The 121896-nt window shown below is 38.5% G+C and overlaps 2 protein-coding genes across 2 annotated transcripts; both read right to left on the reverse strand.

Annotated features, from left to right (window-relative positions):
• Positions 1-60530: 60530 nt before the first annotated feature.
• On the reverse strand, positions 60531-75205 carry LOC140244234 (thioredoxin reductase-like selenoprotein T). The gene is made up of 5 exons (XM_072323869.1): positions 74948-75205; positions 70453-70690; positions 69875-69962; positions 64664-64769; positions 60531-63493 (listed from the first exon to the last, which is right to left on the reverse strand). Exons 1-4 carry the CDS (start codon positions 75100-75102, stop codon positions 64666-64668), a joined length of 585 nt encoding a protein of 194 aa, XP_072179970.1. The 5' UTR covers positions 75103-75205; the 3' UTR covers positions 60531-63493; positions 64664-64665.
• A 21122-nt stretch (positions 75206-96327) lies between these two features.
• Positions 96328-111925, reverse strand: LOC140244283 (ras-related GTP-binding protein A). Its single transcript, XM_072323928.1, has 8 exons — positions 111879-111925; positions 108947-109046; positions 106618-106684; positions 101944-102166; positions 100589-100807; positions 99036-99127; positions 97917-98032; positions 96328-96768 (listed from the first exon to the last, which is right to left on the reverse strand). Exons 1-8 carry the CDS (start codon positions 111900-111902, stop codon positions 96674-96676), a joined length of 936 nt encoding a protein of 311 aa, XP_072180029.1. The 5' UTR covers positions 111903-111925; the 3' UTR covers positions 96328-96673.
• Between the last annotated feature and the right edge of the window lie 9971 nt (positions 111926-121896).

The raw sequence follows: 121896 nt of genomic DNA on the forward strand, positions 1-121896 counted from the left end.
CGGGGTATGAAAGTTTTAAGGTTAGGGGTTATTAGGGTTTTGAATATAGAGTTACTAGGGTTTTATAGTGCGGGGTTATTAGGGTTTTGAGGGTATAGGTTTTTATTGTTTTAAATTTGTTCGGGGTATTAGGGTTTTGAGAGTTAGGGTTATTAGTGTTTTGAATATGGGGTGACTTGTGTTTTTCTGTGGGGTTATTAGGGTTTTGATGGTATAGGTTTTTAGGGTTTTGAATTTGTTCGGGGCATTAGGGTTTTCAGGGTTTTGGTTATAAGGGTTTTGAATTTCTTGTGGTTATTAGGGTTTTCAGGGTCGGGGTTGTTAGGGTATTAGGGTTTTGATGGTTGGGGTTGTTAGGGTTTTGAATATAGGGTTACTAGGGTTTTAGAGATCGGGGTTATTAGGGTTTTGAGGGCATATGTTGTTAGTTTTTAATTTGTTAAGGGTATTAGGGTTTGGAGGATTGGGGGTTATTAGGAATTTGAATATGGGGTCACCAGGGTTTTAGAGTGCGGGGTTATTAGGGTTTTGAGGGCATATGTTGTTAGGGGTTTTAATTTCTTACGGGTATTAGGGTTTTGAGGGTTGGGGTTATTAGGGTTTTGAATATAGGGTTACTAGGGTTTTAGAGATCGGGGTTATTAGGGTTTTGAGGGCATATGTTGTTAGTTTTTAATTTGTTAAGGGTATTAGGGTTTGGAGGATTGGGGGTTATTAGGAATTTGAATATGGGGTCACCAGGGTTTTAGAGTGCGGGGTTATTAGGGATTTGAAGGATTATGTTTTTAGGGTTTTGAATTTGTTCGGGGTATTAGGGATTTTAGAGTTAGGGTTATTAGGGTTTTGAATGTGGGGTTACTAGGGTTTTAATATGTGTGGCTATTAGGGTTTTGATGGTAAAGGTTTTTAGGGTTTTGAATTTGTTCGAGGTATTAGGGTTTTCAGGATTGGGGTTATAAGGGTTTTGAATATGGGGTTACTAAGGTTTTGAATTTGTTGAGGTTATGAGGGTTTTGAGGGTCGGGGTTATTAGGGTTTTGAGGGTTGGGGTTATTAGGGTTTTGAACATAGGGTTACTAGGGTCTTAGAGTGGGAGGTTATTAGGGTTTTGAGGGCATATGTTGTTAGGGTTTTTAATTTGTTAAGGGTATTAGGGTTTTGAGGGTTGGGGTTATTAGGGTCTTGAATATAGGGTTACTAGGGTTTTAGAGAGCGGGGTTATTAGGGTTTTGAGGGCATATGTTGTTAGTTTTTAATTTGTTAAGGGTATTAAGGATTTGACGGGTGGGGTTATTAGGGTCTTGAATATAGGGTTACTAGGGTTTTAGAGAGCGGGGTTATTAGGGTTTTGAGGGCATATGTTGTTAGGGTTTTTTAATTTGTTAAGGGTATTAGGGTTTTGAGGGTTGGGGTTATTAGGGTTTTGACTATGGGGTTACTAGGATTTCGGATTGCGGGGTTATTAGGGTTTTGAAGGTAAGGTATTAAGGGTTATGAATTTGTTGGGGTTATTAGCGTTTCCAGGGTGGGGCTATTAGGGTTATGAGGGTGCATGTTTTGAGGGTTTTGAATTTGTTCGGGGTATTACTTTATGAGGGTTTAGGTTATTGGGGTTTTGAATATAGGGTTACTAGGGTTTTATTGTCAGGGGTTATTAGGGTTTTGAGGGCATGTGCTGTTAGGGTTTTTTTAATTTGTTAAGGGTATTAGGGTTTTGAGGGTTGGGGTTATTAGGGTTTTAAATATAGGGTTACTAGAGTTTTAGAGAGCGGGGTTATTAGGGTTTTGAGGGCATAAAGTTCTTAGGGTTTTTTAATTTGCTGAGGGTATTAGGGTTTTGAGGGCATAATGTTCTTAGGGTTTTTTAATTTGCTGAGGGTATTAGGGTTTTGAGGGTTGAGGTTATTAGGGTTTTGAATATGGGGTTACTAGGGTTTCGGATTGCGGGGTTATTAATGTTTTGAGGGTAATGTATTAAGGGTTTTGAATTTTGGGGTTTTATTAGGATTTTCAGGGTCGGGGTTATTAGGGTATTAAATATGGGGTTACTAGGGTTTTGGAGTGCGGGGTTATTAGGGTTTTGAGTGTATTGGTTTTTAGAGTTTTTAATTTGTTCGGGGTATTAGGGTTTTGAGGGTTGGGTTATTAGGATTTTGAATATGGAGTTGCTAGGGTCTTAGATGTGGGGGAGGGGGGCGTGTTATTAGGGTTTTGAGAGTTTTGAATTTTTTGGGTTATTAGGGTTTCCAGGGTGGGGCTATTAGGGGTTTGAGGGTGCATGTTTTGAGGGTTTTGAATTTGTTCGGGGTATTAGGGTTTTGAGGGTTTAGGTTATTGGGGTTTTGAATATAGGGTTACTAGGGTTTTATAGTGCGGGGTTATTAGGGTTTTGAGGGTATAGGTGTTTAGGGTTTTGAATTTGTTCGGGGTATGAAAGTTTTAAGGTTAGGGGTTATTAGGGTTTTGAATATAGAGTTACTAGGGTTTTATAGTGCGGGGTTATTAGGGTTTTGAGGGTATAGGTTTTTATTGTTTTAAATTTGTTCGGGGTATTAGGGTTTTGAGAGTTAGGGTTATTAGTGTTTTGAATATGGGGTGACTTGTGTTTTTCTGTGGGGTTATTAGGGTTTTGATGGTATAGGTTTTTAGGGTTTTGAATTTGTTCGGGGCATTAGGGTTTTCAGGGTTTTGGTTATAAGGGTTTTGAATTTCTTGTGGTTATTAGGGTTTTCAGGGTCGGGGTTGTTAGGGTATTAGGGTTTTGATGGTTGGGGTTGTTAGGGTTTTGAATATGGGGTTACTAGGGTTTTAAATTGGGGACTGGATATTAGGGTTTTGAGGGTTTTGAATTTGTTTGGGTTAGTACAGTTTTCAGAGTGGGGATATTAGGGTTTTGAGAGTGAATGTTATGAGGGTTTTGAATTTGTTCGGGGTATTATTGTTTTGAGGGTAGGGGTTATTGGGGGATTTGAATATGGGGTTACTAGGGTTTTATATAGTGCGGGGTTATTAGGGTTTTGAGGGTATAGGTGTTTAGGGTTTTTAATTTGTTCGGGGTATGAAGGTTTTAACGTTGGGGTTATTAGGGTTTTGAATATAGGGTTACTAGGGTTTTATAGTGCGGGGTTATTAGGGTTTTGAGGGTATAGGTTTTTAGGGTTTTGAATTTGTTCGGGGTATTAGGGATTTTAGAGTTAGGGTTATTAGGGTTTTGAATATGGGGTTACTAGGGTTTTAATATGTGGGACTATTTTGGTTTTGATGGTAAAGGTTTTTAGGGTTTTGAATTTGTTCGAGGTATTAGGGTTTTCAGGGTTGGGGTTATAAGGGTTTTTGAATATGGGGTTACTAGGGTTTTGAATTTCTTGGGGTTATGAGGGTTTTCAGGGTCGGGGTTATTAGGGCTTTGAGGGTTGGGGTTACTAGGGTTTTGAATATAGGGTTACTAGGGTTTTAGAGTGCGAGGTTATTAGGGTTTTGAGTTCATATGTTGTTAGGGTTTTTAATTTTGTTAAGGGTATTAGAGTTTTGAGGGTTGGGGTTATTAGGGTTTTGAATATAGGGTTACTAGGGTTTTAGAGAGCGGGGTTATTAGGGTTTTGAGGGCATATGTTGTTAGGGTATTTAATTTGTTAAGGGTATTATGATTTTGACGGGTGGGGTTATTAGGGTTTTGAATATGGGGTTACTAGGTTTTTAGAGAGCGGGGTTATTACGATTTTGAGGGCATATGTTGTTAGGGTTTTTTAATTTGTTAAGGGTATTAGGGTTTTGAGGGTTGGGGTTATTAGGGTTTTGACTATGGGGTTACTAGGATTTCGGATTGCGGGGTTATTAGGGTTTTGAGGGTAAGGTATTAAGGGTTTTGAATTTGTTGGGGTTATTATTGTTTCCAGGGTGGGGCTATTAAGGTTATGAGGGTGCATGTTTTGAGGGTTTTGAATTTGTTCGGGGTATTAGGTTATGAGTGTTTAGATTATTGGGGTTTTGAATATAGGGTTACTAGGGTTTGATAGTGCGGGGTTATTAGGGTTTTGAGGGCAAATGCTGTTAGGGTTTTTGTAATTTGTTAAGGGTATTAGGGTTTTGAGGGTTAGGGTTATTAGGGTTTTGAATATAGGGTTACTAGGGTTTTAGAGCGGGGTTATTAGGGTTTTGAGGGCGTAATGTTCTTAGGTTTTTTTTTAATTTGCTGAGGGTATTAGGGTTTTTAGGGTTGGGGTTATTAGGGTTTTGAATATGGGGTTACTAGGGATTTAGATTGTGGGGTTATTACCGTATTAAATGAAAAGGTTTTTAGGGTTTTGAATTTGTTTGAGATATTAGTGTTTTGAGGGTTGGGGTTATTTGGGTTTTGACTATGGGGTTACTAGGGTTTCGGATTGCGGGGTTATTAGGGTTTTGAGGGTAATGTATTAAGGGTTTTGAATTTTTTGGGGTTATTAGGATTTTCAGGGTCGGGGTTATTAGGGTTTTAAATATGGGGTTACTAGGGTTTTGGAGTGCGGGGTTATTACGATTTTGAGTGTATTGGTTTTCAGAGTTTTTAATTTGTTCGGGGTATTAGGGTTTTGATGGTTGGGTTATTAGGATTTTGAATATGGAGTTGCTAGGGTCTTAGATGTGGGGGGGGGGGGCTGTTATTAGGGTTTTGAGAGTTTTGAATTTTTTGGGTTATTATGGTTTCCAGGGTGGGGCTATTAGGGGTTTGAGGGCGCATGTTTTGAGGGTTTTGAATTTGTTCGGGGTATTAGGGTTTTGAGGGTTTAGGTTATTGGGGTTTTGAATATACGGTTACTAGGGTTTTATATTGCGGGGTTATTAGGGTTTTGAGGGTATAGGTGTTTAGGGTTTTGAATTTGTTCGGGGTATGAAAGTTTTAAGGTTAGGGGTTATTAGGGTTTTGAATATAGGGTTACTAGGGTTTTATAGTGCGGGGTTATTAGGGTTTTGAGGGTATAGGTTTTTAGGGTTTTGAATTTGTTCGGGGTATTAGGGTTTTGAGAGTTAGGGTTATTAGGGTTTTGCTTATGGGGTTACTAGGGTTTTAATGTGTGGGGTTATTAGGGTTTTGATGGTATAGGTTTTTAGGGTTTTGAATTTGTTCGGGGTATTAGGGTTTTCAGGGTTTTGGTTATAAGGGTTTTGAATTTCTTGTGGTTATTAGGGTTTTCAGGGTCGGGGTTATTAGGGTACTAGGGTTTTGAGGGTTGGGGTTGTTAGGGTTTTGAATATGGGGTTACTAGGGTTTTAAATTGGGGAGGGGTTATTAGGGTTTTGAGGGTTTTGAATTTGTTTGGGTTAGTACAGTTTTCAGAGTGGGGATATTAGGGTTTTGAGAGTGAATGTTTTGAGGGTTTTGAATTTGTTCGGGGTATTAGGGTTTTGAGGGTTGGGGTTATTGGGGGATTTGAATATAGGGTTACTAGGGTTTTATAGTGCGGTGTTATTAGGGTTTTGAGGGTATAGGTGTTTAGGGTTTTTAATTTGTTCGGGGTATGAAGGTTTTAAGGTTAGGGGTTATTAGGGTTTTGAATATAGGGTTACTAGGGTTTTAGAGTGCGGGGTTATTAGGGTTTTGATGGTATAGGTTTTTAGGATTTTGAATTTGTTCGGGGTATTAGGGTTTTGAGAGTTAGGGTTATTAGGGTTTTGAATATGGGGTTACTAGGGTTTTAATGTGTGGGGTTATTAGGGTTTTGATGGTATAGGTTTTCAGGATTTTGAATTTGTTCGGGGTATTTGGGTTTTCAGGGTTTTGGTTATAAGGGTTTTGAATTTCTTGGGGTTATTAGGGTTTTCAGGGTCGGGGTTATTAGGGTATTAGGGTTTTGAGGATTGGGCTTGTTAGGGTTTTGAATATGGGGTTACTAGGGTTTTAAATTGGGGAGGGGTTATTAGGGTTTTGAGGGTTTTGAATTTGTTTGGGTTAGTACAGTTTTCAGAGTGGGGATATTAGGGTTTTGAGAGTGAATGTTTTGAGGGTTTTGAATTTGTTTGGGGTATTAGGGTTTTGAGGGTTGGGGTTATTGGGGGATTTGAATATAGGGTTACTAGGGTTTTATAGTGTGGGGTTATTAGGGTTTTGAGGGTAGATCCCCCATAGGTTTTTAGTATTTTTAATTTGTTCGGGGTATTAGGGTTTGGAGGATTGGGGGTTATTAGGAATTTGAATATGGGGTCACCAGGGTTTTAGAGTGCGGATTTATTAGGGATTTGAAGGATTAGGTTTTTAGGGTTTTGAATTTGTTCGGGGTATTAGGGATTTTAGAGTTAGGGTTATTAGGGTTTTGAATATGGGGTTACTAGGGTTTTAATATGTGGGGCTATTTTGGTTTTGATGGTAAAGGTTTTTAGGGTTTTGAATTTGTTCGAGGTATTAGGGTTTTCAGGGTTGGGGTTATAACCGTTTTTGAATATGGGGTTACTAGGTTTTTGAATTTCTTGGGGTTATGAGGGTTTTCAGGGTCGGGGTTATTAGGGTTTTGAGGGTTGGGGTTATTAGGGTTTTGAATATAGGGTTACTAGGGTTTTAGAGTGCGAGGTTATTAGGGTTTTGAGGGCATATGTTGTTAGGGTTTTTAATTTGTTAAGGGTATTAGGGTTTTGAGGGTTGGGGTTATTAGGGCTTTGAATATAGGGTTACTAGGGTTTTAGAGAGCGGGTTTATTAGGGTTTTGAGGGCATATGTTGTTAGGGTATTTAATTTGTTAAGGGTATTAGGATTTTGACGGGTGGGGTTATTAGGGTTTTGAATATGGGGTTACTAGGGTTTTAGAGAGCGGGGTTATTAGGGTTTTGAGAGCATATGTTTTTAGGGTTTTTTAATTTGTTAAGTGTATTAGGGTTTTGAGGGTTGGGGTTATTAGGGTTTTGACTATGGGGTTACTAGGATTTCGGATTGCGGGGTTATTAGGGTTTTGAGGGTAAGGTATTAAGGGTTTTGAATTTGTTGGGGTTATTAGGGTTTGCAGGGTGGGGCTATTTGGGTTATGAGGGTGCATGTTTTGAGGGTTTTGAATCCCAAAAAACCCTAACAGCATATGCCCTCAAAACCCTAATAACCTCGCACTCTAAAACCCTAGTAACCCTATATTCAAAACCCTAATAACCCCAACCCTCAAAACAAATTCAAAACCCTAACTACCCCGACCCTGAAAACCCTAATAACCCCAACAAATTCAAAGTCCCATAATAACCCTTACCCTGAAAACCCTAACAACCCTACGCTTTAGAAACAATCAGCTAATCATTAAACTCTGATGCTCCATGGCAGATAATACATACAGTTTGTCATAAACATCGGGTTACGCCATTTCCTGACCCACTTTATCTGACACACTCTTTCTGACACACTTTTTTTGCCATTCACTTTGTACACGGGGCAGTTTTCATGCGACGGCGTCTGTTATTGGCTACTGTGCTAATGAATATTCAAGACTATGGTATGGCTTGTCGAACGTCGCGCTCAAGGCCGGCCAATAAGAGGCGGCCAGGAGCTGGTGAGCTGGAGGCGCGCGGCAATTTCTAACCTCATCCACGTGTAGGCCTTGCTACTACGTGGGCTTCCAGTACCTTTTGTTTTTTCAGCTGCTTAACCCATCCACGTACGGGCCTCTGTGTACTAGTAATCTTCGTGCCTGCCTAGTAAGTCGGCAGTGAACTTGGGCGCGATCTTCCCTACGGCGCGATCTACACGCGAAGGGTATTCATGCTCCCAACCCCCCCCCCCCCCCCCCAGATAGCTCTGGAACATTCCATTCAATGACGGGGGTTTTATTTTGCAATGTTATCAAATAACTCTCATGTAAGCAAATTCTTGCCATAGCTAATCTATTTTAGAATAAAATCGTAATCCATCTATGATTAGATAACCTAATTCAAATTGGCAGAGACATAGAAAAATATTTGTTTTACAATCGTGATACGTTCAACTACTCATCTGTGCTGAAATCCGCATGTCTGCTCCACACAGGGTCATGTTATCGCTATCGCTCAAACTTCGATCGCGGTGCCGGTGGCTTGTGTGTGTTTACAACATGTGTGCATATGGAGGAAGCATGGGGCTGAAAAAACAGTACCACGTGGTGAGGTAAAAAACAAATCGGACGTAAGAAGTCGTACATTCGAGAGCTAAACAGACAAATAGCGAAAACAAAGTCCACTGAAAAGGTCTTGACACTGTAATGTATGTTCCAAATTCATGTCTGGCTTAGTTTCGAGAGAATTTTCTACACTTGTAAAGGTTTTCTTTGCAAGAGATCAGGAGTGAGATCGGTGAAGTAGCTAAACATGTACTCTATGTGACTGTTGGTGACTGTTGCATGCATGCTTGCACGTGGCTGGGAGAGTGCGGCAAGAACGCTAGGAATGCACCACCAGCACGTACGGTGGGCTGCAAATTCTTGGGGCAAAATTAGACTTCATTGTTCAGCCCGTCTAGTATTTATATATTCATAATAATTCTAATTCTTCATGAAATCACGATAAAAGTTCTTCATATTTATATTCATAATACATTTAAGAAGCGTAATATGAAATATTTTGACCTTTTTTTTTGAAATCCAAAGAAAAAATTGATAATAAATAATAGTTCTTGACTCAAGTCTAAACTTCGTGCGTCTTCTTCCAGTTACCCCGCAGTTGCCCATGGATACGACGCATAAATAATCAGCTGTTTGCTGAGTCATTCCTACCCTACTGCCTCTATTCAAATTGAGAGCGATTGTGATTTTATCGGTGGCATTTATAGTTTCATGACCTAATCCAATAAAACTAGACAAATTTAAACATCAAATGTTGTGACAGTTTTTGTCAGAATTTCCTATCAATATCACTTGTTGCCACGATAGTTTTGAGATTTCACTAGCTTCATTATCGAAGCTGTTCTGAGGCTGTTGGACATTTGAAAGAACTGCTTTGTAAGAAATCACCTTTTATTTATTATCTGTTTTCACACACAAGAATTTTGATGACTTACATAATCTTTCAAAACTATTCTAATGTCATAATATTTCATGATGGTATGTGTTCTGTCTTTACATGGCAAGATGGGATTTTTTTTTCTTCCGTCCAGGGTCAAAGAAGGAAGTGACAGGAAGGAAACCAACACGATAGGAAGGAAAAGAAAAGGATAGAATGAAACACCTGCTCAGCGGGCTCTTTTTTTTTATTGATTTTTACAATGGTGAATGCAGTACATCAGAATTTAAGTAAATTTACAGTTCTAAATAATTTATTATTTGAAAAATGAGCAAAGAAAATGGAATATAATCGAGTTCTTAAAATGAAAACTAAATTAGCATCGCCATTTAGATCTAATATTTACTAAAGAATAGCCCTGAGGCAACCTTATTGTCAAGCTTTTGGTTGAGTTTCTTTAGAGAAACGAATTTTTGGAGCACTAACCCAAGTGAACAACCAAAAGGTAAAAAAAAAAAAAAAAAACTGATTAAATGCAGGTCTCTAGGTCTAGACCACTCCTGTGCATGAGCGAGCAACGGCCCCCGTGGACAGTGTCACTCTCGTCCTTGGCCTAGGCTAGGCTACTCGTGTCGTTCTCGCCATCATCAATGATCAACGTCATGGTCACACGAAATAAATTGCATCATCAAAAGGGTTCGTATATCATCACCAGAATCATTATGATCATCATCACTATCATCTCAACCACAGCAAAACCCTGAATATCATTCCCACCATAGTCACTCCCAGCTCACAAAAACACATCAGCATACAGACATCGCAGACTTTGTAGCTAACTACGTTAGACTTTAGATCAATGTTAGTTGTACACAAAATGAAACGGAGGTGGAAAACTAGTAATGAATACACGGAGATCATCAACGATGGCATTTTACCGTAGAAAAAATACACTGAACATCTTGCACCGAAAAAAAAAAATTGAGGTAAAAAACTACGTTGAGGAAAACTAGGGTGAAAACTCGCCGCTTGGAAGACGAACGATGAAGACACTGTACGGTAAAAATGCACACGGAAACAAACGAGTGGGTACCATGAATGTTCTCGCACACACGCAGATAATCTACATCGTGTTCAATCAAAAAACTCAACAAACACTCGAACAAAAACTCACCTCTAAATTGTTGCAAACGAGATAATCACTTCAAAAAATGGGGGAAAACACTTGTGGTAGTACGATTGTACTCTAAGAATAACAGAGATAAGATGATACGAAAGCAAAAGAGAGAAAAAGAGAGAGAAATGGACAGGAAACCTGCAGAAGTTATGCCACACTCACTGGCACTAAAACGCAATTCAACACACACACGCACACACTGGTAATCAGATATCGTCATGGACCCCCTTGAGGAGATCGATATCACGCGTAAGTCAATAGCTAAAAGCCAATCACAGACACAGAATCAGACCGAGTGACTCATTATGAAAAAATTATCGCAAGGCTGATGAATATTCATTAGCGCAGTTGCCAATAACAGAGGCCGTCTCATGAAAACTGCCCCGTGTACAAAATGAATGGCAAAAAAAGTGTGTCAGAAAGAGTGTGTCAGATGAAGTGGGTCAGGAAATGGCGTAACCCATAAACATCAGCTTTTTCCTACGGTGGAAAAAAAAATATTTACCCACTCTATTCAAATCTTATTTTGGCTTGATTCATCTTGTCTTATTTATCATGTGTAAACACAGATCAATAGAGCATTATCATTTTCTCATTCTTCTAGTTTACACTATTATGATACAATAATTAGGTGTTAATCTAACAGGCATAATTTAATATTACCCTGCATTATACTACTATATGGGAGTGTATTTTCTTAATAGCTATATGCAGGAACATTGTCAGATGATGATGCATTTTAATGAGACACTACACCAGTAAAACCCTTCGGTTATCAATAGAGCCCGGTAGGAATTAAACCTGCCACGGTCATCCAGGTTGAAGTCTTGTATCTGTCTGTCTCTGTATTTATTTGCAGTTATGTCAAGAACCTAATGACCGTGACACAATGCACACATTCTTTTCCTTCTTTCCACATGATATAAAGTACCGAAAATATGGAATCTGGTGTTATGGTGAGCAGTGTGGTGGTACAATATCCAGTTGATACTGCTCTGTAGAAGGGTAAATGATTTTGCAATTAGAATGGAGAAATAAGTTTGATTTGAAGGTTAGTATTTGCAACTGAATGAATTAACCCCACTACTCGGTAAAGATAATGTGCAAAACAAAATGCAGGAATATCAGCTAACCTCTTTATTCTAAATATCATCATATCCTGCACAAAACTCTTATCCGAGATTCTTTTTTTTTTCGCTATGGAGAAACATTATCACTGAAGATTATAATTCAAATGTACCTTAATGAGACACTGAGACCGACACCAGTAGTAAGACCCTTAGGTTATCAATAGGGTCCCGCCGGAATTGAACCTCCCACGGTCATCTAGTTGAGGTGTCTATGTTTTTATCATGTACTTTTTTTGTCTGGATCTGTCTATCTCTGTATATGGAGTTATGTCAAAAACCTAATGACAGTGATACATCATTTTTGTATACTAGTACATGGTTTTATTTGCAGAAAAAAAAACCTCATAAATATTGTGTTGTATATGTCTTTAAAAAAAAAAAATTATTCAGCATCACAGATGAGAAGAACATGTTGCTTATTCTCGTTCGAATTGATTTCATTGTGAAGAAGAGCCTATAACATCGAATGAATTTCAAATGAAGAATATCCCACAAACAGTGGGTGTGTCTTTCTTGCTGTAGCTGAGAAATATGAGTTGCTAGACAGGTTATTATACCTTGGGTTGAGTGCATCCCTTATTGCGCAGGCTGTAATGGTTTCACTGGTTTTCTCTCTCCCCTCTCCCTCTCTGTCACTCCTTCTACACCTGTTTCACGTCATCCAAAACAGTCACTGTTTTGTTATGTCAGTAAGCTTTGGATTTGAGATTTGCGTGTCTTAGTTCGAAAGAAATGTTGTGTGCAATATTTTGGTTTTTTCTTTCTGCTAGGGAGATTCTTGGTATCTAAAATAAGACGAGAGTTACGGCGCTTCTCTCAGAGTGGATTTGTCAAGTGCGAATGCCAGAACGCAAGACGTCTGATCTTGCCGCTATCAATTCATCAATTGCAGTGAAAGGCTGTGGCCAATGTCAACAGTGCCTTGTGTTTTTTCTCTCGTCTCGACTCGACTGACACAAGCACTCCATAGTGTAAATTGACTGCATACTGAAGAAGTATTCAGTGCCTTTCCCTGATTACTTGACTTGATCCAGCACCTGTGGGCATAAAGTTCCTCTAACTTTATTTGCGACACGGTACTTGTGTCTGACTGAAATGTCTATTTCTTATAATGTTATCAGTTAGAGGGGATAAACTAATTTGTAGAGTGCATCAACTAGGCCTATAGATATAAATGAAATGACGATGAAACATGCTACAATGTAACACAATTACATATTTGCTTTATGAGTTGTACATGGACTAAAAGATACACTTCTCTTCTTTCATTTTATATTTGATGCACAACTCATTGTTGAAAATTCGTGCATGACTGAGTTAGAACAATAGACACTAGTGATACTAAATTTTTATTTGAGCGATTAAATGTCGACTTTGAATGAGTTTTTCATACTTTCTCAGCAATCTTTTGCAAAAAAAAAAAATAAAATCATAGCCGTAATAGCCATTCTTTTTCCTTTCATACGATATCCCATGCGTCAAAAATGATCAATGCCCTCTCGAGAAAACTGAATTTGAAAATATGCTTCCATTTTAACCAGATAGATAGATAATAAATAAGGAGCCAGTTAGCTCTCCCGACGTGCCCAACTTGGCAGATAACAATGGCCTTCATGCTTCAAGGAATTTACACAAACATGAAGGGAGGGGGTAAAAGAGATTGCTACTGACGGTTCGGTTGTGACTAAGGTCTTAAATTAGCACATGATCATGAGCTTGCCTGACCATGCAGCTAACTAGAGCAATGGTGTTCATCAGCGGAATGTTGGGAGAAACGGACCAAAAAAACCTTCCTAGCCCCCCCCCCCCCCCCGAAAAAGACGACTTTGTGCCCTGCACTTGGACCTTTAAAATGCTAGAAGCGCAAGTACATTCATAAAAGTGATGGACTCTCTCTTTCTAAATTACTTCACCTCCCCCTTCAAAAACTTCAAAAACCCTGTCAGTGGTGAAGGACTTATACGCGTAAACAAAATGTATGTAATGTAGAGAGGAATGAAAACAGTGAAATCAGTTTGAGGTACTTATTATCAAAATGTGTATCATTTTGTAATGTTGACTTCCCATAGCCATTGGACTGCGTGCAGCCTGAGCATACTCACGATATTAGTCTTCAATGTTTTGGTTATGTCTCATGGCTTATTCTAAATAAATGACAACAAAGGGCTTTCCATCTCATACAGCATTATCTGTAAATACCTCCCCCCCCCCCCCCCGAACAACACTCACTGCAGCACTTCGGTTATTTTGTGTGAATTCAATGGTGCAGATGAATCCATTGTCTAATGCTAAGTCGGGAGAGCTGAATGCTTGTTTTTCGACTATCGGTAGAATTGGTAGAAATGAATCATGTTTTCATGTAAATTTTTCTCAAGCATGCATTATTCATATTTGACGCGTTAGGTCTCATGAAAGAAGAAAATACATGTATGACTATTTGGCTAATGAAAGCCTCAAAATAATTTCAGCCCCCCCCCCCTCCCCATCTTTTTTTTCTCTCTCTCTCTCTCGCTCTCTCTCTCTATCAAAGTAACTTTATTTGTATGTTCATTACTCTTGTGTTTTGATGTCCATTCGCTAAATCTTCGTTTACTGCTATTTTTTTTTTCGATCGAGGCGTTGTGGAGTCTTCACGTAGACTATAATGAAGATGTAAGTACACCAGCCTGTATTGTATATACCGCTTTCACTCTCGCAATACATTCTTTTGACGCGAAATTCCATCATTCATGGAAGCCATATTATTCTGAGGAACGGCAGTAAAGAGGGAAGTGAGGAAGTGCTAGATTTGTAAACATCTTTCTTTTAATTGCTGAATGTATTTCCATTCTTTTATGGCTGCAATTTCTATGCATTTTATTCTCTATTGCTCTTTTTTACTGCATTTTGATGGAAGCGTTATATGGTGCCTTCCCGTGGAGCATAAGCATTACTAGAATTTTTTAACACCTTACACAATGACACTTACAAAATACCTAAAATGTCATTTCTTCTCAAACATGATAAATTGAATTGCTTCAAGGATACCACTTCTAAGAGAACAGGGAGTGGGAGAAGGAATAGACAGGGACAGAAGGAGATTAGGAACCGAGTGCGAGAGGGAGTTAGAAGCGAGACTCCTACCAGAAGCTGGAATTATAAATCAATATGCGTTGGCGTGGCAACTAAAAAGTCTTGACATAGGAATTAGCCTTGCTCATGCTTGAGACAGGAGGATGAAGTGGTACAAAGTGCAAAAGAGAGAAAATGGGAGACCAGCAAAGAGGGAGATTGGGAGAGACGTAAAGTGAGAAAGAGAGAGGGGGGGGGAGGGGGAGGGAGGGAAGAAAACAGAGAGAGAAACTGGCAGTGGCCCAGACTCCTGCTCAAAGCTGTGCTGCAGGTATATGCCACTAATTCGAATTCATCTGTCACACTCGCTGCACACGTATCCGAAAAAAGAAATTCATCTTTCAGCAATCATGATCGACAAAAAGGGAATTTGAAACCAGGATTTGGATATTCCAGCTTTCTCGGGAGTGAATTAAAATACAAATCTGTATAAGATTGAGCGGAAGAAGTTTAGAAATATACGGGAAAAACTGTGGTATATATCATGAGGTTGATACCTAATTTCTGACAAAATTAAATCCACTATGCAGGTGGACATTATAAAAAATAAAGATTAAATTTTTTGTTCATGAAGAGCAAATGAACGTCACTAACAATGTACAGGCGTTTATTTTACACTTGCAATATACTAGGGAATATGAAAAGAGATATGTTTGGGTCACACTACTGATTGCAATCATTGTACCAACTGTTTCTAAGAACGTCAAAGAATGTTAATGAGTGTGAACGAAAGAAAAAGTCTTGCATAATGACTACCTTTGGGTATTCTGCTTTAATTTCCCGTGTATTGAGGCACATATCTATTTGAAATGTATGCATTTGAATGACTCGATTAAGAGTAAAGCTTAATTAATTAGCACACACAGAATAGTCAATGCAATGATCAAGCACAACAGTACAATACAGACGCGGAAGGTCGTTCATACGCAACGTCGAGAGAGACATGATAGACGTAATTTTACACACCAGTATTTTACTTGTCTTTGTTGTTTATTTGATCGGGCGAAATAACGACGAGGCCAAATACAAGAATGTCTGAAAAGAAAACGTTGTAATCCCCGGATACATTTCAAAACACATGCAAACCAGGGTGTGCTCTAAAAACTTGAGGGTACCAATCTGCTGACAAAATTTATAGGTTGAAATAAAAGGCGTATAATAAATGTTATATAAAAACTCAGAAAATATGGCTTTGTTCTTTGGACATCATAAACGTCTTCCCTTAAGCTGAACGATACACGAAATGATGATATTTACAAGAAGATATCAAGAAGTGAGGTCTGCTAGTCAGGTCTATTTTCCATGAGTGGTTCTAAAAAAATTGATGGTTTCTGGGAATGTGAATTTCTCATATAAAAGTCACTCACTGAACAAACTAAAATATATATTGAATGTGAGTAACCTAAATGTACATTTCAAAATTGGTCCTAAACTCATACTTGGAATTCGACGTTCACGTGACTGATTCCTCTCCCAAGGAAAGAAGACAAGAGTAACAGCAAAACGTGTAATACATTATATTTAAGACAGCCCGAAGAGAGAAGAATTCGTAGTGAGTTATTCATCAAGCTTATTGACAATTCATTATGCATGGTTAACGGACGATATCTTTTTGATTTCTGAATACGTCTAGATTTGCCACTGAATTACTTGAGAGCAAATTCTACAAACTTAATCAGCCATTTTCTCTTTCTCCAATTTTCGAGCCATTACATTTCTTCATTTCAGCACCCATCTGCCACCATCAGTTCGATCGGTGCGCACTAACCCTAACCCTCTGATTCGTAAATCTTTACAGACGTTTTAGATATCTAGATAAACATATGACTGACCAACATTTTACACTACTAATGATTATCTTGACAGATATTACAAATAGCGTACAGGCATTACAAAAATGAGACACGCATTAACAAGAGTGGGATAATATTATTATAATCCCCATGAAGACTTATGCTGTAGATAGGGGCATTATTTTGACGCACAGATGGTCAACTTAACCAGTTAACTTGGGTCGTTCATTTCAAATTGGTCCTTACTTCATACGTGGAATTTGATGTTCATGTGACTGATTCTAAAATACATTATTTTAGAGACATCCCCGAAAAGAGTAGAATTAAATTAGTGAAACATTCAGCAAGCTTCCTTCCCCGGATTGACTGGTTAATCAATTGAGAACACATCCTACAAGTCTAAGTGAGCCATTTTTTCTTTGCCGTATTTTGAGTCCTTTATGCCTTAATTTCTGCACCCATCTTCAACGATCCGATCCATTGGTGCGTACTAACCCTAACCCTCAGACTTTCTTCGTGAAGCAGGGCAAAGGTTTCCAATAAATATATAGATGAGCACAATAATGACTGACCAAAGTTTTAGACTACTAATGATTATCTTGACAAATGTTACATAATACATAACGTAGGATTTTATAAGAAAATGAGACAATCATTGAAGATGTAGGCTAACTGTAATCACCATGAGGTTCATAATGAGGATTCATGCGGTGGATAGGGTCATATTTTGACGCACATACGATCAACGTAAATGTATTGTTTACCATTCGGAGCAGTGATTTAAGAAATCTTCGAGCTATCACATTTGATGCATATGTGTAGGTTCGTATAGAACTGTAAACGGTTTATTCTAAGACCATTGCTGCTATCACTTATGTTCACAATTTGTGTACTTGGTATCCCTAACTCACATTTCAGAACTATATTGAGGAACTAATTAGGTGATCCGAGTATCCTCTCGGATCACCTTCTGTATTTGTACGGATTCTTTGTTGGTTCTTCTTATTTCTGGACAAAAGTTGTGTATCTACTTACTCAAAAAGTTCTCAGAGTATCAATTTCAAACTCATACCATATATGTATCATGTCCCAAAGACGACAAATTTTATGTATCACTGTGATCAGTCGACCGTGACGTCACTATGACGTCATTATATGAAAACACATTTTCATTCATATCTCATTAATGGAATGGAATTTTCCAATGAAATTTACGTCAGATACATTTCAAGTTATGCGCATTTTACTCATATTCTCAAAATTCATATTTTCTCTTAAAACGTGCGCGTACGCGCGCGTTAAATTATTTGTATGCTCAAATCGAGCTCAAATTTTTTTTGCACACGTTTCAGACCATTTGGAGCATTTTTTGAAAAATTGAAAAAATTGGACGGACGCGTACGCGCGCGCACATATACGCACGTACAGCTCATACGCAATAGAAATTCCCCGTTTTTTCACACTTATCGGATGCGTAATATGTCAAGGAATATTTCTACCAAGTTTCAAGTCGATCCGACTCAATATGACGTCATACGGGCCCGTCAAAGTTGAAATTCCGCGCGCGCGTCAATGGCGATATACAGTGCAACAATGCAAAAAAACCGCCAATTTTGAATCCGATTTTACTCGTCAGGATGGACGGTGACCCCCCATTTTCTTTACATATTCTGAAAGCTGATGAGTTGTACATGTCATTTCGTGGGTTGGCGATGCTGAAAAAATGATTAAAAGATATCAAATTTCTTAATAAATTTTAAAAAGTAAATTTTCAAAATGACGTCATCAAATTTCAAGTTCACTCAAGCGTATCTCACTTATTCTTTGTTGATTTTCGTCCAAATTTCAATATAATGTAGCTTATTAAATGGTCTTTCAGTCATATAATAACAACATTTTGATTGGATGACGGCATCACCTCGTAAAAAGGGATTAAAAGTAACATTGTCAAATTTGACCAGTTTACGTGTTATCTCTATGGGAGTGCAGTTTTTCTGGAAATGAGAACTGACATGACTATTTTTATCGAGCACTAGCTCACTTATGCTTCGGTGAATTTCTCCCATATTTTAGTATGTTGTAGCTGAGACTTTGGGCTATCGTAAGTGTACCCTTCGTTTTTTCATACGTTGTCGGCATCACGTCCAAAAACTTGGTTGAAATTAAAGCTTATCTTCGATGTATTGAAATATTTCTTCCTTTCTGCAACTTTCTTTGCAATAACTCAAGAAAAACATACCCTATCACCACCATGTTTTGCACATGTTTAGTTCTTGTCACGTCCATTATTTCATAAAATAACAAGTACTTGATCACACACCATCTTGGGTATGTAAATTAGGGTCAAAGGTCATAAATGTTTCATCCTGTATCTTGGTGAATACATGTCCTATCTCTCCCATATTTTGCACACGTAAAGACCATATTACAAGGATCATTTCACAAAATAACCATTTTTGGCTCAGATGCCATCTTGTCTGTGCAAAGTGGGGTCAAAGGTCATATGTACTTCTTCCTGTATCTTCGCTATGACGTGTTATCTCTATGGCAGGGAATTTTTCTAGATGTGAAAATTGACATGATTGTCTTTATTGACGACTAGCTCACTTACCCTTTGGTGAATTTCTTCCAGATTTTAGTATGTTGTAGCCAATTTAATACTCTTTAAGTTTTGTTCATCAAAGTTTTAATCGGATGATGTCTTCACCTCGTGAAAATGGATATAATGTAACCTTGTCAAATTTAACCAGATTACGTGTTATATCTATGGGAGGGAATTTTTCTGGAAATGAAAATTGACATGACGGTCTTTATCTAGCACTAGCTCACTTACTCTTCTGTAAATTTCTCCCAGATTTTAATATGTTGTAGCTGAGACTTTGGGCTATCGTCAAAAATTCTCCGTTTTTTCATACGACGCCGAGATCACGTCAACAAACTTGGTTGAAATCAAACTTATCTGCGATGCATTGAGATATTTCTTTCTCTCTGCAACTTTCTTTGCAATAACTCAAGAAAAACAGCCCCTATCATCCCCATATTTTGCACATGTTTAGTTCATGTCACGTACATTATTTCATAAAATAACAACTACTTGATCACGTTAAAAAACTTGGTTGAAATTAAAGCTTATCTTCGATGTATTGAGATTTTCCTTCTTTCTGCAACTTTCTTTGCAATAACTCAAGAAAAACAGCCCCTATCACCCCCATATTTTGCACATGTTTAGTTCATGTCACGTACATTATTTCATAAAATAACAACTACTTGATCGGACACCGTCTTGGGTATGTAAATTAGGGTCAAAGGTCATAAATGTTTCATCCTGTATCTTGGTGAATACATGTCCTATCTTTCCCATATTTTGCACACGCAAAGACCATGTTACAAGGATCATTTCACAAAATCACCACTTTTTCCTCAGATACCATCTTGGCTGTGGAAAGTGGGGTCAAAGGTCAAATATACTTCATTCTGTATCTTCGTTAGTGTATACGGAATTCGGTACCAAAGATGGCAGGTCTGACTCCCTTTTCTAAATGAGAATCCAAACATCACACGGTAAATATCCCCTAAACGCAGATGAAACATTTATGGCCATGCGTATTGGGATCAGGATTTGAATCGTTGATTTCCAAATAGATCGGATCACCTAATTTGTCAGTGTTGACAAATTCCAAGTCTAGTTTTGGGATTTGGGTTTGTCTGCAAGTGGAAGAAAGGTATTTAATTTTGGTTGAGCATGGAAACCAACGATTTCTTTCTTTTTTCAATTTTGTATCTTTTAATAGTAGACTTCAACTTCTCCTGCAGATAGGAATGGAGGTCCGTTTTGATGCCCGCTGGCCTCCAATCCTTGGTCCACACTCCGTCTATGGTACCATCGTGGATCAATTGGGTCGTTACGTCACTACGACCTGCATGGGCATGAGAAGGAGAAGAGAAAAAGAACACGACTAAACGTGTGTATTCATGGATTGATGCGACTGGCCCAGTTCTCATACGTTCAAAAATCCCAGTAACGAATTTGTTTACAGCTTCATTACTCAATCACAGCCGAAGAATCTTGAATGACTTGACCGCTACTAGCCTATAATCTATGCGGAGGATGCATGTTTGCTGTTACCAAGGACCTTCACTTGCTATTACGCTAAACGTCTGAGGTGAAGAGGCTACTGTCTTTGCCAAACGATACGCCTAATGCGGCGAGACTGCGAACAGTGGAAGCAGGGAGCCGAGACCGAGCGGCGCAGTCGGACTCGCGTTCACCCGTTTGTGCTCGGTGGGGCGAGTTAGTCTCAATCTTCAGCCACGAGGCTTTGTCAAAAGGTTAGCTGTCTATCAATATCCACCCATCTTGCTGTAGCCGTTGTTGTGTTATTATTAACTATGAATCAAAGGCAGTTTTCCATATGGAACTGCCACCGATTCATAGTTAATTATAAGAAAACAACGACAAAAAAGTAAGACGAGAGGATACAGGTTGTCGATGCTAATGTGATTGCTATGGAAAGGTTAAACCAACTGACCACAGGAAAATGCAATGTCTTGCAATTTTCTCCAATCTGGTCTGATCTCAAGAATTGGTGGTGAGGGGGAGAATGTGAAATCCTGAAAAGACTGCAGTGTGATCACTGCATCATCCTATACAAAGATATCATAGAGGTGATACATTTTGAGGATGCCTAGCAAACTATACGTATATCATTTCTTCAGGGGCCAGAGGGGCAGCAGTGCTTAGTTGTCAATAACGACAACAAATAAGATTTAATAATCCCATTCTTTCAATGTCACTCTCTCTGAATTTAATTTTAAGAACACTATATCAATAAAGTATTCGCAGAGAGCATCACATCCAGCTAAACGTTATGATGCGGAGGTGACAATTTTGGGGTATTGTAATGTTACATAAAATGTTACTAACACTTCTAAATTGCTAATGTCTGATTTTGATAGATATTCTACTTTCCATGTGTAAGGCGACAGACAAATACCCCTCTTGTGTCTGAATTTGCAGACTAGTTCACCAATTCTATTACCCTCGATAGTCATTGCCCTTTTTACATGTAACCCGTCAAAACAAACCCGAACCGCAGCTCGGATGAACTGGCTGATGTGATCATAACATTAACCAGAAACAGCCATTGTGAGTCATCCACCGTCAGATGCAAGCGGCAATGTTAAAAGCCTAAGGTGTTAATATTTAGACAAATTTTCCCAAACTATGGCAGGGTTTGCCACTGAGATTGAAAATGTTTCTGAACTTCAGAATGACAAATCCATAATAGAGGAGGTGGATGAGGAGAGCGGGGTCATCCAACGAGACCGACACCCAAGAATAATACGGTCCACGAGACCGACATCAATAATAGGTTCATGAGTCATACAGCCCACGAGTTATACGGCTCAGGAGTCATACAGCCCATGAGTTCGACACTAAGCAATAAATGCTCACGAGACCGACACTAAGCAAAGAAAGCCCTCGAGACCGACAGTAGGCAAAGAAAGCCCACGAGACCGACAGGATATACAGCGCCATCTACATGTCAATTACCTGTACAGGCTGTTCCATTAACGGAAAAATAACATACTGGTGGGTGCAATTTCGTCACGCTATCAAGTGAAAGATGGTAACCATCTAGGCCTACATATGAACGACATCATGTATTTCTACATACTTCTTGGGGAATAGAAAAATAGAATTGTATTCTTCATCCCCCCACAAAAAAGACGAAAACACAAATGAATTAATAAAAGAGGACAAAAAAGATGAATGGATTAATTTTAGAGCTTTGATAATGCAATCGTGCTATTTTTGACAGGCTTTCCCAGTTTTTAGCTAGAAGATGGATGTACTTTTTACCTCTTCTCTTTCTCGTTTCACTAGTTACTTAGGCTATATTAGATATCCTACCCTCCTGCTTAGACGTTTTGGAGTAAGATCTATATGTAATTTTCTCTGTAACTATAATGTATGTAATAACCAACAACTGATTAAAACGTTTTATATCGCAGGGATTCACCTCGATTTGTGGCTTGTGTTATTCTCCTCTAAACAGTACATTTTTCGTGAAATAATTTACAATAGCTGTTCTCATTGATGCATCTTGTTTTTTTCCGAATCCCTATAGTGCTACCTTAATAGACGATTACGTTATATATTATATATATATATATATATATATATATATATATATATATATATTTCATTTTACACTAAATCATCACCCTTGCAGGTGACTACGCCCTGTCCAGATCATGCAAATCACGAGTGCGCAACATAGACCATTTTGTGAAATACAATTTCTTGTAAACTTTATTTCTCTGCTTGAAAGTTTTTTTTTTTTTAGTTGATTTACATGAATGTCGAAAGCATTTCATTTTTCCCCTAGTAAGTGTATTTATTTTAGGTGCCAAGGCGGGTGCTGTTCGTTATTCCGAAGGTTCGCTATTCCGAAGATTCGTTATTCCGAAGGTTCGTTAATCCGAAACACACAAATTCCCTATACCTAGAGGTTCGTTAATCCGAAAATGAAAAAGGGTTCGTTAATCCGAACATTTGTGGCGTTATTCCGAAGGTTCGTTAATCCGGAGATTTGTTAATCCGAAGATGAAATTCGGAATAACGAACCTTCGGAATAACGAGCTGTAACCGGAAAGGCACAGGCAGTGTTTGTTTGGGTTTTTTTTAGTACACATAAATTATAATTTGTGTTTTGCGGAAAGGGACAGGGATGGCGTTGGGGGATTAATTCCTCTACCTCCTAAAAAAATTATAAAAAAAAGGAAGGTGAAGGTATGTCTATTTCATAAAGAATTCCTGGTTATAAACAAGCACATAAAAATATATGTATCATTGTACCTAAGGCGAACCTTTGATTTGTTGCACGCTTTCACTGAATTTTGTTCATTTTTTTTTCACAAACACACAACCACGCAAACACAATTATTAAAGATCCTGATCATTTCTAGCGGTGGGGGCAACTAATGGGGTAACACCCTGGCAACTCTTCTTTTTCCATCTCTCAAAACTTCCTTATGCCATTATCAGGACACCCTGTACAATTTATTGGTCTATAGGTAGCGCTGTTCATCCTGTCGGTCTCTTGGGCCATCTTTGCTAAGTGTCGGTCTCGTGAACCTCTTTGCGTAATGTCGGTCTCGTGAGCCTTGTATGCGTAGCGTCGGTCTCGTGGGCCTTTTAAGTGTGGTGTCGGTCTCGTGGGCTTTACTCTCCCGATTTTACACTTCAACGGGCGTAGCACGCGTAGTACGCGTAGTACGCAATAGAGCCCAACGGCGGCCATTTTAGGTTGCAAGCCGCTGGATCGTCCGGAGCGTATATCAAGTGGCCTTTTGGTGAAAATTCTGCCTCCCTTTCATTTTCTTCTTTTTACAGGGCATAAAAGGTTTCAAATGTATGTAGGACCTTGTGATATCATACAGAAGCATCATTTCTACTAAAGTATGATATAAAATTGAAGAAATGCCTATTTTTGTTCCAAAATGTTGTCCCTTAAAGTTCGAGCTAACTAATGAAAGTATATGCAGGCCTAACTAAAACGTACCCTCAAAACGCTTTTTGTATTAGTCTCCCTCCCCCCCCCCCCCTCTCTCTCTCTCTCTCTCTCTCTCTCAATCTCTCTCTCTCTATTACCGGGCCATGTTGGCTGTAGACCCGCCTTTGTAATATCTTTGGAATGATATGAATATCGATTCCATTATTCATATTTTTCGGTTGTTCTCTTCTTTTAATAATAAATACATAGGGAATTGTGGTAGGCCTATAAACCATCGGTATACAGTACCATAATCCTCCCCAGACAATCTATTTAAGGAACGCAATTTCTTAATATAACAAATTGAATTTTCCTTATCGTATTTTAGTCATAAGAAAGAGTTGATTCATAAGTCAGCTTGGCAAGGAAAAGTGAAAAAAGTCTGCTCTTACCATCAGTATTGAATCATTCATAAAAATTTTTATTACGGATATGTTTTATCTTTTCCACGGAATAATATCATGGGAATATTAGTCTATGCGACAAAAAGAACCACTGATGACTTGAAAACATGAATGATGGAACTGAAATTCTTTTCACGGCCCAAACTGAAGGTGAAAGAAATAGAAGAAGGAAGAGGAGGAGGGAGAGGAGGAGGAGGGAGAGGGGGAGAAGAAGAAAAAGAGAGAGGAAAAGAAGATGAAGAAAAAGAAGAAGAGAAAGAAGAAGATGATGATGATGATGATGATGAAAGAGATATAAGGGAGACCAGAGGGAGAGAGAGAGAGGAGGAGGGTGAGAAAATGCCCTCGATACTTGAGCTGCACCCAACGTCATTCTGTACATAAGCACTAATTGGCTTTGGACACAAGTAGGCTTGCATACGGCCATAAATCAGCCGGCGAACATTGATGGACTATAGATTGGAAAGATTAAAGCATTATTCTTCAATTCTATTTCATGATTAGGCAGGAATTCTACTTCTATATGCCCTAATGAGGTCCTGAATCATCTCTTATCCTGTACGCCCCATGAAATGAAACGGACTCAGAAATACGCCCTCTATCGATCACCCGGCGGTTTGCATCCTAACATGACGACCTGCCCATAAGCGTACTACGCAAAATCGGGAGAATGTTCCCTCTTAGTGCATGCGCTTCATACTCTTTAGTCATGTTTCCCTGAAGTAAAGTAACGCTTTACTGATAATGACTCAAATGTATGAGGCATCAGTATCATTTTGGAAAATGAAACCAAAAGATAGGATGACCCAATATCAGGAGCAGATGTGTAGTAAACAATAATAAGTAAAGCCTATATCCCTTTGATTTGATACTCCTCTGAATCCAGTTTGATTTTGATGTATTTGTTTAAGTGCATACTACAGATGTACCGCTTTATAAGCAATTTACGTAGGTCAGGTATGACCTATGTCTAATGAAGATGCTGTCGTTTTAATGACGCAAATTGCAGCTTATTTCGTGTATATGAATGATGTAGAATAACATTAGTACAAGTGAATGAGACACTGCACACAGTTAAATGCTTTTGACATAAATCATAATTACTTGGAATGCAAGATGTTTTAAGACAAAGATAGTCATGCTTGCATCATTTTGTTTCATGCTAAATGAAAGAAGATATTTGTGTTTAAACAATGTTCAGATGCTTACAGGAAGTTATTGCGTTGTAGTGTGGGATAATTTGATAGGATATTATTTCACATTTGTTTTGATTCTTAATTACCTCAACATGTTCATAGGTTGATCTGATTCTCATTAGTGTTGCTTGTGACTTTTTGGTGGACACCACGTACCTTCATGCTACAAAAGAGTTTAGACGGCTGTAAATAGTGATACTGTTGTCATTCAGATAAAACCTTCTGTCGAATAAATTTTTTGTTTGTTGATTGATTATCAATACCACATGTAATTATATTTCGACTTTATATACTTTAGATTCTGGTTGTAGGAGTTATTATTATTATTTTTTACATCGCATTCTAATCCTTCAGTGGAATAATCCAGTGTGATACTTGCAAGTGTTTATTCATTAATTAATGAGTTTAGGCCTAAGTATTTTCTTCAGTTCATGATTATGAAACGTTAGGTTGTGCTTTAGGTGAAGACATTCGATACATGCCAAGTACAAGAGTTAACCGAATTTGAATAAGAGTTCTGCGATTGAGTTAGGGTTAGACAGAATATCCCTCTTGGGTCTAAATTTGCAGACTAGTTCCCCAATTCTGTTACGTGCAAGGTTAAAGCTTCTGCCAGCAGGTTCTTGATCCTCGACAGTCATTGCCCTTTTTACATTTACCTCCTCAAAACAATCGAATGAACTGGCTGAAGAAATCACAACATTAACCAGAAGGCAGAAGTGTGAGTCATTCATCGTCGGACGCAAGCGGCAATGTTAAAAGCCCAAAGTGTTGACATTCAGATAAATTATCCCAAACTCCAGGAGGGAACTTCTGCCAAATTTTTGTTTTATATTGAGTGGTGATGGCGTCGAATGTCTCCTAATCTGCCACACATCTGTCTTGACCACTATCCCAATGGACCCCTCTAATGACTTGTGGTTTAGATGTCCAAAACAACTTGGTTAATTCCTGGAACATTTCTTGTATTAATCTGTCATCCCTTGTATAGGCGGATCACGATACTTTTATAGGACCAATAAAATGAGATGAGTTTATCCGAGATGACAATCATTTTAAGGTAATCTCAGGACCTCCCCAAAAAGTAATCATTATGGAATAGAAATATAATGAGGAACTTAAATGGATGAGTGAGGGGCGCGAGACTTGTAAATTTGATTTCCCACATCTATAAATTGCGCACGATGCGGCCAGTTACTTTGATTAAAAGCTTTGCAAAGCCACTACACAATGATCTCATCCTACACGCTATTCTTGCTCTTGACAAAATACTCAGAACAAATCATGACATAATTCGCTGTTTCAAGGCAGTTCTACACCTTGAAACGAATATGCCCAGTCTTGGCTTAAATGATACCGGCAATTTCGCTATCAGTATGCTAGTCTGTAAAATACGAACAAAAACAAGGAAAAGTCCTAACCTGTAGAAGGATAACGACTTTCTGGGAATAAAATAATAGCAAATTTATTGAATCATAAACGGGATTTAGTGTGTTACGCAAGTAAATATAAAAGAAACTTGGACAGAAACCAATGTAAATACACGCAACATTTCAAATAGTATGGCATGGGTGTTTCTATCTATGGGATTTAAAAACAATATGCTAATAGGTTTTCCTAGCCAATTTCGTAAAATCGTCATTCTTTTTCATTGTATGTGCATTCAAGGTGAAATGAATTTGGTCAAAAATGCTTTCAAATTCGTTTTCAAATTCGGATGTAAGCATTCATTTGTATTTGGGCGTGGAAATCTAAGTTTGCGCATTCGAATTAGTGCGATGGGCTCAACAAGCACCTTCAATTACTTTAAAAAAAACCAAGATATTTTCACAATGGAGCATTCAATTTCGTAATGCATGTTATTGTTAAACAATACATAAAATTACTCTTGCTTATTTATAAACTTTATAAATAAGCAAGAGTAATTTTATGTATAGCTAATCATTGAATGTGATGTAGCAGCGCTGTACTGCGTTACCATGGTGACCACAGGGCACTGCTCTGTCCTGAAAGTGAAAAAAGTGCAAAACCCTCTTGAAGCTTCTATTTACATTGATTTAGGAAATGAGGAGGAAAGTCTGTTTAAAACTAGGATGGGTGCCTGATATTGTATTCGTACAGTTTCTTATTGTGATATATGGGCAGTGGAAGTGGGCACTGCAAAATGTCACAATGCAGCGCAGCACCACAGAGGACAGTTGACCGCTCTGGCTGACCTTTTGATAAAGTGCCTTTTGGCCCAGGGCCTCATTATCACTGACAATAGAGAGAACACCGCCACTGACCCCTCACTCTTTAGTGTTTCTGGGGTCGTTTTTACTTCCAAGTTCAGGGCAAATAGATCTCATTGTGTGTATGAATGAAAACAGATAAGATGACAGGGAAATATACCAGTTGCTGTCTGATTGACACATCCTAAAGACAGGCAGCTAAAAATAAAATCTGACCCCAGACTGGACGGAGACTTTATGTGCATCAATTCTTTGACCCCTGAAGAGGAAGTGAGCTTGACCACGACCTCCACTCCGCTGTCACGACCGAGCCATAGAAAAACCCTGAAAACTCGAAAATAGCAGGACATTGAAATTGCCGTTGACTGCTGATTATGCTGCCCGAGATCAGCTCGTCTAGCTGATTTTTTTTCCCCACTTTATGATTTTTGGCTGAAAGCTGTGAGAGGACTTTGTTTCGTCAGGCAGTCCTTATTTCTCCTACATCAAAGTAAACACAAGCTGCAGGAGGGCTTTGCACATTTTTTCACTATCAGGACAGAGCAGTGCACTGTGGTCACCATGGTAATGCAGTACAGCCATTGACAGCGCTGCTAAAATAGCTACTATTTATCTCAAATCTCATCAGCAATTCGCTTTTTGAACATCCAGGGTTTGTTTGGTTTTCTGCACATGGGATGACAATCCTCATTTTTCCTTGTCATCACATATGGCTTTCTTCATATTCACCTTTCTTCATTATAAGTTTATTTGATCGCCATACTGTAGTTATGACATTTATTCGATATTCTGTATTTTCGTTTTAATCGTTCTGATTTGTGATCTTATTATTATTAAAGTTCACACATCATCTCGTATGATATATGCACATGTACACGTTATTAACATTCAATTTAAAGCGCAATACGAGTTATGTCACTTTTGATGAACATTGTACAGGTTTAATTTGAATGCCCATATGCAAATTCCAATACTTGGATCGAGCTATAGCGACAGGTAGAGATGAACATAAAAGTAAAATGTATGCGCATTCAATGAAGAATGCGCATATTACGATGTCGATCGCAAAATCAGTTTACTTAATCGAAGAAAAACGATTTTGAATGGCGGTTATCTGACGCCTGAGAAAATTTGTCAAAATGAATGGTTCCAATATTAAATTGAATGACATGAGAGCGAAATTGGCAGCAAAAACCTTTAATATGCTGAGTGGAGCGAGTGATTAAACGTAAATTATTATGTCCTACCTGTGAGACTGGATTTGTTTTTCGATGTCCACCACCGAAAATAGGCCAGTTGAACAATAGGCATCTTTTCACCAGGTCCTGGTTGGAATGACGACGATGCCGTGAAGCTCGAAATTTTCGTTTTCACAGCCGGACTTAGCTGCGCCAATGAGGTTGGTATTTTAGCAGATCCTCCCCCTACATCATCATCGTCGTCGTCGTCGTCGTCGTCGTCGTCCCCTTCGTCACTGCCCGTGTCTATCGGTCGTTTACGAACTTTCCGTTCAAGCTGATCTTTCAAATCTTTTAGTTCAGCCAGAAGACGTTTCCTTTCCTCACTGAATTTTTTCAGTTCCTCTATCACCATTTCCTCTAGAGCATCCATTCCTACTTCGAGATCGAGCTCATCCAGAGGTGTTGCCATGATATGATTATCATGTGCGTATTTGTGAAATTTGCGAGCGAAATAACTTCGGAGATGCATATAGTGTGCCTTTCACAAGACGAGTGGCAATACCGAAAAAAAAAAAAAATCTTGAGCCCAGAAGCTTATCAATACTTATCAGATGCAGACCCGATTTCTAAATGGAGGAGGGGGGGGGGGGGTGGAGTGGAGAGAGAGGTGTCTCCTTTTATTCCGGAAAGCGTTTTGGAGGTACGCGTTTGTGATGAATTCCACGTATTTTTTTTTTTTCTTCAGTTTCCTTGTCCAGCCTCTGTGTACTGTTCAACACTTCTACTTCTTTTTTTTTTCTTTTGCCACGTGCGAGGAAGACGGTAACATTTGAGTACTACCACATTACACAATCCAGCATATTTTATGCAGAGCTGGTTTGTCTTGATCTGACGGATGAGCATACCGTTGTAATGTACATTTCAACTGTAAATCTATTTAGCTTCCGCCTCCCTGGTTATGTATACTAGTATTGCCACTTCCCAGTTTGGATGAAAGATGATCTGATATCAATTTTCAGTTGCAAGTTACACCATGCAACACCGTATATAGCAGGATAAAATCATTCTCTTGTTGGTGTTCATCTCTTCATACAGATTTGTACAGAGAAATTACCCGAATATGGTCGATGATTTGCGATCTATTTGACCATAAGCAGATCATGCAGTTTCCCATCATATTTCTTATATTGTTACCCTGCCTGTCCCTGTCGAAGTTAGAACCCTTTATTAGTTTATAGATAAGTTAGTAAAGCTGAATTACGTCCACTGACGTTGAAAGAATGGCGAATGTTGAGATTTTAGTTGAGAAATAAATTTCTGTTTGTTAATATCCTTTGTTTGCCAAGAATATCTATCACTACAAATCATGGATAGGCAAGAAAATCTCAGACAGACACAAGTACTGTGCAGCAAGTAAATTCAGGAGCTTTATTCAGAGCTGTCGATAATACAGGATATTTATTGTTCAACGAGACGTGATGGCTGTGATATGCACACATGTCAGCTCAAATATTTGTGGGAAATTTGTAATGTGTATAGTAGTGTCTATTTTACATAAATGTGTAGCACTGTATATTACTTCCCCATCTCCAGACCACAACAGGTGGCAGTCCACAGGGGAGCAATAACTTAAAGAACAAGTTCACCTTCATAGACATGTGGGTTGAGTGAATGCAGCAGTTTTAGTAGAACACATCAGTGAGAGTTTGAGCAAAATCGGACAATCCGTTTAAAAGTTATGAATTTTTGAAGTTTCTGCTCAGTCAAGGCTGGATGAAAAGGCTACTCAGCTTGTGATGTCATATGAGTACAACGATATAAAGAAAGAATAAAGAAAATTCAACATATTTCAATTTTTCTCGTATAACAAAAGAACACTCGACTTCTCTCTTTCAGAAGGCAGGGGGAATAATATATTTTCCTTAACATACGCCAGTAGCAAGTCGAAAAAATGGGCCCTTTATTCAAAAAGTAAAGTTTTGTCAAATTCTCTTTTCATTTTCTTATATAGTTGTATGCATGTCACATCATACACTGTAATAGTCTCCTCTTCCAGCAGTGACTGCACAGATACTTAAAATATTCATAACTTTTGAATGGATTGTCCAATTTTCCTCAAAATTTCACTGATGTGTTCTACTGATATTGCTGCATTCTCTCAATCCTTATGCATATGAAGGTGGACTTGTCCTTTAACATACATGCTCTGTTTAGAGACAAACATCTCAAAGGCCAGGTGGTCTTAAAGGGGTTGTATAGTTTCGAGATGGGGAAAGAATGAGAAGGAGGGAGTGAAAAAAAAAAACATTCCAAGGTTAAGGAGCAACAATCTCCAACTCTGGAACCAAGTGATCGTTAGGACCTTGAATAGACTTGACCATCAATATAAGATAGAAACATTTACAATAACAACAAAAATCACATCGAAGATAGCACAATTTAAGACAACCGGGTGGTCAACTATTTCCTGATGTCACTAGTGGATGCTGTATGAACAATTCTGATTACTTTGTGCTTTGGTTACCGTTATTCAAGATGAATTATGCTGAACGTCGGAGTCAGCAAATCTCAAACAGGTGACATGAAGAATATGAAGGATAAACGCTCAAGAAGCATGGGCAGGGGAAATTAATTGCATGGATGCCGCCGAAAAGTGTAACATTACAAGATAGGTAAACTTGATCGGAATAGAACAGGTCTCTAGTCAGGCTCACGTGCATTGAATTCTGCCTTTGATAATTCGATAATTCTCGAACGCAGCACTGCTCCGTATGAGACGTAATGTAATATCTTCTCCAGTGTGAAAAAACCAGACAACTGTCGATTGTTCTTGTTTCTTTGTTTGTAATGACTGCAGGCACTATATGTATTTCGAGGTCAATCCTGGAAGTACCTACTGCTAACAGATCCTTTCATCTATGACGTATACCATGTTTTATCTTCGAATAGGAGAAAACGTACGCGTTAGCAATGTGGAGTAGGCCCATGGTTAGATTAGAAAAATGAATGTTCCAGAGTTGTGGCTGTATAGAGGCGGCTTTGAAAATCCAAGGAGCTTCTTAGAAAATCGGAAGGTCTTGTAGCAGCTTAACTTCGCACTGTTTTTTTTTTCTTCTCTCTCCAACCTCCCTCTCCCTCCCCTCCCATCTCTCCCTCCCCCCCCCCCCCCCGCCCCCTTCTCTCTCTCTCTCCCCCTCCCTCTCCCTGTCTCTCTCTGGGTCACTGACCCACAACACTTCAGTGACTTGTTTCGTTTTCTCCTCGCTGAGTCAGTAGATGTGCTATTATTATGTCGGCAAACCCTCTGTGATAATTACTTGGAAACCTTCGCTCGCCAGGAATTTCGCAATGTTATGGCGGATACAGCGATTCCTGATATTAGTGTTCCCTGTCAATTCCATAATTTTGTAATTCCAGTTCCTATTCCGACCATTCAATCGTCATATTGTCAAATTCAAAGTCCGGTCATTTAAATTCACAATCGGAGCAATCGATATTGATTTGCGTCAGTCAAATCTACTATAGAAGAACGCATTTCAGCAATCAAATTGAAATCAATTCTAGCTGGCGACGGAATCGTGTCTGTCATTCCAATTCGTGAAACGGCATCCATGTTTCAAATAAGCGCATTCAATCTAAAAGAAGCAATGATTTTAGTTAGGTTGGGGTCGTGTAATGTGTGTCTTTTTCTATTAGCTTTCAATAGATTGGACTTTATTGTGATCAGTAATTATTTTGCTGTATATATAGATCCACCTGTTCATTCTAAAACTTAGACTTCACGAACATGAAAAGGGAAAACGGTAGCCACACAGGCACATATACAAACGAGCATGAGTTTGAAGGTTGATTGACACCTTCAAATTTTTTTTACATTGAAACTGATAACATGAACATTGTATACATCTATAGGTGTTTGATATCTTTTTTTGTTTACTTTTGCAGGGCGATGTGAGGTTATTGTGCATCAGTTTGTCTTAAATTAATGCATATTCAGTATTGGGGTTTTGTCTCTTTCGAGTGCATGCGGTGCTTTCAAAGAGTAAATTCAAGTCGACGTTGTGTTTGTTTTGATGCACTGCTAATTTTACCTTACAAGATGAGATTTCGTTAAATAAAAAGCAAGATAACAGGAAGGCAGAACAATGTGGAACCTTTAAAGGGTATGTACAGTACTATCTTTAAAGAGGAATTCAAAGTTTATGAGATGAAAATGAGTTTTGAAATAGCTGAGACACCCCCCCCCCCAAAAAAAAAAAATAAAACTAAGAAATCCTAATAAAGGATAGGTCCCACCTTTTGTTAGGGAGGGTCTGGTTTTGGGCATCTCAGCCATTTTATAATTGCTTTTTTATCAGATAAACATTGAACCTTATGTTGGAATTACATGCAATTACATAACTGCTTTTCATCATGTAAACATTTGAACCCAATTGGATACACGCTCTTTCATATTCCATGAAAGGTTTCTCATTATCTCATCAAAAAAAATTGTAGAAACCTGAAAATAAAGTTAGCTCTCAACTAAAACTATACTCTCCCTTTAATTTTCTCTGACTTTGACTAGTGAGTAGGTGTTGCTGGTGAATTTCTATACAACAGTTCCAACGCTACGCCAACACACACACACACGCACACACACACACACACACACACACATGTTTTTTCTTTTCGCTAAAGTCTTAACTCTATCTCCCCAATCTCACATAGTAGCTACGTAAAAAATTACATTTCTAATAGAAGTCATTTCATACTTGATTTGTTATATTCTTGATTTGATTTATTGATTCCTGTATTATTATCGTACATGATCATGCATGTACATGTATGTATGCATACATTGTTGGAGCCATACAAATACATAAACATGTTGACAAAATATTCCTTTCTTCATTGCCTTTACACAATGTACAGCAGAAACGTACCAGCAATACAATCTTCCAATGAATAATACAGTAGGGCAACAGCTTAAGCGTGGCTTGATTTGCGTGCAGCCCTCGTACATAGAAAAATAGGAGGGAGGGATAACGGGCGTATAGAGATAGGATAATAGAAAGGAGAAAGGGAAAGGAGAGGTATGTCTGCTTTCACTAAAGGCTTATACAAAGTTAGTTCACCTGGATCACTATCAGTAAGGCATGACAAAATATTTCTCACCGAGGTACAGGTGAACAGTTACAGTTCATGGTTGGTTACATGATTGCATAATGCATGAAATGCGGGGATATTTCTACAAAGGAATTTCGTGTATCATACACGAACAATGACAACGAAGTTAGTGATATAAAAAAGTAACACTGTTTTTACAGCTTTCCTAAAAGAATACAAGGACTTTAAACTTCCAATTTGAGAAGGAAGAGAGTTCCAGAGATCGGGTCCGGTGTGTCTGATATATAGAGCCATCACTGTTTTAGGATTATGTAAATGAAATGTATCAGATTGTCTGATGGGATAAGAATGAGTGTCCTTGTTTAATTGAAATGATGAGGAGAAAGAAGACCAAAATTGACTATTATGTGAGCGAAACATAAAGAGTGAGTTTTGCAAATATATATATATATATATAAGGATCTGAATGATCTCGATAACCTGAGTTGGTGCATATACGTATAGCTTTCCTTTGTAAAGTAATTGTCAATGTTGTCAATGATTCAACGAGTTGTATAACATAAATAAAATATTCTTAGGGACATAATACTTAAGCTTTTGGACTATACCAACATTACGAGACACATAATCAGAGATGTATTGCACAAGGGTGTTCCATTTCATATTTTCATTTGGGTAAATTCCGGGAAATTTGATGCTTTCTTTTTGTTCCAGTGGGATGCCATCCACCATAATATGCAAATGTTGCATTTCATTTTTATGCTTCTTATTATCAAAATAAATGAAATTTGTGTTTTTTAAGTTGAGTAAAAATATATTACTCTTTAAAATGTGTAGATAATTTCCGTAATTCAGTATTAAGAGTTATTAGGAGGGAATGCAGAATTGGAACAAAATACGTTGATGGTGTTGGCATACATAATATATTGCACTAACATAGATGACTTAGAAATATCATTTACTTATACACTGGAAAGAGTAGCGTCTCAGTATGAATTCAGTATGGACGTCACATATTGTATAGGAAATACTTCAGAGTTAACAGATTCATAGTAGACATAATTATTGTTTTCTATTCGATAAGTAATCTTTGAACCATTCTAGTTGAATGCCACGAACTCCATAGCAATGCAATTTTCGTATAAGGATAGTGTGGTCAAGAGTGTCGAATGCCTTGCTTAAGTCCATGAAAACACCAATGACATGTTTTTTGTTTTGTTTTTTCAGTTAAGGCAGTTGACACTCTATCGTACAATTGGGCTTGTGCCATATCTGTAGAATGAAATTTCCTGAAACCATAAACCACTTCCCCGAGTCCGAAGAAGTCCGATCCACTGTAGTCAGTGGTCCAATCACAGTTCCGTTCACGATTCGGCTGAGAGGGATGAAAGCTTTAGCAAACTTCTTTTGTGAAGTCATAATAAGAAGAACATTATGCACGCACCCTGGCATTACTACAGACTGCGCGATGCGCAGAGAAGACAACGAAAGCAACGTTACGATGACAGCTCATACCGTTAGGTAATCTTCGTATCGATGCAAAACGGTGATTGGCAGTATCACCAACAGCGCCCTCTACACTACCTGGACTATGAAAGCTAAAGGGGCCGGGGAAAGTGATCGCGTTACTAGTACCTTGGAACAGAGGAAAATGTCAACTTGACATTTTGGAAAAAGTTACATGCACGAGCACGATTTTCTACCTTTGCACCACTGACCTCTGTAGTTTTCTACTGAGATAACTGAACATGCTGACTTATCCAAATGTCTAGATTATGTCAAACGATCAAGTGGCTGAGTTTAATACGTTGTTTCACAATACATTGTCTCTGAATGAGATATCAACCAGGCAACTACTATGAACAGCTTGAACAGCTATAGTGGCGCTAGAACTTATCTAAGCTCTCGATCTAATAGAATAAGCTAGTATAGCCTAGAATAGATCATGGTGTCTCTCGCCTAGTGCAATTTTCTACTCAAAAGTGGATGTGTTTATGATACAAGTAGAAGCAGAACGTGCCCCATTTCTCAGACTTGCAGTTGATACAGACGGCTATACACTGTTGTTAGGATCAGCTCAACTTGCATTAGCCCTAAGGTAGCTTGTGTACAGCTACTCGCATAAAATCTTAAAGCAATAACTAGGCTAAAGCTATGTAGGTCTAGACTTAGACCTACATACTATACTGATTATACTGTACTACCAGCCCGGAATGCACAGAAAGATTTCACTTTGTGTCATGTTTAACTACAAAGCTTGCCTCTCCGTCTATCTGTGAGGTGTACAGCCCTACCACTCTTGCAGGGCTAAAAGCACATCTTTAAATGTGTGTAGATGACTAAATATATCATCATTAATATTCATAGAGGTCTAACGATAGACTATGTTATTATGTCTGTCCTAAAAGTCCTCTCCCTCAAGTGACTATCATCATGGAGAAGGCTATTAGTAGGCTATTGTTGTATACATGGTTGTGTTATCAAAGTTATCATTGCATAGCAATCATAAGTTGTCCCTGTAGCATGTTTGTGACAAATTTTGACGATCATAATGAGCAGCGTCAGAACTTTTATCACTCCAGCGGCATTCTAATGGTTTAATTTGGTGTCTAGATAATTATATTCATATATATAGATGCAGAATATCCCTGTGTATATAAGAAATTCATATGAGAGAACGTAAAATTTGAAAACTAGTGAAAACAGACACTTGCAATTTTTAACTTTTTGTACGTGATTAACCTTCTAAACTCTGTATGTCTACGAAACCAAGCACAGTCTTGTGGACACACATTGGAAGCAAGACTACATGTAACTCAATACCATGTAAATTAAAAGGAGTTATTTGCACTCAGTAAAGACTGCTGCAACAATGGAGCTACCCCCCCCCCCCCCCAGACTTGCTGCCTCAGTCAAGTACACAGTCAGTCCGCAGCACGTATGCTAATGAGCCGATCCGGCAAGATTTATTCAGCACTCTCGTTGACGATCTTTGCGTTCGAAAGGTGCCTCGTCGTGCGAGATTTTGCGAGACTTTGATAGGGCTATGGTTTTCACAGTGTAGCGACTTGTACATACATTCGTCATGGCTACAAGTCACGGCAAATTGTTCACCAGACTTTGATCTTTATTTTGATACTAAATTTGCGTATAATATCGGATCTTATCATGACTATATAATCAGTTGAATTTGCGTAAATTTTACCTGCTTTTCACGGAAGATTTTGTCGTCTAAAGTTCTTTTTTGGTTCCTGACCGGATTAAGAAACTGTTGTTTCTGATTTTGGCTTTTTCGTAGAGAGGAAACTTAGATGCTAATCATATATTCGAGTCAAGGAGACGCAAGCATGATTTATACTAGTTTTTCCGTTTTGAAATGTCTGTAAAATTCACTCCTAAGCCGGAAGTATGCTCCACACAAAGTGTCAAGTGGCGCGAAAGAGCTCTCTCATTGGACAGTGCTTGCATTCAGCGCTTGAACTACACGCGTGCCAAGAAACCGCAAGTGGCATGAAACCGTTATGTAGCAGCGTAATGACGTAATGCAAGCGCTGAATGCAAGCGCTGTCCAATGAGAGAGCTTACTCTTGAGATTGCACGGTTTCAAGCTGATCAGCACTGACATCGATGTATATTTTACTGGTTTCTGACCGGATTAAGCAACAAATTGTCAAGGTTTTTACATGGATACAAAGATTAGGAGATGGACTACCAAATGAAGCATTGTCATTGAGACGCAAGGTGAATTTGGTATTTTTTTGACGTTTTGAACGTGTACTGCACGAATTACTTTTTTCATCAGTTTTCAAGCTCAAATTACGCTATGATATATTTCATTCACAATAATTTGAGACACATGTGACGATAGTTTACATATTTTCCTTGAATTTGATTCCAAATTTGTGAACACAAGGTGTATTTTTGTTGTCAAAAGCCCAAGGACAAAATCCCCTTACGCAGCTCATTACGTATGCAAGCCTAGAGCGGGCTTGCATACGAGTTGAATAAATACGAGCGAATTATCGGGTGTTGCGGACTGACTGTACACCACCAGATTGAAGCTGATTTTTTTTCTCTCTCTAAAGAAAAAAGAGACCCGGGGGTCACGCGCTCACCTGAGTATCGCAAGTTAACCTTCCATGCATTCTTGCAGACTCTTACCTGAGAACATTGGAAACTTATGGTGGGGGTAGCTTTGAGAGTGGGGGCCTAATATCCATTTACATATTCCATCACACTGGTAAAAAAAATACCTACCAAGTACACTGTACTTTATAGGATGTTGGATTATACAGCTTAGGGGAGAAAAAAGACTTGAAGCCCTATCACTTTTGATTAAAACTACGTTGTAGAGAAAAAAAAAATATTATTGAATATTCATTAATCTTGGAGGTTTAGACCCCCTGGGGCACCCAGGGAAGCATGGTGCCCATCCAAACACTTTGAAATCTTATCCCCAGGGGAATGCTATGTGCCAAGCTTGGTGAAAATCCATTATGTTGTTTTCAGCTGGATAAAAATTTAGGCCCGCATTTGGACCCCCCCCCCCCACCCATCCCATCAAGCATCATTGGGTCCCAAGGGGGTGTGGCACCCCTGATTTTCCCATGAACAAACTTGAAACAACAGTCATCAATATACTGACTCATTGTATCAACTTAGCTCAATCACTTTTGGTTCCAAAGAAAATCTGTAAACATTCCTTACAGGATGGGAGGTGGGACCCCTGGGGCCCCCAGGTGGGGCATGGTGCCCATTTGATGGAATTGAGATTCTGTCCCCCTAGGGATGCTACCTGCCAAGTTTGGTGAAAATTTGTGATAGGGTTTTCCAGAAAAAGATAAAAAGTTACAATTTTGGTCCAAATCTAGGCCCCCTGGGACCCCCAGGTGGGGCATGGTGCCAGGATGCTAACTGCCAACATTGGTGAAAATTCATAATGGTATTTTCAAGAAAAAGATGAAAATGTTCAATTTGAGCCCCATTAGGACCCCTCCCCACCCCCTCCCCTGGGTCCCAAGGGAGGCACCCCTGATTCCGCCATGAACAAACTTGAAACTACATTCATCAATGTACTAATTCATAGTATTGATTTAGCTCTATCACTTCACGTTCTAGAGAAGAAGATTTGAGATTCCTTAATCTTTTTTCTGGGGGGGGGGTTGGGCCCCTCTGGGGGCCCCCCAGGTGGGGTATGGTGCCCACTTGAACAAATTGAGATCCTATCCCCCTAGGGATGCTACCTGCCAAGTTTGGTTAAAATCAGTCAAGGGGTTCTCAAGAAGAAGATGAAAATGTAAAAAGTTTACGCACGACGGACGACGCACGACGGACGCCGGACGAAGAGCGATCGCAATAGCTCACCTGAGCCTTCGGCTCAGGTGAGCTAAAAAAAAAAATGTAAGACAATACCTCTACAAGCTTATCAAATCTTGAAAGGATTGCTTAATCTATGCCAATGGTAAGGAGATGACTATCACATTCATAACCCTAAACTGAAACATGTCCATTCATTCAATTCAGCTTGTAAAACTGGTCGAACATTGCATTAAATGATCATCTATAGGCATCCATCATCAGCTAAAATGGTTTTAAAAATTTACACACTCATCGCAGAGTTGGGAGAATTTTTCCAGAAACAAATTCTGCTCCTAGAAAATGTGTTGATCAGAATATTTGTTTCAAATCGTCCAAACGTCTAGATAGAAGAACACCAAGAAACCAACGAGTTCACTGAAGAAATCAAATTGAAAGAACTACATGTAATAACATCAAGCCTCTGAAAGACACAAAAAAATAAAATAAAAAGAATCACTTTTAGGATTGAGAGCAAAGGGGCACGCAACCTGTGCAATCAAAGTCAGGCCTACAGTAGAGTTACTGCCCAGTCCTCATTCGTCGAAGCTTATGCTTAACTGATTGAATACTACGAACAGGAAATGAGTGTTCAAGACACAATCTAGCATAACGCTTGTAGATTTTTGTAACTGACCCATCAGTAACATCGACGACCGCAGTTTGTAGCAATTCAAGCTCAACGGTCGACCAGGGTCTTCTAAAATTTGCAGGTAAGTTCCGAGTTTCTACCTGTTCGACTTCTTGTAATGTCTCTGCAACGGATGAATTACCAAACTGCGCAAAGTCATCTTCTGCTGGCTCCTCAACAATAGGAACATTTCTATGCTGTTTAGCGTTTCCGCGTGCAGAAACAATGGGCATCGAAATCTTAAATGGAATGTGCTCGTGCAGCCTCATTACCCTTAGTTTATGAACACCACTCAGAAAGTAATGTGACAGGATTCCAAGTCTGCGCAAATGGTTCTGAGTGAAAGGCATATTATTTTCTAGATTAGCCATTCGAGCGTAATCAATGTAGATGCCGAGCTGCAGAAAAGCAATACAGGTGACAAAGAGACAAACAGTCACCGTTTGATCACGGTCTAAGTTACTCCCATCTAGCCTAGAGACCACAGGTAATATCCAAGGCATGGTAGTGTCCCTTACAGTTCTGAGGTTCCTGGAAAATGTGAAATTACCTGATTCTAATCTTACAAGGACATCAGCAGATAGACTTGCAGATCTTGCTGTAAGTGATTCTGTGCCACCGGGCAGGATGACTTGCCAGACGGATTTGTGGTCCCAAGTAGCCTTCTGATGCTTCGAGGAGTCTAAAAACTTCAGCGCCGGAAAATGTGTCATCTTTAAATCAAGAAAACCTGCTTTAATGACAGCATCAAGCGAGCGTGAAGCTTTGACAAGCATTGTTAGTGCCTTACCAAATGTCATTGGAAATCCAAATCGACCAACTTTTGCCAGCTCTTTTACGAGCTGGTCAAGAGAGATGCTGCCAGTACATCTCTTGCCAGAAGGAGGCCGCTCCTGTGTATACATGCTGAGAGGAATTTGATTGCTGCCGTGCAGGTCTTGCAGCAAGATTTGTACTAAAATCCTTCCAGTTACTGCATTGTTTGCACACATATAGTCTGAAAAGGTGAACAAACGTTTAATTCGAGTCTGCTGAATGTCGGAGCGTGTCCAGTTGCCAAGAGGAGGTGGAGTATCTGGCAGTGCCGCTCCATTGGCAGGACCAATACCGAGGATACCTCTCAGTGTGGTAAGGCTTCGACGGTCGCTGACAGTACCAGGTCCGAGGTTGACAGAAAGGACGTTATCTGACGGCAACGAGAGTTTCCCCCAAAACAATCTCTCCAAAGCCAGCTCGAGCTGATATGCCCTCCACGAGTTTAAAAAACCACCTGCATGCTGGCAAGTGGAGCGGAGATTTGACAAGTCATCAATTAGATCTTTTGCAATTGCTTGTAAAATCTCAGTGAACTTCATTGATGGGTTGCTATGGACATCGTAAAAGGGGATGAAAACTGGATGGCGCTCTAGTACTGTGGCCAAAGCACGCTCTTGAAAGAAATCCTTCGCATCAATGGCATCGGGAATTTGATCTTGTTGCAAAACAGTTACTATCTCCAATCGGCATGATATGTCCTTGTTCAGTTTGGTTGTGTTCTCCGCCATTGTCTCAATGAAATGTGTTGCCTTTGAAGACATTGAGGCAGTTGTGCGGTGATGGAGCAGCTGGCAGGTTGCAATAATCCCTGAAACAGGATGATTATGTAGTGTACCCACGTGGCAGTGTGGGGTATCAGCGTACATCTGGAGAAATGTAATTTGTCGTGGGAATGCTGCTATCCTTCGAAGTTCTCCAGATATATCGAGTTGCCGGCTATCCAGGTTGGTCTGGTAATTAACGGCGTCATACATGGAGAGAGCATTGTACATGACACCTCTGGAATTGATGAGTTCCTGAACACCTTGCCTGGACCACAGCAGATGGGTGTTATACGCAGAAGCATCAATAGTAACAGCATGATGGATACTGATTGACCGAATCATATTAACGGTGTACATGGCAGATATAACAAAGAGTTCCCGTTGCTTCTGTCCAAACCTAGATGCCATAATCATAACGCGTGTCTGTGGGGGACTTGGTGAAACGGAAAGTGACTCTTGAAGTAACTCAAAAACAAATCGTTGGTCTTGAGGTAAAATATTGAAATTTGAAAGATCGTGAAAAGATGCGCGGTTATTGTCTTTACGAGGCAAGTTGCTCAATCGATGAATGAATGCATTCCTCACGCGATGAAAATAATCCAGTGTCTCTTCCGGAGTAATACTTTGATACCTATCTGCAGTCGGAACAGGGCACACGGTTAATCGCCATCCTTGTGAATATCCAATGTGCATTCCCAATGTACTGCGAAGGGACTTCAGACTGTTAGCATTGTACGTTCGCACATCTATATGCTTCTTCAGAATGTGGTATACCGGTTGAATACTGGTCCGGTTGACATTGAACAACAAATATGGTACTGGTGATATGATGCCGATGAGAGAGTCCATTTCTACTACAACCCCGTCAATGTCATATTTGTAATCAAGATACACCAATTGTTCCAATGTTGTTGCGTTGGTAGATTGCGTATTCAAGTAGACATTCTCACTCGTCAAGAAATCCCTGATATTTTCATACTGTTCGACTTCATGGACAAATTGCGTGATGTTTTCCTTCGCAACGTCGATGAGGTTCTTTCGTTCCGCCATCACTGTAATTTTAGTACAAGAAAGGATACGACAACATGTCAACATTACCACGCACACCAAAAATACATGTCATAAAATAACAAACAATAATGGGTTTATCAAGCCAATTCTTCGGAATTAATAAAACAAGTGAACTTTGTCATAAAATATACAAAGAAGAAAAGAAGAACGTAGGTGGAAATGATTACATGCTGTGGATTTGGTGGCTATATTAAGGACTTTTCGATTTGCACGTTCACTGGTCGAATGCGACTAAAGCAGGGTTGACGAGGCACGCAGATCCATATTTCTACCTTTTCAATTTATTTCCCACGAAAGCGTACTGAGCTCAGTGATATCATCTTCATAGTTTTAATTGCAAGATCATAATCATTCTGAATCTCCATATACTTTAGGAGGAAATAACCTTCTCATATATCAGCGGTGTTTAAGACAATGATAAATTCATGTTATTGTATGACGCAATTCGGCCTACATCAAGTGCAAGGTGTAAAAGAACTTCTCTTGCTGCAACAAATTGCCAATGCAGAAATAAACTGTGTTCATTTTATGGAGTATTCTGCACAAGATTTGTATTAAGGGAAATCACAGACAAGATAATATAGTTTTAGAGAACTTACGAATCCACTGCTCTCCTATTGCATGTCTTGCAAAAATCAAGTCAATTGTATCCATTGTAAGACTTATAATTTGGTGTTTTGTACAGAGCTCACTTGATGAATACAAAGGTGTGATCTTGATTAGTGACCAAGGTGGTATTCTGAACACCGTTTTATCTCTGTTGTAACTTGTGTTGTAACTTGTGTTGTAAGTCTGTGAGTTACAACACCGCTAAAACAGTTGTAAATCGGTATTCTGAAAACTGTTTTAACGGTGTTGTAAGTCATGATAACCACGCCCATCGCAATAATCATATCCAATAGGAAATATTGTTAGAAGTAGCATCTAAGACATTTCAACCAATAAGATTGCTCCCTTGGGCAAATGCGCCTTGCTTAACTCTGCGCGTTTTCACAAGCGCTCATTCTCTGGCGTGCGCACAAATAGGACAATGGCATATGCAGGTAAAGAGAGCCAGAGATAAAATAAAGTTACAACAGACGCTTGATCGTTTTGCCTTCTTACCGGTTTTGACGTATAGTTGGTGCGGTAGGGGATTCGCAAAGCTATCTCAGATTGAATCTTTTTATTTGAAATTTTGTTTAGAAAATAAGATATCTGGCGTTCATGAGAGGAACCCAAATTTCATGGTTTATGGGGAACTAGACGCTTCTAAATTAAGTTAAGCCCTTGCAATGCCATGTTATTATCATTATTATTATCATTATTATTGTTGTTGTTGTCACTATCTTCACAAGATATCTCTTGGAGATCAATATCATGTCAAGTTCCATCATGGAACCTTAGACTTCTAATACTTTTCTCAGGATTCGCGCCATCCCCAGCAATAAATATTTTTGAAACACCCAAAGGTACTGATAATGAATTCTTATTGGTGAAGATAGTGAAATCATATATATATATATAAAAAAAAGTTTAATATCTTGAAAGATATTTTTGAAGTGAATAGTGCTTAAAACAAACTGCCGACGGTGCCGGTAACCTTTCTGTTCATGTGTTTGTGTTTTTATCTCTGTGCATAATTATGCAACGCGTATGTACTTGCAATGTTACTGTTACCAAATTTTGTATTGTGGAATAAGTTTACATTTTGTCAAACTGCTATATCTTTTGCCTTTCTGTGCACACATTGTTTTTATTTTGTGTATATCATTTTTATTTTGAACTCGCATATCACAATATTGAGTTGATTAATTATCTCACTATCTAACATAAGTTAAAACGAAAGTTACAACAGAGTTAAAACACCTTCCACCCTGTTTTATCTCAGAAGCATAAATTTGCACGGGGCACCACTTACAACAGAAGATAAAACAGTTTTCAGAATACCATGTAATCTAATGGGTGTTCAGGGTTGCGCCCACTGTTACGCGCTTGCGCATACCCTAAGACAATGGTATGCGCAGGCAAAGAGTGCGCAAGATAAAACACAAGTTACAACAGAAGTTACAACAGAAGTTACAACAGAGATAAAACGGTGTTCAGAATACCGATTTGTAACAACAGACTTACAACAGAGATAAAACAGTCTCAGAATAGTTTAGAGCATTACGTCTTTTTGTATGTATATCAGGTTCGAAAAGAAACATCTTAACACGTATTTTTGACTCAAATAAACAAAGAGAATGGACGTCATTTTGACGTCTTTTTAAGTCGCAACAGTTAAAGTAGTATTTGATTACAAGATCCAATGAAGCTGTAGGTAGACTACAGGTACAAACATGACTTTGTATATCGAAGCTTCCCTACTCCTAAAGTACTAACGCTATACCTATATCTACAACCTATTTATCGTTATAGACTGGTTGTATGACTTTTTTGCATACGGACAAAAAAGTGGTAATCAGTCAGACCGCAACGTCCTGAAAAGCCTTCGCATTTATCGTACGCGTATGCATGGACCTCGCGGACATGAATACGTAATGAGCTGGGAGACCACATTTTTAGAGTGTCTGTAAATCTAAACGACATTATCAATCTTCATGATTTATACATCGATAAAAAGCTGAAGAGTTGTACTTTGATGATATTAGACCACTTAAAAGGTTATGACATATAAAATATACTGAACAAGGAAATTATTTTTCTTAAGGGGTACATTAGACCAACGAAATCAAGGTGGACCAAAATGGGAGAGGTATAAAATGAAAGAGGAAATATCATTCTATAAAAACATAATGACTTTAGGTGGACTGATCCTATGAACGGGTCAGGTTGGCGAATAAATCATTGCGTTGTACAGTTAATTTTTGACGAGATTTCAGTTTGCCGCGAATACGCGTTTCTGATTGGTTAATTCCCTCTGAGTTAGTGGAGAGTTGAAAGAACCTCGCGGAATGTCAGTAAACGTGTACTCTACATAACAGTAATACACTGTGTGTAGATGACAGTGTAGGACCCCTTGGTGTGTGTGTGTGTGCGCGCGCACAATGTATGTATACGCGCTCAGGTTCCAGCTGAGACAAGATCTCCACGTAAACAACAAGAACAACACTCCACTCTGATCGACAGCAGAAAGCAACTTTGGCTTGAACTTTGTTTGCACAACTAGATAGAGAAGCGTGCATTAATAAATAGCATACAAATCAATAATAAAAGATCTAGCACTAAGTTTGCGCATATGAGTTCTTTGGGGCTCTCTATTTGGTATTAGAATAATTATTCCTTATTAATCCACTGTATACATCGCTGAGTAATTTATCTAATGATACCCTAGGAGCGCATGATCATTCATGTATCTCAAATTGCCACACTATGATTTTTACTCGACGAGACTTTCAATTTTCGTTTGTTTCTAAGGGAGGGACCAATTCAGTTCTTACTGTGCTATTATAACAAGTATATCTAAATCGTTGACCATCATTCATTTGTTGATTCAACCTATGAACGGGTCGGGTTGGCAATAAATAGAAAGCCTTGTTCTAATTTGTCTCTGGGTCGTTTGAAAAATATCGATGTAATGCAGAGATATGAATAATGGTATCATAAGCTCATTTTGTAGAATGTAAGCATTAAAAGGTGTGATTTATTTCAAATATTCACAAACCATGTCAATTAGTCACGGATAGTAGATCTTCATGTCGTCAATAAGTGAATCTCGTGGACCATGCACTTTGTCTCTGAATTATCTCGCAAAATCTCGGGTGCTGAGAAGGACATGCGCAAAAACCTGCGCGTACGATAAATTTTTGATTTGAGCTCATTAACAGCAGCGTTGCGGTCTGACTGTAATGCTCTAAGGAATGGTCACTAATCTAGGTCATAAAAAACATAAAATGTGTTTACGACGTGATTGTGACGCGACATCTTGTCTTCAAAATAGTAACTTACACGTCATTGAGAAATCTTAATATGACCACGTAGACATCAAAAAGACGTCACAAATATTACATATCTTAACCATTTTCTATTGACCATAAAACAAACCAAAAGTCGACCCCTTGAGTATGTGTGTGGACTCAACAAAGGTGGATCAGGTCAATCGAGTCAGTTTTGAGTTTTCCGTATTTTCTGAGAGAGCTATTCGTCTACATTATCTCTATAGAGATTGAATTGAAAAGTGGGTTTTCAGCACACTGTAAAAACATCGGTGTTAGATTTAATACCATGGGTGTTAAATTTAACACCCATCAAGTGTTAATAGAGGACCACATCCACAGGTGTAGAAAATATATTGTGATGGTGTTGAAAAGTGTTCACATGGCACTTCTTGGTGTTAATTTGACACTGTATCTTGTGATATTTTGACAATGTACTGGTGTTAATTCAATAATGACACCGCATGGTGTTGATTTTATATTGTTGATGTTAATATCAATGGTATAACACCCGTCCAGCTTCAATAGGAGACCACACCAACTGGTGTTACTGTGGTGTAAATGTGTTTACACATTTTTTCAAAAATCAAGTATTTTATTGGAAAATTCTTTAAAGTTTAAGTTCAAAATCAACAAGATGTGCAGTTACTAAGAAACCCTTCAAAAAACACTTTTTTTATTTAACGCCATAAATGAGCACCGAAAATTTAACACCAGCTTGGTGTTTCATATTTAACACCGGATTTTTTTGCAATGCAGTTTTCTACAACCCCTTTCATTGGTAAAGTAGTGTGATCAGGTTTTTCTTAGGGCCCCTTTTAATTTGTTGATAATCCTTTGCACACTCTTCACTTTCCAACTCTAATAACTTTTGAAGCAAATATGCTACTGCTTTGAAAGTTCACATCTATTATCAAAAGAATGTGTTTATCAAGCATGCTCAATTACAGCTTAATATAATAATCCCTTCAGTTTTGTTGCTACAATAATTTGAATCAAGGTTTTTGTCCCATTCATGGCACGGGTAGCACGGCTTAGTAAAGATTAGGCGCCTGAATAGACACTGTACTTCACAGCCTCTTTTCTCAGTTCAAACTTTTCCAGAGTGTGCGCTTTCATTAGTATATTTATATAGGTTAGGATCATCAATTTGAATTGAGTTAAACATCATTTTGAAACTTAATAGAGTCTGCTCTTTCAGAAGCTGACCTTAGATTAAAATCCGTGTCTGGTGTGTTTTGTGGTGCACGGTCACATTTAAGCGAAAATACGTTTTGACGTCATTTTGAAACGTTGAAATGACGTTCATTTCTTTGTTTATTTACGTCACAAAGACGAAAATTATTATGACGTGTTCTTGCAGTCACAAATGTGACGACGTTTTTACGTCTTCCATTTAACAATTGAGCAAAAACATGGCAAGCTGTCGAAAGTTTACTACGTCTTAAGTAGATTTAATGTCATTATTAAGTGGCAAAAAAGACTAAGATATCTAGTCATCAATTTGTGCAAATTTTACTTCATCTTCTATCGGCCGTGATCTGCCAAAACAATATTTTCATTTGAGGTGATTTCGAGATACGTTTAAAGTTTAAGCCTGCCGTTTACCTAGGGTGAGAATTAAAATTGTGTTCTATATCAAAATGGGGTTATTCATGTTTGTTCTAAATCAATATACATACTCATTTTCACATTGTGCTTAGAGAACTTCTAGAGTTTTTAAAAACTACTGCCACATTAATGATCTAGTAAAATTGCATAACTACCAAGATATACCTAGTTCTGCCAGATAAATGCGTCATGAATTCGTCGCTTATATCACGTTATTGATATGTCGCAAAACCAATGGAAACGTGGCATGATTAATAAAGCGGTCCAATGACATGAATAAATTGTAAAATTAATGTAAATCTAATGTCATAAATATATCAGTAATTATATGATAATAGAATTGTGATATATACGTTGCAAAAAAAAAAACAAATTTTGTGTCATTAATGCATCAACAAAACTATCACTTCATTAGACATCACAAAGCTAATGTACAATATACGTCAAAAGTACGCAGGGATAACATGGAGTGATTACATCATCTTAGCTAATTCCATTGCACAAATAAAATCATATCATTTTATTGTCTTAATATGACGTACGACATTTGACCAATAGTAACCGAAAAAAGACGTCTTTTCAACGTCAAACCACTATCAGAGTTGTCTCGAGAACTGACTTCTCAGACCACTCGAAATGTTCTTTTTAAATCATCAATATATCCGCAACCGAATAATTCATCATTTTACAAGAAATAACCCCCTCCTCTGACTTTTGAATCATTTTGTAAAAGCAGTTCACAAATGATGAGTTTCTTTTCAAGGTATTTGATCAAGTGCTGTAACATCAGTTAAATTACTGTCTGTAACAATGTTTTCCAGCAAATATCTTTCTCAAAAACAAGAATATCAATCTATTAACAACAAAAAACAAAGAAAAATCTGTTGACACAAATTTATCAAAAAAAAAGATGGCGACTACCTTAGCCCCCACTTCCAAGAGGACTTCAAAACTAAGCAAAGTTTAGAACTCATACAAACACAAAAAATAAATAACCAAGGATACGTAAAAGAACAAACACTTACCTATCACATAATCAAAAACACATTTCCAAGTGCTATCAAATCAGGTAATAGCGGTTGAAAACCCAAAAAGTGTCAAGTCTATGAAGATATTGTAACAGATACTTCCAAACAAGTGAGGAACAGAAGTTCAATGAAAGCACACAGAGCATCAAGATCGAGCCAACCACTACGAAACACAATCGCACTTAGAGTGATAAGGAACCACCACTGAGCACAACACAACTGCAGATATCTACTACAAAAAAGAGAAGCCCTCTACGACATGAACTGGCCAATGGACCTATGGTCCACTGTAGCAATGTTCCCCTATACCTAACCCTAACCCTAACCCTAACCCTAACCCTAACCCTAACCCTAACCCTAACCCTAACCCTAACCCTAACCCTAACCCTAACCCTAACCCTAACCAAACCCTAAACCCTAACCCTAAACCCTAACCCCCCTAACCCCCCTAACCCCCCTAACCCTAACCCTAACCCTAACCCTAACCCTAACCCAACCCTAACCCTCTAACTCTAACCCTAACCCAAACCCTAACCCTAAACCCTAACCCTAACCCAACCCTAACCCTAACTCTAACCCCCTAACCCTAACCTTAACCCCTAACCCTAATCCTAACCCTTACCCTAACACCCTAACCCCTAACCCCTAACACCGTAACCCTAACCCTAACCCTAGCATTTTTTTATTCCTATTTCTTTTCCCACGTTATGAGAGAAAAATATAATATTTTTGATCGTCTTCAATTGCTCCCTTCTTGTTTTTAATCACCAGAACTTGCTTTGGTAGATCACAGAATCATCCGTTTATCTGCTTCAGAATATACATCATCATTATTATCATATCATTATTCTCTTTAGGCCCCTATTGTTATATTGCTATTGTAATTATTACTGTTATTTGGGGAGGGGATCATATAGTCATTAGGTTTTGTAAGCATTAGGCACCCGTGGGAATCCACGGATCTCAGGCTTCCTATTTTTCTTTACTGTTCTTCAACCACGTTATGAGAGAAGAAATTATTACAAAGAATATTTTCGTCTTCATTTGCTCCCTAATTTCTGTTTTCACAATCAAAACTTGGTTTGATGGATCTACAACCACCCGTTTATCTCATTGATACTGTTCATTGTTTTTATTATCATAATAATTAGCATGATCATTACTATTATTATTGTTATTGTTATTTTGTGGGAGGGGAGATCATAGTGATTCCGTTTTATTATTATTTTATATTATTCATTGACTTGGTTATGAATCAAGGGAATTAAGGAAAAAAGTTTATCGGTCAAGGATAGTGAATCTCTTTTTTTTTCCGTCATGTCAAGGTTACTCTACGACTGATAGACGTTTCAAATAGTTTCATTGTCATTGCTATTTCATTTTAAACATCAAAACAATCCAGTACCTGTCTGTGTCTCTTCCGCCCACTTTTAAGTTATGGATCATAACACCTCCTCCCCATTCATTTGCATTGGCCTATTGTATTATTATCATTATTTCAGTGTATATTATTGTTATTGTTATTATCATAATTATTATTATTACTAACATTATTATTATCATTTAGGGGAGAGGAGAGAGTTGACCAAGGGAGGCGAAAATGTTAATTTGTTAAGAATTGTCAAAATCTGTTTCCCCAATTTTTCTGCTCGTGATAAAAAGCTTTTCTGAAGACAGTCCTGCGCAAACTGTCCAAAACTGGTTCACTGCACTAACATACGTAATCGTGTGCTGAGTAGGACTACTTCATATAGGCCTATAGACCCCTAGTGTTTTTTGTTACTATTGTACTGAGACAAATAAAATATTTTCGTCTTCGTTTGCTCTCTTCTTTCTGTTTCTATCACCAAACCTTGGTTTGATGATCACAGAACCACCCGTTTATCTGCTTCAGACTGTACATTTTTGTTATCATTATTATCATAATCATTAATGTCCTTCTTCTGCTTCAGACTGTACATTATCATCATTATTGTTATTATTAGTATTATAACTATCACTATTATTATTTCTATTATTATTATTATCATGATTATTATTATATTATCCTTATAATCATTGTTATATTTGGGGAGGGGGAGATCATAGTCATTAGATTTAATAAGTAGGCACCCGTGGGAATCCATGGATCTCAGGGCCTCGTATTTTTTCTTTAATATTTCTTTTCCCACGTTATGGGAGAAAGAAGAATATTTTTGTCGTCATTTGCTCCCTCTTTTTTATTTTTATCACCAAAACTTGGTTTGATGCACCATAGAACCACACATTTGATGTCCACTTGTAACTTCAAAAATTGGCGGTCAGCAAAGCGAGGGTTTCCCCCGCGTCCGCTCGTCTCATGAATATTCATGTTTACAGCAGCCATGCAGTAAACGAATGAACAGCGACGGGTGTATGGAAGGGTACGATCGGCACGGACAAAATTTAAGTGGATATTTAGCCGTCCTGAACAGTCTGAGTACAATGAAACCCGAATTGAGAGTAAACTAAATGACGGAACTGAGCTGCATAATATCCTACAGTTGTGCAATACAATGAAATAACAGCATTCGTTGTTTTCAGTTGGGCACGCCAATGGCGAACGTCACTGTACGTAAATGCCCTTGTACGTTACGAGCGCGCCGTGTATTATACCATGAGTCCTTATCACGGGCACGCAGATAGTGTTTCGTGTAACCATCGTCAATACATACACAGACTGGCGCAGGCCACACAATGGCATACCGTACTCACCCGAAAGTACATCACAGAACTCTGAGTTTTGTGGAGTACATTGTGTGCGTGCGTGCGCCGGAAGATGTCAGAGACTTCGCTGCACCCATCATATTTAGTATCCCACTGTCTCTGCAAGCTAAAAGATGGACGATCGAGAAAGCAGGAGTTAAGTGCATGATCGGTGAATATCAAAACGCTCGGCTCTTTCGTCACGCACAAAAATGCATTATGCATCTATCTAATTAATTTTTCTTTTTCGTCCTCGACGTTGACACAGAGGCGGAGCGGGGACAAAACCCGCGCCATTCGATGCAGGATACTCTCCCGCGGCCGACGGCACCGGTCGCAGCTGCCCGGAGCCGACGGCTCGGGAGGAGATAGACAATCCAGCAACGCCGAAATAAAACAGGAAATACATAAGGCCGCGACAACAACAATTTCGCGTATTATTTACTGGGTGTCCCCAAAAAAAGCGGAACGTTGGATTCTCAGTACCTTGCGTTGTAAAAGTGATACATTTTTTGACATCATTAGAAAGAACATCTTCCGCAGAAGACAATGATACCAAAATCATTAAATTTGGTTCAGTACTTTTTATTCTACGCAAATTTCTGAAAATGCAGTCATTGTCAAATTTCGCCGGATTTTTGCGACTTATGAGATAATAATTTGAGTGCGACACGCGATCCATACGGTGAATATTGTGTAAGCTCGGTGATCCATGTCAACAAAAGATACAGCTTTCACATTGGGCACGGGCCAGGAAAAAACAGTGTGTGTGTCTGTGTGTGTGTCTGTGTGTGTGTGCGCGCGCGCCAAATATGAAAGCGTTATCTTTTGTTGACATGGATCAGCGAGCTTACACAATTCACCGTATATGGAACACGTGTCGCACCCAAATTATTATCTCATAAGTCGCAAAAAAAATGAAAATGACTGCATTTACAGAAATTGGCGTAGAATAAAAAGTACTGAACCAAATTTAATGATTTTGGTATCATGGTCTTCTACGAAATATGCTCTCTCTAATGATATCAAGAAATATATCACTTTTAGAACGTAAGGTACTGAAAATCCACCGTTCCGCTTTTTTTGGGACACCCGGTATATAGATGTCGAACTCATTGGCTGTGCCTGTATGACTTAGAGGCTGTTTAACTCACGGGCTCTATTACTCATGGGCTGTATGATTCGTCGGTGTCGCTGTGGTGAAGAGCGCCCGGTGATTTAGCATCAAATTCTGGACATTTTGTAAGGCATCATGGCTGATTTAACAAAAAATGAAAATGAAAATGTGTTGAACCTTAAGTTTGAATATCTACAGAAGATGCCAGGATTAAAGAATAATGCCTTTTTTGTTTTGTTTTGTTTTTATTAAAGATGGCTTTTTATCTAATATACAGACTAGATTTATATTCATTTGATGAATATACTATTGAAATGAACGTTTAGATGTTTTAGCATGAGAACTAAAAAAAAAAATTGACTTTCAAATTTTTTCGACCTCATTCATACCCATTTCGTCGTCTACAAGACGTGCAAGTCCATATTGCCAAATTTTGAAGAAAAAAAAATTAAATCAAAATAGTTTAGTTCATACTAGCCAATATCAACTAGGAGAAATTAAAGAAATGCAAAATCAAATATCAATGATGTTGACATAATCATCACAAACAATAAATGTACATCGTGACTGAAATCGTGACTCACCACATAACAAACCTGTTTTGAGGAGTTCTAGAGAGGAAATCCACCCCCAAAATACATGCATTTCACAAAAGAGAAGCATTCAATACAAAATGATAGAAAAATTGCAAAAATCGGATAAGAAATAAGGAAGATGTGATATTTTGAAATTTCACATTTTTATTTGGAAAAGATTTCTTGGCAGTCCATATCAAGATTCAAATTAACAAATTGACGATATGCTCTCACAATTTCTTATTCATTTCATACATAGAAATGACCAGAATCTCATATTCCAGCTGTAAACATATAAAATTTGCCTTAAAACCACACAAAATAAAAATAACAAATGTTAAATCTGATATATATCTTGGTATGGGAACATGCTTTTACTTGTATGCTAAAAATTACAGTCTTTCCGAATTTCATACATAATACATGATACGAATAATTGTGAGAGTATATCATCAATCTAGGAAAAATGTGGAATTTTAAAATGTCATATCTTCCTTCTTTTACATTCATTCATTCATTCATTTATGTCCATATCAAAACATAACATCTACAAATATCAAAACATAATTGCCTTGGTACATTTATACATTTTGAATGGAGAGATCATAGAAAGCACACACGAGGCTTGTTGGAAATGATCCCCTACAAACAATTATCATTACATTTCAACTAAACAATTATACAAATTCAATTGATAAAACAAAGGTCAAAGATACAATGAAAAGAGAAGAAAAGAGGCAGAGGTGGAAAAATGCATACTTATACTAACAGTGTCAGACACATTTCATCAAAAATATATTTTTTTATAAAGCCTTTTAAATTGTGATCTCAGATATGACGATGATAAGCTGGGTAGGAGCACTGGACTGATTATATATTAAAGTTTACCAGGAAAATCAATAGCAGGAGGCATATCAGAAAAAAAAAAAGAAAAGAAAAAATCACTGTTACATTTCTGTGAAAATACCCTAACGCAATTTCTTCAGGTCCTCTTTGCAGGTGAGTAGCTTTTTTATGTTTTTCCCCCGATGCAGCGACAAGAGCTATTATGCGTCCGTATGAAGACCAGGCCGATTTGACGTTTTCTGCACTGCGAGCCATCGAGAGAAGTTTTTGATTTTTCAGGGTCAGGTCTTTCACAATCACAACTCCTGTTCCTTTCAGCTTTCTGCGGTTGGCGATGATTTCCCTCCTTTTTCTGTAGCTGGACAGCTTGACGATGATTGGGCGGGGATGAGCTTTTCGGTTGGATGCTCCTTCCGAAGGATGGACCATCGTTGAGGGTGATGATGCGTCTCGCACTGATCCTGTGCGATGAGAACGATCGATGTCCTTCATCGGATCTGATGACACGCCCAGCTTTGACCTGTTGATGTCAGCAGCTAACGTGTCAGTATTCTCCCCTTTTCTCTCTTGCAGGCCGAAGATGCGGATACATGACCTCCTGGAATACTGCTCCTGATTGTTCAGAGAGTTTTCCAAGCGTGTGTTGTTTAATGTTCCAGCTTGGCTATCTTATCCTCCAGGACTTTCACTTCTTTGTCTTTTTTCTCCAGATTTTGTTTCAGGTCAAAGACTTCGCCTTGAATGGTTTCCACTTCTGTGTAGATTTCACCAAGTTTCTTTTCGATGGCATTGCAGACAATGGACTCCAGCAGGCCAGCAAATTCCTGATTCTTGACAAGGTCTGTCGTCACTTGGCTTGCAATGGCAGCTGTTTGCCTGGTGTTCAGCTGAGTTGCCATTGTGCTGGATGTGAATGGCAGGATAACTAGAGCAGGAACAAAAGCTTCAGTGGAAAGGCAATAAGCTGGCTTCCAGAGAGAATGTGGCTTGAAATCCTTACATGAAGATCAGTATACAGTATGTCCCCAAAAAAATTACAACGGGGCCCTCCGCAATGATATCTTTGAAAATACTGCATCAATCTAAATACAAATTCAGGGTATGAAACTGTAACTCATTGCCCACATCTTACAAAAAACCCCATTCGATTTGCTTCAGTGGTTAAAGAGAAATACGGAATTTTGTAGAGGATGTCGGGAATCTCTTCCGTCCAAATTCTGTCTATTATTCACACACAGGAGCATTGAATTGCTAAAATTGGAAGAATCAGAAACATGATATGCTTTACAACAATCCCCCTTCTCTGTGACCGCTTAACCAAACTGAATGGGGTTTTCTGCAAAATAGTCCTAAAATGTTATATTTTGACCATAAAGTAGCATTTAAAAGAATTACTCATATTGGGTGTTATCAATGCGAAAATCTGATTGTAATTTGGGGGACATACTGCAGTAAGTCGCCCCAAAAATTACAATTAGATTTTCGAATTGATAACACCCAATATGATCGACCTGTCTCAAGTGCTACTTCAGGGTCGTGAAATATGACGTCTTAGGTCTATTTTGCAGAAAACCCCATTCAATTTGGTGAAGCGGTCACAGAGAAATGTGGTTTGTTGTAAAGCATGTCATAAGTCTGATTCTTCCAATTTTAGCAATTCAGTGCTCTTGTGTGTGAATAATAGACAGAATTTGGACAGAGGAGATTCCGGACATCCTCTACAAAATTCCTCATTTCTCTTTGACCACTGAAACTAAATCGAATGGGGTTTTCTGTAAGATGTGGGCAATGAGTTATAGTTTCATACCCTGAATTTGTATTTAGATTGATGCAATATTTTTAAAGATATCATTGCGGAGGGCCCCGTTGTAATTTTTTTTTTTTTTTTTTTTTTTGGGGGGGGGGGGGACATACTGTATGGGACCAGCACAGAAATTTCCTTTAATCATTGCTGTACACTTGCCTCAAGTTCCAATCCAGAATAACTCCAAATGGGAAAGAATTAGAGATCCAACAAAGTCCCTGCCTGTCTTGGTGTTATTCCTGATGAAGGTACAGTTTTAAATTTGTTGATTAGGGCAGATAAACCAGGTAAAGTAGAGCTCAATTACAGACACAAAAATTACAGGACTTCAATGAAGACCGCCATCCGTTTTGTCACTTTTGTACATTCTGTAGGGATTTTTCTCTTTCTTTTGAAGTTAATTTATTTTTGAGGTGGATTTCTTCTTTAAAAAAAAAAAATATATAAAAGTTGTTGATGCCTAATACAAGTCTATTGTCTCCTTATGCAACATGAAATGTGTCATTTTAGTGACAGCTAGATGCAATTCTTGAAGGAAATAGATGAAAAAGTCATGTCAAAATATTGACCATGTTGGAGACTGTAGGGCCTACATGATCGTTATAAGAGTTGTGCCATAGTGAGTACAGCGTAGATGAGGTAAGTGTTTGAATATTACACTATGTTGGTACGGAAACTGGTTACATAGCCTTCATTTTAAGCAGGAGTCGAGTTTATTGCAAAGAAATAAAATGCCAACAGTATCAAAAATTCATTATCTTAATTTCTTTGACTGTGAATTCATCCCTAAAATCAATCAATTGAAATGGAGATCGAAAAGACTCCCTGCTATGTCGTAATTCTAGTCTTTGACGTCATCCTTATCTTCGATGTAACCGTCGTCATCAAAAAGAATCATGGTCATCCTTGATTTCTCATTTTAAGGCAACTTTTATTCAATCAGGTAATTGCTGATTGCAAAACATTAAATTTGTGAATTTACCTAAGGAGATGAGTTGTAACTCATTTTGATACAATGTACTGGACATAAAAAAAGGGCATTTGGGAGGCTATTTCCAGTTTATGTGTACTGAGCACGCGCACTTAAATGTGTACAATACGATACGATGACAATTACGCCAAAAACATTTATTTTTCAAAAAGGGATGTTCATTTAATATCCAGATCAAATTTGAAGTCATTTTAACTCATTTTCCACGATAAGATACAAATTTACAGGCTTAAACTTGAAAAATTAACAAATTTTATCGACATCGTTGCCTGTTTCATTGTCGATGTAGCATTCTGAGGGCTTTAATATACAGTCTGTATTGCCAAACTTTGCTTTGCATCACACTTGTATTTCCCATATTCTGAGGAATCTAGAAATACATGTACCAATGTTTGGCTATGAATGAAAAATAAAGGCATGGGGTCCACTTTACTAGGATAACACCCAAATCCTATATTCCCCACATATTCACCAAAAGGTCGTTCCGGACGTGACATCACACAAAACGTCACGGTGCGGGTCTTGGGACCCAACCTTTTTTTTTTTTTTTCTTTTTTTTTTTTTTTTTTTTCTAACATCACTTTTCTGACCCTTCAGACCAAGGGCTATATGTAAACAACAATTACTGTTAGGTGCAGAGGGGGTGCGGGTTGACCCCCCACAAGCCCATGGCCTATTAGTGCTAACACACCTCCCACTAACAGCGTTTCTGTGTGGCCGATACAGAAGTACAGCCTGTATAAAATACATAAAATGTGATGCGTACCTAATGTACACTTAGGGCATTTTGGAGGAAAGTGCTCTTTACTGTTCCGAGAAAAAAAAAATGACTAAATCAATGTTCTTGATGGTCCTCTGCAACAGTTACTATGCCCTCCAGAACAATTACACTGTACTATGTCCAGCACATTCCCACTGCCAAAGAAATGGTATTATTACTTTACTCCCTAAAAAGGATAAAGATCCAATGTACAACTGTATATAAAAAATTACAGACCCATTACCCTCTTAACTGTAGATTTTAAAATTATAGCTAAATGCCTTGCTAATCGTTTAAAGCGTTTTATAGGTCAACTTATTCATTCTGACCAGTCCGGCTTTCTCAAAGGCAGATCTATTGGTACCAACATTCGCCTTATTTTAGATGTTATTGAATATGCCAATGAAAATGATCTTCCAGGTGCTATTGTAATGCTTGATATTGAGAAAGCTTTTGATAGTGTCAGACATGATTTTTTTATTCCGGGCATTGAAACATTCTAATTTTGGAAAAACATTTATAGATTGGATTAGAGTTATCTATTCAAATAGAATTAGTTATGTCATGAATAACGGTTTTATGACTGATCGTATACACATGGAAAGGGGTATCTTTCAAGGATGCCCTATTTCTCCTTACTTATTTTTATTTGTAATCGAAATGATGGCGTCTTCAATCCGTCAGAATAAAGATATTAAAGGATTTGACGTTGATAATCAGGAAATTAAAACGTCTTTGTTAGCTGATGACACAGTTTGTTTGTTTTGGGGGGTTTTTTTTGGATGGTTCTTCAGAATCTTTTGACAATTTGTTTGAGACATTAAATTGTTTTAGTGAACTTTCTAGATGCAAAATTAATCAGAGTAAAACAGAAGCTGTTTGGATTGGTTCAAAAAGAGGTTGTAGGGATATCCCTGCTTCTGGGTTTGGAATATCTTGGAAAACTACTCAGTATAAATCTTTGGGTATATATTTTTCATTTGATAAAAGATTATTATTTGATCTAAATTATAAGAAAAAGTTAAAACAAGTTGAACTTACTGTTAAATGTTGGCGTATGAGAAACCTTTCACTAATTGGGAAAATATGTGTGATTAAAACTCTGGTATTGCCACAATTTCTGTATCTTTTCTCGGTGTTAGGTATCAAAATCCCTTCTGTTTTTTTCAAAGAATTGAATAAGATATTTTTTAGTTTTATATGGAATGGTGGTAGGGATAGGGTGAAAAGGAAATTAATGTGTAATGATTATGCGCAATGTGGTCTTCGTATGATTGATCCCTATACATATGCCCTTGCTCAAAAAATGACATGGGTTAAATGTTTATTAGATAAAAATTATGATAGCTTATGGAAGAGAATTGAACTCGCATTTTTAAAAAAATTTCACGCATAGATATTTTGTGGATTTCTCATGCTCCAGAATCCATTCTGAGAAGTCTCAATAACACCCAGTTGGCAGATTCCCTCCGGACTTGGTATATTTTTAGGGAAGGGGCTTCTAGGGAAATCTTAGGGAAAACTTTCTCAGATATTTGGAATTGTCAGTCATTGTGGTTCAATGAAAAGATAAAATCCAAATCAAAACAATATCTGTATTATGATGAATGGTATGATAAAAATGTTCGTAAGGTTTCCGATTTGTTGAACCCACCTCTCCCTGGACACAAATTATTTGAAGAATTAATTTAAGATTTTGATGTTTCTCGTGAAGACAGAAGAAAATATACATTTTTGTTGAAAAGTATACCAAATTTTTGGCTGGAATCCACTGATGTAGAAAATACGGACAATGATGTTGTTGGTATGATTGTTGATAAGCTTGTTCAATCTAAAAAGTCCCTAAGTATGCATATTATGTAATACAAGAAAAATGTACCTCAGATGACCGTTATGAACTATTCCACCAGACTTAAATTGGGAAGTGGTTCATAATGTGAATTTCAAGTGTTCGATACTCATTTACGCTCTTTTTATTTCAAAATTGACAAACTCTTCAAGTGATTTTTTGTTTAAGATAAAGAGAAAAGATTCGCCTAACTGTACCTTTTGTGAAATATTACCTGAAACAACTGTTCACTTGTTTTGCGAGTGCAATGTAGTAATGCCTGTATGGAATGATTTGTTGCAAATAATTTTATAACATGATAGTGATTTTAGTCTGGATAATTTCAAGAAAATGTTTGGAGTTTCTTCAGATAAATTCTTATCTTTTTTGTTTTTGTCGTTAAAATATTTCATTTATATATGTAAATTTAAAAACATTAGACCCAATTTTGAATTTTTTAAGTTACACTTGAAAATTAAGAAAGAAACAGAGTATTACGTGGCTAAGAAAAGAGGTAAACTTCATCTTCACTTTAAGAAATGGAAATTTGAGTTGTAAAACCCAGTAGATGTTTAACATAGACTGTATTTGTTAGGGTAGAACCTTCAAGATGTTATACTGGTGACTACCACAATAATTTGTGTATTGATCAAAATGATACTGCGTTTTTATGTCTTATTGATGATCTTATTTTCATTTTTATTTTTATTCTTATTTTCATTTTTATTTTTTGTTCCATATGTTCATAATATTGTGTAATTTGTATTGTTTGTAATCAAGAAATCAATAAAACATACAAATACAAAAAAAAAAAAAACATTCCCACTGCCACCTGATAGTCACAGACAACACTGTAATAAGCACACTTTCACGGGGAAATTACATTTATTGGTTCTCAGTTTATTTGACATACAGGAGTACACATCAGTTTACATGTACTGTACTACAAAACAGCAGGTGAAAGTATTCAGGTAGTCCAAACAGTCAAACATGCATAACCGGTAAATCATAAATGTAAAATAAAATAAACAAGCTTACCCGGAAAAAAATTGTGCAGCCTATTCTCACAAATCATTTTCCACTACCATACAGACAAAACACCTTCAACAGATTTAACGAAAAGCACAAACTGAAACATAAACAAATCAAGTAGTACACCATCCCTTATAGAACTGGATAAAGAAAAAGCATGTCTAAATTTATACAGAAGCACATCAGTCACATGTCACTATTGGGGTACCAAATCCGTGTACAGCATCTCAAAAATGTACAATGTTCAGGAGACTGAAAAAAAAACATAATGACAGCCAAAGCACTTTTACAAATGGAACTGCCTTTCCTTTGACATGTTGTGGCGTCGTAATACTTTTGGGTAAGACAACTACGTGTACCCGAACAGGATTTGGACAGGGCATCACTTAACTGAGTATGTGACAATTAATCAAAAACAAAAAACAAAAAACAAAAAAAAAACAGTGATTTGTACACCTGTATTCATCAAAATTTGAGATACTAGTTCTTGTCAACCCACCAACAATACATGTATATCTTTACTTGTGCAAGTTTTATTCTTTCTTGGGCAATTATGTGTACTAGATGTAGTTGGATATCCTGACAAATAATTCAATTATAGAGTTTCAAACATATACAATATCCAACTCACTCCAATTTAAAATAGAATTTACACATCAGCTATAAATCACTAGATTGCACCATCAGTCTTGTGGGTTTTTTTTTTTTTTTTGTTATGGACAATCACTTTTACATAAGGCTAATATCTCAACATGAAGGACACTACATATCTATTATGTTGCTACATTACATATGCACAACTTACTTTTGTCAAACTTTCATGAGTTATAAGGAGCGACTGCCTATTACTTGTAAGTCTGAAATTATACACGTTAGTCGGGTAACATGAGTAACTTGGCAAACTCCTACAAATACATGTTGGTGTTGTTAATTATCCTATTACACACAAAGAAATGTCTCCCATGTGGAAGGCAACAGCAAATCAAAGCATTCAAATGTACCCTCTCTTTTAAGTGTAAATGTCAGTAAATCTAATAATGTTGCAGATAACAAATGGGAGATTAAAATGTTTGATGTCTAGCTATTACATCACCTTTGATAAGATAGATTTGTAGTATCAAGGGCATACCAATAACACTGAAGCTGTAAGCTCGTGTCTGACATATACACCATGCCTCTGCATTCTGTAAACTCAAATCCATGATGAGATGAATTACAGTTTGACATTAATCTCTTCATCTACTCTCAAAATTTCAGTGTATGTACACGTACATCCCATTACTTCAAATCACAAAGATTGAAAATTTTTATGTTAGCCTCTCACCTTGAATTTTGAAACTTAATTTACTGTGCATTCTAATTAGGAATTCCTTGTTTCTGTTGCCTTTCACACACCCTTATCAATACATCTAACCATTATTACTCGAGTAGTAAATCAAAGCATTGTACTTAGGCATAACAAAGAAACTGTAATTGTGACAAGTAGCTTTTTTTTCAGATAATTCTGTGATTTTGCAAAAATCTATCTACGCATTATCTGACTAGAATGCATCCACACATTTTTCGTATGGGGATACGTTTACATGTGCACACAGCAAAATGTCAGAATTGACCTTAACCTTGACTACACTTCATCAAAACTACAGTCAATATTGGTCAGTCATGCCCTGCATAAACACTTTGTATGTTCCTGCAAGAGAATGGTTATGTCAGTTTCGAATAGCATGTTTTTATCATTATGATATAAGAGCACCTTTAATAAATGTATAGAATAAACCACTGGACATTACTTGCAGATGTTCTTATATGTAAAAATTAAAAATTGTTTTCATGTCAATCATCTTCTGTGATTTCTCATGTTATATTTCCCGTCCTTAGAGTTACAACACACACGCAAGAATATTCACTGAGTAGTAAGTGTCTACAAATGCACTTTGGTCATGTTGTGTGCACTTGCATATCTCTCTCTCTCTCTCTCTTTCTCCTTCTTTCTCTCAACATAAAAAAAAGAAAAAAAAGTTTCATTGAAGTCAAGTTGTTCCGTTGAAGGTGTCAGGTTTATCCTCTGTCAGTGGACTAATCTATTCCCGTCAATAGATGTCTTTCCAGCCAAAGCATGCGTCTCATTCAAGATCGCTTTCTGCCTTAGCCTTCATAGTGTCAGCACTGTATTAGAGGTAGCCAAATCACCAGAGTTCCCCACATTCTGTGTTTCTATATAGTCATCAAACTACATAAAAGTCAAATACAGTTGTATGTCTAAATAGAGCACTCAGTAAAAACTCAAACCATCCATGAATGAGTACAGTGGTCAGAGAAAAACACGACTCACAAATGCCTTTTTTTGTGTGTGTGTGTGTGTATTTCCTCAGTCTTCAGTAGCAGTTAAATGTTTTGCGTGTATGAAATCTCCATGACAGGGTCATTCATTATATCAAGTAGTCTATTTCTCATGGCAGATAAAAGGAAGGTGGCTTTTAAAAGATTTCAGTTCAGTCTCTAGAAGATGGAGTTAATCCATCCCCACCCATCTAGACAGCACTCTCTCCAAGCTCTCTGAAATACATACATGCATAAACAAATAAATCATACCAAAGTTACAGTATGAATCTGTAAAATATCATGAGATGAGATTAACTAATACTATCATCTACAAATGTAGATATACTGACAAGCTGGAAGTTTTACTCTATTCATCTTAAAGAGAAGATGAGGAACTCTAGTTTTCAAATGGCATAAAACTGACAGCAACGGAACATACTGGCTGTGAATGAGCTTTCCCCAATGGCTTGCTAGAGACTGCTCCACTCCTGTATCATAAAGATAAAGCAGATGAAATCTCATGTTTGCAATATGTGGCCTTTGGCCTGTTCTTTTAAACATGTACCAGTATTAACCACCTACAATACAAACTGAAGACATGTATGCTGCTCCATAAATACAGTGTTCAACTTCATAATACATGCCTACAGTGTCATCTGCCACTTTCTAGAAAATATAAAGGAAAGGAAAACCTTCTGATTTTGTCCATAGGTTTAAACAGTGTCATATGTAAAAATAGTGAAGTTTCAGCAACATGTGTTCGTTTAACGTAATCTGACACCCTTACCTTAAACTAATTTGTAGGTTCGATTTCTATAAATTTTGTATCAAAATGTGTGGGATGTAGGATCACATAAAAATGTCGTGAAATATCAAGGCGTTAGGAAGCACCGACAAAAATTTGATGGGGGGCATAATGCCCCATCACCCCCCCCCCCCCCCCCCTCCCTCCAAGTATTAGGGTTAAATGTTTGTTAGATGAATGCTCAATGAAAACTGCAAATTTAATACAGTAACGTTCCCTGTAGACTGCAGAAGCCATAAGAATACCTGCAATCATTAAAGGTCCAGTTTACCTTTGGGAGCAGTGATTTCAAAAATGTTCAAGATATCACATTTGATTCATATGTGTAGGTCTGTTGTATCATAAAACATCCTACCATATAAAGTTTTTGCAATAAAGCCTAAAATATAAGGAGATATCAGTGTTTTTCTCAATAAACCGTAACTGTATACGCTTTAGTCTGGAAATATTTTTATTATAACTGTTGTTTATATTTTGTGTATTTAACAACACTTGACATCGATTACACGGATTCAAATTTTTACAGTGGTTGTTTCTATCATTAAATCACATTTTAGAACTATTTTAAACACTAATGCTGGGTTTTTGTTTCATATGCAAAAGGTAAATTGTGCCTTTAAATTGTTGCCTGTACACCTGCAATGACAAAAATACATACATTGTACACTGGAAACTCGGAGATCCTTGGGACCAGAAAACTTGTTTGCTATGTTACAAATAAACAATACAAAATAAAGCAGATTTTTCTTTGGGACCAGAGAAATTAGTTTGTCATATGAGTATTTTGATATACTGTATCAGATCTCTTCATATCAAGTTGTCACTGCATCTGTACACAAAATCATCAACTCACCATTATATCTGTCTGTAGTTCAATTTCATGGTGTTCTCAAGAATTTGGACAAGTTCTGGAAACTTTGGCACCTTGCCAGATTCCAGTTTGGACCAAATTGGCATGCCTAGGAAAAACATAAAATGCATAAATTTTTGAGAAACAGAAATAAAAGAGCACTCCATCCACATGCACAACACATAAATTTTACACTGTACATCAACCAGGATATACTCAGAAACGACCTTTATTTTTTTCTCCTGTCAAGATATAACAATCTAGAAAATATAAAGGGAATTCCACAAAAATTCACTTTTCTAGCATAATGAAAGAGCACTTGACTTTAGAACCACTTTCAGAAAGCAAAGAAAATTGCTACCCTTAACATATTTGATTGGTTTCTGTATCATTGTACATGCAAATTCATGTACATTAAGTTGTTCACAGAATATTTTTTTCTTCATTGACTTTACACAATGTACAGCAATACAATGTACATTCATTGTTGTATTACTTATAGTCTACTGTAAAAGTGGATATTTTCGCGCGACTAATTTTTCGCGCTAGGCCAGGTCAGAAGAGTTTCGCGTGTTTTTAATTCCGCGGAATCAAGACATCATGCACAGGAACGTATGGCAAGCAAAAATATTCGCGTGTTTTTATTTTCGCGCTAGTTTCTGGTTGCGCGAAATGCGCGAAAATTTCAACACCGCGAAAATTTCCACTTTTACAGTATACAAATGTAATACAACAATGAATAATACAGTGGGGCTACAACATAAGCGTGGCTTGATTTGCCTGCAGCCCCCGTACATAATACACAACGGAAAGAGAATAGGATGGAGGGGATGTTGCATAGAGATAGGATAGATGAAAGGAGAAAGGGAAAGGAGAGGTCTGTCTGCTTTCATTAAAGGTTTATACAAAGTACACTGTACTGTAAGTTCACCTGTATCACTGATTAGCAGCAAGGCATGACAAAATATTTTCTTACCGAGGTACAGGTAAACAGTTAATACAGTTCATGGTCGGTTATCTGTATGTCATTGTAAAGTTGATAGAATGTGTAATTTTCATGAAAAAATTAATTCTTGTGGAATTCCCTTTATATTTTCTTTACATTGTTGTCAACACATGATGCCATAACCTCTAGTAGTCTCCTCATCCAGCAGTTCCAACACCAAAACCTTAAAAATTCATACATAGCTTTTATATCAATTGTCGCAATTTTCCTCAAACTTTCACTGATGTGTTCTATTAGTGTTGCTGCTTTCAGTCAATCCACATTTCTCTTTCATTCCTACACAATGGAAAATATAACAAACATTGATCCTTAATCCACCTTACCTTTGGTCAACAATTCAATATAAAGCTGCATACAAGCCATTAGAGGCTTGGTGTACTGTCCCTGGTAGAGTTTTACACAATAAATCCACCTTCCATTTTCCAATTTACTGCCTTTCATCATTGCTTCAAGTTACCATAAAAACACTCCGAGTAGCATAAAAATGCAGTGACAAATAACAACACTTTTCACAAGAAAGAACAGCATTAGGGCAGAGGGCAACTCATCATGAGGACATCAGATTCCAGCACTCTGCACTACCTGATACCACGCCATAAACAATCAACTTGTAGAAACATGTATCCTATTCAATATCATTGTGACAAAGTTTCCTTCAATGTAATATTGTTTAAAGTAGTCCTGGAAATTACACAAGTTTACACCCAAAGGTCATATGTTCCGTTTATAGATCAATAAAAGTATACATGTACACTGTACAGTACTTTGTTGTACATGCTACAATAATTGTAACTCGATTATGCATTTTTGTTATAAACATCAGTCAGTCTATCTATTATACATGAAGCCTGGAAATTCAATTCCACCTTCCCCTCCCCCCAAAAATAATAATGATAAATTTAAATAAATGAAACAGGATAAAGAAAATGATTATTCAACAGAATATATTTTCATAAAATAAGTATAAATCTATACTGCCACCAAAAATCTTGAACATCTCAAAACTTTCATGGATGCAAGAGTTGCATCACAGATTCGCATTCAGCGCCAGCAAAATAGGGTAAACCCATCAATTCACTTTCACTATGTTCACCACTTATAAGGAATTACTTATATAGTGCACTGCCATTATAATGAACACGACACGGTTATAACGAAATTCCAGTTACAAACAAGTAAAAATTCAGGCCGCAACATTATCAGCTCTATGTCTTTCTACTTTGTTTGGTTATAACGAAATTTCTACTAAGAAAACTGCCGGTGAACAGCCGCAGGGGTCGCACTTAACTTTTTTTTTTTAACTAGCCAGGCGGACTACTTAGAATCAATTTTGACACTGAAGCAATATTTTGGCTAGCCAGACGGACTAGTAACTTCAGAATTTTACGATTTTTAGCTAGTCCAACGTGATTTTGGGTGGCCAATGGCCAGCGGACCATCGCCAATTTCGAACCCTGCGGTCCCGAGAACTTTGTTAAAACAAGAGTCCACTGTATTAGAATTCATTTTTTGGTGGCTTTCTTAGGTATCCTAAAACTCTGGGATGCAAGAGTTGCTTCAACCAGATTCAGATTTAGCCTACTCGAAATAGGATATAACCGTCAAATCTTTTCAATTTTTACTGTTTATATGGAAATAACAACTATGGGAATTCCAATTTTTGGTGGCCATACAGTGGAAACTCGATGTAACGAGATGGTCGGGACCGCGTCGTTTTCCTCGTTATAGCCAATATCTCGTTATATCAGAAGGCATGAAAAAAGCATAACAAAATGACATTAATGAGCACATGTGGGACTACCCATCACCTTTCAATCAATAATGATAACCTGGTAAATGTTTACTGTGAGTGAGGGAATTACTTACCTCTTTGGGTGAGAAGATGTTTTTCGCCAATTAAATCCAATACATTGTATCAAGAATGTGTTTCTTAATGGATGTTAGAATTTGTAAATGTATACTGTAGCTTGCAATCGTGTCACGATCATCTGTGAATTGGTATGTGGTTATGACAAGTGTGTGTTGTGTGTGGAAAACTCGAACATGTTCTGCACAATGCTGTGTGTGTATGTGACACATTCTGTTATGTACATTATGCCTACGCGTGTGTGAAGATGGGGAATTCCCGAGTAGAAAAACGAATCACAGCATCAGATTGCCTCACACCTGCTATACGTCATGATGATGTCATGAATGTATTGCATAGGGCAATATATTACTGCTAGTGCTACCACACTCTCTGCATGTATCAGTGCACACACACACACACACACATACAGCAGGCGGTGCTAGGTGGAGTGCACTGAAGAAAATACTTGGTGTACAAGACGGTTTTCATCGCATCGAGCTTTACAATCTTGGAACATGATTGCATAGGCGAAGTAAAGCTTTACCCGAAGAGATTTTGCTTTACCTCGCTATAACAGGTTTGATGAACTATGTTTTTCTTTGTTTGGAAATCACAAAATTTATCTCGTTATAGCAGTTATTTCGTAATAGCCGATCTCGTTATAAGAGTAGCGTTTTGCATACACTTGTGTGGAGGGAAATTTGGGACCGGGAAAATTTCCTCGTAATAACCGATATCTCGTTACAGCAGTGTTCTTTATATCAAGTTTCCCCTGTACCTCAAAATCCTAAAGAATACATGAGTTGGGTAATCCATATTTGGATTAAGCATATAATTAAAATCTGGTCATATATTTTTTTCTTTTCCAATTTTTCACCATTTGTTAAAAAAAAAAAATATGGGAATTTCACATTTTAGCTGCCACACTGGCAGCCATCTTCAATATCCCCAAACAAACCCTCAAGGATGCAAGAGTTGCATCATCCAGATTCAGATTCATGACTTTTGAAATAGAATAAAACCATCAAAAATCAGTGGGAGGACTGTATACTACAGCTTTACCAGGGCTCAACATACACATGTAAGCAGTGGCCCACGGACGCTAAAAATTGGTGTCAGGCCACCAAATTAATCTTTTGGTGGCCAGATCAGGGAACTTAGATTGAAATGGATTGTTACATTTATATAGAGTAGCGGACCCAGTTTGCAGCAGGTTAAGGCCTTTTCAAGGGTATTTAGTAGTATTCTGGTAAAACGGGCAACAGAAATTACACATGTAAATAATTTTTTTTTTCTTATTGGAAGAGGTACCATACCGTACCAAAGGCCTCTTGACACTGCATCACAATTTTGTATGGTGGACAATTACCCTAGTCATAATAATCAATCTTATGCAGAAAATTTGCTACCACCAAGAGGACCCGGTTTGCGGCAGGGGGGTCCAGTTTGCAGCACCCCACACAAAAATGTCCCCTGATTTCTTCAAACATTAAAATTTTGCAAAAACCAAATATTTTTTGATGGTCCAACTAGTTTTCAGCTTGTTAGAACACTTTATTTGGATTCATTATCTCGATCCTTCACGATTTCATAGTTTTTCAAGATCGCATGTATTTCATCAATTTCCACATATTTTGACATGTAAAATAGCGCTATGTGTGTAAATCCCATAGGGGTGCCGCAACCCTAACCCTAACCCTAACCCATCCCCGACATTTTGGTCACTGTTGCAATCCTCAAACTGACAAAGGAAATGAACTTTAGAATATTTAACACAGTTACACAAGGAATCCTTACCATGCCAGGCCTCTTTTCATAGTAAGATTTTGTATAAAGATACAAACAAGGGATGATGGTGGTTGCCTAGCAACAGAATAAAATCTTAGCGTTTGGTTAAGAAAGTCATACTTTTTTAAAAACAGCATGACACAGACAGTTTAGATTAGAATTATGCAGGCCATCATCCGAGTTATTTCATGATTCTGGTATCAAAAGAAAGCTCTTCAGTTGCTTTTCAAATAAAACAATTTAGGAAAAAGAATACCCTTCTACTTTTGAAGATATGGTTAGATATTCCTAGGGGTGCCGCAAACTGGACCCCTGCAGCAAACTGGTGCCCCGACTCTAATGCTTTTATTTTGGGCTCCTGTGTATCATTTTCGGGCCTCCAAATTTATACTGTATTGGCCAGAACAGGCCATCAAACACAATTTTAGGTTAGTGTCAAGCCTTGGCTATTTTCGAGCTACATGTATGTACAGTACTTTGGTAAACAGTCTAATGGAACACAATTTGGCAACATGGTAAATGCTGAAGTGAATCTTTTTCTAGCATAGACTGCTTTACGGTAGAAACTCACCATTAAATGAAATTTCAAAGGCCCCAGTGGAAAGCAGTTGTCCCTCAATAGCATTACTGATGAAGAATAGCATCATACAGGCATAAATCTGTGTGGAAACCAAAGAATACATCAGCCTCCTTTCACAACAATTGTATCATGGATGAAATACAAATATATGTACATGTATGTTCTCAGATGAATGCATACACGCGTATAATTCTTGCACAATTTCAATCACTGCTGTGACAAGAGATTTGGAGAGGAAAAGAGACGAAATGTTACAAGTGTAGCTTGCCAATGAAACTGCAGGCATACATACAGTTGTACATTTTGTATGCATCCCTCATGACTTTAAGCAGCCTACATTGTATTTTGAACTTACATAAGGAAAGGGATTTCAGTTAGCCATGCATGATAAATGGCCCTGACAATGATACAATGTGTCCCTTATTTTAGCAGCATTTCTTCTTAGAATCATCACTCAGTACAGGAACGGTATGCTATACTATGGTATTGGCAATCGTTTCCTATGAAATGTAGCTTGTTCCATTTTGACTAAACATTTACCACCAAATGACAGTCAGACTAAAACTCACTTTATTTTGTAGTGCCCAAGTCCAAATATGGTGTGTTTCCATGTTAAATAGAGGGAAAGGGTCATAGCCAAATGCAATCATGCCTATGAGCATCAATTTGGCCACTCCTAGGAAAGAGGCCAGGTACTGACGAATTGGGTGGGCAGGAAAATTCTCTCCTTCGATCTTGAGGTCGGGGTAACGCTGATGAAGACGGGAAGCGTACTCCTCAAAGACCTGTCGGTACCCTCAGGAAATGCTATGGTAGCAACAGGAAAGATAAATGCATTGTATCATCATAAGAGAAGACATATGATTCAACATGGCTTTAAAAGAAAAAAAAATACCATCACACTACATAAAAGCAGAGTATCACATATCCAATAATAAAAGTCGACAGGCCACACCTAGCTTTTACTAGGATCTCTGTTTCACCTTGTTTTTGGATATGGACAAGTCCAAGATAACACGCACGTTACGTATGGGACATTCAGAGACTTTTATGACCTGAAAAATACCTTAAAGGGAACGCAAACCCAAAGAGCAATGTGGATCGAGTAAAAGCATTAACATTAATAGAACACATCAGTGAAAGTTTGAGGAAAATTGGACAATCGATGCAAAAGTTATGAATTTTTAAAGTTTTGGTGTTGGAACCGCTGGATGAGGAGACTACTAGAGGTTATGACGTATGAGTGGACAACAATATAAAGAAAATATAAAAGGAATTCCACAAAAAGTCACTTTTATAGCAAAATGAAAGAGTACTTGACTAACCGCTTTCAGAAAGCAGGGGTAATAAGTGTTACCCCTAACATATGTCAGTATCAAGTTGATGGAATGTGTAATTTTCATGAAAAATGAATTTCTATTGAATTCTCTTTATATTTTCTTCATGTTGTAGTCCTCTCATACGTCATACCCTCTAGTAGTCTCCTTACCCAGCAGTTCCAACACCAAAACTTTAAAAATTCATAACTTTTGCATCGATTGCCCGATTTTCCTCAAACTTTCACTGATGTGTTCTACTAATGTTACTGCTTTCGCTCAATCCACATTGCTCTTTGGGTTTACGTTCCCTTTAATGGTCTTTGATCATATTGAACTTTATCATGGTGATTGATATCTAGGAGAAGTATAATCATGTAAAAGATGGAGAAAAATGACCTTCACAATTATATTCTAAAGAAGAAAATATGTGGCGTTACGTATGGGACCAGAAAAATTTTGTTTTTTTGATCATTTGATCCCATAGAGTGGTTTCTGAATATCTCACAAAACATCAACAGCTAAATCCTCACCTCAACCAGAACTGTACATGTACACCCCCTTTAACATGTTGGAAAAGAAAGCAATCTTCTAAATACTCCAAAAATTGCATTTATCCACAGTAGGATTATTCAAGTCTTAGAAACTGGTGCAATCAATCCCACTGATGTCACTCCAGTTAAAATCATCTGCAATTACAACTTGACTATACATATACATGTACGCCTACAGGGCCGGCACAGTGTTTTCAAAAGTGTGGGGGGCCCACTTCCGTGAAAAAAAAAAAAGGTCCTTTCAGCTCCCCTCTCCCCGTCCACTTCGGGTTTCTTCAGCTGACAAGCAAACAAACAAACAAAAAAGGTCCTCAGCTCATTCTCTCCCCTCCCATTTCCGGGTGTATAAAAAAAAGGTCTTCAGAGAAAACACATACTTCAAGATCTCTATTTCCATTTGAGTGCCACTTACGTACTTCCGGGTTGAAAAAAGTGTGGGGGCCCAAAGTGATGACACCTTATGTATTCCTATGTATGGTGCACAAAAAGTGTGGGGGCCCAAGCCCCCACGGCCCCACGGCTGCGCCGGCCCTGGGCCTACATGTATCTGTACGTATGAACTGCATGCATCACAAATGAGCTGAAAGCAAGCAGTTACTCTCAGCTCAGATGAAGAATTAGGACTTCTCTGTAAAGCTGTAGACACAGCCATCAGGTTAGAACTAACGGTTTACCGAACTAACACCATTTGGGGAAGAATGTTCATTTAGCCACAGAGATTCACAAAAAGAAGTAGGCCTACAGGCTTGTATTACGATCTCTAGGTCTAGACTAGATCGTCTATTCAAAACCGGGTGAAGTTCTGGATCAACTGATCAATACTATTTTCGCCATAAACTATCACTGTTGGAAGATCTTTGTTCCAAGAAAAAGTGTAACCCTGAATATTAAGCTCTTGGAAGAAAATGTCAACAAGCTGATTTTTTGGAAGAACATACACCTGTAGCCGGTAGGGCTTGTGCCGAAAGGGTGGGTTGGGTGGTGGCGCGTCGCGTTAATGAGAACACCACCCTTCTTCCAAGCCCCCCCCCCCCCCGGTTTTGCCGAAAGGGTGCGTTGGGAGCGTTGGGTCGCGTCGCGTTGACTGGAACCCCACCCTTCGTCCAAAGCCCCCCCCCCCCCCCCCCGGTACATGTAGAAATGCACACCTACAATTTCCTTCCTAATTTGTCAATGAAAACTTCTTGTGGCTATCAGAAATGTCAAGATGGACCATATCTGATGGTTTCATGAAATTTCATAGTCAATTACAGAAGAAAAGTAGCTGATTTTGACTCAAAAGTACGCCGATCGACGGCTGTGTCAGCGTAGCATGATGGATGATCGATTATGTGGAAGAGCGATATAACGACGATAATCGATCGTTGTAGTCTGTGATACAGCCGCTTGATTGGTGTTTCACCACAATAATTACGTGGGCTCGACAGTACAGTAAAATGTGGAAGAAAGTGATTTTGATGCGTCTGTTTTTTATCGTAATTTTCTCCTGTGTGTGACTGTATATCTGTCAATGTTTTTGCTGACTAAATGATGGACGGATAATAGCCTAACCTTTTTCTTCCACTTCTCCTTAATCCCTTCAACACTATTCAAATGAGATTATTATTATCAACTTTTGTCATGACCCCTAAAATCGATACTTGCCACAATTTTTAAAGAAAGGATCAATGTCTTTAATCCTGGTATGAATAATCATGATCAATAAATTGAATAGTGATAATCATGATAGTGGCAATGAAAACAAAGAACTACCACAATAGCTCACTTGAGCCTCCGACTCAAGTGAGCTAACAATAAGGAAAAAATACGAAAAAGAGAAGAGAAGAAAAGAAGAGAAGAGAAGAGCTGCGCGATTCACTTTAAATCGCTACCATAACACCTCAAGTGTCACCAAAATGCTACAAGAACTTGATTGGACCACTCTGGAACAGCGCAGAGAAAATGACAGGTTAATTATGATGTACAAAATACACAATAATCTTACTCCTCTTTCAGCACAGGACTATATTATCAAACAGGCTACTCAGTTAACGAGAGCCTCGCAACCACACTCCTATCAGGTACCATATTCGAGAACTGAATCGCATCGCCATTCGTTCTTCCCAAGAACTGTAAGGAACTGGAATTCCCTGTCGTCAGACATTGTTTCTGCGCCATCTGTGGGATCATTTCGAAACCGTCTAACAGTTGATCACGGTGGCTAGTTGTTTTCGTCAAATGTTCTATGTGCTTGTAAATATCTGTAAATAAATTGTATTATAATGTAAATAGCACCAGTCTGCAAGAATCTTCAGGCTATTGAAGGAGGCAGACTTAACCAGAAGAAGAAGAAGAAAAGAAAGTAGGGGCTACATGCATTGCACGAGTTCGATATGGTTAGTAAGCGGCTAATTAGAGACTACCAGAATCGATTGTAATCGTTGACATCGTTCTCTGCGAAATCGGTGCACTACTTTACGTCGGGGACATATGTTCGCGACCGACGTACTTTTCAACTCCGATTTCTCTTTTTTCTTACCTTTTCAGCTTCCTAATTCCATGAAAACTCTCTGATATGGTTCAATTTAGCATCTCCAATAGCTGCACAAAATGTGATTTACAAACGGCGAAGCGAACGGTAGGTGTGCATTTCTACATGATTACCCCCCCCCCCGGTTTTGCCGAAAGGGTGCATCGGTACTTTTTCTCATGTAATATTAAAAGACGAGTTTTGAACGTTCATATCTAACCTTCAAACAACCATTTCAAAGAGGCTATCGTCCGGATCGGTTTCTAAGCGCACAGGGAAGAGACGAAAGTTGGTCTAATTCCATTTGTATTAAGCGCATTACAATGTAATGTATTATTATTATTGGACGTAAGAAAACACTTCTACAGCCAACGAGTGGTAGACAGCTGGAATAAACTCCCAGAAGATGTCATCCAGTCACAGACACTCCTCACCTTCAAAATGATATTGTCTAAATTGGGTTATTAATGGGCTAAAAAGCTCCCTAAACCCTGCCACACTTGCAATCTCTACGTGAAGATGGAGGTGTGGCACTTCAAGGTAAATTCAAGGTAAATACGCTATGCGTATAGCGCTGGTCGCAGTAAATGTGCACCATCTCTACTGCGTTCAGAATCATTTATAGTTCATACTATTGTAATTGATAGACCACTGCGCTGTACACTGTAGTTACCGCACTACTTACCAATACATTACACTTATCGTTGGCGCTGCAAATTGTGACAATTTTGACTTCATCTTGGGTTCGACTGACGCTTCTGAATATGAAATTTCTCGGAAGGACATGTACGCAAGGAAAAGCACAATAGCCGTGTACGAAATATATGTGAGGTTCGCCATGATGGCGACTTTTTTGTGCGTGAACGTACACCAACACTCGGGGCTTTTCCTCCAAGCGCTCCCTCTCGATCTCCAACCAACAGTCTTCTGTGTTGTTTCGTTTCCCAATTGCCGGTATGTGTGTTTGTGCTATGTGTATGTAGTGTACATATAGAACCTCTTTGGCTTTTCGTGAGTTCAGTCTGTTTCGTGAACGTATGACGCAATGATGCACTGGGCACAGATCACATGACACACGCAGCTGCAGCACTGCATGAATGTAGTACAGTGTACGAATACACGCTATGTATTGTACACGTGTCTATTACGGTAGCCTCTTGAGGGCAGCACATATAGTGGGAGGAGGAACATCTGCGATGTAGACGAAAATTGAATCAAATTTTAGGGTTTGGCAAACACACAATGTGTCTTCATGAGAGTTATATCTAAAATATTAAAAAAAAACGTGATGTCACTTTGGTTACTAGTACACACACGCTAGGCCTATACACTTACTATATTATATATTATATAAAAAATATATTTATATATGTATGTATATATATATATATATATATATATATATATATATATGTATATATATTTTTTTAAAGAAATAAATCTGTGAAAATATAATTGGTATCTTTTTCATCTTGGCCATGCTTGATGTTTCAAACCTACGTGAATGAATGTCCTACTAAGAACAGTCGTGTTCATGATTACTCCTCACTCGTTAGCAAAACTTATTCCATATACCTCGTACACGCACCACCGTTGCACAAAATACATTAAATTTATTCTGGTCCTAAGCTTTTGAGGGGGTCGTTTCAATGTAGTTTTAACCCACACTTTGGTGAAAAATGAGTTACATGTACATGCATTTACACCATCCTGAATCACTGCTCTATAATCCATAAAAACGTCATCTTGAAATTCAATCAATAAGTGGGCTTTTAATGCAGGCACCTTTTTGCCCACAAAAATAATCAGATCTTATATAGCCTATAGGCCCTAAACAGGAATATAGCGCTAAGCCACACTTTTCAAGATGGCGACCACGATGGTAGCAGACAGAAGGGTGTCTGAAAATGTGGACAGTGACCAAACTTTTTCATTTAAAAAATGAGTAATTGTGATTCATCATATTATATAAACCTGTACTCTTCTGGCAGTTATGAAAGTGGAGATGAGATAAACATAGATGAAATTTGAAGCATTTAATGAGTAATTTTTGTTAATTTTTGTACTGTTTGGGTTAGCACTATTTCGCTATTGCGCTAATTCTACTAATCATGACATTTTTCGCCAGTTTTTTATTTTTGTTGATCTTAACGGGACTCTAAAATACCACAATCACTGCTTGGTTTTAGGAGTATAGCATTGTGCCTTGATAATGACCGATAAGAAAATTAATCAACGTTCATAGTTTGTCGTAGCACCTTAAAATTTCATGAGTGGGTTAGCACTTTACTTTACTCATGCTGCCATTTCGCTTCAAAAGGAAAGCTTCCTTAAAATTAATTTGTAGTTAAATAACTGATGAAACATATTGAAAATATAGATCTTCATTTGTTGTGTGTAATTCTATCATCGAAAGGGCTTATTCTAATAAGTGTATTGTCTCTAAATGATTTTCCCAGATCCTAGTGTGATCTGAAAACGTTCATATGGATTTTTTTTTTAAGTACGGATAGCTGGATATTGGATATGTGCCTTATCTGTCAGTAATTCTTACAGGGTTAGATCACTAGTGTAACAAAATTTCGAAATTGCCATAGATTAACAGAAATTAGTGATTTTTTTGTCTGATAACCTTGACAAAGGCAATGCTAGGGTTAGGGTTAGGGTTAGGGTTAGTTCTACGGACTAAAGTATCTCTTTATGCAGACGACACTGCAATATTTCACCCAGGACGTGATGTTTACAAAGTACAGGAACAATTACAAGCAACAAGACTCTACTCCTCAGTAAATGTTTTTCAGATAATGGTATGATTGTTAATTTAGAAAAAAAAGAAAGTCATGTTATTCAGACCTCGCCGAGGAAAACAGAGACATTCTTTTCAAATTTGTATGAATGGCAGGCCTTTGGAAACTGTCACGAGTCTCAAACACCTTGGGGTAATCTTTGAACAAATTGGTGCTCTTGACTGGTCTCCCCACATAGATGAAGTAGTCATGAAAATTTCTCGTTCTATTGTGTGTATATGAAGAATCAAATCGTGTTTGACACGTAAAATCATGAATCAGCTATATTTTTCTTTCATACTTCCGCATATTGATTACTGTTGCGCTGTATATGGGGGTCACTAACAAAGACAAATTTAAACAGATTGCAACGCTGTCAAAATAAGTATGCTCGTGTAGTATTGAATGGAGGTTATTACATGTCAGCGCAAGCTCTTACTCATGCTCTCAAATGGCAGTCAATTGAACAAAGAATTCAATATCATTACTGTGTTCTGGTGTACAATATGCTACACAATTTAGCCCCACCGTACATAGTTAAACTTGTGACCAAACGCCCTACTACTTGTACCACTCGATATGCCCTTTCTTGCCAATTACATATACCCAAACCTGGAACTGAATATAAGAAATGCTCCTTCACTTATGCTGCAAGCAAATCATTTAATGAGTTACCCATTTTTATTCAAACAGCCTCCTCATTGCAAACATTTAAGAATCGTGTACGCCAACATCAATCTCTCATTTGATACGAAGCCTTTGCAATAGCTATGAATTTATTCAGATATCTATTTTCTCCGCTCGTTTTATGTTCTTTCTTATGTGTTTTATGTTCTCACGAACCGATTGTTCTTTAGCTGTATCATATCTATGTTCGTTTTGTTCTTGTTTTTTTATTGTGTGCACATGTAATCAACGGCGTAAATCCGTACTGAGGAGTGGGGGGGGGGGATGATCGGCGATAGTCACCATCACCACGATTTACACAAGCCCATAACTGGACCGGCGCAGCCTTGGGAGGGGTGGGGTGGAGAAGCTTGGTGCCCCCACCCCCCCCCCTCAACACGCACACTTTTTTTTTTCAATGATATTTTATTGATTTCATTCAAATTAATCATAAATCAACCCATTCTGGGTGTAACATGAACATAAAAACGGTACAAATGCCATTCAAAAGACAAATCCATTACCAACTTATACCGCCCATCATCTCCCTTCAAACATAACAACTCGATTATAAATCAATCCTACTGACCATTTCTTCACGAGAAAGTATTGACATGTACAAAAAGAAAATGTATATATATATATGTATCTTTGACTATGGTATACTTATACTGCCAATCATCTCTCTTCAACATAACAACTCGATTATAAATTGAGTATGTAAGGGTATATATATACAAGGGTATATACATAAAAAAGCAACAAAAATACGTTATACAAAACTAGAATGAAATCATTTCATTGAAATCAAATCCCTATCCCCCACCAACCCCGATGCACTCAAACCTATCCCACACTCCCACCACAACCCCAAACACATACATCCACAACCACCACCAAACACCAACACACATACCCACCAACACCAAAAACGCACATACACACATACACCCCACACACAAAACACACCCGAAGCGATACCACCTTCCTTCCTAATGAAAACGACTTCCAAATGTTGATTGATACATACAACATACAAGCGTGTAATGGCCGTATGCAGAAAAGCATCGTCCGCCCGCACCCAAATACCGCTCCAAATACCCATTCAAATTCACCAAACAAAACTCATCAAACTCCTAGCTGCGGACTAAATCTTATAACTTTTACACCACCAAAAACTTATCCCTCCCCGCGCGCAGCCAATGACACATTATATTGCCTTCACCACTGATAACTATACACTGTACTAATAAAAATAAAAGAAAACAAAACAATATTTAAGCTCTCGTTTCAGAAACATTTTCCCATTTCAGCAAATGTAATCCCAACTTATTTCTTTTTATAGCAATTTCTTTTTCTTCATCCCGAAAACTTATTATTCTTTAACAAATTTCCTCCAAAGTAGGAATTTTTCCCTCCGACCTAGATCTGAAAATGATATATTTCAAAATAAAAATTATTGTATTATAAAATTTTACTTTTGGATCCCTTCCCGTAACACCAAAATGAACGTCTCTCCACTCTACATTTCGAAGATCTGCCATCTCAAACCTATCTATCACTTCCTGCCACAAATTCTTAACATACACACAATCCCAAAATAAATGTTTATATGTTTCTACCGATTGCTCACAAAAAGAACACCGGTTATTTGCAACGAAACCAAACTCAAAAAGATTTTCCTTTGTATAAACAACTCCATGTAATAATTTATACTGAAATTCCCTAAGTTTTGTTAGAAGTGTTGTCATTCTTGGTCTTAAAAATATATGTGTAATTTCCTTTTTCGAAAACAAATAATCATTTTGGCCATCTTTCATTCGTAAAACATACAATTGCTGTAAATTTGTAACAAAGAGTTCATACACCTTTCTAAATGAAACATCTTTCAATAAAATTACATTCTCAAAAATTTTCAAAGAAATATTATATTCCTCTTTATCAACAGAATAAAAATCATATATATTTCCCTCAAATTTCTGGCTTCTTACAACAACCTCCCCTATTTCCCAAACTTTAACTATATTTTCACTATCTAATCCTAACCTGTGAAAATATACTGCTGATCTCATACGATCTTTTTCCATAATTTGCTTCACTAAATAAATATTCTTCCTATATAAATTTTCACAAAAAATCATTTTCCCTTTACACAAATAATCCTTATTATTAAAAAAAAATGGATTAATCTTGCCTTCTTGATAATTCCGGTTATTCTCCATTTCTTGCCATGCCCTCAAAATTTCTAAATAAAACAATGGTACATTAAACTTTAGAAATCGTATATCATAATTGCACAAAAATATGAATCTTCCTCCCGCAGTCCTAAAAATATAATCAAAGAAAAGTTTCCATCCCATGAGCTTCTCACCATATAACAATCGCTTCAACCACATAATTCGTTGACTCTTAACAAACAATTCAAAATTTGTCATTCTAAGACCGCCCTCACTATAATCCTGATAACAAATAACCCTTTTAATTCGATCTTTACCATTCCACCTAAATTCAAAACAAATTTTATTGATATCTGCCACTACCCACTTTGGAACCTCTATTGATGAAGATACATAATATAATTTAGACAGAGCATATGTTTTGAGCAAAAATATTTTTCCCATTACAGTCAAATCTCTTTGACACACACACACACGCACATACATACACACACACACACACACACACACACACACACAGTGGCGTACCATGGGTCAAGACATTAGGGGGGCACCTCGTGGAAAAGTAATTTTGAGGATGTGTATGCTTATGCGTGCTTGCGTGTGTATGTGTGTGTACGCGTGTGTGCCGCGTGCGCTGTCAGTCTGCAAACGGGGACTACAGTACATAACGATATGTCATACATTCCACAGCGCAGTCATTGAGCAACACTGACGGCGTGAAACAACAAATTATTTGGAACAACATCAGGAGAATTGCATAAAAATTGAATGCGAGCGAGTGTTGAAAATTTTGACATTTCACAGTACAAAAACTGCCGTTTGTAGCTATATTTTTCGCTTTCGAAAGGGGTTGCGCACCGGGCTCAACTGCTGGCAATTACCGGCAGCAACATCAGGAGATTGGCATAACGATTAAGTGCGAGCGAGCGAAGCGAGCGAGCTTGAAAATTTTGACATTTTACAGTCCAAAAACTGCCGTTTGTAACTATATTTTTTCGCTTTGGATATTAAGGAGGGGAGGGAAGCATCGGGCGCAACTGCTGGCAATTACTGGCAGCAACATCCGGAAGAATGGCATAACGATTAACTGCGAGCGAGGGGAGCGAGCGAGCTTGAAATTTTGACATTTTACAGTCCCAAAGCTGCCGTTTGTAGCTCTATTTTTTGCTTTGGAAATTAAGGGGGGCGCACCGGACCCAACTACTGGCGATTACTGGCAGCAACATTAGGAGAATAGCATAACGATTAAATGCGAGCGAAGCTGCCGTTTGTAGCTATATTTTTTGTCGCTTTGGATATTATGAGGGGGGGGGGGCGCACCGGGCGCAACTGCTGGCAATTACTGGCATCAACATCAGGAGAATAGCATAACGATTAAATGCGAGCGAGCGAAGCGAGCGATCTTGAAAATTTTGACATTTTACAGTCGCAGAACGACCGTTTGTAGCTTTATTTTTTCGCCTTGGAAATTAAAGGGGGGCGCACCGGGCGCAACGCTGGCAGTTACTCAGCTGGCAGCAACATCAGGAGAATGGCATAACCAGGGAGGTGAGACTCACCTCCCTGGCATAACCAGGGAGGTGAGACTCACCTCCCTGGCATAACGATTAAATGCGAGCGAGCAAAGCGGGCGAGCTTGAAAATTTAGACAATTTAAAGTCCAAAAACTACCGTTTGTAGCTATACATTTTCGCTTTGGAAATTAAGGGGGCGCACCGGGTGCAACTGTGGGCAAAAACTTTCAGCAACATCGGGAGAATAGCATTGCGATTAAATGCGAGAGAGCGAGCTTGGAAATTTTGACATTTTACGGTCCAAAAACACCTTTTGTAGCTATTTTTTCGCTTTGGAAATTAAGAGGGGCGCAACGGGCGCAACTGCTGGCATTTACTGGCAGCAACATCAGGGTTTTTTTTTTTTTTTTTTTTTTTTTTGGGGGGGGGGGAACCCTCCGTTTGGTATCTATAGATATCTCCACCCACGGAACTTTTGTATTTTTTTCTAAACTGAAGTAACAGACCTGGTGCACACTTAGATGAAACATTTTAAAATATGTTAATCTAAAGTGTATTAAGTAGAAAGGTCTGAACAGGGAGGGTATAGGAGGCATGGGATAGGCCTAACCTCTCTTACACGAGGGAGATTTTGTATCATTTTGTAGAATTGAAATTCAGCCATCTTTGGATGAAATATTTAGACAGTTTTCTATCAAAAAAGTAAGAACATTTCCACATCTCGGGAGTTACGAGGAGCAAAATGATATGTTTGTCCCCAATACTTTTATGGGGTACCATCCCCCCCCCCCCCCCATCGACGCCTCTGCATATGAGGGAGCTTTTGTAAGTGAAAGATCTGCTGCACGCTCTTTGATAAAATACTAGGAAATACGTCAATCTCAAAAGTGTTCAAAATCTATCGAAAGGGATCCAGTAGCGGAGCTTTTGCATGCTTATGATTGCAATTCAACGAAATCTGGTGCATAGTTCTGGCGGTATTTGGACAATTTTCCACAAAGAAAGTTCGAGATTTGTCCTTATCTCGGGAATTGCTTGGGGGACAAATGACTTTTCTGCCCCAACACTTCCGCAGGGGTGGGGCAAATGCCTCCTTGCCCCCCCCCCCCCCTCCCCGAGATAGATTCGACGCCCCTGATCATCCCTGGGTATGCCCAATCAGAGTCGTCATCGTTTCAGGAATAATTCAGGAAATGGAGGGGGGTTCAATTATGGCGGTATGGTTTCAGTTATTGTTTGTTTGTTTGTTTTCGTACATAATTTGCAGATGGTCCCGAGTTGCTCGCGTCATAGCATGTTTACATGTAAGCCTGTGCTATTTGACGTTGTCAACGTCTGGACCATAAAATGTCGATAATACTTTCTTCGCGAGCGACATTGCTCGCTTGAGAAAATTATGTATACATTATCCTACAAGATGGACTGTTCAGCTCTGTTACCTCTCTGAAGGCGGGCCTTTCAATAAAAATATGTCAATATTGATAAAAGCACATTTCTGCTTCCTCCATTTTTTCCTCAAATTTCAGGGGGGATGATTGTACAGGCCATCCCCCCTCCTCCATTTCAGGGCACTGGCGTAGCCAGGGGGGGGGGGGCGATGGGGGCGGTCGCCCCCCCCCCCCCTCCTAAGATTTGGACCGGGGATTTGGGAGGCGGAAAAAAAATGCGTGTATACTGTATGCATGCACATGAAGCGGGTCTCCTTTGCAACCTTTCATCAAATAAGATATTTTTTTGAATATTTCACTCAAAATGTTCACCAGATCGTTGAATTTCAATTCAAAATATGCAAAATATCTCGTGCTTGGGAGGGGGTATCCCCCTCCCAAACCCTCCCCCTCTGTGCCTCTTTCCCTATATAGATTAGTACACTTTTTAGATTTACCCCCAAAAAATATGAATAATTCTGAGTGCACAAGACTTATCACTTATATTCCGAAAACTCAAGGTTCCCTCATGTAGAAGGGGAATTTCCCCTTTTAATCGACCCTTTCCTCCCTCAGCCCCCCCCCCATCAGTTTTTTTTTTTTTGTGATTTCCCAAATGTTGATTCCATCAAATATGCGTATACGAGATATCTCAATTTCAACCTTAAAAAGGCAAAAGCTCCATCGGAAGGAAAGGGTGGAGATAACGCTCGCCCACGCCTTCTCCCCGCTCGCCCGCCCCTCCAATTCTAAAAACGCAAAAGCTCCGCGAGCGGGAGGGGGAATCCCCCTTCCCCTAAGCTCTACCTCACTAGTCTTTATACATACACACAGATGGTGCACATTCGGAATAAGAGCTAAATTCCGTGATTTTAACACTTCGATGAAAAAGTATTGCACCAAAAATTTGCACCAGATCGCTGAATTTCAGGTCTGAAAACGCAAAATCACCTTCGTGTGGGAGGGGATATGCCCCTATCTACACCCTCGTGTGCATGCTTTTTCTGTTTGATTGCTGAACTGCAGACAGCGTTCATGATATTCAGTGTAAGAATTAATACAAGAAGATTATTTAAATGATATACTATTTTATAGGCAAATTGTTCAATAATAATCTACACTAACTGTTTCAACTCGTTAAAACAAGCAAAAACATGCATCAAATTGCACCATTTGCAACATCAAAATGCAAAAAGTTATCACCGTGGGAGGGGGGACACCCCCCTCCCACACCCTCCCCATTCGCTCGCTCCGCTCGCTCGGGTTCAGTCGCGTTCATGATATTCAGTGAAAAGAATTAACACAAGAAGTGTATTCAAATTGTACCATTTTATAGGCAAATTGTTCAATGATAATCTACATCAAAATATACTGCTACCTTAAACAAGTGGGACTGTTTGTCGTCGATAAAACGCGCAAAAACATGCATCAAATTGCACCATTTACAACATCAAAATGCAAAAAGTTCTTACCGTGGGAGGGGGACACCCCCTCCCACACCCTCTCCTCCCCCCTCGCTCGCTCCGCTCGCTCGGGTTCAGTCGCGTTCATGATATTCAGTGAAAAGAATTAACCCAAGAAGTGTATTTAAATTGTGCCATTTTGTAGGCAAATATTGTTCAATGATAATCTACATCAAAATATACTGCTACCTTAAACAAGTGGGACTGTTTCTCGTCGATAAAACTCGCAAAAACATGCATCAAATTGCACCATTTACAACATCAAAATGCAAAAAGTTCTTACCGTGGGAGGGGGGACACCCCCCTCCCACACCCTCCCCTCCCCCCTCGCTCGCTCCGCTCGCTCGGGTTCAGTCGCGTTCATGATATTCAGTGAAAAGAATTAACACAAGAAGTGTATTTAAATTGTAACATTTCATAGGAAAATTGTTCAATAATAATCTACATCAAAATATACTGCTACCTTAAACAAGTGGGACTGTTTCTCGTCGATAAAACGCGCAAAAACATGCATCAAATTGCACCATTTACAACATCAAAATGCAAAAAGTTCTTACCGTGGGAGGGGGACACCCCCCTCCCACATCCTCCCCCCTCGCTCGCTCCGCTCGCTCGAGTTCAGTCGCGTTCATGATATTCAGTGAAAAGAATTAATATAAGAAGTGTGTTTAAATTATACCATTTTATAGGCAAATTGTTCAATAATAATCTACACTAAAATATACTGCTACCTTAAACAAGTGGGACTGTTTCACGTCGATAAAACGAGCAAAAACATGCATCAAATTGCACCATTTGCAACATCAAAATGCAAAAAGTTCTTACCGTGGGAGGGGGGACACCCCCTCCCACACCCTCCCCTCCCCCCTCGCTCGCTCCGCTCGCTCGGGTTCAGTCGCGTTCATGATATTCAGTGAAAAGAATTAATACAAGAAGTGTATTTTAATTATACCATTTTATAGGCAAATATTGTTCAATAACAATCTACACTAAAATATACTGCTACCTTAAACAAGTGGGACTGTTTCACGTCGATAAAACGAGCAAAAACATGCATCAAATTGCACCATTTGCAACATCAAAATGCAAAAAGTTCTTACCGTGGGAGGGGGGACACCCCCTCCCACACCCTCCCCTCCCCCCTCGCTCGCTCCGCTCGCTCGGGTTCAGTCGCGTTCATGATATTCAGTGAAAAGAATTAATACAAGAAGTGTATTTTAATTATACCATTTTATAGGCAAATATTGTTCAATAACAATCTACACTAAAATATACTGCTACCTTAAACAAGTGGGACTGTTTCACGTCGATAAAACGCGCAAAAACATGCATCAAATTGCACCATTTACAACATCAAAATGCAAAAAGTTCTTACCGTGGGAGGGGGGAAACCCCCCTCCCACACCCTCCCTCCCCCCCCCCCCCTCGCTCGCTCCGCTCGCTCGGGCTCGGTCGCTTCGCTCCCTCGCAGACTAACCGCCCCCCCCCCCAAGATCAAATCCTGGCTACGCCGTTGTCGGGGGGGGGGGGGGAAATATATCCCCCCCCCCATCCCCCTCGGGATTTACGCCCATGCATGTAATGTAATGTATATCAACGCAGGGCTCCCTTTTAAAGCAGGCCTTTGTGACACTGAATGGGACTACCCTGCTTTTAAAGAAGACTTGATAAAATAAATAAATAAACTATTTTTAGCCTTTATTGATCTTTTTGGGCTTCAAAGATATCATATAGATCATAGGTATATTTTTGCAACTGAACTCATGTTTTTTATTGTGTTAAATTTGTCTTTTGTTCTTACTATTACATTAAATAGCATTTACGCATGAATAAGAACTTGTTCATCTTTGCAATTTTTACTTTTGTGCCTTGGAAGAGGAAAACAAAGGTGTTCACTCATGCGTAAGGTTTCCCTTTTGATTGACTTACCAAGTTGATAGCCAATTAAATGACCTTTCAAATGGTATGTAATGCATTAACATAAAGCCAAAAATTCTATGAGAAATATGAACTTGAAAAAGTGTTTACTTTCTTTTTTTGCTGAGTGTATATACACAACAGTATAAAACAATATTATACTCACTGTGTGTATTAAATAAATAACAAAGCATTACCCGTTGTCCGGTGGCCCAGGGCCACCATTCTCTAAGAAAATGATGTTTTGGTGGCCCAATATTAGGCAACAAAATTGTGCGTATCTTTGTTTGTTTGCTTGTTTGTTTGTTTTTTCATTATGTTTTCTTATAGAGAAAAGGAGAATAACTCACCGCTCGGCATTTGCACGCATTTCGGTTAGCTACCGCGACCAGGGTTGCAAGATAAGATTGAAGCTACAGGCTTCAAGGTCAAACTAAGACTATTTTACGGCCAAATTTGATCAAATTACTTTTTTCTCTCTGACAAAGTTCACTGCTAAATTTCATCCTTTCGGTTAGATAGGTAGGTATACCCTTCTGTTAAATATAATGGTTTCGTGAATTGATATACATATACGTTTCATGTGTTTATGCCGCAATTCAATATAAAGCCTTTATGAATCTAGTTACACAGCATTTGAAGCTCTTTATCATATTTGCCAATCTTAACATAATCATAATGGCTTATAATCATTGCTATGTTTGCGTAATTAATCATTAATTATTTCAGTTATCCTATATATATATATATATATATATATATATATATATATATATACATACATACATACATAATACTAGCTATTTATTACATCTGTAAATTGTTTTGTTAGATAATTTTCAATTCAATTCATTTATTCACATTTTTTCTAACAAATATAACACAGAATAATGGAGGAATTATAGGCATACATTCAACTGTCAAAGGATAAATGATAGTTGACAAAGATATACATGCATTCTATATCATTCTTCACTTTTTGGGTAACTAAATTTTACTGTCGGGCCATCAAAAACTAAATTGCCATGATTGTCATGTGCCTAACAAACCACCATCACCACAAAAACACACACACACACACACACACACACACACACACATTAAGATAGTGTCGAGCCTTGACATACAGTTTATAGCCTATACAATACATATCATTCTGATTACTGGTGTATATACGGGTGTATGTAAATATATGCCTGTATACACTCAACAGAAAAAGAAAGTAAACACTTTTTTTTCAGGTTCATATTTCACGTAGAATACTTAGATAAAAATCAGTTTATCATATTGGCTGTCAAAGTAGAAGGTTAATACAAAGGGAAATTTTATGTATAAATGAACACATTCGGGTTTGTTGCTTTTTTTCTCTGAGGAACAAAAGTAAAAATTGCAAAAAAAAATTGACATTTCGTCACTCATTTCAAAATGCATTTCACGATAGCGATGATAGCAAAAGACCAATTTAACGCAAAAAGAGACATACATGAAAAAGCAGAAATAAGTTTTCATTCTCTTTATTATCTCCTTATGTCCCCTAATGAAATGAAAGTGGGATATTAAAGGTGGGAAATGAGAATTTTTGTCAACTTGAACTTCAACTGACATAGGGAATACTCCGCAAAGGTTATAAAATGAACATTTTTTTTTCATTTCATTCTTTTAATTTAGGAATTTAAGAATTCATGAGACAAATTCAAGAACTGAATATTGTTTCCAATTTTCACAAGTTGAAATACACAATAACATTTACAATTTCTACTATTTTGATAATATTGCTTCTTCTCTAATGTTATTTGATTTGGATTTGACAGACCATTTCATAAAAGATGTTAGGGTGACAACTCTAGCTGGAATGGCAACTTCTAGTAGCAACAGCCAATCCGGAAGCTGTATTCTTGGCGTTACCATGACAATTGCCATTCCAGTAAGAGTTGTTATCTAATTGACCTTTTATGAAATGGACGCCAGGTTGATAGCAAATAAAAACACCATGGTATATAGAATATATTCTATGAGAAAGGAGAACTTAATAAAGTGTTTGCTTTCTTTTGTTTTGTTTGGCTAAGTGTGTGTATGTAGGTATATATGTATATTATATATATATATATATATATATATATATATATATATATATATAATACATATAAACATGTTATATGAGATTTCTCGTATTGGCTCCACGAAGATCGAAATAAAGAAACAAACTGGTAATGCAGTTTTGGTTAATAAAGCATGAGTTTATTCGACAAAAATTTCAATTTTTGTTTTGCTTTGTTTTGATACCGTCATTGTCAAGTCCGCTGAAAAAGGCATTGGACGCCGAAATTTCAAATAAACTCATGCTTTATTGGCCAAAAAAAAGCATTACCAGTTTGTTTCATTTACATATATATATATATATATATATATATATATATTGTAACACAGAAATAGTATATGTATTGATTTTTTTTTAATTAATTGATCACCGGTAATATTTGATATTTTATGTGTGATATGGGTTACAATAATGTAAACTCTAATATTGTTGTTTTGTACCCCCATGTACGTGTCTAAACCTGCCATTCGTTTTGAATGAAACGGTGGACCTGGGTTTTTTTTTTTTTTATACTTGTTATTCTCACACTTTCTTGAACTTGAATAAAATCATGATTAAACAACAATATATGTAATTATCCTTATATATACTAGTATCAGATATACATGTGTGTGCACGTGTGCGTGTGTGTGTGTCAGTGTGTGCGTGTGTGTGTGTGTGTGTGTGTGTGTGTAGGAAGTTAAGGGAAGTCAAGAGGTTCAAGGGAGGCAAAGTGATAAAAAGAAAAAAAAGGGGGTTGGACATACGTATACAAAGATTGGCGGCTACACAGACCTGCTGGGGAGTGGTTTTGTTTGGTCTATGTATAATTTGATTCCATTGGGTTTTTCTAAACAACTATATTTTCATTTAAATTGATATCAAATAAAAAAAAAAAAAATATGGGATTCTAGGTTATCAAGATCCACTTTCTGCTTTTGTGGGAAAAAAAAAGAAAAAAGTATTACATAGAAAGGAAACATTCTTGTGAGTTGTGTTCCTTAATTATGCAAATATTTGTACTTGGTACAGTAATTCCAGTTCAAACTACTGTCCTTGTATCAACCTGTTGAAGGCCGTGTCACAGCATAACGCGGGCTTGTGGCGAGGAGGTAGTTTCCAGCACGTAGAAGATTTTCAGCGGGCGAACAAGAATGTTTGCAATTTTCATTCATGCCTTGTCATACCGTACGGGGGAACTTCTGCGGCTTACTTGCGGGGAAATAAATTTACTCCAAGGAGCTCTCCGCAGTTGGTCCGCACCTGGCAGTATCTAGCGCGTAGTTGCCCGGAGGTGCTCACGCAAGTCCGATTTAACCGCAGCCAAGTTTTGAGTATGACCAAAACTTTTTCCGGGTGAGTCGCGGGAATGCCCGTAGAGGTCCACGCAGAACGCCAGTAGGTGACCCTTAGCGGCAGTACTTCCCAGGCAATTCCCACGCAGGTACTTCGCAGTCCCGTATGCAGCCAAGATAATGAAATTCTGTGAGATTTCAGCCATTCCATTAAAGGAATTCCTTCACTAAGTTGTCAGCCCCCGAGGCGACTGGCAAAAAGGTCACACAGTATACTCGCAAGTATAACGCGTCCAGCAAGTAAGACACATGCGCTGACTCGCACAAATCCTTTTCCGTCCTCAGGAATGTCCGGTATGCTAGAAAATCCCTACACGTAACAAGCCCGAGTAGCTTGCCCGGAAAGGTGTGACAGGGCCTAAACACGGTTGCGGGTAAAAAAATATGCGTGCGCACCTCCGGGCGACTACTTTTGAGATACATGCTAGGTACTGTCATGTGCGGATCATCTACGGGGACCTCCGGGTAGTCAAAATTGTTCTTTGCAAGTCGCACACAAGGCTGGTGTGACACGGCCTTTAGGATGGGCTGATTTTGCAATACAGGCATCTCCCAATAACACTTGCCCGAGTACTAACAATCGGGACTCGTCCTCAGCGGATTAAACGATACCATTGCAGGGGGAAGTGTGTATGTCTATGTATCTACAGAGTCCCTAGTCCATATGCATCGTCATCTTTTCAATATCATATTTGAAAAACAATGTAAAACCAATTCCTATTAATTACAAACCTTTCATCAGGATATATTTGATGTAAGTGGAATGATAAGGTGTTTTCTTTTTTAAGATTTGGAATTATATGCAATTAGAAACTTCATCTCAGAAATGTTAAAGTTCTAGTTTAAAAAGGCAATTCACTGAGGTTCAAAGACTCTTGTTTGGAACTGCTGTTGATAGTTGGAATGATGTAAACTGGCACATAGAAAAGCTGATCCATACCTATGAAAACACCCAACAGTTCCTGGAACTGTGTTCGACAATTTCTTAATAGCAAGCTGGTTGTCAAAAATAAGTTGTGACTATAGTTGGAAGAAACTTGCATGAATTCCTTGAAATTTCTTAAACTTGATCAAGGGTCTGTGGTATCTGTGGTTTATCTGAGTTATTTCATGAAGTTTACCTTTCAGAGAATCTGACCCAATGGTATATGATGACTCACTCATATGGTGAACTGTTCAAAGGAGTGGGGAAAGTTTTAGTAAACTTTTAATTTTTTTTAAAAATAAAACATCCATTATAACATTTAGGATGTGAAAAGCATTTCAATACTCTTGTGCATCTGTATCAAGGTCAGGCATGCACATTCACATTAACACGTGAGTCACATACTCAAACACACACTCACACACACACACACACACACACACACACACATATGCACAAACATAGATACATCCGTATAAACTTTATGGTAATTTCGTCATCTAATTTCTAGAGACTTGACAATTAGAAAAGTCAGATTTGTTGAAACATTTTGCTATGTTCAAAATACAAGTCTGAAAATAATGCTTTCATGATAAAGTTATTTATTGATGTCAATAACTAACAAGTTTTCATAAAATATCAATACTTCCTTTATACAAAACTGCAATCAAAGGCCTGTCTTTATACATGGATGCATCAGACTTCATGTAAAATGCAATAATACAAGTACATCCATATCCTCCATGTTCACATGACATAACAGAGCTTTGGGCTGGCTAACACTTGTATCATTTCCTTGAACAAGATGAAAATTAAAAAAGGGGGAATAGGACAGAAAAGGAATGACAAGATCAAATAAGGCTAAAATGAAAACAATTGCCTCTTGATGACAGAGCAAAGTATTAGATGAAGAAGGAACAAATATCTTAGCTTCACAGACATACTCACAAATACAAGAAAGGAGCACCCCTCTCCTGACTGGCCCAGTTTTAACCTTTGCAAGAGACAATTCATGCCTGAATGTTGACTCTTAACAGTTTACTCTGACCAGGTACATGCTGAAAAATTGCCCGATTTTCCAATATAGAAGCCTTTGTTACGTCATAAACCCTCAGCCGCACGGCGCACCTCGCCCTAGCAGAAACTAGAGCACGCACTTTAGTGCGCACATGTAAACCTCACATACGCGCAGCCTGAACTCCCAAGTTCATTGACCCTACCTGCCAAAATGTCAAAAATCCTTCATAAATTCCCCCAAAATTCTCAAATCACTAACATAATTTAATCGTTTGTTACTTGTGTCATTCTTAACCTTTCCTGTAAGTTTCATCCAAATACATTCACTACATTTTGAGTTATTTTGCACACGGACAAACAAACGAACGAACAAACAAACCAACGGTAACGAAAACATAACCTCCTCCCTTGGCGGAGGTAATAATAATAATAGTAATAATAATAATAATAATATACAGTTCGACCTCAATTATCCGGCCTTCTTTTATCCAGAAATCTCTATTATCCGGACGCGTTCATGCAGTGAAGGACTTTTTTTTTTCATCCAAATATTGAGAAAAACAGTGACTTTCATGGATCTATTTCACTAATTTCATAAGATGTGCATGATAGATTTCTCAATATCTGAGGTAAAACATGTATGATTTTCACATAAAGATATACATGTACTGTACTTTATTTTTATGAAGAAGGGACTACAATTTTGCACAGGCTAGCATAGATTACACCACTGTTGCGGGGTACGCTACCTGCCTAGCTGCCAGTGCACTGGGATGGCAGCTTGGACGGCAGCTATATACATTAACATTGTGTCTCCCATATCCGGCCAATTCGCTTATCCGGATGAGCGCCGGTCCCAACATGGCCGGATAATCGAGGTCAAACTGTAATAATAATAATATAATAATAATAAAACAACTACATTTTTATCAGTCCTACTAAAAGTTAACTATTCCACACATGGCCTACACAACACTACACAACTGTTTTACACAATGGAATTGGATTTCTGTAGGTGTTATATAGAGTAGCTACAACCTATACACACACAAAAAGAGCACTTTAAAGTATGCAATGGGCTGTCAATTTGAAAAATAAGGCTCTTGCTTCTAGCAGTTCAAGCAGAATGAAAGCATAATATTGAGCATTTCAATCTATAGAACTTGAACCTCTTTTTAAAAATCACAAAACATTGCACTTAAAATCAAAACTGGATGATTTGCCATGAACACTGAAGTGTAATGTAGATCATAACAACCTCCAAACGTTTGAACGTTTAACTAACATTCACCTACATATAGGAATCACTAAGAACACATTCCTCTCATTCTAATTCTTAATCCTGTTATTCAAATGATTGTGGTACTAATGTTAACAAGTCTTAGTATACAAACTTATATGTGTATGAAGGTCACACATTAAGCTTAATGACAACAAAACTACTGGAATATCTGAAGATACTGGGTCATTCTGTACAGTCTCACAGTGATCATAGTATCTTTGTGATCTTGTGATTACAAAACTAAGAAGAAATCCCCGAATCAGACTGATAAGTTTAAGTCAGATATCAATCAAAAGAGAATTTAAAGGCAGATGAAAGTAACATGGGTCTGCAAGAAGTGTAACAAACATTTTCACTAAATCTTAGATTTCATGTCTTTAGATTCTGAAGAAACTCTTTTGGAACATACCCGGTACACAGGGGAAATTAATTTTGACCTGAACACATAATAGGCTGACCGGGAAATTGACCAGAGGGATTTCTTTTTTCTTTTCTTTTCTTTCTTTTTTTTTTTTCAAGTTTTGTGATGTACCATCTTTGAAATCGCACTTTCTGCTGCCTGCATCTTTCACCTATCCTAGCCTTTCAAAGAGGGAGAGAGACAGAGAGAGAGAGAGAGAGTAAAGACAAAAAAAAAAAAAAAAACAGTTTCACTCAAAACAGCAAATGTAGAAGTAAGGAAGTAATAGTCTAATGATCTTGCAGCAAAGTGAGAGACACACTCCTGTGATTCCAACAGGTTACTGTTTGATTTCCTGGTAAAATAATAACAGGAGAGAGTGTTTAAATGTACAATGTACATGTGTTCCATACCTTCTGTGTCATTTAATCACTGCTTCCCAAGAAAATTCTAATTTTTAGAAGACTGTACCCTACAGAGCATATTGTTCGGAGTAAAACAAATGCAGGTGAAATTGATATTCGTGAGAAAAAAAACCCGAAGAAAATATCATCAAAATTAATCACAAACATGTAGCAACTGTTTGTAATCATGAATATGTCATGTGACAAAAGACTTTATAGGAACCATCAAACAGTCATCAAGAGCCCTGTCTTAACAGACCTTCTCCCCGGGCAAAGATATACATTCCACAGATTCCATGAAACATAGAGTACCCCATTTTAACAGGCATTGCTCGAAAACCTTCCCCAGGGAAGATACGTTCTCAATAGCCCCGTCTCAACAGACCTTCTCCGGGCACACCCGGGTGTTCGCCGCCAAAAATTACATTCCACAGATTCCATAAAACACAGGTTGACCGCCAAAGTGCCCTGTACTGTTTTAACAGGCATTGCTCGAAAACCTTCTCCGGGGAGGATACGCTCTCCTTGGCCAATCACATTACAGGTACGCTGAAAATGAAGCATTTCACATGCACATCATTGTCATTGCACTAGCATGTGGTTGCGTAGTACGCAAATGTGCAAGTGTGTACTGCTGACAGATTCATGTGGGAACTAGTGGGAATCTACCGAGGCATTTCAATATAATTATATTAGACCAACTGTTTTTCCCTAAAATATGTTTACAGTGAAAGCGCCTTTCTTTTCTCTTTTCACAAGGATCTTTCAAAAAGAAGTAAATAAAGTAGAAGTCATGAAATCAACCACATGTTTAATCAGAGCCCGTCTATTACCATACTGTTCAACCCACATAACTCGAGGAGTGCTTCGACTGTATACATAATATATAGGTGTTACAAAAAGCATTTCAAACTTTGGATCCTTGAATGTTTTCATTTTTTAATTACCTGGAACAAAATTTTACTCTCTTCAGCTATTGCTCGTATCAATGCCAGTGTTATCCGATATATAGTTTTTGAATCATTAAACATCAAAAGCGGGATTTTTTTTTTGTAACACTTATTACTAGTACTTGAGTACACATAAGCCCAATACGTGCTGTGCAGAAGTCGCTGTGCTTCGCAAGGCATAACGTCCGGTCGTGCTAATACATAGGAAGAGTTTGTGGATTTGTGTGGCGCAGTGCTGATCACCTGACTTAGCACTGGTCACGTGACGCCTCGGGGGAAGATTCACCCTGCGAGCGTCTAACAGACACCAATGCGGGGTAGCCTCCGGCGGTTCGTATGAGGCTACCCCGCGTCTACCCTGGTCGATCGCAGGGTAAGGTTTCGCCCGAGGCTACCCCGAGGCTACCCTGCGTTTTGTGGCCTGTTAAGACGGGGTGTAAGTAACAGGACAGTACTCTGCTCAGTACTCTGCTTGCATAAAATCTCTCATGTATGGAACAGAAAGACAACCAAACTATGATTTTGCCTGAATCCGTATGAAGGAATTAATATGTGTTGGTACTGGAGGATGAGTTACAATCATATGTCAGAAGATTATTAGAGCCATAATGCACATCAGGGTATATTGTGGACTTCTGATATTAATCACTTTGCATCAAAGTGTACACATGCTGTTATATCTTGACAGTTATCCAGTGTTATACAGCTTATCTTGACAGTTATCCAGTATCATAAAACCAATCAACAGAGATACAACCAATGCTGCATAAGTCAAAGTTGCATATTTCAATTGTTTTGCCTAAAAGTAAAGAGTCAATTTCCACACCAAAATATTTGTGTTTTCATAACATAATAATTGTCGTCAAATATTGGCCAATTTGAAAATTATACTCTGGTCACAATTGCATTTTTAGTAACTGATAGAATCAACTAAATTTCATTCATCAATATTTTACTACAGAACACTAGCTCACTAATGATTATTTAGTATGATGAGTAATTCTAATGCTAAATCATTTTAAAAGCTTTAGATATCCCATCATCTGCTGGTCATGGCCTTCAAACTAATCATCACTACATCAAACACTAATCAACTCACATTATGCAGGGAAGGTGTCATGGTACACTGAAACAAAGCAATTTGGCTGAAATAAACAAATTTTATGAAGTTAATACATTATGTCAGACTATGCACACATTTCAATATATAAAACTTCAGAAATTACACCTACACTATGATATCATTCATCCTGAAACCACTGGTCTTATGGCAAGTAGTGAGGTACTTGAGATCTTCTATGCCTTCTCTTCATAACCAAGCAGAATTCGGACAGAACATGTAACTTCTAATATATTGTGTGAAAGGTGTTAAAGTGATTTCAAATAATATAATTACAATAATATATATATATATATATATATATATATATATATATATATATATATATATATATATATATCCCCACTTGATCATATCAACACTTGAGTTTTATCTTTACTAAATGGAAATCAACATTCATGCTGCTGGGACTGATGCATTATACCAACACCTTCATGGTATCTGCATGTGTGATATAAACACAGATGCACTCATGGTGCCAGGCCTTTATGCCAAAGCATTCCTGTGCCTGGCAAATGTTGAGTAACATGATTCCCTATGTCTGTAGATATCACCAAAAAGTGAATTTATAGTCCTAGAAAATACCTCTATGTCTGCATTTTTTTATTGAAATGCTTTTCGAATCATTTTGTGCAGAAGAAAAAAAAAAAAAAAAAAAACAATAATAAGCTACCAGTATACTGTAAGGAGTTACTGTTGGGGTCTATAATTTACATGTAACATGTTTCTGGCCTGGTGTTAGAGAAACTTCATAAATCATGGAGTTCCATCAGAATATGCTCATATCTTCAAAATAGGTAGGAACAGCTGGCATATACAGATTCTCTACAAGGAAAAATTGCGCTCATCAAGATGTTTAAGTCAGTGACTTAGCATCTTGAAACAACTGTTACAAATCAGGACATGCCTCCTTGCTGCTTGCTCACACCTAGCGCACCATTGGATTTGGATTCTTGTTCACCCTCTCCAGTTTTTCAAAGTGTTTCCTTGCATTCTTGATATTGATGAGGGTTGTGGCAGGAGCTAGAAAGACATGGAAAGAGAGAGAAAAGTGAGACAGTAGGGAGGGTTTTTACACAAACAAATAAATAAACTCATAAAGAGTTAATTCCTCCAACACGCTTTACTGGTTACAGTACTGAGGAATTATATCATATTTCATGGCAGTCTTGGCTCTTCAAGCTTAATTTGAAGGCAACTATAAATCCTCAAGGAATATAATGCTTATAAAAATGGAGATGCTTGTATGTTACATATATTGTAATGGCCGACAATAATTTTTATATCCATATTTACTGCAGGAAGCCTCCCATTGAAAAAAATCATATCACTGGATATTTCTGGCTGGAAAAAGACATGTCCAGCCAAAGTAAGACATGATGCATCACGCGTTACCCCGGGGTACCGTAGTACCCCGGGTTACCGCGTGGTGTAGGGCCATCTCACGTCCACTTGAGGACAGCCAGAGAAAAATGCGTGCACTGTGTGTGCATGTACATAGTCAGTCCCCTGCCACTGCAGGTTATACTATGCGTGCATGGCACATTGTGATACCACTAGCGTGTGCTTCAGTGCAGTGCAGTGCAGTGCAGTGGCTAGCGCACCCTAGCTCCAGCAGCAAAATAATTTCATCTTTTTGGCACCCAGGGGCCAACCTTTTTAAAAAATAAATAAATAATTCAACAAAATGGCTGATTTTTATTTGGTACCTCGGGATACCATTTATGTCATCACATGTCCAGCCAAAGTAAGACATGTCCAGCCAAAGATAAGTGATCTTTGACCTTGAGGGATTTGGACAAATCTTATCAATATATTTACACCTCATGAACGTATGAGAGCCAAGCACAAAGAAAAGCACCTAGGGGTTTTCCTGAGAATTAAATCTGCACTAAATTGATAGACAATCTCCAAACATCATGCATGTCACACTAAAGGAACAGAGGCATACAAAAGGCAATCCAGTGAGGGTTTGTGTGCAGGATAAATTTGTGGGGCTATAATATTATCACTTCATCTGAATTGCATGTGATTGCGATCAATAATCATTTTCATGAACACAGATGAATGTCTGGTATTGAGAATAATCATGGAACTCTCCCAGGTAATTTTCTTTCCAGATATTAGTCTCTTTGCAGTCTCTGACGATAAAGACAGAAAGCTCAACTCACGTATTGACAGGTCTGACATGATGACCATGACATAAGTGTTCTGTGTGAAGACATCTATGAAGGCTGCAAAACTGGAATTCCTGACCTCCATACTCTGAAATGATGCTGCCAGTTTGCTGAGCAAATATTGACACAAGAAATTTGACAAAAGTGAAGCAGAGCAATACAGCATTTCACAAATGTGCTCAACTGAAAATGAACAGGGTAAATACTGTATACAAAAATGCTATGATACATACATTTCAGTATTATGAACTCTTGCTCAAAATCTATTGTGAGATTAAAGCTCTAAAGTGTACTACCAAGGTGCTGCTAAACAATTAAAATATGCCAGGGCATTATCCTTTACTTACAAAGATAGCCATGTACAACAATATTCTTAATTGCTGGACAGATGAATAATTTAAAGCTACAGAGCTTTAGCCCTCTACAAGTACCCTTAGCCAAAAGCCTCAAAGCTACCACTGAATTACTCTGCAATCCTTGCATCTGAGAATGACTAATGCCAAATATCACTATAACTTATTTTGAAGAAAATGATGGAAACATTACTTTCATCACTGCGGCCACCAATAGAGTAGCTATAACTAAAAGGAGTGTTACCTTTCCCATGATGAGGGATAAACACATAGCCCCCTATCCAAAGTGTTACTTCCATAAGAGTTCAACTGTACTACCACTGACACTGTCATATATATTTTTTTTTTCTTTTTTCTTTCTTTTTTTTTTCTGTAAGAACCTTCAGGTATCTACAATCAGTACAACCTGGCTTCTATACAGCACCTCCAAGATCTAGAAATGATGATCATGTTTGAATTCCAACACATTTTCCCCTGCTACTGGTGTGGTTTGTGCAATTTGAACAAATCTTATCACCCTGAACCCAAAAATGATTCCTGTCAAGTTTGCAGTTTGAGGAGAGGTTGAATATATCAAATTCGACTTGGTAACCCCAACTTGTTCATCCCATTAGTTGCTAAATTGGGACCACCACCCACTGAGAGCTAGTGGACCCTAAAGGGTGGACCAAAAATGACTGAACAGCTCAAAAAGAAAGAAAAAAACAACCACACAAACACACACAACAAACAACCTTTTGAGCCTGAACAGCAACCTTACCTGCAGCTAAGCTTGAACTGCTTGATGATATTACTGATCTTCTCGAACCTGTGGACATCTCTGTGTTCTCTTCTCTGGCAGTGAGATATCACCTATAGCAATAGTACAAGAACATATCACAGACATCTAACATTGATCAGTCAATGGGGGGGGGGGGGTATTTCATATGTAATGGGTTGCAGGTCACGCATTTTAGATACAGTAAATTCACTTAAGTGGTCACTGCTTATCTCAACAGAACACGAAGTGATGTATGAAAAAGCACAGTTTGTTTGTTTTTTTCATTCCCTACATTGTGTCATCAAATTCTTCTTAAAAGTTGACAATTTGACCATGTCAACCTTATTCAGAGGTTTGTGGTCCACTGAGGAAAATAATTGTTCATATACAGCTGACTTTCAAGACTTTCGGGTATAGTTGACCAGGTAAGAGTTGGCAAACAGACTCCATGAGCTTCAATGCCCCTCCCTGCAACAAAGACGTGAGATGCTAAAAGCCTCCTTCTTCTCTTTAACCTGTTGAAGATGGACTGATTTTGCGACAACACAAGTTTCCATAGACACATAACCAAGCACACTTGGGACTCGTCCTTAACGGGTTAAAATGCATCACAATCTGGCTAACCTCAATATAGGTCAGAATACTACTCCAGCACAGCAAGCCACACAACATATCCATCATCAGTGCTACCAGTTACCAGTTACCACTATGGAATACCATTGCCAATCTTTCTCCCCTCGGACTGTCAAGACCTGTAATGCTCTCTTTCCTGATACTATATCTTCATGACAACCGTTGAAGTCTTCTGCCGTTTGGTGGCAAGACTCTTAATCTAGGCAGACCTCCATCATGTTTTTATTCACGCCCAAACCATTCTTTTTGTTGCACTGATGAATCTGACCCACATACGTTGTAAGAGCACAGGTCTAATTGTCTAAAGAGGAACTTTGAAAACAACAACAAAGGCACTAAATTGAGAGAGGGATGAAAATGGAAGAAGGCAAAATGTAGCCAGGGCTCTCAATGTGACTTTGGGTCAGAACAGTAAGTCAAAATGTGGCACATACATTGTATCTCAACTCATGATTTTGCCAGATGAAGGTGAGCTAGTCTTGTCTGAGATCAAAGAGAAGTTGGGGAAAGCATGTACAACTGTATACGGCAGACTGTCATAGAGACAGTACATGGACTTGTTCTGAGCAAATTTTGCTACTTGACTACAATAGCTAACAAACACACAAAAACACACACAAAGATTGGTGAGGGTATGAGTAGAGGGCTGATCATGTGTGCATTGTACTGCTGCTTACCCCCGCCTGCTCTAACCATTCTGATTCCTTCAATGTTTATTACACAAGACTTGTAATCACTCAATTTCTCATGTCAGGAGGTAATGAAGCTATGTGATCCCGTAACCCATATCATAATACTATCTTTGAAGCCTGCACTTCTCTGTTAGATCGCCAAAACATCAAATAAAATTCTTAATTGTCAACTGACAATGGTAACTATGACTAATGACATCAAAAATTGTAAAGACGTTATATACTCACTAGAAAAGTGGCTCTCTCAAAAAGCAACACTTCATCTGCATCAATAATGTCAGCAAAGTTGATGAGGTTGGTCTTGAGCTGCTCGACATTGGGAATGAGGAGGTAGACGATGGAGGACCAGGCCTGGTACAGAGTCTCATCCCAGATGGACGTCCTGAAGCAAGTACAGTCCAGAGGTTTGGACAGTCTCTTTAAATCATCCTCTCGCTCCTTGAAGATCTGAGACATTCATTGACAAATACATGTACTTCATCTTACTGTCTGCAGCTCATTCAGTTGGGGGTATGGGTATTAAGTATGAATATTCATGTCTGAACATTGACGAAAACCTTTCAAAGAACAGCATACGTTGATTAGTACACATCACTATGCTTTACATCTTAAAAACATACAAGCATAAGCAATGCAACATCAGGGCAAATACCACGAGGTACAAAGAAGAGACACTCTTTCACAACCGTCATCTCAATGATATTCATCTATTGTAAGCTACACTTAAAATATTTTGCATTATCAAGAGTTTCTCTAAGAATAAACACTATGCAAAATACCAGTCTGAGAACATAGTGGGTCAAACCTACAAATTGTATGGTCAGTAAATAAAATGAACACTACAACAGGAATAGCCTGCCTGAGCAAACCAATTTTTATCTTTCTCTTTCTCTCTCAAATAAAAAATCCCCCTAGGAAAAAGAAGAAAAAAGTGTTGGAGTGGCATCTTTTACCCCGTTTATACTAAGGAAAAAGGAGGTTCTGAAACCCCCTGTAGCCGCTTCGAGCAGGCTTTCAGCTCAGTATAAACAGACAGAATTCAGAAAAGGCGATCCGATCGGGTCGGGTCGGGTCGGGTTCTGAAACCTCCTATGGGGGGAGGTTTCAGATCCCGCTATAGCAGGCTCGAGGAGGTTCGACTGCAGTATAAACACAAAGGGGGTTCGAGAAGCCGCTTTTTGGCCGAACCGGAGGTAATTGCTGAGGTCATCACCTGCTTACATAAACAACCCAGCCATCTCGACCAATCCTCGCTGCAGAAAGCTTTTCAACTTGCACACTGTCACTCAAAAGCCCGCGCCATAAATCAGAAGAGAGGAGAAGGTTGGGCCTGCTAGGGTCTGCTTTTGGCGAGCAGTATAAACAGACAAGAGGCTGCTTTTTCAGAGTGGGCTTTCGAACCTCCTCGAGGAGGCTCTGAAACCCGCTAGCAGTATAAACGGGGTATTTGTCTCCCTCTCAAAACTCATGCCCAGACAACTGACCAGCATCTGCCCAGGTAACTGACCAGAATCTGACCTTTATACTATTCAGCCCTTCTAGCCCTGCTCTTCCTATACACCACCTCTCTTCAATTCACTCACCAACTCTCGTTGATCTTCCTGCACTAGGTCCATCTTGTGAATGAGGCAGAAGATTTTGGCATTGGGTGATCGTTGGAGGATTGCCTCTAGACATGACTGGTAGTAGTGCATGTCTTTGTCAAGCTCACGACTCTCCACATCAAACACATAGATGAGTACTTCCACATTGGCGAAGATGTTATCTTTCTGACTGGTGAAATAGTTCTCCATAAAAGCCTCCTGTCTACAGGGAAAAGAGACCACAGAATGCCATTGGGACACTCACATGTGATACAAATATTAACAGCATTCATTGTAATATAAGTTTGAAATGAATACTGTAGTTCACTTGATACACGATACTTAATATGATGTACAGTCAAGTAAAAAGCATTGCATGCATGGTTTTGTGGGTGGTCACCACTGAAATACAAATGCATTTAAAATGTGTATTTCAAATGTATTCAAGTATCCCTCAGAGACTCCATATGTAGGTCTATCTCTACAAGTGATTATGCAGTTATACTTGTTACCCATAAAAGAAGTTATTTCAAACTTCAGTCATGGAAACAAGAACAGAAAGATGCATCCTACAAGTTGTGCACTATAGCTTTCAATCAACAACACTTCAGCTATAATTCAGATTAGGAAATAGCAAACTACAACTGCAATTATGACACTGGCAATTGCCACAGTGATACCATCTATAATACCTGTACTGATAATGTTATCATTACAATGAGTCGAACACTAACATCAACATTACAATATGTGACCCTGCACCACAAAACCAACAAAAAGTCGCCAGACATGAATTTTTAGTTATGGGCAGATTCTAAAAATCAAAGCAGACTCTAAGAATTAAAATGATGTATTAACTCAATTCAAATGGACTCTCCTAACCTATCTACATAAAAAAAACACACACTCTGGAAAAGTGTGAACCAAGAAAACAGGCTCTGAAGTACAGGGTCTATTCAAGCGCTACGTCAGCTGTGCTAGCTGTGTGATGAATGGAACAAATAACAGGATGTAAACTACCGTAGCAACAACAATGAAGGGATTATTAGATTGAAAGCTGAAATTGAGCAGGCTCTATCAACACATTCTGTCTATGATTACTGCCAACTTTCAAAGCAGAAGCATTATGCTTTCAAAAGTTATCAAAGTTGAAAGTGGAGAGTGTGCAAATGATTTTTCAAGAAACAAGAGACCCGCGGGTCTAGCGCTCACCTGAGTATCGCAAGTTCACCTTTCACGCAGTCACTAATCTAAATTATTCACAGCTCTACTAAAATTTGACCAGGCTTCTCAAGTAGAAGATGAAAATGTACAATAAGGGCCAAAATTTTTAAAGATTCCTTCATTTGGGGGGATTGGGGGCCCCCTGGGGCCCTCTGGGTGGGGCATGGTGCCCATTTTGATAAATTGAGATCCTGACCCCCTAGGGATGCTACCTGCCAAGTTTGACGAAAATCCATCATGAGGTTTTCAGGAAGAAGATGAAAATGTACAATTCAGGCCCCCATTTGGACCTTCCCAACCCCCCCCCCCCCCTGCCCCCAAGAGGGGCACCCCTGGATTTGCTATGAACAAACTTGAAACTACAGTCATTAATGTACTCACTCATAGTATTATCTTAGCTCTATAACTTCTGATTCTAGAGAAGATTTTTAAAGATTCCTTCATTTTGGGGGGTTTGGCCCCGCTGGGGCCCCTGGGTGGGGCATGGTGCCCATTTTAACAAATTGAGATCCTAACCCCCTAGGGATACTACCTGCCAAGTTTGGTGAAAATTGGTCACGGGGTTCTCAAGAAGAAGATGAAAATGTATAATTTAGGCCCCATTAGGACCCCTCCCCACCCCCCTCCCCTGGGTCCCAAGGGGGGCACCCCTGATTCTGCCATGAACAAACTTGAAACTACAGTCATCAATGTACTAACTCATAGTATTAACTTAGCTCTATCACTTCTGGTTCTAGAGAAGAAGATTTTTACAGATTCCTTAATTTTGGGGGGTTTGGGCCCCCCTGGGGGCCCCCTGGGTGGGGCATGGTGCCCATTTTAACAAATTGAGTTCCTAACCCCCTAGGGATGCTACCTGCCAAGTTTGATGAAAATCGGTCTTGGGGTTTTCAAGAAGAAGATAAAAATGTAAAAGTTTACGCACGACGGACGACGGACGACGCACGACGGACGACGCACGACGGACGACGCACGACGCACGACGCACGACGCACGCCGGACGAAGGGCGATCGCAATAGCTCACTTGAGCCTTTGGCTCAGGTGAGCTAATAAAAAGGGGCCTCTAAGACATACCTGAGGCCCAATTCATAAAACTTGTCATCAGTGACAAGTTGTCATAGATGTGACAAGCTACTGAAATTCTTGCATCTGATTTGCTGAGAGCAAATTTGTCATAGAAATGCGGTAGTTGTCACTGATAACAAGTTTTATGAAACAGGCCCCAGGTCACACTACTCTACCAACTAGAAATGTCGCTTTGGCGACTGGTATGCCTCCGCCATATTAAATGCATGATTTTCCCAATAGGTCTAGATAGTACATGTGGACAATGTGTGATTACATTTTCACAAAATTGGCAAAATATTGAAATGACAAGTTTGTCATAAATGTGTTGAATGTTCACCTTCCTTGACCTAGGTTTAATTGGATGAATAGGAGAGCATGTATCTAGGGATTTAAGGACTTTAACTCGACTTTGACCCATTCATACATTTAGGCATTGAGTAATTTTCAAGGTACAGGTGTGGAGAAAAAGTGCAATTTCTGAATTGAATAGTAAATTGTTACCATTTTCATCTGGCCCTTGACCCTAAAATTCATAAGATAATCACTTTCAGGTAGAACATTGATGTACTAAGTTTCAAGATAACTTGAGCCACTTCCGAGATATGGAGGAAAAAGTTAGTTCAGCACTTTCACTTGATCTTTGACCTTTTGACCTTTGAGGCAAAAAAAGAAGAAAAAAAAAACTTTCCAGAGAATTTCTATTAGGTTAAACATGTATGCATACACCAAGTGTAAAAAAAAATAACCCTGCTGGCATTGCATGATAGGAGGGAAATAGTAAAATTTTGAAGTGTTGCACTTGACCTTTGACCCCTGACCTTTGACCCCATGAACCCTACATTCTCTAGATAATCACTTCCAGTCAGTATATGTATATACTATGTTCCATGAAGATACCTTGAACAATTTTCCAAGGTATGGAGAAAAAAAAAAGTTTTAATATTTTTACTTGACCTTTTGACCTTTGACCTTTGACCTCATGACCCAAACTTTCACCAGAGAATCTTAATTGGGTAATACATGTATACACTAAGTTTCAAGAAAATATCTTCAGGCATTCAATAGATATGGTGGAAATAGTGAAATTTTATGTATTTGACCCTGACCTTTTGACCTTTGACCTTTGACCTCATGACGAAAACTTTCACCAGAGAATCTTTATTGGGTAATACATATATACACTAAGTTTCAAGAAAATATCTTCAGGCATTCAATAGATACGGTGGAAATAGTGAAATTTTATGTATTTGACCTTGACCTTTTGACCTTTGACCTTGAGCATGTGCACCCAAAAGTTGATAGGCACAACTTCACCCCCTAATACACATACATGCCAAGTTTCATTAGGATACCTCAACAGGTTTTGATAGTTACCTTGTCCACAAAATTCATTACGGACGGACGGAAGGACGGACGGACGGAAGGACGGACGGACGGACGGAAGGACGGAAGGACGGACGGACGGACGGACGGACGGACGGACGGACGGACAACCCGAAAACATAATGCCTCCGGCACCACTTCGTGGCGGAGGCATAAAAAAAAGGGGGGTGCAGAAAAACTGCTGAAAACCCATTTTCCCATTCATTTTATGATCCCAAACTCAAGAATTTCTAAAGTAGAAGAAGAATAGCTATTTCAGAAAATGTGGAAAACTAAAAATTGACTTGCTTGACCTGTTTCACCTTTCTTTTGAGTCTTCATGTAATATCAAGGGGGTGCGACTTTTTGTTGGTGTTGGGATGCACAGTCACATATAGACTGTAGCACTAATATTACATTAATATCACATTCCATGTCATTGTCATTTCTGTACAATGCATAACAGATAAGAAAGATAATCACCACTTCTTTATTAACACTATTGGTGTATGAAACAATGTTAAACATAAATCAAGTAATAACTGTTCATTCTGCAATCAATCATTGCAATAAAACACTGTAGTTCAAAGGTCTATAGTAACTTTCAATATCATGAAGCGACAAAAAAAAAAAAAATCAGTGTTCGATGAACATGCATTGTATGAATATTCAGTCAACACAGAACATTCTCAGTGCTAAGTTAAAACAGAGATTATGCACAATATCTAGGCTCTACAAAACAGACATACTATACATTTAGAGTAAAGTTTTGCAAAAGAAACTATTTAAATAAACACATTCCATCTGTATTACTATTGCTGGATTAACTGCATATTACTATTGCAGGAGATGTCCTACAAGTAATTTAACTGTCATTACTGCACAGGCTGGTGTGGATAGGAATAAATATTAAGTATAATAAATCAATCAGGCACGTAAAGAATTAGAAGAAAAAACAATTGTGGCTCCACAACTGATAAAGTCAATTTCAGATTACCGTCAGCTCACAATGTACTTACCCTCCACAGTCCCATAAGTTAAGAACCAAGTTGCCGAGAAATCTGACATGAGAGTGCTCCACATCAACTGGTAGAGACAAAGGAATGGTGACATTGAGAGTAGTGAGCTCTTGTTGTTTGTCAACTGATAGAATCACTGCCTACTTTATTCTCAGCGTGCTACACGCACCCATAAATTTCCTTAAATTCAGGTGAGAGAGTTAGCAAATTATAGGAAAGCAAAATTACAGTTGGTCAGCAAATTCCTGAATAGCAAGTCTCTTAGTCGAATCAAATGATGATTTAAAAAAAAAAAAAAAAAATCTCTGTGACATAAAGTCCACTGTGTTCCTTGGCACATTTTCAGTTTCAATTTGACACGCGACTCACAGAAGCTACACTATCACCTCAAAGCCACACTGGGCCCTTGCAACTGCTTGCAATTGTTGCCACATTACATCTAGCTCAACAGCAAGGACTTTCCAAACATGAAGGGGGCATGAAAGAGAGATATTATTCAAAGGGGTGAAGGTTCAGGTGTGAGTTTCTTCAATTTGTCTCCCTCTACAAATTAAACTTGTTAAGATCGCAACTGCTGATCTGTAAATTAACAAACATGTCGGAAAAAAAAAGAACCAGTGGGACTCAAACCTGGAGACAAATTGGAGAGCTCTTGATTTCATGTCGATGGCTATAAATCAGCTGTACAAATTTTTGTATCTGATTGTTTAAGTCTTCAATTAGGCCTCATATTTTGTCATGATTGCATCAATTTGCCTGTCCTAAGCCACTCTTAAATAGTTTGGATAATTGTATAACCACTGAGGAATTAGTGCAGGCATGTGTGCCAATCTGTGTATTGGGTATGTCTGCTTTCAGGCAATATGCAGCAACACACAAGTCATGTGCAAAGGTGTGATTGAGGCATTCACATTGTACAGCACAGTTCCGTGTCACACACTGAGGCATGGCACAATAAAATCCAATCAATGGATCCATTGGGTGATTTCAAGTTCGGTGCTAGTGCTAGTGCTAGTGCTATCTCAGCACCAGCACCAGCGATAAAACCAAACTTGAAATCACGTCAGCGCTGGGAGTTGACCTCAAAATTATGACATACATGTATTTCCGGTTGCTGGTGCTGGGCTCGGTGTTGAATGTCGTCAGCTGAACCGAGCTCTGCCGTTTGTGTTCGTGATTTACCTACTTTTTCCCCATTGACTAACACTAGCCCCTAGGGATTATCATTTTCTTCATTTCAAGTTCGGTGCTGGTGTTAGCGTTGCCATGCGAGAACTGTATACTATTCCCTTCCATAATAGATGCACGTTTTATGTTCAAAGTCTATGCTAATGAAGTAGTCACCCATGTAAAGAACATGAACACTCCAGGCATGGCTACAACCTGTATCAAATCTGAGCCTGGAAGCAAAATAATACAATGTAAATGTGTTTTAAACAATGGATGAAATTTGTGGCATTTTAATCAGTCTTCCTCATTATGTGTCTAAACCTAAGCAGTCATTGCTACATCTTTTGATATTTGACTTTAGCCATGCGCCATCACTTTTTTCGTCGCGCAATTCCCACCGACATCGCGGTGAACGGTATTGCTTCGTTAATCTGACCGTCGGTGTTGGAGCGCAATTCAAGGCTGTTATTCGGGAGCTAGCACTAGCACTAGCACCGAACTTGAAATCACCCATTGTTTCAGTTTCAACGTGCAAAAAAAAATGTTTAGGGGGCATGTCTGCAGACTCTTCCCACAGATGTTGGTACTATAAGTTGCCTGGACACGAGTCTTTATTTTAAATACATAATGTATATCATATATATATATAAAATTATGTATATATATTTTTTCTGAGAGAGAGAGAGAGAGAGAATTTGGTTTGCTTACCCTTATCACCACAACACTTAGAGGGATGGTATACAGCTGTAGTATTGGTGGAGATGAGGATTGGGCTAACTTTTTGTGAGATACCAAGAAACCACTTATGAAACCACACTGAGCATATCCTTATATGAGGAATTCAAAGTGTATTAGATGAAAATAAGTTTTGGAATTGCTGAGACATCCAAAACAAAGTAAAACAAGGCAATCCCAAGAACAGGTTGGTCCCACCTTTTATTAGGATTACTCTATTTTGAATATATCGGCCATTTCAAAACCAATTTTCATCAAATAAGTGTTGAATCAGTCTTGGAATTACACGTTTTTTCATTTTTCATAAGATGTTTTTCATTATCTCACTGGTCAAAAAAATGTTAGAAACCCGAAGTTAGGTCTCAACCAAAACTATACGAACCCGAAGGCTTAGAAACTAAAGTTGGTACAATTTGTATCTTACTTGTAGCCCCCAATCTCCTTGTATCCCTGGCAATGTAGTTGGCAAAGATGATTGACCGCATGCTGGTCTTGCCTGACCCACTCTTGCCCATTAGCAACACCTGCATCATAACAAAAAGATGAGTAAACACGAAGTTAAACACAGAGAAAAGAGAGAGAAAAATACTCCAGAAAGCTTCATTCCTTAATGTCATCTTTTCACACTATATTTTTTTTTTCACTGTAGACATGTGAGTGGAAATCCTGCCTTTACAAAAAATATTAATGTGTCTAAACTTGACTATATTCATTTCAGACATATCAACACAAAAACATGTGGTGAAGAAGTAGGTTTTTTTTTGTTTTTGTGTTTTTGTTTTTTGTTGTTGCTGAAAATGTATCTTGCTACAGATAAAATGGTGTATGTATGACAAGTCTTAGGGTGAAAGCAAGAGAGGGGTGAAGGTTGAGGTGTGAGTTTTCCTTAAGTTTGTCTCCCTCTGCTTAATAATATCTTGCCTTCATTTGTCTGTTAATACATGTATCAATGTCATTTTGGAATTTCAGAGCTTGGGTATTTGTTCCAAGTTCATCATGTCACTGCCAGCAACCAGGGACAGCCTGGTGGTAGTGTTGCTGCCCTGAAAGCAGTAGATGACAGGTTCGAATCCCACTGGTTCCTTTTTCCAGCATGTTTTTTAGCAATCATAGATCAGCAGTTGCAGTCTTATAAAATTCACTTGTAGAGGGAGACAACAATTGAAGAAAACTCACACCTTACTGTAAGTCTTAGGGTAATATGAAGCTGTGCTTCATGGCTCTCTCACAAATCACAATGGACAATCCAGGCTCCAATGATGTCACAATTAACTGATGGCTAAATTCGCCGAGGAAAAAAAACTGGGGGGGGGGGGGGCATGCACGTACGTGTAGGCATTATGTCTCATCTCATATGAATCAAGAATTCAAGCCAACCCGGCAGATGAGTACATGTACATGTACTGCTAGTGCTTGCAATGGATCATAAAGAAGTCTGTAAATAGCGAAGCAGTTGTGGTGCAGTGTACATATTGGCATTTTATCAGTATAAAGTTTGTAGGATACAGCTGTATATAGTGAAGAGTTGTGTAGTCTATGGCTGCACAAATAGATTGGAAGAATGCAAGAAAATCAGATTTTATAGAATACTGCCCAAGTGCCAACACTTCATTCCAAGAGATACGAGCAGCTCGACTATCGGCCATCAACTGACAAGATTACAACTGAAATGTATAGTGATCTCAGTGAAAAAGATAAAGAGATGCAGGGGTCTTGCGCTCACCTGATGTACATGTATGGTGTCCACAAAATTGATTAGGATGGATGGACGGACAACCCAAAAAATAATGCATCCTGCTACACTTTTGGCGGAGCCATAAAAATGTGTCAGTTTAGTGGCCTACTAATCTACAAAATATGTAGGTCATAGCCAGTCACACACAAATTACATGTTGTACAAGGCAAGGGACTAGGGCCATGCAAGTTGTGGGATTTTCAGAGCGAGCTTGCATACGTATGCACCGGAGGAGATCTGGGGATTTCTGTACACAGCATGGCTTGCGCGCTGTCTGCGCTGGATGCCACGGGACTCTTGCACAAAAGGCGCCCAAAGGCTGGTGGACAGCGGACTTCATGAAGAAAGTGAACCAATAATACCTACAAAGTGGTTAATTTGCCATCAAATTCAAGTACCCACCTACTCTATCACTCAGTGTGGAATAGTAATTTGGAGTACAAGTTGTATGCACAAGATCAGGTTAGTTCTAATTTTATTTTCCTCTTTACGAATCTTTTACTATCTCAGACTACAGCTTCATGGAGCTGATTCGTGTGAGGAGAGGGTCCTCCGCAGAAAAAAGTGCCACAGATTTTGATCAAATCGGGCTGCGAGTTGATACAGTAGGTGCAGCAGCCCTGCATTGAGCAAACCCGCTAGCACCTTGTTTTGATTGGTCGCTGCACATCAGTTGATTACAACTTGATTTTTGTCAAAAAATGCAGACAGAATTTTTTCTTCTTTTCATCATGGAAAGTGGACATGTGTGTTTATTCGACAAAAACTCATGGTGTGCGAAGTTGCGACAATTTACATGTCAGATGAGATGGACGAGAATTGAACCGGGGGCTCCATGAGCACCTCGCCCCGGTATACTTACTGTGAACAGGCGCACAGCCGCAAACTGCGACAATTACTCTTCACCCAAGATGTGACAAAAATATGTTTTTTCAAAACAATCACAAACATAATGAACATAATTTAACGTTATAGATTCACATAGATCCATGATAGAGTCTAACAAGTTAGACCGTAAACATAATACACAGCAGAAACATTGCCACTAATAGAAAGTTTAATTTCTCGGACAGCTGGCATGCTTGTCATTTGATTTATGATGATTTGCGCCGTGTCAACGTTGACCTGGCACAGATCAGTCATCACAAGCTTCAGCCAGAAAGTGTGGTGCTGGTGGAAAGGAAGTCACGCGCTTTGTTTGAGGCGACACCGTCCCAATCACCGGTAACCTGTCGAGCTGTCTGCACAAAATCTGAGATTACAACACGAGTAGACTCTACCGTGTCTACCGTGATTTGATAGACCTAACGATTTTTAACGTTAGAATAGACGAAATATAGAGATTCTAACGATTTTTAACGTTAGAATAGACGAAATCTAGAGATTGTCTAGATACTAGAGTAGACTATAAAATTTACTCATAGGCCTACTCATGATACTCTGTCGCTCACGGAGCGAAGAGCGATTTCAAGACCATGGTATCATGCCACATTATAAATGGCATGGAAGGTTATGTGATACGGGACATTACATGATTATAATCCTGAATTTAAAGTGACAAGCTTGACATTTTGTTCTATGGAAAATAAATGACGCAATACCACAGCGCAATGACACTCACCTTTTTCTTAATTTTGGAGGACATAATGACAGTGTCGTCAGGAACCAGCTCTATAACAGTCTTACTTAGTACTAGCCAGAGCCCAGAGAGGTATACACGTTGTACTTGACTGTGTTCCGCGCGCGCAGCGATTGAGTATCACGAGTATAGTGCGAGTAGAGAGAGCACTTTTTGCATAGAGGAGAGTCGCCGCCCGGGATTCATGTGACATAGGCAGTGCCGTATACGGCACTGGACATAGGTACATGTACCTTTGCATACAGTTAATACGTTACTGTAGTGTAGTAATCGCGATGATTTATGAAGTGTCGTCGATGTTTTGCATTTGCAATGGATGGTGTGCGTGTTGTGTGATGTGTGTGGTGTACTCACAGTACTGTACTCGCCACTGATCTCGTGCCCGAAAACGCACGCAATGCGCAAGTACAATAACTAGCGAGCTCTTATGGAACGCCATGTGTTGCAAAAGTTGAGAAACCTTTTAAATTTACCAGAGATTTGAAGCCGCTGAGCAGAGTTTTTTTTTTTTTTTTTTTTTGGGCTAGTGCAAAATATTATTAAAAACTACTGATCAGAGATGTCTAACTTCACGTGAGCAAAGACAAACTTCTGATTAGTAGTTTTAACTCTGCACGTACAACTCGAAATTTGTGAGCAGTAGCTTTAGTAAAGAAAACATCTGTTCTAGCAGGAAGGTGTTACAGAAGGAGTGGAATTTCTTCGCAATTTGTGCAAATTTATGCGGAGGCTCTAGAGCATGACAATGAATGCGTAACATGTCACTGTATCAAATTGATAATCCAAACCGCTCTTCCATAGAGTTTTGAATATGGAGACCAAAGAAAAGGTTATTGGCTTTTACAATTCTAAGTTGTATTTCAAAAGGTAATGTACAAATCCTGTATGAAATTCGATTGTAATCTTGCACGGAACAACTATATGCCATCAGTTTTTCTTCAAAGTTCCTTGTTATTAACAGGGGCCTAATATGGGAGGGGTATCTTGCCACCATCCCGTTGATTGGTCCCCTCTATATACTTAGTATACTTTGGGGAATGACAATTTCCGAATTCAGATCGCTTTATTTCAATTTTAAAAACGCAAAAGCTCTGTCGATAGGAAAGGACATCCTCCTCCACACCCTCCCCTAAGCTCTACCTCACTAGACTTTGCACATACACAGAGATGATGCACATTCGGAATAACAGCTAAATACCGTGATTTTGTTATTAACACTTCCCTGAAGAAAAAAAAAAGCCCGGGAGCTAGAAAAAATTCCAAGTACTGCACCAAAAGTTTGCACCAGATCGCTGAATTTCAGGTCTGAAAATGTAAAATCATCTTCGTGTGGGAGGAGAAATATCCCTTATGTACACCCTCGTGGGCATGCCTTTTCTGTTTGATTGCTTAACCGACAGCGTTCATGAAATTCATTGTAAGAATTAATGCGAGAAGTTTATTTGAATGCTACCACTTTATAGGCAAATTGTTCAATAATAATCCACATCAAACATCCTGCTACCTTAAACAAGTGGGACAAAGCATGCAAAAACACGCATCAAATTGCACCATTTACAACATCAAAATGCACAAAGTTCTCACCGTGGGAGGGGGACACCCCCTCCCACAACCTCCCCCTCTCCTTCCCTCCGCTCGGGCTCGGTCGCTTCGCTCCCTCGCATAGAACCGCCGCCCCCCCCCCCCCCCTCCCCCCAGATCATATCCTGGCTACGCCGATGCGTCTAAGGGGGGGGGGGGTGTCCGGTCCGGCAGCCCCCCCCCCCTCCCGCACATACACAGACACGCACTTTTTGCAGTTTAAAAAAAAATGACATTTTCTTCGCATGTCCTATATTCTTTGCACACTTAACAATAGAAATGTCGTCGAGGTGGCTGGTTTTCCTGGGCCCTATTTCATTATTCTCCAAAAATTGATCCACAAGCTTTATTTACTTTCCAATCAACAAATCAGGTAGCTACCTCGTTTCTTCCGAAACTACTAACAATCTGCTTTTAGTTATTGGGTTCGATATGATAACATTCATCAACAGAATGAAATGCCTGTAAGAGATCTACGAAAAATATTATTGATGGATCCAGAAGTTCAAAATTACCACATGAAAGGACATCTTTATTGTTCCGAATAACCCCAAAATGAATGTCATTTGGAACGAAATAAAATGTCCGTATGTGATAAGCAACTCTTATTAACATATTCAACTTTCATTGAAGTAATTTATTTCTGTGTGACGGTTGTATTCTGCATTGTCAAAACACAGTACAAGTTATTCGAAGTCATGGAAACTATAAACGAAGGCTTTTAGCCAAACAAATTTGTGATTATATCGATGGGCATGTCTTTACTTACTGATAATCCCTTGATTTGGCTCAACTCTCTATACATATCTTGCTTTCTTTGTCAGTTTAAGTGTATGATATTGATAATAAGTAACTAAAATGCAAATTACCAACCAGCAGATCATGATCATATAATAATGATGGTAGTGAATCGAGGAATGTCCGCTGCACTTTTTTCGTGTCCTCCTCAACTATATTCAAAGCAGCAAGTCCATTCATCTGTATATTATAGCTGAAGCGTATCAAACCTTTTACGTTTGTCGGGGTGCACTGTCTTAAAGGGGAAATCCAGTCCAAATATAAGTTAGTCTGATAAGAAAGAGTATCGCAATCGAGTGAAAATTAAGGAGGTTATGACATTTTGAAGTTTCGCTATTTTGGGGGAAACAGTTCTTGAACAGTCAATATGAACAGGGGCCGCGGAACGTTTTTCAGTGGGGGGGGGGGGGGGGGAAGGGCTGCCGGACCGGGGGAGGGGGTGTCATGGTCAAGCCTCTCCCCCCCCCCCCCCACGGTGTCCCCCTCCCACGGTGCACTGTGAGAACTTTTTGTATTTTGATGTTGTAAATGGTGCAATTTGATGCATGTTTTGGGGTGTTTTATCGACTTGAAACGGCCCCACTTGTTTAAGGTAGCAGAATGTTTGATGTGGATTATTATTGAACAATTTGCCGATATAAGGTGGAAACATTCAAATAAACTTCTTGTATTAATTCTTACAATGAATTTCATGAACGATGTCGGTTAAGCAATCAAACAGAAAAGGCATGCACACGAGGGTTATATACATAAGGGATATTTCTCCCACACGAACGTGATTTTACATTTTCAGACCTGACATTCAGCGATCTGGTGCAAACTTTTGGTGTAGTACTTGGAATTTTTTCTAGCTCCCCCCCCCCCCAAAAAAAATAAATAAAAAAAAATAAAAAAAAATAAATAATGGAAATAATTCGGGCTTTTTTTTCAGGGAAGTGATGACAAAATAACGGAATTTAGCTCTTATTCTGAGTGTGCATCATCTCCGTGTATGTACAAAGTCTAGTGAGGTAGAGCTCAGGGGAGGTTGTGGGAGGGGGTGCCCCTCCCTATCGACGGAGCTTTTGCGTTTTTAAAATTGAAATAAAGCGATCTGAAGCACAGTTTTTTGTGTGTGGGAAATTTGGAAATTGTCATTCCCCAAAGTATATACACTAAGTCTATAGAGGGGGTCAATCAATGGGAGAATGGCAAGATACCCCTCCCATATTCGAGGGAACTTTTTTTTTTCATTTTTTCGAACTGAAATTCAACTTGGGCACTTTTCTGTTGGAATATCTGGAAATTTGTCAATTAGAGAAGTGCAAGTCTGTGGAAGGTATAGCTGGAGGATGTGGGAGGGGATACGAGGGCTATTCTCCCTCCTACATGAGGGAGATTCTGTATTTTCTGATTGCAGTTAAACGTTTTGGTGCACACATTTATTTGTGGCATATATTTGGAGAACTCAAAGTGTATAGCCATAGTCTACTTGTATGCACAGGGCGGTGGGGGGGGGGGGGTTAAACAGGGAGAAAGCGTTGAAGAGTGCTATCCCCATATACCCTTCCCGTACGAGGGACCTTTTGTCTTTTTAAAGTTGAAATTGAGATATCTCGTATACGCATATTTGATGGAATATTCGGGAAATTATTTTTAAAAAAAAATGATCGCGGGAACTGAGAGAGGAAAGGGTTGATTAAAAGGGGATATTTTCCTTGTATATGAGGGAACTATTGATTTTTCGGAATGTAAGTGGTGCTTAGACGGGGAACTTTATGTAAGGGCGGAATCTTAGGAAATTCAAATTTAAGTGGGCTTTGTGATTTTCCCCGATTTTCCCCTTTTTTTTTCTTTTTTTTTTCATGAACCAAAAGTGTGTGTGTGTGTGTGGGGGGGGGGGGGTGCTGCAGCCCCCCCCCCCCGGTTCCGCGGCCCCTGATGAATATGCAAATGACAAAGGGAGCGTGTCATTCCCTCACAACTTATCATTATAGTTTGTACATAAAATTTTGAAATTTCCTGTTTTTCATTCAAACGCAATTATGCCCGAGGCTCAAATCCTTGTATATCTAAGTGATCACTATTCTGAAGTTATTCAACCAGGAATAACGTAATGTTTCGCACTTCAATGACAGAAATATTGATTTTTCGTTATTTTTATTTTGGTACATGATCAATGGAACATTGTGAGGGTACGACATGGTTAGCTCATTCATTTGCATATTCATATCCACTGTACAAGAACTATTTTTGCAGAAATTAGCAAAACTTCGAAATGTATATAACTTCCTAATTTTTCATCCGATTTCAGTCAAAATTTTGCCCTTAACCCTATAAAGCCCAAGCTATTTTGACCCCTTCCAGGCCCAAGGGGGGGGGGGGGGGGCACATTGTGCCCCCCTATCTAACTTCTTTATTATATGATGTATGACCGTCATATTTGGCACATGGGTAGAGCAACTCATACTCTACGAGACCCAACATTTGAAATTTCCCAAGGTCATCCACTGAGGGCGCTATTAACCAAAATACAAAGAAATACATAGGAAATATGCTAAAATCGTGTTTTTTCTTTTTATTACTTTATCCCAACTATATATGTTTTTATTTCATATCAATCATTTTCATATTTACCACAAAGGAAAAGCAAGTCAACCTTCACTAGTTATTACTGTTGAAATTTCTCAAGGTCAACATGTGGGGGCGCTATTCAATACAATATAAAGAAATATATGAAACCTATGATGTATTGCTTGGAATGGGTACATATATTGGTATCATATTTCATATTTCCAAAATATTGAAATTTTAAGTTTGCAGATTGATAATATGATGAAGAAATGATATTACAGGCAAAGCTTGTGTGAAGATAACACAAAATAAAAGGGTAGTCTTTGGAAAATGCTGTATTTTCGATTATTTCTATTATGTCTATTGTTTGATGCCTATGTCATATAAAAAATAAAGGAAATAATAAAAAGACCATTTCAGGGTAATTCACAACCATAATAACTTCACATTTTGGTCCTTCAGCAAATTACAGCCAAGAAAACCCCCATTCCATCCATTATTATATTGTTAACTGAAATTTGAACAGAAAATCATGCAAAATCTGACGAACATGGTTGTCAGTTTACGGTTGCCATGGCAACCAGCAATATCGGATATAGCTAAATTATAAATCAAAATGTTCGCAATAAGATTTTAGGAAAAGTCACCAAATTTGGTTGAAATCGAGTAAAAGGTGTAGGAGTGGCAAACGAAAATATGGTAGGGGGGCACAATGTGCCCCCCTTGGGCTTTATAGGGTTAAACTCGTAAGATTTTACTCTTTTTTATCAGACTAACTTATATTTGGACTGAATTTCCTCTTTAAGGATGTATCTTGAGTTATCAATCTGCAAGACTTCTCGACAAAATTGTCAACCCTTCTCTCCAGCATAGACATAAAGGCTAAAGACAACCGAGTTAGTCTGACAGCTTTATGTCGCATGCATTCACACCAAGTCAGTCAATTATGGTATAGTCCATAATAACAAACAACTCCAGTATAGTACATTACATATGGTAAATGAACTTCAACACTACTAAGAACGATCGTGTTAATAATAATAATACTAATGATAATAATTATAAGAAAAGACTGACAAACTAAAGGACCAATACCTGCAATCCTATATATGCCTGTAAAAATAAATTTGAAAATGAATTTGAATCTTGAAAAAGAAACATATTATTATTGAAGCAACAGTTCGGACAATCTTTACACACACACACACACACACACACACACACACACACACACACACACACACACACACACACACACACACACAAATATATATATATATATATATATATATATATATATATATATATATATATATATATATATATATATATAAGCCATTATACATTATTTATATGTCGGATACGCCTATCGGATACTATATGAACTCCAAACGCTCAAAGAAATATTAAAAGAAGAATATGCAGACCCTTCACCAATACGGTGAAAGTACTGTATTACTTCCTTCGAATCATGTAACGGGCATCAAAATGCGAGGTAATATGAAAATGACAAGTAATTTCCATTACCAAGGAGCAAAACTCCCACAAAATTAATATTGCTCCTTGGTAACCCATCTCTGCTTCGACTTGTTTAACACAATGGCTGAACTATACCACTGTATTTGTTCTCCCAAAACAAGGAGAATCAATTTTGTAAGAAAAAGTGCACTATAAGCCTAGTCAGCTTCTAAGCTCTTTTATCTCTTTGTAAGTCTTAGGACAATAATGATATCAAATTAGTTATAACAGAAATAAAGGAAAGAGCTGCGTTATGATTGCAACAATTTATATTCCATTTATATCGAAGTGCTAATTTGTACATTCAAATATTTGCTCACAGACAGGTCTGTCAATTCATTAGACCACCCCGTGTCTCGTTAAACGTTCGTCCACCATTTTGAAACCTCTTAATCTGTTTACATGGTGATATAATAATAGCCCATTTTTTAGACCTTTGTGTATTTCTGTATAATTCTTTTCCTTAGTTCTCATTTTGATTTCTTTTGATCATTGTATATACTTTTCATGTTACATGTTTCTTATTATCATTATATCTTTGTAAAACTGTTTGTTTGTTTGTTTGTTCATTTTCCATCTGTGAAGATGGATAGCCCATATTCAGCTATGTTAAGCTGGTCTTCCATGGGGTCCAGTTGGATGTGAGGTGGGACCACTTCAGGTTAAACACCCTGCTCTTTGCGATGAATGAATGAAGCGGGTTCTTTTACGTGCATGAGTTGTTACTCTCTCATACACGGGACCTCCATTTTATGTCCTATCCGAGGGACAGAGTGGTATGCCTCTTGCTGGAGGGGACGGTATGCTTACACACAACATTGCTCAGTCCAGACTCGGGTTCGAACCCGGGCCGCGTGATCGTGAGGCAGACGCGCTACCGACTGAGCCAACTCACCGCCCTTTGTGAATACATGTGTCTTAATGTTCACGGCCTTGCTGAAAACTACCTATAACAGCTGAAAGCAGGCTTTTATCCGTGATGAAATAAGGTCAATCAATCAATCAATCAATCAATCAATCAATCATTCATCATGTCAAACAAGTCAAAGGCAGTAGGTTTACAGCGGAGGGGTTGCATGGTGTATAAGCTCGTTAACTCATTCTACTTTTCATTTGAACTTAGATCAAAGCGATTATAACTGCATCTCATTATATCTCACATCTCAAAATACAGTGCACTCCGCTATAACGAAACCCTCGAGGCCGGCAGTTTTCTTTTGTTATAACGAGATTTCGTTATAATCGAACAAAATGCAGTATATTTGATTTATGGTTAAAACACGCTAACGATGGGTGTAGTGGCAGACCCACTGGGAGAGGGCGCGCATCGGGCGCCTCCTTTATTTTTTTTTTATTTATTTATTTATTCAATACATTTGATATAATATGAGCTGAGGCAAAGGGAAATCTATAGGGCCTAATGGCTATAAATGTCCATCCATATCAATATCTGTTATTTTTAGGTCTGTACTATAATAATGGATTCATTTTTGTCAGCCGCCGCATGCTGCACGGTGCAAGCGCGGTAACTGATACGAATTGCGATATCGATGCTGTTACGGCACAGTTTGGTAAATCGGCACATTTTGGTAAATTACCAAAATGTGCAGTTACCAATAAATGTGCCGACACATAGTGACTTCACATAGTGACATTTTGGTAATTTACCAAAATGTGCCGATAGTGCACCTATACCTGTCGGGATCAACTGTTACCAAAATGTGCAATTAAAAGTGGATTTGCCTGCACATTTTGGACAATCTGCACATTTTGGTAAATGAACTAAAGACCCATGGATGGGCTTGAGATTTATAATACGGTCAAGGAGTTAAGGTGATAATATGGTCCTGCTGCAGCAGTAAAGACAGGCAAGACACTTATTTAGCTAACCCGAGCTGGAGGCTCGAGTAAGCTATTGCGATTGCTTTTCGTGCGAGTATGCTGTGCGACCTGCGTGTCAGGAGCGTGGGGCTGACAACTCAGTGAAGGAATTCCTCTGAAGGAATGACAGAAGTACCACAGAGTGTCATTAATTTGGCCGCATACGGGGACTGCGAAATACATGCGTGAGAGTTGCCTGCGAGGTGCTGCCGCTAAGAGCCTCCTACTGGCATTCTGCGTGTACCTCTGCGGGCAATTCCCACGACTCACCCGGAAAAAGTTTTGGTCATGCTGTAAACTTAGCTGCGGGTAAATCAGACTTGCGTGCGCACCTCCGGGCAAATACAGGCGAGATACGCGTTAATAGGTACTGTCAGGTGCGGACCAACTGCGGAGAGCTCCGGGTAGCAAATTTGCTTCCCCGCAAGTCAAACTTCCCCAGATACGGTATGACAAGACCTTTGAGCATGTTCAAAATATGTTCCGAGTGAGTTGCGGGGGTACACGCAGACAAGTAGGAGACCCTTACCGGCAGCACCTTGCAGACAACTCAGACAACTCCAACGTAGTTACTTCGCAGTACCCGTAAGTCGCTCGTTAACAGAAAACGGATCGGTTTCAAAGTTCTCACGCAGGTCCGCAAACGGAATACACGCAAGTAGAAGGTAAGTAGCACGCGTCTAGCAAATAAGACACAAGTGCGAGACTCGTAAACATTTTTGTCCGCCCGCAGAAAATTTTCCTGCGTGCTGAAAAAATCCCTACTCGCAACAAAGCCCGCGTAGCTTGCCCGGAAATTTGTGACACGGCCTTACAGGCCGTGTCACATCTTTCCCGGCAAACCTTGCGTGCGACTTGCGAAGAACAATTTTTACTACCCAGAGGTCCCCGCAGATGACCTGCACGTAACAGTACCTAGCACGTATCTCACCCGTAGTCGCCCGGAGGTACGCACGCAAATCCTTTTTACCCGTAACCATGTTATGGCCTTGTCACACCTTTCCGGGCAAGCTACGCGGGCTTGTTGCGTGTGAGGATTTTCCAGCATACCGGACAATTTCTGAGGGCGGACAAGGATTTGCGCGAGTTGTGCTTATGTGTCTTACTTGCTGGATGCGTGCTACTTATGTTCTTCTTGCGGGTGTTCTGTGTGACCTGCGTGCCAGGCGCGTGGGGGCTGACAACTCAGAAATTCATCTGAAGGAATGGCAGAAGTCCAACAGAAATGACAGAATGTCATATCTTGGCCGCGCTGACCGCATACGGAGACTGCGAAGTACCTGCGTGGGAGTTGCATGCGAAGTGCTGCTCAAAATTTGGCTGCGGGTAAATCGGACTTGCGTGCGCAGCTCCGGGCAACTACGGGCGAGATAATTTTCCTGCGTGCTGGGAAAACCTTACTCGCAACAAGCCCGCGTATCTTGCCCGGAAAGGTGTGACACGGCCTTTAGGCTGCCGAACTCATTCGGTAGGGACAAAAACCAACTGCACTTACAATTTGTTTTTGTGGTGATTGTGGAGGAGCAGAAAGTTACCAAAATGTGCCGTTAATGTCCTGCACATTTTGGTAAATTTACCAAAATGTGCAGTTACCAAAATGTTCCGTAACATAGTTACGGCACATTTTGGTAACTGCACATTTTGGTAATTTACCAAAATGTGCCGTATG

The sequence above is a fragment of the Diadema setosum genome, chromosome 21 (genome assembly GCF_964275005.1).
Source record: "Diadema setosum chromosome 21, eeDiaSeto1, whole genome shotgun sequence".
Lineage (NCBI taxonomy): Eukaryota > Metazoa > Echinodermata > Echinoidea > Diadematoida > Diadematidae > Diadema > Diadema setosum.

Excerpts from the sequence above, each read along its gene's own strand:
- LOC140244283 (XM_072323928.1), bottom strand. The coding sequence starts at position 111,902 with ATGTCCTCCAAAATTAAGAAAAAG. Across the intron at positions 106,685-108,946 it reads AAGGAGATTGGGGGCTACAA|TTGATGTGGAGCACTCTCAT; the intron begins GTAAGATACAAA and ends TGTCTCTACCAG. Across the intron at positions 102,167-106,617 it reads AACTTATGGGACTGTGGAGG|ACAGGAGGCTTTTATGGAGA; the intron begins GTAAGTACATTG and ends TTTTCCCTGTAG.